At 46.0% G+C, this 102,928-nt stretch overlaps 1 protein-coding gene across 1 annotated transcript; it reads left to right on the top strand.

Moving 5' to 3' along the window:
- Positions 1 to 5,795: 5,795 nt before the first annotated feature.
- Positions 5,796 to 77,292, top strand: Maco1 (macoilin 1). Its single transcript, XM_059255170.1, has 11 exons — positions 5,796 to 6,072; positions 31,409 to 31,550; positions 33,017 to 33,143; positions 36,087 to 36,210; positions 38,226 to 38,404; positions 40,440 to 40,941; positions 65,646 to 65,804; positions 67,045 to 67,227; positions 68,901 to 69,021; positions 72,329 to 72,503; positions 76,837 to 77,292. The coding sequence occupies exons 1-11, from the start codon at positions 5,993 to 5,995 to the stop codon at positions 77,037 to 77,039; spliced, it is 1,995 nt and encodes a 664-aa protein (XP_059111153.1). The 5' UTR covers positions 5,796 to 5,992; the 3' UTR covers positions 77,040 to 77,292.
- The last annotated feature ends 25,636 nt before the right edge of the window (positions 77,293 to 102,928 follow it).

The raw sequence follows: 102,928 nt of genomic DNA, 5'->3' as shown, positions 1-102,928 counted from the left end.
ATCCCCTGTTCCCAGATGGCTGGTGAAGCAAAGGAGTAGGGCTGGGGTGTGTTCTGGAAAAAGGCTGCCCAGATCAGCTTACTTCTGTGTCCTCTGGACCTCTAGGGCTATCTCAGGGCTTGGGGGAAAGGGAGGCACTTGGCTGGAGCCCAAGGGATTCAGTGCCTGCTGGTCTGAGGGGCATAAGGGAAGGACCTGGAAGAGGCAGTCCTATTCCGGCCTGTCCCTGGGCTCACGGCAAGAACACCATTCTCTTGGGTTGACAAGAGTGCTCCGTGGGTAAAGGCACTTGCCACCGAGCCCGACAACTTGGTTTTGATGACTGTAACTCATGGTGGAAGGAGAGAACCATTTCCAAGCTGCTCTCTGACTTCCACACATGCGTGTGCACAGCTCCCTCCCCAATCAATAATATGTAATAGATAAAACGCTGTTCTTATCTTCTCATCCCAGACACACAGCACCAATTCTGCTGTCAGCAGCGCGCAGGCTCAGGTGACTGCTCTACTGTACAAGCTAGGATGGCCAGATGCCTCATTCTTCTTTAAAATGGAGCCCACCTTCAATCCCAGCACTTGGGAGGCCAAGGCAGGCAGATGTTTGAATCTGAGGTCAGCCTGGTCTACAGAGCGAGTTCCAGGACAGTTAGGGCTACACAGAGGAACCCTGTCTTGAAAAACAAAACAAAATAACAAACAAAAAACCCAAACAAACAAACAACAACAACAAAAACAAACAAACCAGAAAAGGAGCTAACCCGACCAGCCTTTAGACACCGGGCTAGAAGTGGCTCCAGGGTGGATTCTGGCACAGGGCAGACATCTGACTCAAGGACACTGGCTTGTCATCTGAATCACAAGTGTCACTGGAGTTCAGAGCCTGGGCCCTCATAACCTCAACAAGCTAGTTGAGCCACCCACCTGTCCTCGATAAACCAACTAGGCAGACACATTAATAGAGAAAATCAGAAAAAAAAAAAAAAAAAAAAAAGCTTTATTTTCTGGCCACCCTGAAGAAAGGGACAAAGCTATCCGGTGGCCCCTCCACCCCTCCACAAGCTCCAATTCAGTCCTAACAGGCAGGCAAGATCCACAGAAAGAGCCAGAGGTGTGTAGGACATGAGTGTGTAGGACAGGTGTGGTCCTGCCTGCCATTGACCCAGGATTGTCTCAGCCCCAGGCTCTCCTGCAAGGTGCTCTGAGAAGTTGTACAACTTCCTTTCAATTCCTGCTCTGGGGCTGGAGAGATGGCTCAAAATTAAGAGCACTGGTTGTTCTTCAGAGGACCAGGGGTTAATTCCCAGCACTCACACGGCAGCTCACAACTGTCTATAACTCTAGTTCCAGGGGATCTAACACCCTCATACAGACATACATGTAGGCAAAAAACACCAGTGCACTAAAAATGAATAAATTATATATAGAGAGACACACACATACACACATAAAAAGACAAAAGAAGTTCTTGCTCTGGTTGCCCAGGCCTCAGGCTAGTTTTCTCTCAGCCTGATGTTTCTGTGGGATTCCAATTTCTTTCTTTCTTCTTGCTTGTTTTTTTTTTTTTTTTTTTTTTTTTGTTTTTAGAGACAGGTTTTCTCTGTGTAGTCCTAGCTTTCCTGAACTAGCTCTGTAGACCAGGCTGGTCTTGAACTCACAGAGCTCTACCTGTCTCTGCCTCCAAGTTTAAAGGCGAGTGCCACCACTGCCCAGCAAGGGATTTCAGTTTCTTGGGGTCCTCTGCTCCAGTAGTCTGATGGATAAAGGAAGGACACAAGCATCCACAAGATCCCTTCAGAATCCTCACTCAGGCTGGGCGCCTTTAATCCTAGCACTTTAGTGGCAGAGGCAGGAGGATCTCTGTGAGTTCGAGGCCAACCTGGTCTACAGAGCGAGATCCAGGACAGGCACCAAAACTACACAGAGAAACCCTGTCTCGAAAAACCCCTCATTCAGGCCAGGCCAGTTGCCCAGGCCTCCAGACCATCTGACCACTGCCTCTCAGCCATCACCCTGAGAGTCCCCGCCGACTTTTCTTCTCTCCTTCTGCTTGACCGGAGAACTCAACAGTAACTCTTGCCATACCCTCCTACTTCCCCTAGCATCAGCACACCTTTCCTGGCACCTTACAGAAAGCCCTTGTTGGGAACCTGTGACAGACTGGACTGTGAGCGATGGGGAACCGGCATGTGTCCCCAGTGCCATGCCATAGTTCTGAATCGCTCACCTGTCCTGTCTGCAGTGTACCACAGTGCAGTCCTAGAAAGACGAGCTGGGCAGGAGGAAGTGCAGGTTCTGGGCCCCCAAATCCAGAACTTTTTAGTTATAGGGAGGAAGGATGTTCGGGTTTGGAGTGACCATAGAGTCTAGAGCCAGGACCTAAGCAGGCATCTGTTCTCACCAATGTATTCAAGTCTCCAAGTGCCTGGACTTCCTTTGTGAACTGGTCTGCAGCTGAAACCTTGGCTACTCCAGACTTTCTGTTTCTTTCCTTTCTTAATGATGGGCAAACCTGGGCAAAACTCTGAGCTCAGAGTTTCTTATCCTGGCCATCCCGCATCACTTTGTCAATAAGTTGGAATAGAGGCGAAGAGATGTAACCCCCATGTGCAAACAGTTACTTGAGCTAGGTACGGAGGTGCACACCTATAATGCCAGCACTTAGGAGGTTGCGGCAGGAACTTAGCAGTTCAGAGGCCAGCCTGGGTTATATAGTGAGACCTTGTCTCCAAAGAGGGAAGAGAAGAAAACAAACAGCAGAGCTGTGCTCATGCTTGTGATACTCGCACTTTGGAGGCTGCGATGAGGGGTAAGTTGCAAGTTCAAGGCCAGCCTGGGCTACAATAGTGAGAGCTTGTCTCAACTACCGGGCCCTAAAACAACCAACCAAAGCAAAGAACAGAAAGGGCCAGGAAAGGAAAAAGAGAGAGCGAAAGAAAAGAGCAGTTACTTACTTCACCAACAGCATGGTGCCAGGCTCTGAGGGCTTATTATCCTTCGTCCTTAACACAGGCTGGAGTGTCTTCACAGGCTCTGAGGGATACAGTAACTTGCCCAAGCTAGTAAGTGGCCAAGCTGGAATTTCAACCTTGGATTTAAATGGCAGGAATCTTGGCCATTTTTTCAAAACTGCATCTCCACAGGGTATGAATCTGATCCCCAAGGAGCTTCCTGTATGGGTGGATGGACAAGCCTCACCCCAGACACTTTAATACACTGTCAGAGACGCTCCAGGTGTGCGGCCAAGAGAAGGAGAGAAGATTAAGTTGTAGCTGGGTTAAAAACAGAGTACATAAGCCAGGCACGGTGGCTCACATCTTTGATCCCAGAACTCAGGAGGCAGAGGCAGGCGGACCTCTGTGAGTTCAAGGCCAGCCTGGTCTACAAAGAAAGTTCCTGGACAGCCAGGGCTACACAGAGAAACCCTGACTTGGAAAACAGACGACGGACAGACAAAAACAGAGTAGATAAGCCTTGCTTGCCTGGGTGACCTGGAAGAGGAGAGTACTTTTGCATGCATGGTAAAAGTCTGGGTGCCATCAACACCCAGTTTTTCCCTTCCAGGTCCTAGGGGATCTCTGAAGGCACCGGAAGGAACTTAGAGCTTTGGAGTGGTGTTGACTAAGAGGGGGTGACCACAGGGCCAGGAGAGGGGTTGCTGTAGTCCCTGGGCAAAACAAGATGGCATTTATTTAATGAAAAAACAAACAAACAAACAAACAAAAAAACAGGAAGAGTGCTAGCCCACCAAGGGCTCCACTGTTACTGAGAGGTTACAGTGGCAAAGCCACTTGCTGGGACAGTCTGCAACCTTTACAAGAAATACTCATAAAGGGTTACAGCAATACGTAAAATGAAGAATAGCATAAGAAATTAAATGTCTAGTATGAGCTCTATCTTTTTTTTTTTTTTTTTCCAAGACAGGGTTTCTCTGTGTAACAGCTCTGGCTGTCCAGGAACTTGCTTGGTAGATCAGGCTGGTCTCGAACTCACAGAGATCCGCCTGCCTCTGCCTCCAGAGTGCTGGGATTAAAGGAGTGGGCCACTACTGGCTGTGGAGCTCTATCCTATTTAATAGTAATATCAGCCATACAAGATGACTGAGGGGAGCAGGGTGGTGGTGGTACATGCCATTAATCCCAGCACTCGGAGGCAGATCTCTGAGCTCAGGGCCATCCTGGTTTACAGAGTGAGTTCCAGGACACCCAGGACTACAGAGAAACCCTACCTTGAAAAAGAAAAGAAAGAAAGAAAGAAAGAAAGAAAGAAAGAAAGAAAGAAAGAAAGAAAGAAAGAAAGAAAGAAAGAAAGAGAGAAAGAAAGAAAGAGAAAGAGAGAGAGAGAGAAAGAGAGAGAGAGAGAGAAAGAAAGAAAGAAAGAGAAAGAAAGAAAGAAAGAAAGAAAGAAAGAAAGAAAGAAAGAAAGAAAGAAAGAAGACTGGGGGTGGCGTGGTGAGGGAGACATACAAATAAAATGCCTAGAACCAGTAGTTAGGGAGGGCATGAGATCCACTAGTGCTTTGCTATTTTGTTGTTTTTTTTTTTTAAGTTGCTTTTTTACTTATATTTCTTTCATTTTTGTTGTTTTGTTTTCGAGACAGGGTTTCTCTGTGTAACATCTCTGGCTGTCCTGGAATTCTCCTTTGTAGACCAAGCTGGCCTAGAACTATGAGATCCACCTGCCTCTGCCTCTGGAGTTCAAAGGCATGCGCCACCACGCCCGGCTTTCTTAGCTGTCTTTTAAAAAAAAAACATTTATTTAGTAGGTGTGTTTGTGGGCATGCGTGTCGAGGTCAGACGGCAACTTGTAAGAATCAGTCCACCACGTGGGTTCCGGGGATCGAACTCCGGCGTCAAGCTTGGCAGCAAACGCCTTTACCCGCTGCGCATCTCGCCGGTCCTTGGCTGTTGCGTCCTCACCTCTAAGCCAAAGAGCCAGTGGGCTGAAGGAGTAAAGAGGGTGGACGCGAAGCGTAGCACACTGGGTCGCACAGCCTCCGAGGCCGAGTAGAGTCCGCGGAACCCTCAGCATGCGCGAACATGCAGACGTGGAGCCCGGCCACGCCGCCGCACACGCCCCCGGCAGCCCCGCGCGACGTCGCGCGCAGCCGAGGCCCCGCCCCTCGTGACGCAACCCAAGGGGGCGGGACCGCGAGGCCCCGCCCCACCCCCTTCGATTGGTCGGCGCGCTGTCACCACGTCGCGGGAAGCTGGCAGGGTGTGTGTGTATATGTGTGGGGTTTGCTTTGTCATTCGTACCCCGGCTGACGCGGCCGGCACGGCCGCACGCTCGGGCGCCCGCAGAAGAGGCCGCGGCTCCGCTCCCGGGACGCCCTCTTACATAAGGACGCGGCTGACTGAAGCACATGTCCGCGCAAGGTCCCCACACGCAGTACACCACGCCGTTCGGTTTTCGCACGCCAGCCGGGAGCCTGCGGTGCCGCGCCACACGGTGTACTCCGGCGTGGGCCTTCCCACAGCGAGACGCAGCCCGATAACCGCGGAGCGCACCTTCGCAACAAGGCATAATATAGGATGTTATATTTATAGGCCCTATTTATAAGCCTCTATTTAACTCATTTCTGATAGGCCCAGCCACGCGTCTAGGCCCTATCCTGATTGGTGTGTCCTTCTGTCCTTCAAGAAGGCGGGCTCAAGAGTCCGTGTTGCCTCAGAGGGCCCCAGGATTGGCCGTGCGCGGCGCGGCGGCGCCTTCGATTGGCCCCGCGGGCCGTCCGTCGGTGTAGAGGAGGCGGGGCGGGCGGCTGGCTGGTGCGGGGCGGGCGGGCCCCGGAATTGTCATTTCTTTGTTTCCGAAGGCGGAGGAGGCTCGGCGCCCCCCTCCCGGCCCCCCTCCCCCCCGGTGCTGGCTCCATGTCTCTGTGACCGGCCGCAGGGGTAGAATCCAGGCCCGACGCGGGGCGGGCGGGCGGGCGGCGGCGGCAGAGGTGAGCGGCAGCGGCGGCGCGGCGCGGGCACCGGCCCCCCAGCGGGAGGATGAAGCGGCGGAACGCCGACTGCAGTAAGCTCCGCCGCCCCCTGAAGCGGAACCGGATCACCGAGGGTATCTACGGCAGGTGAGCGACGGCGCCCGGTGTGGGCCAGCGGGTCCCGGGCGCCGCTCTGGAGGGGCCCGGCCCCGTTATGTAACCCCCGACTAGGCCGCATGCCCGCGCCGGGGGCTCTCCTGAGGCGCGCCGCCCGCGGAGCGCCCCGCCAGCCCGCCGAGGGTCCGCCCCGGGCCGCGGGGTGTGGCGAGGGCCGGGCGGAGGGCGCGGCGGGCGCGGGCGGGAGCCGCGGGGCCGCCGTTGGCCGTGGTGTGCCGGGGGGAGGGGCGGCACCCCCGCGGCCGGGAGCCCAGAAGCCAGGGGGTCCCCAGCAGGCTGCGCGCCGGGTCCCCGACGGAGCCCGGGGTCACGCTAGGCTCGGGACCTAGGGAGTGGGCTGCCTGAGTCCGAGGCTCGTGGACCCGTGCGAAGGGGAGAGTGAGGCCGCCAAAGTTGGGAGCTGCCAGGTGCCCTGGAACCCCGGACTCCGAGCGGTGCCACGCCGGCTGCTCTTCCGCCCTTCGCTGCCCTCACGGGATCCCCACTTGGCCTGGAGTGCCAAGATGATACCCCCAAATCATGCCCGTGGTCCCGCTCCAAACCCAGACAGCTATCAGCTCCTCAGCAAACATTATTTTGACAATTGCAAGCAGACACATTGCTCTGAATCTTTAGCAGAGCTCCTCTCCCAACTCAGGTTTAGGAATTTTTTTTTTTTTAAATCCCTTCTTCATGAAGGAAGAGGTGTCCCTTTAAATAGACATTGAATCCACTCCTCTTGGAGAGAAGGACAACAGGTTCATGGGGCAACTCGGTTGACTGTCACAGCTTCCCCAAGCCCAATTTGTGTATGGCGGGTTTTTTTTGTTTTTTTTGTTTTTTGTTTTTTTTTTTTCTGGGAATGCCTCCGAAGGAACCGATTTCAGTGGAGAAGTAATTAGTTTACAAAGGAGAGTGCTCAGCATGTGGCTATAGGCTTAATTGAGTTCTCACGGCGCCATCCATACAGTTTAGTTCTTGCTGTGAGTCTTGGAGAAAATTAGGAGGTAGCTGTTGACAATCAAGTTGTATCATAACTAGCCACCTTGCACATGCGGTTGTTTACACGTGTGAAGTGGCTGCCCTCCACAGGCAGGTGACTGACCTAAACATGAAGGGGGATTCTTCAAGTTTAGAAGGATTAAAAATATCCTTGGATAGATCCTTATGGAAGGAGTCATCGATCATAGAACCGTTCATTCATTCAACAAACATAAATACTATTTGCTAAACAGTGTTGGAGTCAGTCAGGACACAGCTGTTAGTAAAACTGATGAACACTCTTGCTGAATCAGATGTGACGATAACTAAAACTGAAAAAGCAAAACCAAATTTTTCCAGCAGATTGAATGGGTGGAGGCAAGTCTGCTTACTATAAATTCTTGAATGAAGGAAGGCTTTTTTCCTTAGCCATTGAAAAAGATTAGCAGAACTTCTCATTAATAGCAGCACAAGAGCAGTAAAAGTGTTAAAGTAGGCAGGTTAGGACGACTGTGGCATTTGAATTTCTATTTACAGTCACATAAGACGAGGCCCCTGTAACAAGATTGGGAACTCCGTGTTTGCACGTTTTCTGGTGTATTTTAACTTCTTTTCTTATTTAAACTAACACCTGTTTTATGACTTGTACTTCGGAAGCCACTCAGTGTGTGTTGACAAGGAGTGCCTCTTTTTAATGAAGAGCTATTGTTTTACTAATGGGTTTTAGACTTGAATTTCCTTACCCTAAAGGTTAGTAGCAGGTACACCTTGTTTATCAGTTAGTTTCCAAATCTGTCTGCTCTCTGCTGTGCATTCTTTGTTAAATGTCAATAAAGGAACCTAAATAAATTTCTGCCCGTCTTTCTTGTTTGAGGCAAAGAGTGTTTTGGTTCCCTTATCTGTTTCTTAATGTTACGGAGTACTGCAATGGGAAAATCATATAGTGTGTTTTACCCCCTCGTTTTTGTTTTTAAGGACTGCTTTGGAAAACTTCCAGTTATTTCTTAAGAAAACAGAATGAGTGGGCTAGTTATAAATTAGGACATTTGAGGATTCATGAATATCAAATTTCTGTTGATCATCAAATTGAAGTCTGTATTCAATTCTGTTTCACTCCATCTATTGCCTGTTTTGTTTCTGAACATCTGGCCAATTTCATCTCATTAAAAAGGAGCCATCCCCCTAAGGGCTGTGTTGACAATTTTGATAACCACTGTCTACTGTTTCATAGCCTAACCTTTCATGGAGTACTGTGTTCACGTTCCCTGTCTGCTCAGCTCTCTTGAGCCCTGGCGTATGTGAGGGAGCAGCTGAGGTGGAAAGACTGGACTGCAGCCCACCAGAGACCTAGGGTCAGATTCCATGTCCCAGCCCTGATGCTTTGGACCAGCAGAGCATCCACTGCTTTGAAGCTCCGTTTTCCCATCGGTTAAATGAGCTTTGAAGACATACATGCATACATGCATACATACATACATACATACATACATTCAGTTTCTGGAACTCTATAAATTCCAGTGTGTTATTCAGACATTATTTATCACATTATTGCCATTACAGTTAGCATGTATGGTTTTAATTTTTTACCCACTCTGAGACAGGGTTTCTCTGTGTACCCCTGGTTGTCTGGAACTCACGTTGTAGACCAGGCTGGCCTTGAACTCAAAGAGATCCCCATGTCTCTGCCTCCTGAGTGTTTGGATTAAAGACTTATTCTTTAAGAAGGCAGGAAAGGCCATAAGATTTGATCCAACCAAAAGCAAAAGTTGAGTGGTCAAAACAAGGGGCCACTTGCTGCTTGATCTTGCTTTAAACCAGTGGTTCTCAATCTTCCTAACGCTGTGACCCTTTAATACAGTTCCTCATGTGGTGGTGACCCCCCCCATAAAATTATTTTTGTGCTACTTCATAACTGTTATTATGCTACTATTATTAATCATAATGTAAATACCTGTTTTCTAGTGGTCTTTGGTGACCCCTGTGAAAGGGTCATTCAACCCAGTTTGGGGTGTGACTCCCAGGTTGAGAACTGCTGCTTTAAAAATCCTGATGTTGCTGGGCTTTTGGTGTATACTTTTAATCCCAGCACTGGGGAGACAGACAGATGAATCTGTGAGTTCGAGGCCAGCTTGGTCTACAGAGGGAGTTCCAGGACAGCCAGAACTGTTACCCAGAGAAACCTAGTCTCTTAAAAACAAAAGAAAACCCAAAAATCCTGGTGCTTTTAATCATGGGCAGCTGTTACTGAGGTGATTGTCAGATGAGAGCATTAATTGTCAGTATCATAGCTCTGTTGGAATTCTGTTTGAGGAGCCAAGATGCACTGGGTATTAATCTTAGATATATTAGTACTGTATGAGAGTGTGTATCCATTATCTAAAGATATAAGTATTCTCTGAAAGTGTTATTCCAATCAAGTTAATAATCAGGATTAAGAGGAAGGAAACAGGAATGGTGTTATTATTATTATAGCTTACATTAAGTGTAATTTATTTATTTATTTATTTTTTGGTTTTTCAAGACAGGGTTTCTCTGTGTAGCTTTGGAGCCTGTCCTGGAACTCGCTTTGTAGACCAGGCTGGCCTCGAACTCAGAGAGATCTGCCTGCCTCTGCCTCCCAAGTGCTGGGTTTAAAGGCGTGTGCCACCACCACCCAGCTTGTTTGTTTGTTTATTGATTGATTGATTTTTGTTTTGATTTTTCAAGACAGTTTCTCTGTGTAGCCTTGGCTGTCCTGGAACTCAATCTGTAGACCAGGCTGGCCTCAAACTCACAGAGGTCTGTCTGCTTCTGCCTCCCAAGTGCTGGGACTAAAAGTGTGCACCATCACCGCCTGGCTTAAGTGTAATTAAAAAAAAAAGCCACCACAGAATATAACATGGTAGGCAATCACTATTCAGATGTTGAGTAAATAGATAAATACATAAATATGAGCTAATGGAGTCCATTCATTCAAAACCTACATTGTTGTTGGAGCTGTGGAAGCTACAGGGTAAGACATAGGTCCCAGCTGCAGAGATTTATACTTTAGTAGGCCATAGTAATTAACACCCTCTTAAATTTGTGCAGTAGCTTAGAGGTTCCAAAGAACCTAGGGTTCTGTTCAAGTAAAAATATTTCGGTTGGACCGGCTTTTACCTTCCTGTTTTAGTTTCACCTGACATATTAGCAACTGTATTTTCTCCCTGTGCTGTTTGATGAGGTAGACAGTTGCCACTAAAAGAGGGAATGCTTTCTAACCCAAGTGAGGTAGACTTGGAAATTATGCATGCAAGTTATTAATAATGGAAACTCTTCTTAATTATTCCACACCAAGTGCCTGGACTTCCTGACTGTGAGTCCCTCCTCAAAGCTCCCCTCACAGCAGTCAGTGCAGTAGACTACTAAGCACTTCATTGCAGGTGGTGATTCTTCTGGTGAGGTGGGTGTCTGTGGGGTCTGACTCAGGTTCTGTGTAGTTCTCTCCCTCTCTCTCCCTGCCACACTCCCCAGTTCTTCCTTCTAAGACTTTAAAAGAGGAAGATAGGGAGGTAAAAATACATTAATTATAAGACGGGACAGCAACATTTTTATTAAAGTACATTTCAAGTCTCTGTATTTAAAATTGTTACTTAAAAGAGTAAAATACGGGGCTGGAGAGATGGCTCAGTGGTTAAGAGCACTGGCTGCTCTTCCAGAGGTCCTGAGTTCAATTCCCAGCAACCACATGGTGCTCTCAACCACCTGTAATGAGACCTGGTGCCCTCTTCTGGCCTGCAGGGTCACATGTAGGCAGAACACTGTATACATAATAAACAAATAAATAAATCTTTAAAAAAAAAAAAGAGTAAAATACAGTAAGGGTTTTAGTTCATTTATGCATTTCCAGCTTCAGGAAGGGGTTTTCTTTCTGTTGCTGGTGAAGGCAGTACCTCTTCATCGTGAACTTAGGACACTTGTGTGCGGGCCTCCACTTGAAATGATGCCTGAGCTTCCAGTACAGCACTGGACCTGACAGCAGAGGCATTTAGGACTGCTCTAGTTACGTGAGACTTTTCTTACCTGTTTTTCAACTCCGGAGGCATTGTTAGAAACCATCAATCCTTGCACCCTCCTCTCCTTTCCAGTTTCCTTTTCCAAACCCTTGTCTAAATATCGTGTCTCCCGAGGTTCTCCCCCCGTTGTTGTTCCTGCCTCCTTAATGATGTTTTCTAAGCCTGGTTTTAGATTCCTTAGGGCTATACTTATTAAAGTCACTGGAGGCTGGCTGCCTTGATTGTACATGTGTTCTGCAACTGGAACTCCAGATTCCAGTGTTGCAATCTCACAGCCTGAAGCATTTCTGTAATCTTAGTAGGCATTGACTTCAACAGGTTGGACCTGACATAAAAGACCTAGATACAGGCTCTGTATGTTTTAGAGGTCCGTTGGGAAGGGTGAGTAAAATGAATAAATCAAAGTGGTCAGCTAAACAATCAGGTTTGTTATTTCTATAAACTACAATTAAACAATTTGTCACACTGGACTCTGTTTTTAAATTTTGCCTGTGGTATATTCCCTTTAATCCTAACACTCAGTGGGGCAGAGGTAGGTGGATCTTTGTGAGTTTGAGGCCAGTCTGGTCTACAGAGTGAGTTCCAGGACAGCCAGAGCTACACAGAGAAACCCTGTCTCAAAAAAAAAAAAAAAAAAAAAAACCAAAAACACAAAAAACAAAAAACCAAGAACAACAAGACAAACCAACCAACCAAACAAAAAGCACTTAACTCCAATTCCATTTTGATTCTTACTGTCTGAGTAGTTTTGGTAGGTTAGTTTTATTAGGTGTTTTGAAAAGCCCTTCCGGGGGCTGGAGAGAGAGCTCAATCGCTAAGAGCACTGGCTACTCTTACAGAGGACCTGGGTTTGAGTCTCAGCACCCACATGGTAGCTAGCTCATAACCATCTGTAACTCCAGTGTCAGGGGATCCAGTGCCCTCTTCTGGCTTCTCTGTGCACCTACAGTAGACATAAAGTAAGGCAAACACCCACCCATAAAATGAAATACTAAAAATAAAAACAGAAAAGCCCTTTGAACGTTGCTGCTGGGTTGAGGAGGGGAGGAAGGCCTGTGGTCCAGTGCAGGTTATCTGCAGCACCTGCCCTGCTGGAGAACTGTGTTCCCTTCATCTCCATGAGGATTGCTCAGGGCCCTTCTGGAACCTCCGTAGTCTTGGAGATTGGCTTAACTGTGGATTTAGGAACTTGATGCTTTTACTAATTTCTTACTCTTGCTGTGTACCCTGTCTGCTATGGACTCATGTGGTGTTCTGTGAACACTTACATTTCCATTTTTCTGGGGCTCTTTCTCTCAAATTTGCCTACAGGGTTGGTTGGTTGTTGTGTGTGTGTGTGTGTGTGTGTGTGTGTGTGTGTGTGTGTGTGTTGTATTTTGTTATTTTCTAGGCGGCTAGCATCTTGTGGAATCTAGAGGATCAGATAAAAATCTCTGAAACCAGCTGGGCGGTGGTGGCGCACGCCTTTAATCCCAGCACTCGGGAGGCAGAGCCAGGCCGATCTCTGTGAGTTCGAGGCCAGCCTGGGCTACCAAGTGAGTCCCAGGAAAGGCGCAAAGCTACACAGAGAAACCCTGTCTCGAAAAACCAAAAAAAAAAAAAAAAAAAAAAAAAAAAAAAAATATCTCCGAAACCTTACATGGCCAGCAAGATGGGTTGAGAAGGTACAGGCACTTGCCACCAAGCCTCACAACTGAGTTCAGTCTCTGGGACTCAGCTGGTGGAAGGAGAGAACTGATTCCACAAGTTATCCTCTGACTTCCACACACACCACGGCACATGTGTGCACACACATAATAAATAAAATAAAACAACAGCTACATCCAAACCTAGTTGAGGTGAGGTGCTGTAGTTGAGCTACTTCATAAAGTGGCATTCTCTTCAGATGCACTGATTGTTCTCCGGGCTTACTCGGTTTGAGTATAATTACTTTACTTGGACAGTTTTCAGGTTGGGTCTGAAGAAAGAGTTGGCTGTGCAACCAGAGGCTCAAGTGAGATGGTGCAGGTAGGCAAGAGCACACACCTCCACTAGACTCTCTGTTGTGGACGGAGTCCTGCAAACCTCTCGATGACTCCTCCTCGTGTGTCCTGGCAGTGGAAACTAAGACCAGCTTAATGACCTTCTAGGGTAGTTTTTGAGGCTTTATATCTTTTTTTTTTTTTAAAGATTTATTTATTTATTATGTATACAGCATATATGGCTGCCGGCCAGAAGAGGGCGCCAGATCTCATTATGGATGGTTGTGAGCCACCATGTGGTTGCTGGGAATTGAACTCAGGACCTCTGGAAAAGCAGTCAGTGCTCTTAACCTCTGAGCCATCTCTCCAGCCCCGAGGCTTTATATCTTTAACTTGACAATCACCTTACCTGGCATCAGCTAGGTCTCAGTTCATCATCAGACGTTTAAGACACCTACCTTATCCTACCAAGGTCCTTTTGTGGTAGCATTGCCTTCATTCTTTGTAGTTTTTTAGCTGCTGCCATAAAGGACAGTGTGCTCCTTTGGAATAATAGAATTATAAAATCAGAAGCGGTTTGCTCCTCACTGCCATCTACTCTATGAGAAATCAGGCTTTGCATATAGTGAACTGAAGCAGTGAAAGTCGCTCGTCTTAGATTGGTTTGTGTCACTGATAAGTTTGAGCATGTGTGATCCCAGCACAGAGGAGGTGGCTAGACATTACCCTGCTCTGTCGCTAGACTATATTACTATGCTCCTCTTCAAAACGTCTTTAAAAACCAAGTCAATGGTTCAATACTACTGCCCTGTAGGGAGAACACTTGAACACCAGAGAGAGTGAATGCCATGGGTGATGGTCAGAACAAGAATTTCTGCCTCAGGTTGGAGAGATGACTCCATGGCTAAAAGTACTGGCTGGCCTTGCACAGGACCTGTGGTGGGTACCCAGAACCCACGTGGTAGCTCACAGCCATCAGTTATTCTAGTTCCTGGGGATCCAGTGCCCTCTTCTGGTTTCTATAACAGGGCCACACAAGGTGCATAGACATATAGGCAGACAAAAGACTTGTATACATAAAATAAAAATAAAATAAATCTTAAAAAAAAAAAGATTTCTGTCTCAAATGAGAGAAATGGAGACAAGTCTTTCTCACACATGAGCTGATTTCTGTTCTAAGCTTAGCAAGTTGCTGCTTGTGATTTATTGTTCGTCTGACTTTAAAAGCAAGGTTCTGTCTTTTAAAATGTTTAAAAACTTTTTTACATTAATTTTACTTTGTGTGTTTGACTGTTTTGCCTGCATACCTGCATGGGTACCACGCATGTGCCTGGTACCTAGGAGGCTAGAAGAGGATGGATGCCAGGTCCTTGGAGCTGGAGTTAATGGATGGTTGTAAACCACCAGAACTGAACCTGGTTTGTTTGAGTAGGTGGGGACAGATCCTGGCCCTCCTGGAAGAGCAGCAAGTGTTCTTAACCACTGAGCCGCCTCTCCAGTCCGTTTCCCTCCTCTTCCCCAGAGTTTCTCTGTGTAGCCTTGGCTGTCCTGGAACTCTGTAGACAGAAATCCACCTGCCTCTGCCTCCTGAATGCTGAGATTAAAGGTGTGTGCCACTACTGCCTGGCTTTCAGTTTTTCTTTTTAAGTAGCATATTTCTCTAACACAATGACCGTAGTAGCTGGGCCTTCAGTGCTTGCATTGAATCCCAGCAGGAAGGAGACATAGGCAGGCAAATATCTGAGTTTGAGGCCAGCCAGGGCTACATAGTGAGACCCTAGCTCAAACAAACAAACAAACAAACAAAAAATACCAAAAAAACCCAAAACAAACAAAAAAAAAAACAGATATTATAGAAACTCACTCATCTTTTGTGACATAGTTATTTTTGTAAAGAAACTTTTAATTATTTTCTGTACTTTTATAGTGTGTTTATAATTATCAACTGGAAATTTATGAAGATCTGAGGGTTGTTTTGTTTTGTTTTTGTTTTTTCGAGACAGGGTTTCTCTGTAGTTTTGGTGCCTGTCCTGGATCTTACTCTGTAGACCAGGCTGGCCTTGAACTCACAAAGATCCGCCTGGCTCTGCCTCCCAAGTGCTGAGACTAAAGGCATGCACCACCACTGCCCAGCTAAAGGTCTGAGTTTTTATTCTTTGAATAAAACATATTTACTCATTTAAAACTTGGTTCTAACCAGGCTACACAGAGAAACCCTGTCTCGAAAAACCAAAAAAAAAAAAAAAAAAAAAAAAAAAAAAAATTTATATTTGATTTATTCATTTTACGTGTGTTTTGCCTACATATACGTATGCACACCATGTGTGTGCTTGGTGCCTGCAGGGGTCAGAAAGGGGCATTAGATCTCTTAGAAGTGGAGTTATAGATAGTTGGGAACCACCATGTGGGTACTGGGAACTGAACCAGGTCTCTGCAAGAGCAGCAGGTGCTGTTAACCACTGAGCCACCGCTCCAGCCCCGTGTGCTCATCTCTTTGCGTAGACATTTCTGGTATTCACTTAAGCCACGTCCATGCAGAGTGAACAGTTTTCTGCTCTCTGTGCTCTGTCAGCGGTCCCCTGACCTGTTAGTTCCCTTCCTGTCACTCAGGTTTCTTTCCTGGAAAATAAAAATGATTGTCCTGCTTACTTCACAGTTAGGAGGAAAAATGAGATGGTTAATGTGCACACATTTAGAAAACTTAATAAGTGTGATGTAAATGTGCGGTGTGATTAAGTAGAACATTGTGTCTGTGAATAGTGGATTTACTTATAAGTGGATTTCTCATGTTTACACACTGTCAACAGTTTTAAAATTATTTAAAAAATTTTCTGTGTGTGTGTTGCTGGCTCAGTGATGATTTTTTTTAAAGAGGTTATGCAGTATCTTCTCTCCTATTTTGCTTTTTTTCTTTTTATCCCCAACTTCATACATTCCATACTATTAAAATTCCTTACTGTTAAGTGTTTGGGGAGTGGAGGTATTGCTCAGTGGGTAGAAGCACCTGTACAAGCTTGAGGACCTAAGTTTAAGTACCCACACCTGCATAAAAATCCAGGTGTGTGGCCGGGCGGTGGTGGCGCACGCCTTTAATCCCAGCACTCGGGAGGCAGAGCCAGGTGGATCTCCGTGAGTTCAAGGCCAGCCTGGTCTCCAAAGCGAGTTCCAGGAAAGGCGCAAAGCTACACAGAGAAACCCTGTCTCGAAAAACCAAAAAAAAAAAAAAAAAAAAAAAAAAAAAAAAATATCTCCGAAACCTTACATGGCCAGCAAGATGGGTTGAGAAGGTACAGGCACTTGCCACCAAGCCTCACAACTGAGTTCAGTCTCTGGGACTCAGCTGGTGGAAGGAGAGAACTGATTCCACAAGTTATCCTCTGACTTCCACACACACCACGGCACATGTGTGCACACACATAATAAATAAAATAAAACAACAGCTACATCCAAACCTAGTTGAGGTGAGGTGCTGTAGTTGAGCTACTTCATAAAGTGGCATTCTCTTCAGATGCACTGATTGTTCTCCGGGCTTACTCGGTTTGAGTATAATTACTTTACTTGGACAGTTTTCAGGTTGGGTCTGAAGAAAGAGTTGGCTGTGCAACCAGAGGCTCAAGTGAGATGGTGCAGGTAGGCAAGAGCACACACCTCCACTAGACTCTCTGTTGTGGACGGAGTCCTGCAAACCTCTCGATGACTCCTCCTCGTGTGTCCTGGCAGTGGAAACTAAGACCAGCTTAATGACCTTCTAGGGTAGTTTTTGAGGCTTTATATCTTTTTTTTTTTTTAAAGATTTATTTATTTATTATGTATACAGCATATATGGCTGCCGGCCAGAAGAGGGCGCCAGATCTCATTATGGATGGTTGTGAGCCACCATGTGGTTGCTGGGAATTGAACTCAGGACCTCTGGAAAAGCAGTCAGTGCTCTTAACCTCTGAGCCATCTCTCCAGCCCCGAGGCTTTATATCTTTAACTTGACAATCACCTTACCTGGCATCAGCTAGGTCTCAGTTCATCATCAGACGTTTAAGACACCTACCTTATCCTACCAAGGTCCTTTTGTGGTAGCATTGCCTTCATTCTTTGTAGTTTTTTAGCTGCTGCCATAAAGGACAGTGTGCTCCTTTGGAATAATAGAATTATAAAATCAGAAGCGGTTTGCTCCTCACTGCCATCTACTCTATGAGAAATCAGGCTTTGCATATAGTGAACTGAAGCAGTGAAAGTCGCTCGTCTTAGATTGGTTTGTGTCACTGATAAGTTTGAGCATGTGTGATCCCAGCACAGAGGAGGTGGCTAGACATTACCCTGCTCTGTCGCTAGACTATATTACTATGCTCCTCTTCAAAACGTCTTTAAAAACCAAGTCAATGGTTCAATACTACTGCCCTGTAGGGAGAACACTTGAACACCAGAGAGAGTGAATGCCATGGGTGATGGTCAGAACAAGAATTTCTGCCTCAGGTTGGAGAGATGACTCCATGGCTAAAAGTACTGGCTGGCCTTGCACAGGACCTGTGGTGGGTACCCAGAACCCACGTGGTAGCTCACAGCCATCAGTTATTCTAGTTCCTGGGGATCCAGTGCCCTCTTCTGGTTTCTATAACAGGGCCACACAAGGTGCATAGACATATAGGCAGACAAAAGACTTGTATACATAAAATAAAAATAAAATAAATCTTAAAAAAAAAAAGATTTCTGTCTCAAATGAGAGAAATGGAGACAAGTCTTTCTCACACATGAGCTGATTTCTGTTCTAAGCTTAGCAAGTTGCTGCTTGTGATTTATTGTTCGTCTGACTTTAAAAGCAAGGTTCTGTCTTTTAAAATGTTTAAAAACTTTTTTACATTAATTTTACTTTGTGTGTTTGACTGTTTTGCCTGCATACCTGCATGGGTACCACGCATGTGCCTGGTACCTAGGAGGCTAGAAGAGGATGGATGCCAGGTCCTTGGAGCTGGAGTTAATGGATGGTTGTAAACCACCAGAACTGAACCTGGTTTGTTTGAGTAGGTGGGGACAGATCCTGGCCCTCCTGGAAGAGCAGCAAGTGTTCTTAACCACTGAGCCGCCTCTCCAGTCCGTTTCCCTCCTCTTCCCCAGAGTTTCTCTGTGTAGCCTTGGCTGTCCTGGAACTCTGTAGACAGAAATCCACCTGCCTCTGCCTCCTGAATGCTGAGATTAAAGGTGTGTGCCACTACTGCCTGGCTTTCAGTTTTTCTTTTTAAGTAGCATATTTCTCTAACACAATGACCGTAGTAGCTGGGCCTTCAGTGCTTGCATTGAATCCCAGCAGGAAGGAGACATAGGCAGGCAAATATCTGAGTTTGAGGCCAGCCAGGGCTACATAGTGAGACCCTAGCTCAAACAAACAAACAAACAAACAAAAAATACCAAAAAAACCCAAAACAAACAAAAAAAAAAACAGATATTATAGAAACTCACTCATCTTTTGTGACATAGTTATTTTTGTAAAGAAACTTTTAATTATTTTCTGTACTTTTATAGTGTGTTTATAATTATCAACTGGAAATTTATGAAGATCTGAGGGTTGTTTTGTTTTGTTTTTGTTTTTTCGAGACAGGGTTTCTCTGTAGTTTTGGTGCCTGTCCTGGATCTTACTCTGTAGACCAGGCTGGCCTTGAACTCACAAAGATCCGCCTGGCTCTGCCTCCCAAGTGCTGAGACTAAAGGCATGCACCACCACTGCCCAGCTAAAGGTCTGAGTTTTTATTCTTTGAATAAAACATATTTACTCATTTAAAACTTGGTTCTAACCAGGCTACACAGAGAAACCCTGTCTCGAAAAACCAAAAAAAAAAAAAAAAAAAAAAAAAAAAAAAATTTATATTTGATTTATTCATTTTACGTGTGTTTTGCCTACATATACGTATGCACACCATGTGTGTGCTTGGTGCCTGCAGGGGTCAGAAAGGGGCATTAGATCTCTTAGAAGTGGAGTTATAGATAGTTGGGAACCACCATGTGGGTACTGGGAACTGAACCAGGTCTCTGCAAGAGCAGCAGGTGCTGTTAACCACTGAGCCACCGCTCCAGCCCCGTGTGCTCATCTCTTTGCGTAGACATTTCTGGTATTCACTTAAGCCACGTCCATGCAGAGTGAACAGTTTTCTGCTCTCTGTGCTCTGTCAGCGGTCCCCTGACCTGTTAGTTCCCTTCCTGTCACTCAGGTTTCTTTCCTGGAAAATAAAAATGATTGTCCTGCTTACTTCACAGTTAGGAGGAAAAATGAGATGGTTAATGTGCACACATTTAGAAAACTTAATAAGTGTGATGTAAATGTGCGGTGTGATTAAGTAGAACATTGTGTCTGTGAATAGTGGATTTACTTATAAGTGGATTTCTCATGTTTACACACTGTCAACAGTTTTAAAATTATTTAAAAAATTTTCTGTGTGTGTGTTGCTGGCTCAGTGATGATTTTTTTTAAAGAGGTTATGCAGTATCTTCTCTCCTATTTTGCTTTTTTTCTTTTTATCCCCAACTTCATACATTCCATACTATTAAAATTCCTTACTGTTAAGTGTTTGGGGAGTGGAGGTATTGCTCAGTGGGTAGAAGCACCTGTACAAGCTTGAGGACCTAAGTTTAAGTACCCACACCTGCATAAAAATCCAGGTGTGTGGCCGGGCGGTGGTGGCGCACGCCTTTAATCCCAGCACTCGGGAGGCAGAGCCAGGTGGATCTCCGTGAGTTCAAGGCCAGCCTGGTCTCCAAAGCGAGTTCCAGGAAAGGCGCAAAGCTACACAGAGAAACCCTGTCTCGAAAAACCAAAAAAAAAAAAAAAAAAAAAAATCCAGGTGTGAATCACTGTGGTCATGTAACCCTAGTGCAGTGGGGTGTTGAGACAGGAGGATCATCGGGGCTTACTGGCTGCTGTGGGTTCAGTAGAGACCCTGTCTCAAGACAGTAGGGCAGCGAGCTAGAGCAGCACACCCAGCATCCTCTGGCCTCCATGTATGCACAGGGATTTACACATTTGCAACATGCCTCACCCCCCCCCCCCCCAAATATTGAAGCAGAAATTCTAGAATTTCAAAGTCTCCACTTGCATTAGGTCACAGTATCTGTTCTTGATAGCTTTGTGGTCTGTCCAGCTCTTTATAGAAATGTCATACCCTCGCCAGGCGGCGGTACCATACACCTTTAATCCCAGCACTCAGGAGGCAGAGCCAGGCGGAGCTTTGAATTCGAGGCCAGCCTGGTCTACAGAGTGAGATCCAGGACAGGCACCAGAACTACACAGAGAAACCCTGTCTCGAAAAACCAAAAGAAAAGAAAAAAAAGTACCCTCAAATTTATAAGAGTTTATTTTAGTAATTTTCTTCTCTTTCTTTCTTTCTTTCTTTCTTTCTTTCTTTCTTTCTTTCTTTCTTTCTTCCTCCCTTCCCCCTTCCTTCCTTCCTTCCTTCCTTCCTTCCTTCCTTCCTTCCTTCCTTCCTTCCTTCCTTCGTTCCTCCTCCCTACCCCCGCAAGACAGGGTTTCTCTGTGTAGCCCTGTCTGTCCTGGAACTAGCTCTGTAGACCAGGCTGGCCTTGAATTCAGAGATTCACTTGCCTCTGCCTCTTAAATGCATGTAGCCCCACCCCCTGCAGGGTGTTCTTTTGAGGAAGTGGGATGGTGATTATGCCTTGTAAAGCTGGAGGATGAGCAGCAATAGAAGTACTTTGGGTAGTTTACTGAACTAGAAAGAGCTGTGCAGAAATGGGAGCACTAATTCTGGCCAGCTTTCAGTGTTTCTTGATGAGAGGAAGCTGGTCAGCAGCCTGGAGCAGAGATGGTTGTGTGTGGACAGTCTCTTCTGAGAGATCATGACCATCTCATCTCAGTTCATTTTTCTTTCCTTTCCTTTCCTTTCTTTTTAAGGGGTGGGTGGGTTGGGTTTTCTTTTGGAGACAGGGTCTAGCTGAGTCTCTTGAGTAAGTCCCTTTCTTTTTTTTTTTTTTTTGGTTTCTCGACACAGGGTTTCTCTGTGTAGCTTTGCGCCTTTCCTGGGACTCACTTGGTAGTCCAGGCTGGCCTCAAACTCACAGAGATCCGCCTGGCTCTGCCTCCCAGTGCTGGGATTAAAGGCGTGCGCCACCACCGCCCGGCGTAAGTCCCTTTCTAATGAATCTACCAGGTTGGGATGAAACTTGCCATCCTCCCACCTCAGCCTCCAAGGGATGGGCTTGTAGGTGTAAGCCCATCCCTAGTGTTCTTAGTCTCTCTTTCTTTCCCTGCTCCCTCCTTCTGTGTGTCTGTGTAACTGACTACTTGGGTCTGTAATTTATTTCAAAATGTGTTTCTTGGCCTGGGCATGTTGTTCAGTTGTAGAGTGTTTACCTGGTTTACCTTGGGAAGTCCTGGGCTTGGTTCTTAGTACTGCATAAGCTTGGCTCAGTAGTGCATGCCTGTAATCCCAGCATTTAGAAGGTAGAAGCAGGAGGATCAGAAGTCAAGGTCCTCCTCAATCATATAGGAAGTTTTAGACCAGCCTTGGCTAGAGATCCCATCTCAATGTATAAGTGAATATTATATAAGTGAATGTATAATTGCCCCTCCCATCCCCCCAGTCATGGTTTTTCTGTAGAGCCCCTGACTGTCCTGGAACTTGCTCTGTAAATCAGCCTCTGCCTCCCAAGTGCTGGTATTAAAGGCATGCACCACCACACCCAGCCTATAAATAAATATATAAATTCTTAAGTTTCTGGGGCTAAGAGGTCCAGGGGTATGGAATCAAGAGACATCTGTTTGGCATTTAGTAAGGAGCTTTTGACTGCATCATGAGGAAAGCAGAGCAAGGCTGTTTCAGCTTAGGTGTCTTCCTCTTTCTTTGAGATGAGGTCTCATGTTTTCCAGGCTAGTTTTGAATATGCAGGCTCCTGCCTTGGCCTTGTGAGCACCTAGGATTATTTTAAGCATGTGCTGCTGCTGTCCCCGGCTGCTGCTTGCCCCTCCTCTTCTTTTGTTAAAGATTTATTTTTATAATGTGTGTGTGTCTGCAAGTGAGTGCAGGTGCCCAGAGAAGCCAGAAGAGGTCAGCAGATCCCCTGGAGCTAGAGTTACAGGTGGCTATGAACCACCTGATATTGGTGCCAGGAATGAACTCTTCACCCCTGCTAGAGCAGCAAGGGCTCTTGACAGCTGAGCCTTCTCTCCAGTCCCTCTTTCACCTATGAAGCCATGAACCTCTGGTTGTATCTAATCCCAGTTACCTCTCTAAGGCCCCACCCTCAACTACCATGACACAGGAATTTGAGGATGAAGTTTCAACTTCTAATCAAACCATGCCATTGTAGCTGGAGAATTTTTCTCCAGCTCCCGCCACCAAGTCCCGCCAGTCCCTGAGCCCACTTATAAAATAAACACACAAACTCTTATATTATTTAAACTACTTGGCCATTAGCTCAGGCCTGTCATTGTCTAGCTCTTACTCTTATATTTAGCCCATTTCTATTAATCTTTACTTTGCCACATGGCTCGTGGCTTACTGGTACCTTACATCTTCCTTGTCCTGGTGGCGGCTCCAGGCAGTCTCTCCCTTCCCTTCCTGTTCCCTCAATTCTCTTCTTTGTTAGTCCCGCCTATACTTCCTGTCTGGCTATTGGCCAATTAGAGTTTATTTACATATAGCGATATCCACAGCACTTCCCCTTTTCTTTTTTTTTTTTAAAAAAGGAAGGTTTTAACTTTAACATAGTAAAATTACATATAACAAAACAATTATCAAGCAAGAATTACAGTTACAATATTAAAGAAGAGATCCTATCTATCTTATATTTGTGAGTTTAAGGTTTTATATCTAACTTATCTTTTATTATAACTAAGGAAAATTGTAAGTATCTAGACTTCAACCACATCAAAGACCTCAGAAGGATATATTATTACCTGAGAAATGGAGAAGGATGCAAGCAACTTTTGGGAGTCTTGCAGGGTAGACAGAGACAGCTGAGCCTGGACAGTCATCCAAAGTTTTCTTGTAAAGTTGGGGCATCTGTCTTCAGCCCACAGGCCTAGAGTCTCTTATTTACTTTTCTCTGTGTCTTATAGAATGTCTGGCAGTTTTCTCTGCAAAGCAGGAACCTGAAGTACCATTTTGTCAAGCAAAGTTCAGTGGTCACCTTTCTATGGGTCCTGCATGTCCAGTTGATCAAGCAGTCCAGGCAAGAACAGTTTCTTGCCCAAATGGCTATTTTTGTCAAGGTGAAGATAAACTCCATATGGAGTGTCTTCAATGCCCATCCTCCTCTCTGAAGTAAATCGGTGCTGTCAGGAGCAGACATGTCTCACTGTCCAAAAAGTCTAAATTTTTAAAACATTTTAAATGCCATATTCTGTAGGTCTTTGAAGTGTTTGAAGACTACCTATCTATCTGAAATATATCTATGTATACCTAGAAGACTTAACTGGTACCTTACATGCCATGCTGCCACTGCTTCTCAAATGTTAATGTATGCACAGGCCTAGGGAGCTGGTTAAAATTAAGGTTTAGATTAAACAGGTCTGGATTGAGCCCTGAAATTCTGCTTTTCCAAAAAGTGTCCACATAATACTGATGCTGCTGTGCTGTAGGCTGTACTCTGCGTAGCAAGACTGCAATTATAGCTGGCCAGTGTGAGACCTCAGCAAATCAGAGAAAGGGCCTAGACGAATATTCTAGCAGTACTGCATAACAGAGAAGACAAAGGAGGTTGATAGGAAGTACACCACGTGCTGAATGTGAAAGGTGATTCATAGTTGCCATTATGAGAGGACAAGGAAGCCTGGATTGGGACAGATGGCTACCATCAGAGCATTAGTCTGCCTAGGGAAAAGGTCAGGGACTGAGGATGGACAGCTAGCCCGTGGTAATTCTGTGTACTCCAGACAAGCAGTTGGTGACAGTGGAAAGAGTTGCACTGTCCCTGGAAGGAAGAAGAATGTTTACTCCTCATCCCCATTAACTGTAGATTATGAATCCATAGATGGAAAGTATTGCTAGATGGATTCAACAAAAAAATGGCAAAGGATCATTTTGCAGGTATGCTCTAAATTTTACTCATGATTTTTTTTTTTTTTTGGAGGGGGTGTCATTGAGACAGGGTTTCTCTGTGTAGCCCTGGCTGTCCTGGAACTTGCTCTGTAGACCAGGCTGCCCTCAAACTCACAGATCCTCCTGCCTTTACCTCCTGAGTGCTAGAATTAAAGGTGTGCACCACTACACCTGGCTTATTCACAATATTTTATAATTATTTGCCAGTAAGTGTCAATCAGAAATTCAGAATATCATCAAATTAGCCATAAGTCATGTAATGAGCCATGTATGTAGAAATGTACTCAATCATATTTTCTTCATGGATGAAAAGAAATATTTTGAAATGCCCTTGGGATGGCATCTCCTTTAAATTGACAAAAATCTCAGGATCTTCAGAATACAGGAGGACAGGGACTAATAAGGGTGTGCTTTCCCTGCTCTCTCAAGGATAAGGGAAGGGTGATGTAGTGATGCTGAGGCTGAGTTCGCTGAACCCAACATCTCTTGTAAATTCTCAAAACTTGTAACTGAAGCAACTCAGTAGAATTCAAGACTGAGTCTAGGGGAAATCAGCTTTGTTAATTAGCTGTCTCTAGATTTTAAAGGAGACCTTCCTGAAAAGGGAGCCTGAGGAAAAGCTAGGATGAAGCCAGTAATGACCATACAAATTTACTTAGATGTCTTTACTTCTAAACAGACTCGGCAAAAAGTGGTTGGGGGGGGAATATCAAAGGTCTGAAAGAACCCCACCCAATACCCAAGCTAGAAGTTGCAGAATTGGAAAAGAATATTCACCAATAAAGACCATTTTGTACCGCCTTATGTTTAAATGATTAGGATATCAAGAAATATTCAGCAGGCTGCTGTTCTGTGGACAGTGCTATCCAGTTATTGAAATAGAGTGCTGCCTGCTGAACTGGGATTCTGCCGTTTCCTGGGTGCCTTTTGGACAGAGCAGTTGGTAGTACTGTTTATGTTCCACCTGGGAATAATGACTCCACTCATTCAGCCACATTGCAGGGACCGCTCCAGACATTATCAGGCTGGGGATGTGGTTCAGTTATTAAGAGTACTTGCCTCCTATAAGCGAAGCTCTGACTTGGGTCCCCAGCACCTCATACACTGAGTGTGGTGGGCGGTGCACACCTGTAATAATAGCACTTGGGAATTGGAGGCAGAGAATGCTCAGAAGTTCGGGGTCATCCTTGGCTACATAGTGAGTTTGAGGTCTTTGATACAGGAGTACATGAGACTCTGTTTCAACAAACAAAACGGCTAGAGAGATGGCTCTGTGTTTTTAAGAATGTTGTATACTGCTCTTCCAGAGACCCAAGTTCGGTTCCCAGAACCTACTTTGGGCAGCTCACAACTGCCTGTACCTCTGGCTCTAGGGAATTCAGCTCCCTCTTTTGTATGTCCTCAGACATTGTATTCACATGCACATACCTGCACTCAAACACTGGTATATGCACATAATTAAAAATAAAAGTCTTTTTTGTTTTGTTTTGTTTTTGTTTTTGAGGAAAGGTTTCTCTTTGTAGCCTTGGCTGTCCTGGAACTCACTGTGTAGACCAGGCTGGCCTTGAACTCAAGAAATCAACCGGTGCCTTTAATCCCAGGACTTGGGAGGCAGAGGCAGGCAGATCTCTGTGAGTTCTAGGCCAGCCTGGTCTACAGAGCGAGATCCAGGACAGGCATCAAAACTACACAGAGAAAACTTGTCTCAAAAAAACCAAAAAAAAAAAAAAGAGAAATCAACCTTCCTCTGCCTCCCCAGTACTGGGATTAAAAGTGTACACCACTACTCCCAAGCTAAATAAAAAATCATAAAAAAAGAAAATTATAAAAAGTTTCCTTGCCGGGCGGTGGTGGCGCACGCCTTTAATCCCAGCACTCGGGAGGCAGAGCCAGGCGGATCTCTGTAAGTTCGAGGCCAGCCTGGGCTACCAAGTGAGTCCCAGGAAAGGCGCAAAGCTACACAGAGAAACCCTGTCTCGAAAAACCAAAAAAAAAAAAAAAAAAGTTTCCTACATTGAAAGACAGAGGTAGGATCCAGAGTTTAGGTGTAGATTTGAATTACCATTTGACCGATGGCTAAACAAAGAAGTATGTAGGTGAGATTAAACCAACCCAGCATTTCCACAAGAGTCTGTGGAGACATGGATGTGTTTCTCTGGGGTGACATCTAGAAAACAAGTGTCTGGGTCACAGGGCTGGTGTTTAAGGAACTGGAAGCCACTGAGTGTATGCTTACCAGTTTACATAATATAAATACATTTTTGTGCCTATTTTTGTGCATGTGATGCTGGGGATGGACCCCAAGGCCTTCCTCATGCTAGACAAGTGCTTTACCGCCTGGCTATACTTCCACTCCTCCAGCTGGCCACAGGCCATTTTTTTGTTTCTCTGTAGCCTTGGCTGTCCTGGAACTCACTCTGTAGACCAGCCTGACTTGCACTCACAGAGATCCACCTGCCTCTGCCTCCTGAGTGCTGGGATTAAAGGTGTGCGCCATCATTGCCGGTCTGCCCCAGGCCGTTTTTAAATGCCTTTAAAAGATGGCTAAGAGACTGACTTTCCTACTTTAGTGCCTAAAACAGTTCTGGACCACAGGAAAATTTCTTTTAGTTTTGAACTCATTTATAATTCTAAGTATCTGCAGGACTCAGGTTGTTCTTTCTACTAAGATGTTCATTGCTTTCCGCAGTCAGTTGTGGGTTTAAGGAGAGTGTGTCTTTAAACTGGCCAACAAAGCTGTAGTGTAATGAAACCGAAGAGGAGACTTCAAATGGGACGGAACTGTTTCTTTCCTTTGGGCCCCTTGATTTCTATGTCAGACTTCCTAGAAACTTATTACCAAACCCATAGAAGTTCTAAGAATTAGGGGGCTGGAGAGATGGCTCAGAGGTTAAGAGCACTGTTTGTTCTTCCAAAGGTCCTGAGTTCAATTCCCAGCAACCACATGGTGGCTCACAACCATCTGTAGTGAAATCTGGCACCCTCTTCTGGCCTGCAGGGATATGTGCAGACAGAACACTGTATACATAATAAATAAATAAATCTTTAAAAAAAAAAAAAAAAAAAAAAAAAAAAAGAATTAATGTTAGAAATTAGTAGTAGGGGCAGGAGAAATGGCTTTATGATTAAGAGCAATTCTGCTCTTGCAGAGGACCTGAGTTCAGTTCTTAGCACCCACAAATCTGCTCATAACCATCAGAAACTCCAGTGCCAGGGATCTGGTGACCTCTTCTAACCTCCTTGGGCATCAGACTCACATGTGGTGCGCATACATATAAAACACTCATGCACAAAATAATTATTACAAAAATTAAAAATAGAAGAAATTAACACTAAATGGCATATTCTTTATTGTTTAAACATTCCTATCCTTGCTGTCTTCTGTCTGTGTGGCTTCATAGGGCACAGAAAGAATCCTCTGACTGAATTTTGTTTTTGTCCTCCTTGTTCTCAAGTATATAGACCATTCTACATTTTTTTAATAAAGAATTATTATTATTTTATATATATATATATATTTTTTAAAGATTTATTTATTTATTATGTATACAGCAAGTGTTCAGCCTGCAGGCCAGAAGAGGGCACCAGATCTCATTGTAGATGGTTGTGAGCCACCATGTGGTTGCTGGGAATTGAACTCAGGACCTCTGGAAGAACAGCCAAGTGCTCTAAACCTCTGAGCCATCTCTCCAGCCCCCATTCTACATCTTAGGGAAATGTTTCTCAATTAATTATTACAGTTCTTTGTTTGTGCTAGGAGTATTACTAAGTGCTAGAGCACATACCTAGTGTGTACAAGGCCCTGGATTCAACCCCCACCACCAAGAGGGAAAATAGCTTGTTTTTTTTTTTTATCTGTATTTATTCAAATAGTTAATTTGATCACATCAGCATAAGAATGCTTGCCTTACAAAGTATACAAGATTGGAAAGCTTTTGAAAAAAATTGTAATTATTGTGTGTGAGAGAAAGGATTTGGTATTCGCATACCAGTAGTCAGAGGACAATGTTCGCCTTTTTTTCCCTTCCACTGTGGAGAGTCTTCAGGGCAAGCTGTTTTTGTGCTTTTTCTTCTTTTACTACTGTGCCAATTTGCTGGTCCAAGCTTGCTTTCTTTTTTTCTTTTCTTTTCTTTTTTTTTAATTAAAAAACAAACAAACAAACAAACATCTAGCTGGGTGGTGGTGCCGAATGCCTTTAATCCCAGCACTCAGGAGGCAGAGGCAGGTGGATCTCTGAGTTCGAGGCCAGCCTGGTCTACAGAGTGAGTTCCAGGACTTTTTTTTTTCTTTTTTTCCGGAGCTGAGGACTGAACCCAGGGACTTGCGCTTGCTAGGCAAGCGCTCTATCACTGAGCTAAATCTCCAACCCTCTAATTTTTTTTTTAAATATTTTATTTTGTGTGTAAGAGTGTTCTGAGTGTTTTGCTTGGATGTATGTCTGTGCACCATGTTACACACCTGGTGCCCTTGGAGGCCAGAAGAGGATGTTGGATCCCCTGGAACTGAAATTGTGGACAGTTGTGAGCTGCCATGCGGGTGCTGGGAATCAACAAGTGCTCTGAACTGCTGAGCCGTCTTTCCAGCCCCTGAAGGGAAATTCACACATTATATCTGTGTGCAGGAAACTCAGCAGTGTGCATTTAACCCATTCTGTTGACAAGCTCTTTGACCTTTACTTTTTCCAACTTGGCAATGTGAGCCATGGAGTTTGGACCCAAGGACATTGCCTGCCTATGGCAACAGATACCATCATGTCCATCTTTGTCTTTGAGTTAACCTGTGTGAAAGCAGTGTGCTATCTTCCTGTGGCCCAGCTGCCCCAGCCTGGCCTGCCCCCTGGTGTAGATGTAACCGTCTTGTTAAATAAGAAACACAGAGCCAAATACAGAGTTAAAAGCCAAGAGGTCAGAGAAATAGCTAAGAACTGAGATTAAAAACCTCACCCTTCACTGCCGCTGTTGTCCTACCTCTCCACAAGAGACCTACATCCTGTGTGTTTGTCCTTTTTATTGACTTTCTATTCTGCCTTCTCATTGGTTGTAAACCCAACCACATGACCTCCTCTTCACTGTCCATCTATACAGACCTCCAGGTCTTCTATGGTTGGTATTGAGATTAAAGGCCTGTGTCTCCATGCTGGTGGTATCCTTGAACACACAGAGATCTGCCTGTCATGTGATCGGGATTAAGGGCGTGTGCTACCACTGCCAGACTTCTGCAATGGCTTGCTATTAGCTCTGACCCTCAGGCAACTTTATTTATTAACATACAAATAAAATCACATTTCAGTACAAATAAAATATCACTGTATTCTGGTGCATCAAGGAACCCACCTTTGGACAAAAGGCAGGAAGATGACCAGTTCCATTGGGACTGTACTGTGTAATCTCCACCAGCTGAGCATTCCTGCTCCACCAACACTGACCCTCCCCACTCAAAGGACAGGTGGCCTCTTAGCACAGGCCAGCAGCCTTGCTCCTCCTGCATGGACTCTGGTCTGTACTTGTGGGGTGACTTAGGCAGCTGGGAGGCTGTCTGCTGGTCCAGGGCCTCGGTGAACTGCTTAAATCTCAGAAGACACTTTCAGTGCCTTATAGGGGACAGACAGCCTTCTGCCACTGCGGCCAGGTATGATAAAGTCGTTTGACCAAGCAGGTGAGGTCTTTGGTTAGATCCTATTCAGCACCAAAGTTCTTAGGCTTTTTGTCTAACCGGATTCACCTTTTGGCCTGCTGCTGTGGCTGCCAAAAACCAGGCTGGCCTCGAACTTACAGAGATTGGCCTGTGCTGAGGTTAAAGGTGTTTGCTACCATTACTAGTTCTTGTCTCAGTCCTCAAGCTTTCTTGCTTTAGACCCAGTAGTTAACACTTTCCTGAAGTTTCATTTGTGTTTTTGCCCAGCTTTTTGGGGGATAGTTTTGAGCTTTCTCCTGGCTTATTTTCTGTTAGTGCTGAGTAGTATTACTTAGTGTAAAACCCTAATTTTTTTTTTCTGTGTTAATTTACCTTTGGTCTGTAACTGGCTGCTAGTATCAAAACAATTGTTGGTAATATCCCCCATGAGTCTGGAGATGAATGTGCATTTCTGTTGGGTAGTATCGTCCCCTCCACAGTGTGGAAGTTCATTCTCAGCTGCTTACATTTTTCACCAGAACTCATATATGGTCAGTTTTTGAAAAAAAATTTTTTTTTCCGGATAAAGTGTTTTTAACTCAGGCTAGGTTGTAACTTGCTCTATATCCCAGGCTAGCCTCAAACTCTAGATTTTTCTTGAAATCTCAGCTTTCCCTGTGCTGGAATTATACGTGTATGCCACCATGCCTGGAATTATAAGTGTATGCCACCATACCTGGTTTAGAAACTTTTTTTGTTTGCTTTTTTTGAGACAGGGTTTCTCGAAAAAAGCCCTGGCTGTCCTGAAACTCACTCTTTAGACCAGGCTGGCCTCGATCTCACAGAGATCCACCTGCCTCTGCCTTCTGAGTGTTGGGATTAAAGATGTGAGCCATCACTGCCCAGCTTGGTGTTTTTTTGTTTTTGTTTTTGTTTTTTTAAACTGTGTTTCTACCTTATTTTGAGCTCAGTACAGTGGTTATATTTGTATGTACTAACTGGCTTCTCAAAGCATGTGTCTCTTTAACATGAATAGGAGGGAACTCAGAACACACATTTACATCTAAAGTGCAGAATGTTTGAAGATATTTCCTTTAACAGACATTTTTGTGTCTGCAGTCTTTGGTAATGGCTGGTGTCTGTCCCATGAGTTAGCTTTGGCATATTTTTAGGAAGTCAGTTATGTTTTGTTTGGTCAGTGCACATGAATGCTGTATAGAGAAGCAAAATAGAGCGACAAGCACAGAATTCTTGAAGCACAGAGAGGTACACAGCAAGAATTTTCAACTCTGAAGCAGGTGTGGAGGGTGAGGAAGGCGCACATTGAAGCCTTTCAGCCGTGACACTTTCTTCTAATGAAGAACAGCTTGAAAGCTGTCATTCTCAGAGGATTGCAGTGTCTTCAAGTCAGGCCCTTAGCACATTTTACAGTAGTGGTGAGATGTAGTGTTTTCCCTCCATCTTAAATGGAGCTGAGCAGGTTCGTCATCATCTCCTCTTGACAGTGAGAGTGAGGGAGGCTTAGAGGGAAGGAGGTTTTTACAATCCACATGGGCCACAGGAGCAGCCTGCTGGGCTGTAGCTCCACTGTGTTCGTGGTGAATGAAGTTATTTATATCTGTTTGAAACAGAAACAGTGCATTCCTATTTCTGGTTCTCTATGCATGACCTTGAATCCCTTCTTTTTATGTTTTGCAGTACATTTTTATACCTGAAATTCCTGGTAGTGTGGGCACTTGTCCTCCTGGCAGACTTTGTCCTGGAGTTCCGATTTGAATATCTGTGGCCATTCTGGCTTTTCATCAGAAGCGTCTATGATTCCTTCAGATACCAGGGACTGGTATGTTCCTATTGCATGTTCTCCAACTGTCAGGGATTTAGTTACCCTTCTAATTAAAAGAATATCTTCAGTGGCTGATACTGACCTATTTTAAATGGATTTTATTAGCAATACTGAAGTGCCTGTGTTGGGATGAGCTAATTGGGTCTATGGATTAAAACTTGGCTGTTCTAAGCCCACTGATGAGTGGTTCTGTTTTCTCCTCCTCTCCCACTTGAGGGGAGTGAGGAGACTGGGTAGAGGGTTACAAGAGGGGGGTAGCAGTGGGAGGACTCAGTATTGCCTAGTCTTACTCTAGAGTGCTCTGGAGTTCCTGTCACTAGGTTGTAATTGAATCAAAGCAGTGATTCTCATTGATCTCAAGATTCCTTTTATACTCTTAAAAATCACTGAAAACTCCAAAGAGCTTCTGTTAATGTAGGTTACAAAATAAAACAAGCTGGGTGGTGATGCATGCCTTTAATCTCAGCAATAAAGAGGCAGAAGTAGGAAGATATTTGTGAGTTCCAGGCCAGCCTGGTCTACACACTGATTTCCAGGCCAGCCAAGGCTACAGAGACCTTGTTCTCAGGGAAAATTAAACAAAAAACAAATAATAGCTAAAAAAACAAAAAAAAAAACAAAACAAAAAAAAAACAAAAACAAAAGAAAAAAAAGAAAAAATAAAATGAAAATTAAATACATATTTATTAATTCATTGAAAATAACTACTTACCCAATAAAATAGAAGAGTGCCTCTGTTGTTCTAGAGCTCTCTGTTTGGAAAGTTCTCAAAGCCCCTTCAGAAGTTGCTAGACCACAGGTTTTAAACTATCCAGTTAGAGCTTGGGGCATAGCTTGAGCTTATTCTTTTGACTTATGTGTTATTTCTATTGTGTTCCATAGCTACACCTTACAACTAACTCTCCAATCCAGGCCTGGTACTTTGGTCAGAGCAAATCTATGCTTCCAAAAGATGGCCTCAAGATTTGGTAATGAATAGTGGTGTCCAGAGGAAGGCAGTGTTATTAATATTACCACCAGCATATATATTTCTTGCAATGTTTGGTTCATCTGCATTCCAGCAAGCCTCTCCTTTAAGAGTGAAGCTCTTTAGGGATGGGTTATGAGGAAACAGGAGGCTTTTCAGGGTTAAAGTTCTTGTTCCTTCAGGTGACCTGCCTAGAGCATCCCAAGGAGCTCACTGTGGTCCGACCACAGTTCTGGTCCAGTTCTTCCCCATGGTTTAAGAACCATGAACAATAGCACTCTTGAATGTTGAGTTAGCCACTGCTTTTTAGTATATGTGCTGCTCAAGCAAGCTAATAACCACTGCTGCTACATGGTCTATTCTAAGTGTTTAAAATTTCTTCTTGTTAACTTGCTCTGTATTTAGTAATTTTATCCAGCAAAGCTTTTAATAACATGCTTGAAAATGACAAGTTCTGAAATGTGGCTTTAATTTGCCTTTTTTTTTCTCTCTTTAGGCCTTTTCAGTATTTTTTGTTTGTGTAGCATTTACATCAAATATCATATGTCTCCTCTTCATCCCCATACAATGGCTTTTTTTTGCTGCTAGCACATATGTATGGGTCCAGTACGTATGGCACACAGGTAAGCTTGATGACTTCTTGGTTAGAAATTTTAGATGCAAGTTTTTAAAATGTGGATTATTTGAATGAATTATTTAAGATTGGCATTTTAAAGTTGCCTTTCCCCAATACATGGTAATATGTTGTTTGGCTTGTGGTGGTGGTTTGTGGGTTTTTGTTTGTTTGTTGATTGTAGGGTTGGTTATTTGAGGCAGAGTCTCATTAGACAGTCTCGGTTGTCCTGGAACTCATTGTGTAGACCAGGCCAGCCTACAGCTCACAGCGATCCTCCTGCCTTTTGCCTTCTGAGCACCATGCCTTGCTCTGTATGCTTTTATATATGAATTTTCCTTTTTTATTTATTTTTTTAATTATTTGAATCAAAAGCTTAAATTTTAGGCATTTCAGTTGGCACCTCTATTGCAAAGATGTCAATTTAAAAAGAGTTGAAGTGGCCGGGCGGTGGTGGCGCACGCCTTTAATCCCAGCACTTGGGAGGCAGAGGCAGGCGGATCTTTGTGAGTTTGAGGCCAGCCCGGTCTACAGAGAAACCCTGTCTGGGGGGGGGGGGGGAAGAGTTGAAGTGATTTATGTTTAGGAGTAGTTGAAGACATTCATGTGCCATACTAGAAGACTGTTCATAGCCTTTCTTTCGGTATTGAAAGGAAAGTTAGAAGTCATTCATGTGAACCCAATAATTTGACCAAAAAAAAAAAAAAAAAAAAAAAAAATCTCAGCATCCCAGGCACATAGAGGCCTTTCTACAATTGGAAATGTGCAGTGGTATGGATTCCTGCCATTCTCATTCACGTTGGGGCTGCATAGGAGAAAATAGTTCTCTATACTGGGTCACAAGTGTCCTCCTTGTACTTATAACCCAAGATGCTGTTACAGTTTGAGGCTTAGAGATTCTTAGAGGATCTAAAAAGGATTTATCCAGAAACGTATGGGAATGGACAGAATTTGGCCTTAGAAGTTTCAGGTGGCCTGATACAGGACCACTTTCATAGGACCACTCTGAATAAATGGTCTCCCCCAGATGACATGTATCAAGTGATCTGAAGACCCTGTCATAGCCTCTTAAGTCTTTGTTTTTCTGCAGGCAAAAATACTCCTGATGTCACTAGCTTTTAATTGTCTGGCATTTTAAGTGTCTTCCTATTTTGTGCTCCTAATTCTTTGCACTGTATTTCAGATAGATTCTTACTGATAGGGATTCATAGTCAGCTTCCTTCTTTTTTCAAACTTGTTATTTCGAACCAAGATCAGAAGAAATGTTTTGACAACTCTAACTCACTATGAAAGCATATGTGGCATGTGCTGCTGGGCTTTGAGGATTGGTCCTCAGGGTCACACTGTCTGCAGAGCTTTGTGAAACATGATTCTCCGACCCAGCTGTAACCTGTAGGATTTTAACTTTTGAGAGCACACCAGACAGTAAAAGCTCTCTGGAGCAGCTTCATCCTTGATGCTGCTGAAAGTGGTGCTGGCCACCGTAGGAGACAGCGGAGCCCTGCTGTTGGAGGTCTCCACGGTGAGCATGGTTTCTCCGCTGTAGGATCGAACTTGATTTTAAGCTATCCAGAATGTTCTCAAGTTGGCTGCTGTCTAGTCTAATTCAAGAGATTTTTCTTTGAACCAGTTTTTGCTTGTATTTCCTTCTGGGCCATTTATTTGCATCCCAGTTTCTTCTCTGTTACCTAAGATGGGCTAATCTCAGTGTGTGAGAGGCTCCAGCCCAGATGTGCTAGGACTCTGTTTGCAAAGGCAGCCTTTCTGATTCCTTCAGTGTTGTCTCATAGGGAAGAAACTAATGACATGGCTCCTAATAGAACCTGTTGGGACTCCCCAGGGATCGGCAGGACAGTGTCATAGAGTGACACACACATTGGAATAGCCAAGTCGTGAAATAGGTTTTAGTTTGAAATAGTTAATGCTGAGACAAAGTACATTTAATAGAAACATGGAAAATAAGATTATAGTATATATAACTTGGAGGGCTAGTTTTTCTTCCATATGATAAAATTTAAAATTCCTTGAGATTAAGAATAGTTGACAAGGGCTGGCAGGACAGTTGAGCAGGTCAGAGCACTTGCTGGCAAGCCTGAGGACCTGAGTTGGATCCCCAGAATCCTGTTGGTGGAAGCAGAGACCTGACTGAAAAGTTGTATAGAGACGAGCTTGCTGTGGCATGTACATATGTGTGCACCCACACAAAATAGTTGAATAAAAGTAGAAAATTAAAAAAGAATGCTTAATAAAATTGTACATATCCATAAAAGAATGGTAAGATTGTGTCATAAACTTTTTGATGTTGGTGATGATTTTTTCTTAAACTTTATTTGTATATTTATGTTTGAGTGTTCTGTCTACATGTATGCATACTCCCCAGAAGAGGGCATCAGATCCCATTATAGATGATTGTGAGCTGCCATGTGGTTGCTGGGAATTGAACTCAGGACTTCTGGGAGAGCAGCTGGTGCTTCTTTTTTGTTGTTGTTCTTTGGGTTTTTGTTTTTTTCTCTGAGACAGGGTTTCCTTTGTAACCCTGGTTGTCCTGAAACTCCCTCTATAGACCAGGCTGGCCTTAAACTCAGAGATCCACCTGCCTCTGTCTTCCAAGTGCTGGGGCTACAGGTAGGCATACAGTATTATACCGAACTTTGGTTGCCTTTTTTTTTTTTTAATTGATTTTTAGGAGCTCTTTGTATATTAAGATTATGAGTCTTTTGTTTGACATATTCTGAATATTTCCTCACAGATGTTTACCTTTTTTTATTTTTGTCAATTAGTTTGTGGGCTTGTTTGTCATAGACGAGCTTTCAGTTTAGATCATGTTGCTTTTTAGTTCAGTTGGAAGTCCTAATGAAAGTCGCTGTCACTGACGAGTCTCCAGACAAGCCATCTCTTGTGTCAGCTACTGTGTTCACTCATGGTTGTCTGTCTCTCTGCTGCTTTCCCACAGAAAGGGGAGTGTGTCTGCCCACAGTGTCCCTCTGGATACTCTTTGTTTATATTGAAGCAGCAATTAGATTCAAAGATCTGAAAAATTTTCACGTAGACCTTTGTCGTCCATTTGCTGCTCACTGGTGAGTATTACCTACATCCTAGACTACATTTCAGTGTGAGATGGTCAGTTCAGCCGAGCCCAGCGTCAGTGTGGCATGCTGGTAGAGAGTGTGAGCCTTTTCAGAGGTGGAGCCCCAGCTCTGTCCCAACAGCTGTGTGGCTGAGCCTGTCATTCTGAATATCAGCTTTTAACCTCTCCTGAGATCATGGGAAGGAGGTGCAACGTGTCAAGTGTTTAACTTAGTGCCAGGCTTGTAAGTATCTGACAAGTGATTTGATGGTGATTCCAAAGTCTTGATGAGCTATGGCCGTGTCTTAAAGCTTCCATAGTCTTACAGAAGTGATAAGGCTATTAACACATAAAAAAAAAAGATTTATTTTATTATGTATACAGTATTTTGCCTGCATGTGTCCTTGCAGACCAGAAGAGGGCACCAGATCTCATTACAGGTGGTTGTGAGCTACCATGTGGTTGCTGGGAATTGAACTCAGGACCTCCGACAGAGCAGTCAGTGCTCTTAACTACTGAGCCATCTCTCCAGCCTATTAACACTTTTAAAAGGAACATTTCTTCTTATGAAATATAATCAAATGTTGAGGTATATTTCATTTAACTTTAACTAAAAATATTAGAAAGTAAGCTTGATTTCTGTTTATATCAGTTGTGAAAAGTACAATCCCCCAAATAAATGCAAATTACTATTTCCTTTTTTTTTTTTTTTTTTTTAGTTTTTACAAACAAATGAGTTAAATAAACATTGTCACTTTAAATTTGTAGTGAAACTATATTTAAACTAATTAAAAACTGTAACACTTTTAACACTTGGGAGCCTTTCTATGGGCTTGACAGTGTTTGTAGACAGACGCTTTGGAAAAGCATTTGGCAGTTTGATTGGTTAGAGGAAATACTTTTACTTTCTGTCTTATATTAGAGTTGTAAGAACACTTGTTTTAACTTAGTGTAACAACTCTAACAACTCAGATGATTCCTGATACTTACACGTAAGTGGCTTTGGAATTGCTGTGTGACAGAGTGTTTATGAATTAATTTTACAGAAGCAGCTGTTGCTCTTACTCCTCAGACACAAGAAGATTAATGTAATTGCCTAAATTTGACTCTGTCTTCTGATGTTAAAAATTAAACAATACCCTTTTGATTTGTTTGTTTTTGAAGATAGGATTTCTCTGTGTAGCCCTGACTGTCTCCTTTGGTAGACCAGGCTGGGCTTGAACTCAGAGGTCACCTGCCTCAATCTCTTGCATGCTGGAATTAAAGGCGTGTGCCACCACCGCCTTGTGCCCTTTTGATTTTTTTTTAACACTTAGCATGACGATTGTTGGCTACCCATAAAAATCTCTACCCTTTAGTTCTTTTTGAAAATTTTATTGTTTGAGAATTTCATGCATGAGTATAATGGGTTTTGATCAAATCTACCCACCATTCCTTCCCCTCAAACTCTCCCTATTAATAACCTCCACATACACACATAATTATCCCTTCCAACTTCATGTATTTTTTTTTTAGATCCACTGAGTCCACTCAGTGCTGCCAGTCTGTGCATGGGTATCGGACCATCCACTGGAACATGGGCAGCTCTAACAGCCCCTCAGCTAGGGATGGGACTTCACGAGCCTTTCCCTGATCTGTGATGCAACTTTGGTTGATATTGTGCAGCCATAGGCTCCGAGTTCTTGTTAGCAATGGCCCCATTGTGTCCAGATACCTTTTCATTCTTAAAAACAGAACGGTGGCTACATTCTAATGCATAAAGCTCATTGTTTCCTCAAAAACATTAGCTGCACTATCTGTCAGTCCCTGTGGGGACTCCTAGAATTAAAGAACCCTTAAAATAGGATGGGAAATGTTTTCCTGTGCTCCCTCAGACCTGTAGCCCAGGGGCTCGTTCTCTGTGCATGGGTTCATCATCATCAACTAGATATAGTTTTCTGATTTTCAGTCTCAGTAACCTATGTGCCTGTGCACATGTTGTTTGTTTTGTGCTTGCAATTATTGGCTGGACTGTTTTCTTTCTAGTATTGGGTACCCTGTGGTGACTTTGGGCTTTGGCTTCAAAAGTTATGTGAGCTACAAAATGCGGTTAAGGAAGCAAAAGGAAGTTCAAAAGGAGAACGAGTTTTATATGCAGCTTCTTCAGCAGGCCCTCCCTCCAGAGCAGCAAATGTTGCAGAAGCAAGAAAAGGAGGCTGAGGAAGGTAGGTCTTTACTCTTAAGTTGTGGACCTAATAGGCTAGTCAGATTTTGCCTCAGTTAAGAAATGGCTGAGAGTTTAGAGTTTCCAGTTTTCTGGTTCCTCCTGGGGCCATTGTTTGGTCATGAAGTACAGAATGTGAGTACAGTATTTTACTCTCTGAGGGCCGTCTGCTTCTAAATATAGTATTTGTTTTACATATATTTTTTATGTGTATTGGTTTTTTTCCTGCATGTTTATATGTATAGTAGTCTGGAGCCCTGGAACTGGGGTTGCTGATGGTTTTGAGCCACTGGAACTGAACCTTAGAGCAACAAGTGCTCTAGCTATTGAGCCATCTTTCCATCCCCTAGTTCATTATTTTTAAACATGTAAATATTGTGTTACAAATTGTAAGAAATACTTATTAATAAAATACATCTTGACTATGACATTGTAATTGAAGCAAGTCAAGAACCAAACTATAAGCAAGGTGGCTTATAGTGGACATGTGACGTTGATGGCCGTGTGGACATGTGACATTGATGGCTGTGTGGACATGTGACATTGCCTTCTGGCAGAACAAGGAGATGTGGGTCCTGTTTGAATGTTTCATGTATTTCATATATTGTGTGATGTTGGATCTTAAATTAAACCTTTTGGTGGGGGGGGGCGTGTTTCAAGACAGTTTCTTTTTTACAGCCCTGGCTGTCCTGGAACTCACTTTGTAGACCAGGCTAGTCTCAAACTCAGAGAACTGCCTGCCTTTGCCTCCCAAGTGCTGGGAAAAAAGGCGTGCGCCACCATGCCCAGCAAATGGAACCATTACTAAGGGGGCTTTTCTTGTGGACGTTCAGCCAATAGTGATAGGTGAGCTTGTAGTAACACTGGTTTTCTGTGCATGGAAGTCAGAAGTTTCAGGTCATGCTTTCTAATTAATTTATATCAAAATCCTTTTTTCTGAAGCAGTACAAATTAGCTCTCAAGGATACCACAGCGCATTAAAATATACTGAGCTGATACAGGAAGCTGTTTATAAGTGTCCTGGTAAATGATACAGACATATTACTTCAACACTTGAGTCACACAAAGACTAGATGTCTATAACTGGAAGTCACATCTTTTCTTTCATTTGAAGTTTTTTGTTTTGTTTTGTTTTGTTTTGTTTTGTTTTTTGAGACAGGGTTTCTCTATGTAGTTTTAGTGCCTGTCCTGGATCTCCCTCTGTAGACCAGGCTGGCCTTGAACTCACAGAGATCCACCTGGCTCTGCCTCTCAAGTGTTGGGATTAAAGGCGTGCACCAGTACCTCGGCTTCATTTGAATTTTTTCAGTAATATTATCAGGTGTTTGTTTAATCCAGGCATTAAAAAAAAAAGTGTGTGTGTGTGTGTGTGTGTGTGTGTGTGTGTGTGTGTAAATGTATGTGTATGAGTTGGTGCACATGTCACAGCACACATGGAAATAACTTTGTGGAGCCATTTGTCTCGTACCTATACTTGGGTCTTGGAGATTGAACTTGGGTTACTAAGCTTGTGTGGCAAACACTTTTACACACCGAACTGTCTCCTGGGTCCAGTTTAGGCCTCTTTTAAAATGAGGCTTCTTGGGAGGGTAGCCATTGTTGGACTACCCTGCCTGTGGCATATGCCAATGTAATAAATCCCTTTTCATAATATTCATTAAAATAGGTCCTCTTTAAAAAAAATGAACTTTTGTTCTTTCACCTTTATGACCAATTTAGTTGACTTGATCTATATATATATATATACATATATATATTATATATGACTTAATTATAAAATTTTAGTCTTATTTTAAAGCCAAATCTTTAATGGTTTGAAGTTCATATCATGGTGATTTTTTTTTTCAAATGTGTCTGGACTTGGGAGTTAGTGTAATATACTGTACTTACTGCTTCTAAGTTTCTACTGTGATTAATGTAGTGAATTTTTAGGCCTAGCTAATACATTTACTAAATAAATGTGGTCTATGTTTTTAAAAGCTAAATATTCCAGTATGAGTTTTTGTTTGTTTGTTGGTTTGTTTTTGGTACTGTAGCAGCCAAAGGATTGCCGGACATGGATTCCTCGATCCTTATACACCACAACGGAGGCATCCCAGCCAACAAAAAACTTTCCACAACGCTGCCAGAGATAGAATATCGAGAAAAAGGGAAAGAAAAGGACAAGGATGCCAAAAAACATAACCTTGGAATAAATAACAACAATATTCTACAACCTGTAGACTCTAAAATACAAGAAATTGAGTATATGGAAAACCATATCAATAGTAAAAGATTAAACAATGATCTTGTGGGAAGTACAGAAAATCTCTTAAAAGAGGACTCATGCACTGCTTCCTCAAAAAATTACAAAAATGCCAGTGGAGTTGTGAACTCCTCACCTCGAAGTCACAGCGCTACAAACGGAAGCATTCCTTCCTCGTCTAGTAAAAACGAGAAGAAGCAGAAGTGTGCCAGCAAGAGCCCCAGTGCGCACAAGGACTTAATGGAGAACTGCATTCCCAACAACCAGCTGAGCAAGCCAGACGCGCTGGTGAGGTAAGTGTGTGCGGCCTCACCACCGCTTGCCACAACTCCAAAGTCCCGCGCCCATGGGCCTGCTGGAGCTGTTGGTGGTCAGCGCTGTGACCGGTGGTGTCTGGGGTTTGTTTGACACAGGTTCGTCAGTCACCTGTGTCAGCATAATAAAACACCGTTGTGACCTGTTCTGTGTTCTGAATAAGAGGTGATGATGACGACTTCCCACGTGTGATAGATTGATTGACTTGCAGCCGCTTGGTGGCCCTGAAGGATGCTGTTAGTCCTGTCCTTTTACATTTGCATATCTAAAGTTCTTTTTGGCAAAAAGACAAAGAGGAAAATCTGTGTCCGTGATGGTGCACATCTTCTATGATCAAGCATACATAGATGGGGAAAGGGAGTAAGAAAGTTATTACCCTGAGCTGGTTTTCTTCATTAGTTTCTTCTACAATTAGAATTTAAATTATGCATTGGTAAGTCTGGGATATTCAGGTTTGAAAAGTATAATCTCTTGGGCTGACAAGGTGGCTCATTGGGTAAAGGTGCTTGCTGCCAAGCCTGATGATCCGGGGACCCACATGGTGGACGAGAGAACCGATGCTGACAATTTTTCCTTTGACCTCCACATGCCCATGGCACGTGCACACACGAAGTACATTTTAAAAAGAAAAGAAAAAAGAAATCTCTCACTAAAAATTCCATGTGGTAACACAGTGTTAGATAGGGATTTTAATCAGAAACATTTCTTTTGTCAACCTTAATTGTGACACTGACTGGCTCAGAATTCATTGACTAAATCGGCAAATAGGAACGGCTTTTCCCCTGGTCTTCAATCCCAAAGTGAAGAGCCGAATGAGGGGTTTTGTTTTTGTTTTTGTTTTTGTTTTTGTTTTGCTGTAGGTAGCCCACACAGTCCAGTAAGTTTCTTATATTCCACTTTGTTTGAGACAGGGTTTCTCTGTGTATCCCAGGCTGTCCCAGCTCTGTAGCCAAGGCTGGCCTCGAACTCAGAGATCCACTTACCTCTGACTCACACATGCTGGGATTAAGGGTGTGTGCCACCACTGCCCATTTTTTAGCTTATTTAAAGGCCAAGGGCAATTTGTTCTTTAAGGAAGAGTTTTAAGCATTGTAAATAATGTGAACCAGAATATTGACTAGTTTTAATTTTGTGAGTGATAGCCAGATAGAGAAATGGACATGGGTTCCACACGCCACCTCTCACTCCTGCAGCAGGCCTTTATGCAACTTTGGAAGCATGCCATTGCTGATGCTGGGCAGGCATCCACAGCCTTCCCCCTATCCTGCAGAGTGAACAGTCAGCAGAGAGCCTGCTTCCAGATGTCCAGAGGAGAAAGGCCAGTTGTACTACTTATTTCAGAGGGAATTCCCCAGAATTCACTAACTGCTGCAGCAGGTGAAACCTTTGCCACACGTTATTTAACATCTTTACATGATTTTAGTATCAAAACAGGTCTCCTGTGTTTGGTATTGCAAGTGAGGTGAAAATGCTTTCTTGGCTACCCCAGTAAAATGTGATGCTAATTGGCTTTGCTATCTGATCTGCCTTTGGTATTGAAGATTGAGGACCCAACTGGCCAGTGAGGTAGGGCTGATGCTGTGGTATTTGTGCCCATTGCCTGCTCCTGGGGACTGCTGCCTCCTGTTGTCACCAGTGTGGACTCTGTCTTCACCTGTAGGCCCTCTCAGAGCAAGTTTCTATTTTAGAGAAGTACTTGCTGTCAATAAGTTAATAGAAAATGTATTTAAGTATTTTCATAAACTTAATGTGGAATGATTTTCAACTTTTAATGTAATATGAAAACAAAGGGAGCCAGGTGTGGTGGTACACACTCTTTATCCTAGTACCCAGGAGACAGAGGTAGCAGATATCTGTGAGTTCAAGGCTAGCTTGGTCTACATAATAAGTTCCAAGGTAGTCAGGGATACATAGTGAGACCCTGTCTCAAAACAAGAGAAGAACTTACTTATCCAACAGTGGGAAAACTTAAATAAATAGCGGGCCATTTCTTTGATAAACTTTTTTATTTTTTCATTTGTTTTAGAGACAGGGTCTCTCTATGTAGCCTGGCTTTCTTGGAACTCTCTGTAGACCAGGCTGGCCTCATACAAGAAATCCACCTGTTTCTGCCTCCCGAGTATTGGAATTAAAGGTATGTACCACCACACCTGGCTCTTTGATAGACTTCTAATATAGATACTGTTTTTTGTTTGTTCAGAGACAGGATCTCACTGTGTAGCTCTGACTGTCACTGGCCTGTCTCTGTGCCACTACACCTGGAGGGCTTCTAATATCAACACTGTAAGATCATACTTTTGGGCTATATTTAAGAACTTGGGAGAATATTTACAATATGATGCTCCATGAAGAAGGAGAAAGCAATGTAATTTAAAACATTTTCTCCAATGTATACAAAAAAGAGATTTGAAGAGAAAAGCTAAAACATTGACAAAAGCTATAGCCTGTGATAGAATCAGGCATTCATTCATTTTTTTCTTTTTATTTAACATACATTTTCAACCGGGCGATGGTGGCGTACTCCTTTAATCCCAGCACTCGGAAGGCGGATCTCTGTGAGTCCGAGGCCAGTCTGCTCTACAGAGTGAGTTCCAGGATAGGCTCCAAAGCTACAGAGAGAAATCCTGTCTGGAAAAAAAAAAATACGTTTTCAGAATTCTCTACAGTAAACAATAATAAAAGTATTTGAAAGGAAAAGCATTTTTTTCTAAGCAAATTCTCTTCCTTGATTGGAAGAGGCCTTACCACTTCCTTTTCGATTGCTTGTCTCTTCTGTTTTTGACTTATGTTTTGATGAATGCTACTAAGGCTGCTTATCTAAACCTGTGTTTGAGTTGTTAGCTAGAGAGTGGAGTGGGTGTGTCATCTGCAGATGAGTAAACCGGACTCAGTGTGTCTGTCTTAGGGTTATTGTTGCCGTGGTGAAACACCATGACCAAAGCCACTTGGGGAAGAAAGGGTTTATTTGGCTTATGCTTCCACATCACTGTTTATCACTGAAAGAAATCAGGACAGGAACTCAGACAGGGCAGGAACCTGGTGGCAGGAGCTGATGCAGAGAACATGGATGATGACTACTTACTGGCTTGCTCTTCATGACTTGCTCAGTCTGCCTTCTTTCAGAACCCAGGACCACCAGGCTAGAGATGGTGCCACCTACAATGGACTGGGCCCTCTCCCAACAATTACTAATTAAGTTAAAGCCCTATAGGCTTGCCTACAACCCAGTCTTCTGGAGGCATTTTCCTAATTGAGGTTCCCTCCTCTGAGATGACTCCAGTTTGTGTCAAGTTGACACAAAACTAGCCAGCACAGCCCCTATGGCTCATAGTGAAGGCATGCAGGGCCAACTGTGGACATGCAACTTCTTCAGGTGTGCCATGGTTGTGCATAGCTCTGAGGTTGGCTATAACTCCACAGGGATGCTTTGTACTCATTTTCAAGTATTTGGGCAAGAAAATTGAAAGCCACAATTACATAAACTAACCAATAGCTCTTTTATAATAATGAATTAATGCAATACAATCTTCAGTTATGTCTTGTTTCAGGACCATGATTGAAATCTTAGTTTTGAAGAATGAATTTAATAATTTATTGAGGGGTGTTAATTAGTGGTTCACAACTTTCCAAGACACTTTGTGGGAGTGGCTCTTTAGATAAGACTGACCAACACTGTGCAGGGCCAATGTGCCAGTAGGTCTTTTCTCAAGCTTCACTAGCTCTGTGAGTGCGCTCTAGGATGCTGTATTCCTTAGTAGACAGCTACACACAGGACAGATCTTGCCCAGTGCCAATTTTGCTGTTTGTTTGTTTTTTAAGATTTTATTTTTAGTTTGGTGTTTGTTTTTTTTTTCTTTTTTTGGTTTTTCGAGACAGGGTTTCTCTGTGTAGTTGTGGTGGCTGTCCTGGATCTTGCTCTGCAGACCAGGCTGGCCTCAAACTCATAGAGTTTGCCTGGCTCTGCCTTCTGAGTGCTGGGATTAAAGGCGTGCGCCACCATCACCTGGCTAGTTTTAGTTTTTAAACTGTTATGTATTGTTTATTTATTAGAGACAAAGTCTTATTTTATCAACATGGCCAACTCACAATGTCGACCCGGTAGCATCAAATTCACAAAAATCAGCCTACCTCTGCTTCCTGAGTTCTTGGATTAAATTTGTGTGCTACTATGCCAAGATTATTTTTAATTTCTTAATTGTGTGTGTGTGTGTGTGTGTGTGTGTGTGTGTGTGTGTGTGTGGTTTCCTGCATTTGAGTGCAGTGCTGAGGGAAGTGGGAAGAGAGTATTAGATTCCTTGGAACTGGAATTATAGTCAGTTGTGAGCCACCCACCATGGATGTTGGGAGCTGCAATCTGCATAAGAACAGGATACTCTTTTCCCCACTGAGTCATCTCTAGTCTCACACTGCTCTTCTTGTATGTGTATGTTTTGTTGGAGCATAGCTCACTTGTTGGAGACTCTAGCTACAAAGCCACAAATATTCACCTTTTGACCCTGTTCAGAAAAGTGTGTTGACTTGCTTGCTCTTTCTTTTTAATATGAATTTCATTTTTATGTCTTTATAAAAAGAAGGTTCTTGGGGCTGGAGAGATGGCTCAGAGGTTAAGAGCATTGGCTGCTCTTCCAGAGGTCTTCAGTTCAATTCCCAGCAACTATATGGTGGCTCACAACCATTTATATTGAGTTCTGGAGCCCTCTTCTGGTGTACAGACATACATGCAGGCAGAACACTGTATACATAATAAATAAATCTTAAAAAAAAAAAAAAAAAGAAGGGTCTTAGTGAATGGATGTATGTTGGCAAAGAGAGTAACATGGAAACAAGGAACTGAGTGAATGAAGAAGGCCTCTTAGGTGATGCTGAGTAGAAAGCAGGTATTGTGCTAGGTAGGAGATGCAGAATAGGTGCTGGGTAGATTGCTATGTAAAGGAGTCTAGGGGAACTTGGAGGAGGCTGGAAATTTGGTAACAATAAATAAATAAATAGGCTCTTTCCAGAAAACTTAGGGAACTTGCCAAGACCAGTCCAAAGTCTTCTTTTGGTTTGAGAAATACATATGTTGCTAAAGGACCCTGTAATAGTTTGATTTTGTGAATTGTTTTGTTCTTTGTGTGTTTGTTTTTTAGACAGGGTTTCTCTGTGTAGTCCTGGTTATCCTGGAGCTTGCTATGTAGACCAGATTGGCCTTGAATTCACAGTTCTCCTTTGCCTCTGCCTGCGCCACTCCTGGCAATTTTGTGAATTTTTAACTCAGGATATTTAAAAAAAAAAACAAAAAACAAACAAACAAACAAAAACTTAAAATGTTAGAAGCCAAAGTGTTTTTATTCCTCATGTGGCAAAAATCTGAGCCAAACCAGAAAGCAGCAAGGCCAGTTATTTCAGCCCAGGTTGTGCAGGGAAATTGTAACTCAGCAGGCTTGTTAGTTCTCAGCACCTGATCTCTCCTGCCTGTCAGTTACCCAATAACCACTCAGAGGCGTAATATTACTTATAAATGCTCAGCCAGTAGTTCAGGCTTATTACTAACTAGCTCTGACACTTAAATTAACCCATGATTCTTATCTATGTTTAGCCACATCGTGGCTTGGTACCTTTTCTCAGTTTGGCATTCTTATCTTGCTTCCTTTGCTTCTGGATGGCGACTCCTGACTCCGCCCTCCTTCCCATCATTCAGTTTGGCTTTCCCACATAACTTCCTGCTCAGCTACTGGCTTGCTAGATTTTTATTAAACCAATTCAAGTGACAAATCTTTACAGTGTACAAGAGGATTATTCCACAGCAGCCAGGTTAAAGACATGTTAGTCTTTCTAGTGCTGCAAGAGAATTCCTGTAGAAATGGCTTAGTAAAAGGAGCTGGGCTGGACTGGTGGCTCTCCAGTTAGATCTCTTTCTGTTGTTCCATAGCATCAGGGTTCAGTTTCCAGTATCCAACTTAGAACTGTCTGTGACTCGAGCTCCTGGGATCCAGTAGGTATCCACATACACATGACCGTGTGTATGTGTTTGTAGATAGACTAACAGATACATACACACTATAAATAAGAAAGAACATCCTTTTGTTTTGTTTTGGTTTTTGGGTTTTTTTTTTTTTGGTTTTTTGAGACCGGGTTTCTCTGTGTAGCTTTGGAGCCTGTTCTGGAACTCACTCTGTAGCCCAGGCTGGCCTCGAACTAACAGAGTTCTGCCTGCCTCTGCCTCTCGAGTGCTGGGACTAAAGGCATGCACCATCACTGCCCAGCTGAAAAAACATCTTTTTAAAAATAAAAAGGAAGCCAGCACTTGGGAGGCAGAAACAGGTGGATCTCTGTGAGTTCCAGGACAGACAGCTAGCACTATATAGTGAGACCCTGTCTCAAAACCTACTCCCCCCCAAAAAAAAGAGGAAAATACCCCCACTACCATGACACAAGTCCCTGAAAAATTTTTTTGTGTTTTCTTCTCATCAGCTAATTATAATTTTGTGGTCAGTATTTGTGAATTTTTTTAAAAGATTTTAGTTTTCTAGATCAGTTTTTAAGTTCATAGAAAAATTGAGCAGGAGGTACAGAGATTTCCTAACACATGCCCACCCTCTGTTACAACTGACAACTTGTATTGACACATTACTGTCATGCTAGGGATTGGGGTTGACGTGCATTTATTCTTGGTGGACTAGACACACATTTCTAACAGGTATCCACCGTTAGAGTATCACACAAGGAGTTTGTGTTCAAAATCCTACTCACTCCTCATGTGCCACTAAACCCTGTTAAGCTCTGGCGTCCCTACTGGCTATGCCATAAAGTTTCACCTAGAAATACATCTAAGATTCCTCTGTCTTGGTCACTTGTGTGTGGGTAGATGTACTACTGTTTCCCGTGGTCCTTTGTCTACTGCAAAATAGTTATTGCTTCTAGGTTTTGCAATAGGATTGAAGCCACAGTGATTAAGGGCCATATGATGGAGTGTATCTTTTTATAGTTCATTTGCACTTTATACTATCTTTGATAAGGTGTTTTAAAAATTACTCCCAGTATTTAATCAGGTTGTTTTCTTACTGTTAGGTTTTAGGAACTTTTGTATATTTGAATCTTTTTTTGTATTTGAATCTCACTTTATAGCCCAGGCCACCTTTGAATGTGAAATCTTCTTCAACTTCAAAATACTGAAATTGCAGGGACTCGCTGCCATACCTGGCTAGCTAACAGACTTTTATGAACTCTCTGTTGCAGGTGTTTTCTGTCTGAAGTGTCCCCCTCCTCACTTGCTGCAAGCCTTAGCCTTTACCTGACAAGTCATCTCTCCAACACTCTTCCCTTTCTTCTTTTAAAATTTGTTTTATTATTATTATTTTGGTTTTTCAAGACAGGGTTTCTCTGTGTAGCTTTGCACCTTTCCTGGAACTCACTCTGTAGACCAGGCTGGCCTCGAACTCACAGAGATCCGCCTGCCTCTGCCTCCCGAGTGTTGGGATTAAAGGTATGCGCCACCACCGCCCAGCTGTTTGTTTTATTTTTATGCGTATGAATGATTTGCCTGTATGTATGTCTGTGCACCAAGTGCATGCATGGCTGGTGTCCGAGAAGGTCAGAACAGGAGGGCATTGGATCACCTGGAACTGGAGTTGGAGATGCTTGTGAGCCACCATATAGGTGTTGAGCATCAAACCCATGTCTTCTGTAAGCACAAGTGCTTTTAACTGCTGAGCCATCTCTCCGGCCCAATGATTTTATTTGTGTGTTTGTTTTTTTTTTTTTTTTTTTTTTTTTTTTTTTTTTTTTTTTTTTAAAGATTTATTTTTTTTTTTTTATTTATTATGTATACAGTATTCTGCCTGCATGTGTCCCTGCAGGCCAGAAGAGGGCACCAGATCTCATTACAGATGGTTGTGAGCCACCATGTGGTTGCTGGGAATTGAACTCAGGACCTCTGGAAGAGCAGTCGGTGCTCTTAACCACTAAGCCATCTCTCCAGCCCCCTGTGTGTTTGTTTTTTAAACAGAGTCTCACTGTGTAGCTCTGGCTTGCATGGAAGTCCCTCAGTAGATCAGGCTAGCCTCAAACTCACAGAGATCAGTCTGTCTCTCTACCCCTCTATTTCTCTGCCTCTCGGCCTGTGCTGTACTGGTTTAAAGATATGTGCTATGACACCTAGTTTGTTGTTTTATACTTTTGACAGTCCTTTTTTTTTCTTTTAGAGTTTTTTGTTGGTTTTCTTTTCTTAATTTTTTTTTTCTTTATGTGTGTCACATGTGTGGGTATTAGAACCTCTGGCACTAGAGTTTTATACAGGTGGTTGTGAGCTGCCTGATCTTGGAACTGAACTTGGATCCTTTGAAAGAGCAGTGAGCATGCTTAACTGCTGACCCATCTCTGCAGCCCTCCCTGATAGTTGCTCTTTTGTAGAGCACATCTCGCATCCAACCCCCGTCCTGGGGTTAGATGCAAGCCCGTGCTTATGCTAGGCAAGGACTCGGTTGGTGAGCTGTATTCTTAACCCCAGACATTTTTTTAATATAGTTTAGCTTTGAAGTTCTTGCTTTCCTCATTTCTTTAGAATATGTAGTTTTTATGCTCTCCTGTTTTTCACTTAAATTACATCAAAATCCCTTTCTCTACTTATCCTCATCCCCATTTTCCTGGTGAATAAAATAGTCTATTGTAGGTCTGTGGTTGTCAGAGGTTCCTGTCTGAGATCCAGCAGGTCAGGCTGTGACACCTGAACTGTGCTGGCCTGGGAGGGGCAGCAGTGTCCTTTGCATTTGGCCTGGAGTTTCTTCTCAAGTACACTCCAAGACTGAGGGTTCTTGTTGGTGAGTGTTACTTGTTTTAGTTCCCTGGTGGCTAAGGAGAGCCCTCAAAACAAAATGTAAATTGCTCTACATTCTGTAGAGAGGCTGAAACAAAAATCTCTTTTCAGGATATTTCTGTCCCACTGCCTTCTATGCATCAAAAATAGACAACTTTGTTTTTTTTTTTTCCGAGAGAGTTTCTCTCTATAGTCCTGGCTGTCCTGGAACTCGCCCTATAGACCAAGTTGGCCTCGAACTCGGATCCACCTGCCTCTGCCTCTGGAGTGCTGGGATTAAAGGCATGTGCCACCTCACCTAGCTAGGAGACACATTTGAAAAATACTATTTTTAATGTGACATAAATTTGCGGAAGTAGTTGAATTATGTATGGTATAGAGTCATTAAGAAATAAGTATCCTGCCGGGCAGTAGTGGCATATGCCCTTAATCCCAGCACTCGGGAGGCAGAGAGAAGCAGGCGGATCTCTGTGAGTTCCAGGTCAGCCAGGACTACACAGAAAAACCCTATCTCAAAAAACAAACAAAAAAAGAAAAAAAGAGTAGCCAGATGCTATGATTGACAGAATAGTATTTAACAGAACCATATGAAATTTTGAATGGTTATTTTGTTACCTGTTACCTATAGGAAAGATCTGAGAGGGGTCCTGGAGAGATGGCTCAGCGGTTAAGAGCACTGGCTACTCTTCCAGAGGTCTTGAGTTCAATTCCCAGAAACCACATGGTGGCTCACAACCATCTGTAATGAGATCTAGTGCCCTTTTCTGGCATGTAGGCAGAACACTGTATCCATTAAAAAAATGCATAAAAAAAGGAAAGAAAAGATCTGAGAGGCATGTACACTGGCCTGCCCGACCCTGTCCTTATCATTGCAGTAAATGAGCCCTGGAGATGAAGACTGTTGCCAGGGCCAGCCTGAAGTTTCTGGACTTCTAGGATCCTCGAAAAATGTTGGTTGACCTGTTTTATTTTTCTTCTTAATTTGTTTTGTGTTTTTAAAATTCAAATACACCTGCCACTGCCTCAGAGATTGGCACCAGAATTAGATGTTTTAAAACTTCAGAATTTGTTACTTTCCTATCCTGGATGTCCTAAAAATTCTTACTTTTTATGAAAACTTAAGCTGCTACTAATAGTAATGTTAGTAGAAGGGGGCCAGTTGCTTGTGCCCTTAAGTTTATGTGGTCCCTGAAAGTCAGCTCTAGTGAGAGGCCTGCTGATAGCCTAGAGCTATCTGCATAGATCTACCCTTATTTCTTGACTAGGCCTAGCTTGACAGCAGCAAGCCTAAGTGCTTTGACTTGGAAGAAGATGGAGAGAGAACTGAGGCTTACCTGTGGAGCGGAGGGCATCCTTGCTTGCTCCTCTGCTGAGGAGGCTGCAGTCCCAAGTGTGAGCATTGCTGAGAGGGCAGGTCCTGGGGACTTGGAAGATTTAGAAGGAGAAAGCCTTTAGAAGTACGGAAAACAGAAATCCAGGTAACACTAACCCACTGACGACTTCTTCCTCTATTACTTTCTAAATTAAAGGGGTTCTTTTAGGTTCAGCAAAATGTAATTATTTAAAACTTAGTTTGCAGCCCAGCAGTGGTGGCGAACGCCTTTAATCCCAGCACTCAGGAGGCAGAGACAGGCAGATCTCTGTGAGTTCGAGGCCAGCCTGGTCTACAGAGTGAGTTCCAGGACAGGCTCCAAAGCTACACAGAGAAACCCTGTCTCGAAAAAACAAAAAAACAAACAAACAAACAAAAACTTAGTTTGCTCCTGTAATTAATTCTGTTTATTTGTTGACCTGAGATCCAGGGAAGGAGAATGGAGAAAACAGGTCTTAGGATTTTCCCCCAAGTCTTTAAACAAAAGATGTTCTGCCTCAGAGGGAAAGGAGTATAGAGAAACACTTCCAGAAGTTTCCATTTATTTATTTACACTAAGGAGTGTGTAGCTTACACTCAGATTCAAGAGTCAGTTTCGATGAAAGGATTAGGTTGCAGGACACATTTTTATAGCACATAAATCAGGCACCACAGTTGTAAAGAGACTTGGTACTGCTCTAGCTCGTTGGTGACCGAGTTCACTGACATGGAGTTGAAATGAACTTGCAGTCATTGTCCTTCTTTGTAGTCTACACCAACTTTGTAGTGCATTTTAGGACTTTAGGTTTCTCTTAAAAAGAGGATTGCGCCGGGCGGTGGTGGCGCACGCCTTTAATCCCAGCACTCGGGAGGCAGAGCCAGGAGGATCTCTGTGAGTTCGAGGCCAGCCTGGTCTACCAAGTGAGTTCCAGGAAAGGCGCAAAGCTACACAGAGAAACCCTGTCTCGAAAAACCAAAAAAAAAAAAAAAAAAAAGAGGATTGCGTGGGGCTGGAGAGATGGCTCAGTGGTTAAGACCACCAACTGCTTTTCCAGAGGACCTGGGTTCAGTTCCCAGCAACCACATGGCAGCTCACAACTGTTTGTAATTCCAGTTCCAGGGAACCGGACACACATGGCAAAACACCAATGCATAAAATAACAATAAATAAATTTTAAAAAAGGAGTGTTGGGTCTGGAGAGATGGCTCAGAGGCTAGGAGCACCTGTTGCTCATGCAGAGGGCCCGGGTATGGTTCTCAATGCTCATAACCATCTGTAACTCCAGTTCCAGAGGATCCTGCACGTTCCTTTGACTCCCATGGGCGCTAGGCACAGATGTGGCACACATACATACACGGAGACAAAACACTTATACACATAAAATTAAATAAAAAGGAATGAAAATGTCAAAATCAAAAAAAACATACTTCTAACTAGAACTTGGTGGTAGAAAATCAATCACTCAGTGTGATTTGACTGATCTCCACAATTTTGAGTTTAGCTTTGTCTTCTAGGTACCAGGGTTCCATGTGATCTCTGGCTTCTAGAGGATTCCTTATTTTGTGTGGGAGGAGGCCAGCAACTGTGCCCGTCTTAGATACTAGGCACAGATGATCTGAACCAGCAGTTTAACTAGTGCTGCATGCCTTCTGGGGGGGCTGGGTGGGGGGACGGACCTTTTAGTAACCACTGCACTCTTCCCCCAAGGAGAGGCTAGAAGAGTCCTACGAAGTACTATATGGACCCAGTAGTTAGTGAGGAAAGGTAACTAAATGGTAGAAGCCTGGTGTGTTTCTCAGGTGGTGTTTTTCTAGCTGCTTAGCAGCCACACCTGCAGATACTGATATTTTAACTACCGTCTGCACCCCACGGCCCGCAGTCAGCACCCTGCCACCCAGACCATGGGCTGGCAGGATTTCTGTCTCACCAGCACCCAGCTCCAAATGTTGTTTTTATCTAAGTTGTTCTATCTACCTGCTACATCAGAGAAGCCAAGAAGCAACCAGCTGACCTTCCTTTTCAGCCAGAGACCCTGCAAGAGAAAGAGTCTTTCCTAACTGTCCCAAACCAAAAAAGACATGAATCTTTAAGTCTTTCCCTACTTCTTCCTTTGTCTGTCCATATTGCTGGGTCCTCCATACTCTATGGCTATTTCTTGACAGCTAGTCGCTGGCTCTTCCCCCTGATCCAAGGTTAATTTTATTAAGACATTCTTGGAGTTTCATAGCAAGATCAAATATCCCACAATGCTCAGGTACCCAGAAAATACTTGCATCATACCAGAGGTCAGTTGTAGTTTGTAGGGATACCTCCTGCATTGTGATTTTCTGTATAGTTTACCCTTTACAGCTGTGGCCCTTTACTACAGGTCCTCATGTTGTGGTGACCCCCAACCATAAAATTATTTTCCTTGCTACTTCATAACAGTAATTTTGCTACTGTTAAGAATTGTAATATAGCCGGGCGGTAGTGGCGCACGCCTTTAATCCCAGTACTCGGGAGGCAGAGCCAGGCGGATCTCTGTGAGTTCGAGGCCAGCCTGGGCTACCAAGTGAGTCCCAGGAAAGGCGCAAAGAGAAACCCTGTCTCGAAAAACCAAAAAAAAAAAAAAAAAAAAAAAAAAAAAGAATCGTAATATAAATATCTGTTTTCCAGTGGTCTTACAAGACCCCCATGAATGGATTGTTAACCTCCAAAAGGGTGGCAACCCACAGATTGAGAATCCCTGTTTTGCAGCATCCTAATGCTCATAGTAAAATGTAAGGTCAGGGAGGACAGAGCTTCCTTTGCTCTTGTCAGTCACAGTGTGGGGTGGTTGGCAGAGAGGAGGCACTTGAGAACTGTAGTCTCCTAATTGATGATAACACAACTCAAGGCTTTGCTTTTTTTAAAATTTTAGTTAGTTTTTATGTAGCTCAGGCTATAACTGGGGGTGATTTTGAACTCCCGATAAGCACAGTGTTGTGATTACAGGCATATGCTACTGTAGCTAGAGTTTTCCTGCCTTGCCCACAGTCAGGACAAATCTCTGTCACACGCCAGTCCCACAGCCACTCAGACCCAACCAAGTAAACACAGAGACTTATATTGCTTACAAACTATATGGCTGTGGCAGGCTTCTTGCTAATAACTGTCCTTATAGCTTAAATTAATCCATTTCCATAAATCTATACCTTGCCTCGTGGCTCGTGGCTTACCGGCATCTTTACATGCTGCTCGTCATGGCAGCGGCTGGCAGTGACTCCTCCCACCTTCCTGTTCTCTCAATTCTCCTCTCTGTTAGTCCCGCCTATACTTCCTGCCTGGCCACTGGCCAATCAGTGTTTTATTTATTGACCAATCAGAGCATTTGACATACAGACCATCCCACAGCATGCTACCATGCCCTATTTCCAGGAACCGAAGGTTTCCTGCATGCTGAGCAACTAACTGAGCTACATCTGTGGCTCCTCCAAGCCTCTGATGTTAGGAAACCTAGATTTTACCTCAGACTAGACCTTGTTGCTTTTAAGGAAGTCGTTAATTTTTTTTTTTTTTTTTTTTTTTGGTTTTTCGAGACAGGGTTTCTCTGTGTAGCTTTGCACCTTTTCCTGGAACTCACTTGGTAGCCCAGGCTGGCCTCGAACTCACAGAGATCTGCCTGTCTCTGCCTCCCGAGTGCTGGGATTAAAGGCGTGCGCGCCACCAACGCCCGGCTTCTTTTTTTTTTTTTTTTTTTTTTTTTTGGTAACAATTTTACTTAATACCCCACACCTTTAATCTCAGCATTCAGGAGGCAGAGATGGATCTCTGACTTTGAGGCCAGCCTGGTCTACAGAGTGAGTTCCAGGACAGCCAGGGCTACACAGAAACCCTGTCTCAAAACAAAACAAACAAACAAAAACAAAGAAAGGGAAAAAGAAAAGAAAAGCTTTCCACTGTCATGCCCTTTGGTTGGAATCTAGAAATTTTACATTTGGGCATCTGTCCCTACATTTTCTAGAGACTTTACAGGAGGTGAAAGGAACCGGGAGAGTTACAGAGAGGACCAGGAAAGAATCTTCTGGGAGATTGCTGTCCAGCCTGCCATTCGCTTCAGCTGTTAGCTAGCTGTGTCCAGGGCCAAGGGATTTTGGCACAAGCCACCTCTCAGCAAGAAGAGGGAGAAATCGGCTTTGTCTTCCTTCTTTGTCCTCCTGGACCTGGCTCTGTCAGCCCAGGACCAGGCTCTGCCTTTGTGGCTCCTGGCAGGAACTCAGATTCCACATTTCTGTCCTTCCTTCTCTCCCAGGAAGCATCTAAGATGGGGACATTACCTCCAGCACAGAAAGGAGAGCCTCCATTTGCGAATGCTCTTTGCTTGAGTGTCAGCAATAGTGGGTGGAAGAAAATCTGGTTCTGGGGAAGAGATGTGCAGGTAGCACACCTGTGCTGCTGAAGACTGACCTGCTGACCCTACGATAACAGGCCTTTCTGTTTCAGTGGGGTGCATTAGGCTTTTTCAAATGGCATCTTTCCTAGGTAAGAGATGAAAGTGTGTGAAATTTTAGAATGAGGACTGTGAAAGCCAGACACTTAGAGGTGCTGTCCATATTAGATTAAATGTGTGAGAGAAACTGACTACTAGATTATTTGGAAAGTACTAAGTGGAAAAAAATAAACAGATTCATAAGTCTATTTTTAAAAGTTGAGTGGTTTGTTTTTTTTGTCTCTTTGGAAACATACTTAATTTATATTTCCTGGCACTATGTCTGAGCAAGTATGCTTTGGCGGACCTAGTTGACTTCCATTTTCTGCTATATCCATACTATTTTAGGCTTCTGTAGTTCTACTTGGTTAGTCTTGTTTATATTAATTCACAAGACAGGTTGTGCTTATTTTAAGCATTGAAGGAATTTTAAAACTAGTCTCAAATATAATCGTTGTAGTAGAAACATATTTATACTTCAAGTGGGGCTACTATGTGACTTGAGCACCATGTAGCATATTAGAGACTAGGCACAAATGAATCTAAACGTGCAGTTTATGTAATGTTTCCACATCTGAGTGGTCCAACAGGAATGTGGTTATTTTGGATAGATAAATAATAGAGTAGCCTGTACCTGGTAGGTATTCAAATAAGAAGCTAGGAGTGATAGATTCTGAGAGTTTACCCTGTCAAAGCTGTAGTCTCTAGGTGGACAGAAAATGTCCTCACTGCAGTTGAGAAGGGATTCCGAGGCTCAGAAAAGCTTCTCTCTCATGGAATCAGAGCCCCTAGAACTGAGGTTTCCAGCCAAGGGAGTGCAGTGGGCTCTCTTAAGGCTGGTAACCTGGAAGAAGAGGAACCACATTCTTGAAATATTCTTCATACTGTCAGTTAGAAATTGATTTTTTGGGTGCTTTGCCTGTCAGTGTGGGTTTACATTAGTTTTTACAAATCTCCTGGGAGCCCTTAGATCCTTCTTTTCCTTTGCCATCTGGGGCTCTTAGGATTAAAACAAGTTTATTTTATGTGTGTGGGTGTTTTTGCCTGCAAGTGTGACTGGGCACCACATGTGTGCCTACCACCCTCAAACGACAATGTCATGTAAGTGCCCGGAATCCAAAATCAAACCTGGGTCCTTTGCATAGCAGCAGATTGTCTTAACTACTGAGCCACCTCTCTAGCCCCTAATTTCTTTTTATAAAGGAAGAATGCCAATTTTCCTCCATCACAAGGCCATTTCATCTTGCTAGTTACTGTTCTAGCAGATCCAAGTCAGAAACATGAAGTAATGAACTATAAAGGACCTTTGCCTCTGCACACAGCAGGTTCTAAAGCAAGCAGTGCAAATTCAGAGGCCTTTGGGGGCAAGACAGACCCAGGGATGAGTGCAGCTGGCGAGGTGGGTCCTGGGGTCTGTGCTGTCAGCATCTGTATTCAAGACTGTCCTGTGCCGGGGGCATGGGGACATAAACTCTCAATGTGATGGCCAGTAGTTGTCACTGGAGATTAAAAGTCAGGGTTGCCAAGCTTACGATATTTTGAGGAGATGCCAGAAATAGAACATTTTGCCAGTTATGGTGGCGCACACCTTTAATCCCAGCACTCGGGAGGCAGAGGCAAGTGGATCTCTTGAGTTCGAGGCCAGCCTGGTCTACAGAGTGAGTTCCAGGACAGGCACCAAAACTACACGGAGAAACCCTGTTTCGAAGAAACCAAAACCAAAAGCAAAACCATTTTTAATATCTTGGGAGGAGGGCTAAACAAAAGATGGTAGCGAGGCCGATGGGCTCGGCCGTCCTAGCCTCCACTGCCGTCCATTCCTTACTGGGCTTGTTTTAGTCCCTCCTCCCTGGTCCTGCTGATCGGTCGTGACTCTCAGATGGCTTTTCTATGAGGGTGGAGCTAATAAATCTGTGAACACTGCCATGTCTAGAAGGGACCCTATTGCTTTCTCCTCTCCAGTTTTCTGCACAGGGTGACAGTGCCCCCGCCCCCAAGACAGTCACCCTTTGCCGTTGAATCCCACAACCAAGTGAGCTTTCAACCATGTAGCTTGAGGCTTTCTGGCCTTCCTCAAGCCCTGCAGCCTCAAGAGTTGCTTAGGCCACCATGACCAGAGCTGGTGGCTTCTTTCGTCTGAGAGCATAAGGTCAGCATAACTTAGGATGTGGCTCTGGTTATTCAGGGACTCATGCTGCTCCGAGATCTGAACCCTCCACAGTGTCCTGTGACATGTGCAGTGGAGTGTCACCCCTGATAGAGGAGGGCTGCTAGGTTTAGAGAGGGACTGATGAGTGACAGGTGGTCTGTGCAATTTGGGAACTGAGGCATTCTCTATTTCAGAAAGAAATTGCTCTTCTTTGGAGTGACTTTAAAAGTTTAAGAGTTTGTTGTTCCTAATGCGTTCAATTTATCCAAAAACTTGCTGGGACCTTGGGCAGATCTCAGAGTAACAGGGAGCATCTGTGGAGATGTTTAACATTTTGTCCAATCTTGATGAAGAAGAGATAATCACCATTTAATAGATACATCTCAGATATCTCAGCATTTTTCTCTTGTATGTATACTATTTATAAAATGGAACTCATTCTACAATATCCCATATATTCCCATGTTTATGGGTAGATGTGTATGTATATATGTGTATGTATGTGTATGTATATATATATGCACATATATATATATATCTTCCATTTCACTGACTGTATTATCAATTATTCATTTACTGTCATTGAATAGACTCCAGTGATTTTTTTTTTTTTTCCCAGAGCTGAGGACCGAACCCAGGGCCTTGCGCTTGCTAGGCAAGCACTCTACCACTGAGCTAAATCTCCAACCCCTCCAGTGATTCTTTTAAGTGGTATTTTTAATGTCAGTCAGATATTTTGCTGAATATCCAAATGCTGATTTTTTCTTCCTTACCCCAGAAAGCATGCTTTCATATAAATTTGTGTGTATCTCCAGTTGCTGCATCGACAAATACAGCATTTTAAATGTTCTGCTGTATGTTTGCCCGTGCACGTGTTGAGGTCGAGGTACTTGCAGGAGTTGGTTCCCTGCTTGGTACTGTCTGGGGTCTGGGAATCAAAATCAAGTCATCAGGCCAGGCAGCAAGCGCCTTTGTCCCTAGAGTCATCTTGCTAGTCCATTTGAAAGATTTTTCATATAAACTGTCAAGTTTAATCATATTCCTTTAAGATGCTAGTTTTGGGGCTTTTTGTGATTTGTGTTTTTGTTGTTGCTTTTTGTTTGTTTGTTTTGGTCTTTTGAGACAGGGTTTCTCTGTGTAGCTCTGGCTGTCCTGGAACTCACTCTGTAGATCAGGCTGGCCTCAAACTCACGAGAGAGATCTGAGTGCCCTCTCTATTCTTTAAGGGAAATTAATGAGCTTGCCATTTGTGTTTGGCAGCGATGCAGCAGATACATAGTATACTTTGTAACAGTTTCACCTAGTAATAGGTCATCCAGATGTTGTTTATATTTGGACATTTGTGCCTGGTAAGCAATTGTTGTCCTATAGTGAGGTACAAGGCAGCCTCACTTTGCTTATTTGCTAAGTGTGCTTGATAGACTGTATCGAGCAGCTTCCAGTCAGTGGAGGCCTCACATGAGGAGGGGCGTATCTACCACGTGCATGGCATGCACTTTACCCTGACTGACCCCTGCTGCTTGTGCCATCAGTGCCAGGGACGGGAAGGGGAGTGGGAGCCGGTGTGGAGGATCACTGTATTTCTTCCCAGGTTAAAGCTGTGACTTACCTACAACAAGTCGTCTTCAGTGAAAGCACACAGGGACTGCTGATGGAATCAGTGCCTACCTGGGGGAGGTTCTCCATCAGTTCTTGTCCTGTGCGCCTGCCTTCTTCACAGGCACACACATTTACCCTACCTCCTAAAGCTGCACTGGAAATCTGGCCATCAGGCGTGGATGTGTTACTTCCAGAAACTGAACACTGGCCCTGAGTATCGAGTAGGGACACTGAGGGATAGGGGTCCGGTGTGAGGACTAGTGGCATGATGTTTTAGCATGGTCAGTTCCAGGCTTCGAAGAATGTAACCAAAAAAAAAAAAAAAAAAAAAAAGAAGGAAAGAAAGAAAGAAAGAGAAAGAAGGAAGGGAGGGAGGGAGGGAGGAAGAGAGAAGGAGAGAGAGCGAGAGAGGTGCACAGGAGCAGATTCAACACCAGAATGGCCGAAGCCCAGTGTAAAGCGGTGAGCACTGCCGTTGGCCATGAGGTGTTCAGGCTCCACCGAAGGGCACTATGGGTAGGTACACAGTGCTGGAGTGTGTTTGACTTGTATTCCTTTCACAGCGAGGCCTGGAAGAGTGGGTGGGATTCTCTGTTCCCACAGTACAGTTACAGGTAGGTGTCTGGAAACAGATCAGTAAGGAAACCTGCCTCAGTTACATGTCTGTGTAACTTAGACAACCTAGACCTGGTTTTCAGACAGGCCTTTCATGTGTCACTAGAAGCAGGGTGTGGTCTTGAAGCCCGGAGGAAAGGGGCAGAATCAAGGGTCTGGTCCTGACCCCAGGTCAGAGACACATGGTGATGCATGATCCTAGAGTGGTCGGAGAACCTAGTCCTCCCTTGGTGAATTCCCATTTAGAAAAGATCAGCTTGTTGCTCCCAGATCTTCATCTTGTCAAGGTACTGCCCCAGGCCTTAGGCCTCCCTGTGCTCTGTAAAAGCTTGAGGCTATTGACAGAACCATTAGAGACCTTTGAACTCCAGCAGTCTGAGGCTTTCAGGGCATCACCAGAGAATACAAACCTTAGATTCTGGGTCTCCCTACCTTTTCAGGTGTTACAGTATCCTTTCCAAGAATAGGCTGGCACTTGGGAACTGTGTGGGTGTTTTCCTTACCTCGCCTGCCTAAGGCTGTCATCTGCATTTCATTCCTTCAGTCAGTTTGGAGATTCCACTTATTAAAAGGTACATCTTTTCCTCTTGAAGTTAACTAATTATCAACTACATAAGAGCTTGCCTTCTTGGGTAGGGTTAGGGAATAGATGAGATTAGGGGAACAGATAGAGATTAGAGTAGGTGAGAGCAATCCTCAGCTTAGGTGCCCTGCATCCTGACCTGGGACCTGTGGGAATGCTTCTGTAGATCGGTCCCAGCTCTGATGAGTCAGTGTTTCAGAGCTTCCAAATATCCATGGAGTAACTATCAGGTTGTCGTACGTAGAGAGTAACAGGTTAGAACCTAGACAGTACACAGAACTGATCTGTCCAGAGTGACAGTTCCACAGGGCATACCCACAGGAGCTGGACAAGCAGCAAGTACATTTGCTTCCTAGCCAGGCTTGATGATGTTGTAGCACTTCTAGGAAGAGTTCCCTTCATCTCTTCAGAATTCCTGGTAGGAAGGTAGAGCAGACTTAGTTCTGAGACAAGCGAGTCCAAGCTGGTAGGGGAGTTACTGTCCTCCATCCTTTCATCCTTGCTTACTGGAATTATTTTGGGTGTTATAAACTGTTACCTGTATCTTGTTTTCTCTCTAGTCACTTGCTTCTAATTTAGGGATTGGCAGTTGAATAGAGTCCTATGAATACATTTGAAGACATTGCATCAAACTCTTAACACTGTTTAATCAGAGCTTCTTCCTTCATACAGTAATGATACGTGTGCATTTTCCCAGGGAAGTGTGACCTTCAGCACCAAGGGAGTTGAGTGTACTGAGTGTACCATGAAGACAACTAGTCACGTTTGCTTAATAAATAGCACTTGGCTGGCTTGATTCAGTTCAGTTTACTAATTCACATAGTTCTTTTAAAAATCCCCGACATCCATCCTTCTATTAAGCAGAAATAACAATTGAGCCATATCTTAGAAAATAGAGTAGCCAGGCATGATGGTGCATGTCATTAATCCCAGCACTCAGGGGGCAGCGGCAGGCAGATTTCTGTGATTTTTAAGGGCATCCTGGTCTATGTAGTGAGTTCCAGGCCAGCCAGGAGTATATAGTGAAACCCTCTCTTTTTAAAAAGAAGGAGGAGGGGCTGTGTAAGTACATTATACAGTGGAATTTTTTCTCATTTATTTATCGTGTGTATGTATGTGAGGGAATATGCATATGATGTGACGTGTTTGTGGAGGTCAGAGGACAACTTCTAGAAGTTGGTTCTCTTCTTTCATGGTGTAGGTTCTGGTAAGTACCTTTTCCCACTGCTAACCCCATACAGTGGAGTACTGTGCAATAGTTTAAGGAAAATGTCTGTGAGTAGTTGAAAGTGCATCTGATATGCAAGCTGTGTATGTGTAACCCCCGCTTCGTGATAAATGTAACTACACGTATGAAAAGTAGAAAAAAGACTCATTGGAAAAAGCATACCAAATACAAGCTCTGTGATTTAGCCCAAACAAGAGGAGTGTGGGTTATTTACACATTGAATTTTTTTTTGTTGTTAGATTTTTGATGCTGAGTGGATTTCATTCTCACAGTAAAAGGTTAAGAGATTGTAGATGATTTTGCCACCTATTTCAGTTAAGATTTAAACCGTGTAAAGTTTTCTGTAGAAGGTCCATGAACAGAACTCATGGTCAGTTTGACTTGTGTTTTTGAGCCAAGGTCTTGCTGTACAGCTCAGCCTGGTCCCTAGCTAATGGAAGTTTGTTTTGTCAGCATTTGAAATGTTTGGATTGTGAGTGTTTGAGGTTCCTGAGAATTGCTATTAGCACAGTAACTTATGTCATTAGGCTGTGATCCTGAAGTCCAGTATTTCTCTGACAGGACACTCACTGATTTTAACTCACAGTTTGCTGCAGCAGTTTGAAAAGCAGTAAGTAATTCAGGGTTGATGAAGTTGATAACAGTAGTTCCAAAAAGCCTGAAGCATTTTAGTCCTGGCTTGTTGATTTGGTTAGTTGGTTTAGTTTGGTTTTCAAAACAGGGCTTCTCTATGTAGCCCTGACTGTCCTGGAACTCACTCTGTAGACCAGGCTGGCCTCGAACTCACAGAGATCGTCTGCCTCTGCCTCCAGAGTGCGGGGACTGAGGTGTTCACCGCCGCCGCCGCCCGGCTAGTCCTGTTTCTTATAAGAGAGCGAGCCCAACAGCACAGCAAGCGGCTTCCTACTACAGTACGACACGGACACACAAGAGTACACACGTCGAGTGATACTTCGGACGTGCTTTTTGTTGTGTTGTCCTAAACAAAGGGAACACATTTCTGTAACTTTCTGTTTTGTTGTGTAGTACTGCTGGTCAGGCTTTAACAGAATTCATAGAATTTCACTTCTAAAAAAGCTCTGGGGGGACCAGGGAGCTGGCTCAGCGGGAAAGGGCACTGCTGCCAACCCTCACGACTCCATCTCTCAGAACTGGTCCTCTGACCTCCACACACGGACACACATGTAAACGTGCATACCAAACAAATAAGTGGAAACAAACGGGGTTTTTTTTGGTTTGGTTTGGTTGGTTTGTTTTTTGGTTTTTCGAGGTTTCTTTGTGAAAGTCTTGGCTGTCCTGAAACTTGATCTGTAGCCCAGGCTGGCCTTGAACTTACAGAGATCTGCCTACCTCTGCCTCCTGAGTGCTGGGATTAAAGGCGTGTACCACTGCCCGGCTGAAACAAACGTTTTCTTAAAGCACTGTGTTTTATGTTTTACAAGAATTATGCAGGGGCTGGAGAGATGGCTCAGAGGTGAAGAGCACTGCTTGCTCTTCCAAAGGTCCTGAGTTCAATTCCCAGCAACCACATGGTGGCTCACAACCATCTGTAATGAGATCTGGTGCCCTCTTCTGGCCTGAAGGGATACATGCAGACAGAACACTGTATACATAATAAATAAATAAATCTTAAAAAAAAAAAAAGAATTATGCTTGTACCTTTTGTCAAGAAACTACAAAACTTACTTAGAGAGGCTGTGTGCTGTGTGCCTTGCCTAGGGCACGGAGTTGGCAGCGGAGCTGCTTAGAACCCTGGTGACAGAGCCCATAACCAACCATATGGTCTCTGTCTTCAGTGAGGAACTTGCCTTCTGAAAAGTGCAGTTCTTCCTCTGTGAGGCTGGCATCACAAGAATTAGCTAACATGCCTTCAGTGAGACTTCTTAATGGATGAACCTGACGCATCAACCTGTTTGGAATATAGCCCCTGGGTTACTTCAGGTGAATGAGGGACAGCATGGCTATGTTCTCATTGCTGATCTGAGAGTACATTGAACTGGAATAACCCTGGTGATAGGGACAGTGTGGTGAGATGTGGACCTGTGACCCTTCCCTGGGGAGTAAGCCCTGGCCAGAGAGCAGACAGTGCTGCTGGAATTGGAGGTTTCTAGGCCGTGCTCTCATCCGGCATGAGATCATGGTGACAGGACCTGCAACTGGGGCTTGAGGCTGGTGTAGGTTGTCTAATGGGGGGGGGGAGCCGGAGAACAAGTGAGTATTGATTCTGTAGTAGGCCCTGAGAACTTTGTCCTTAATAAAACATGTATGCATTTGTAGTCTGTGGAGCTGAAAGTTCCAAAGAGAGATCACCGTTGCCCCCCAGAAATGTTGATTCTGTTAGTATGCTAGATTAGAGGCACAAAAGGAGTTTTTATCAGGGGTTGGAGTGGTAGTTCAATGGTTGAGTGTGGCTTAGCGTGAGCAAGGCCCCAGGTTGTCCTTAATACCTGGGGCTGGGATTTCTGCACATAAAAACTAAAGCAAACTGATGTTTGCCCATCTGGACATTTGCATCTCAGTAGAAAAATGTCTCTTCTCAGAGCTTCTCATGTAGTGTACATCCTAGATCTGACCCTCAGCTCTGCTATCAGGGTCCATCTAACCCTTTCCTGCTGTTTCTAGTTTCTAAGCTAGTCCTCCTCAGGCACCAAACTGAGTACGTGTCTCCAAATACGTGTGGCTGTTCATACGTCTGAGGTTTTGAGCATGCCCACTCCATTTAGAACACTTCTTCCCTGCTTCTCTAAATCCTATCAGCCGTCAGGGCCTCATTTCATCCCATCCTCTCTGCAGAGCACAGATAGCTCCTCTGTGCTGTGGCTGACCTCATAGCGAAGAGAATGGATCCTGGGGTTACTGCCTGGGAATCTTGAGCTACAAGATTTTTCTTACCTATATTTCTTCATCTGGGGAAAATAGGAATAATCATTGCAGGTGGCCCATAGTTCTGCTGATTAAATTAGTTTACGTTGCTATAACCTATAGAGAGCAGTGAGAAGTGGCTGTTGCTATTCTTCTCTTCCATATGTATGTAATTGTAGCCTTCCTTGTGTTAGTGATTACTTTAATGATCTGCTTTTTGCCCCTATTGAAATTATAAAGCCTTCCCGTGAAGAAGGGACTTGATGTTACTCTTTTGTTCCTTCACTGCTTGTTTATGTGTAGACCCTAGTCACATCACTTCAAATGGTGTTATTTTGTTTTGTTTTGTTTTGTTTTTGTTTTTTTTTTTGTTGTTGTTGTTGTTTTTCAAGACAGGGTTTCTCCGTGTAGCTTTGCGCCATTCCTGGAACTCACTTGGTAGCCCATGCTGGCCTCGAACTCACAGAGATCCGCCTGGCTCTGCCTCCCGAGTGCTGGGATTAAAGGCGTGCACCACCACCGCCCGGCTAAATGGTGTTATTAATGGCTAGATGGAGCAAGAAGTGAGGAATGGCAGGGCAAGGTAGGTTTTAGCTCACAGTCTCTTCTGTTGTGGAGCCTTAATGAGCTCTTCTGCCATAGCCACCAGAAGTATGAATGTTACAAGGAGGCTAGCAGTTTCTGGAAATGGGTGGAGATCCTGTTAATCCTCGATTGGGGGTTGGGGGCTGGGGGCAGTGCAGTCTGATCTAGGAGAGTGTGGAAAGCAAAGCCAGTGGCTAGGTTCTGAGCTCATTGTTTTGGCAGACTTTACTTGCCAAGGAAGTCAGCAGTGGAGAGGGGACTTTAGTGTTTAACTCTTCTGTTTCTCTCTCTCCCTTTATACACAGCCCAGAGGCTCGCAGTGTCAGCCATGGGGCAATCAAACGTTAGCTCTCCTGGGAAGGGAGTCATGCCACAGAACTAAGCATGTTGCATATTTTAGTCCAGTGCGGACCCTCGACAAGCCCTCAAGCCCTCTCCCAGATGAATGTCTATTTCTCCCTGTTCTAGGCTGGAACAAGACATCAAGAAGCTAAAGGCTGATCTGCAAGCCAGTCGGCAAGTGGAGCAGGAGCTGCGCAGTCAGATCAGCTCTCTCTCCAGCACAGAGCGAGGGATCCGCTCAGAGATGGGCCAGCTCCGGCAGGAGAACGAGCTGCTGCAGAACAAGTAAGTGTGCGCCGTGTGGACCTTGGGCAGTGTCTCCTGTTAGCAGAGGCCGTCCAGACTTAGGCCAGCCGGGAGACATGGTCCAGTCTTTCCTACTCACTGACTGGAGATGCTAAGTGTTCTCATCTAATCTGCACTTACACCGGGCAGCGGTGGCACATGCCTTTAATCCCAGCACTCGGGAGGCAGAGGCAGGAGGATCTCTGTGAGTTCAAGGCCAGCCTGGTCTACAGAACAAGCTCCAGGAAAGGTGCAAAGCTACACAGAGAAAACTTGTCTCGAAAACCCCCCACCCCCCAAAAAAAATCAACACTTAATTCAATCCAACAAGAGTTTATTAGTAGTATCTTTCCTTTAATAACGTAGTTTAATTAATAGTAGTTATTAAGCTTTTGTTGGTAAGTAACCTTGATAAGGAGTTCTGCTACTATTTGAAAATCTTGATCCTTTTCTGCACATTAGACCATATTCACTTTGAACGTCAGAACTAAAAAAATGACATTGAGCTTTGGTTTTATTTGAAGAGATCTCTTCAGTCTCTAAGCAGGGTGTGTCTGTAGCAAGGATGCCTCTCACAGGCTTCCCTACAAAGGATACACTCACAGTCCTAGGAATTAACTTTAACACTAGAATACAACATGCAAGAAAGCCTTCCGTCATTCTGAGCGACTTCTGCAGTTCTTAGCACTGGCCTCTTTGGGACAGTCTGGTGACTAGCTCCCTTTACCTTGCTCTGTGAAGCTGGAGGGAACTTAAGGGCGTGAGAAAAGGCCTTGCACCTGGGAAGGAAAGGCTGCTGCATGACTAAGAAAACAACTGGAGAAAATAGAAGACAGACCTTCCCCTCCCACCCATTTTAGATTTGACAGCATTGGTCCAATCAGTAGGTCTTTGGTCTGACTGTTTTTTCACAGTGTTCTGGGGCACTAGAATGTACTGCAGTCACCTGCTCCTCTGGTAGATGCTTTCTGAGCTGCATCTTCTGCCCCTTGCTGTAGATCACCTGACGGTGGAGGAGGACTGACTCTGGGTTACAGAAAGCAGGTAGCTTCTTAGTGTTTAGGAGCCATTAAATGGTAATGACCATGTGTTTTCTCTGGCACACTAGACGGGGATACTTTGCTGTGGGAACCTCCCATGTACACCTGCCTAAGAGAGGCTGCATAGAGTCTGTGGTTCTTGGGGCTTGTGGTGAATCTCTGTAGTCAGAAGATTTTGTGTGACAATCATTTCCACACAGGTTACATAATGCTGTGCAAATGAAGCAAAAAGACAAGCAGAATATCAGCCAGCTGGAGAAAAAGCTAAAAGCTGAGCAGGAAGCCCGAAGCTTTGTAGAAAAACAGTTAATGGAGGAGAAAAAAAGGAAGAAGTTAGAAGAAGCCACTGCTGCACGGGCTGTTGCCTTTGCTGCTGCATCTAGGTGTGTCCATGTCACTGGGGTATTTATCCAAGGTTGGGGACTGATGCTGGGTGGGGTGGGACGGACAATAGTTTGTGTGGATGGGTTGCTGTATGACTTGTTCATTAGCTTGTTTCAGGCCCACCTGGACCACCTTACACTGCCCTGCAACATTTCATCTCTCAGTGACCTCATCCATAGAGAGGTGAAGGAATCACTGTACCCCATGCTCCTGACAGGCTTCTTCTCGTTTTCTGTGTGGTCACTTGGAGACCATCTGCAGTCTGTTCTTCACAAGACTGTCAGTGCTTCCAACACAGATGTGGGTGCTTTTGAGGAGCTTAAAATTATTTTTAGATTAATTTATTTAATTTTACGTATATGAGTGTTTTGCCTGCATGTATGTCTGTGCACCATGTGTACAGTACCCATGGAGGTCAGAAGGCATTGGATTTCCTAGGACTGGAGTGGGAGAGGGTTGTGAACTGTCATATGGGTGTTAGGAACCAAGTGTGGGTCCTCTGCAAGAACAGTAAGTGCTCTTAAAGGCCGAGCCATCTTTCCAGCCCCTGAGTATTTTAGAGGGCTGAAGAGATAGCTCAGTTGACACAGTGCTTTAAAGTGTGAGCATAGGGACCTGAGTTCAGTCCCAGGTCAAAGGCTGGGTATGGTGGTGCCCAGCACCCTTGTAAAAGGCAGGTGAGGTGGTGCCCATTTGTGATCCCATCTCTGGGGAGGCCTGGGACCCACTGACCAGCTTCCCAGAGACCCTCTCAGAAAACAAGGCGGTTGCTCTTGAGGGATAGCCCTGAGGGTGACCTCTGGCTTCCATAGCACATACAGACACAATACAAATTTTAAAATTAGCTGGGCATGGTGACCACGCCTTTAATCCCAGCACTCGAGAGGCAGAGGCAGGTGGATCTCTCTGTAAGTTTGAGGTCAGCCTGGTCTACAAAGTGAGTTTCAAGTCAGCCAGGGTTACAGAGAGAGACATTGTCTCAAAAAATTAATAATTATTTTGGTTGCTGTTGAAATTTCCAAAGCAGAGTGGGAAGAAGCATATTGAGCCAAAAGTTAAAGTCAAGCAGACCCACCAGGCTATGGTGGAGCATACTTTTTTAATCCCAGCACTTGAGGCAGAGGCAGGTCTATCACTGAGTTCCAGGAGAGCCTGGTCTGCAGAGTGATTTTCAAGATAACCAGGGCTGCACAGGGAAAAATAATAATAACCAGGCAGACCCTATAGAATCTAAGAAGTTTGTGTAAGTCCTGCGTACCCATGAGCTCTGGAGATGGAATCAGCTATAGAAAGGATTTGAAAGCTAGATGTGGTGAGGTATGACTGTAATAAGAGGCTGAGGCAGGAGGATTGCAAGATCAAGGCCAGTATATGCTACATATTAAAATTCTGTCTCAGAAAGATCTAAAAGAAAAGAAAACATTTGAAAAGCTAAATTAAATTACAGCTGCTGAGCATGCATCCCTAAACTACAGTATGACAATACTTCATATAGTTTTTACATTGTGCTGGCTCTTAGTAATTTAGACATGGCCTTATGAAAGTCTGTGCAAAAACTGCTATTTTATTTGAGGAATTGGAGCATGTGTAGATTCTGTATCCACAGCGGTCTTCAAACCAATCTCCCATGATAGGGGAAACTATAAACCTTATTTCCTCTGTCTTTCAAAAGGGGAGAGTGCACCGAAACCTTACGGAGTCGGATCAGAGAGCTAGAAGCTGAGGGCAAGAAGCTCACAATGGACATGAAGGTGAAGGAGGAGCAGATCAGGGAACTGGAACTAAAGGTTCAGGTGAGGAGGAGGAGGAGGTGGGGAAGGGCCTTCCATCACCCGATCCCCTCCATCTGCCAGTGCATGTGCTCCAGTGTAGACAGCACCTCACAGCAGACCTGTCTCATCATCTCACAGAAGGGGACTTAAAGCTCCACCCTTGTCCTGTTGACAGCCAGGTCCTAACACAGGCTGCAGGTATTACAGTCCGCTGCATGCAGCCCAGAATCTGTCTCAGCAGGGATTCCTTTAACTTCTCCTTTTTCATAATTGATTGATTTTTATTTCATGTTCATTCATGTTCTATCTGCATGTATGTCTGTGTGAAGGTGTCACATCCCCTGGAACTGGAGTTACAGACAGGAGCTGCCATGGGGGTGCTGAGAATTGAACCTGGGTCCTCAGGAAGAGTAGCCAGTGCTCTTAACCTCTGAGCCATTTCTCCAGCCCCTTCCTTAAACTTTTTGTTTGTTTGTTTGTTTGTTTGTTTTTGAAATGGGGGTTTCTCTGTGTAGTTTTGGTGCCTGTCCTGGATCTCGCTCTGTAGACCAGGCTAGCCTTGAACTCACAGAGATCCGCCTGGCTCTGCCTCCAGAGTGCTGGGATTAAAGGCTTGCGCCACCGCCCAGCTCCTTCCTTTAACTTTTTAAGCCTAAAGACAAGGTTAATTCCTATAGGACCTGGATCTCTCCTTAGAGCTCTCTTGACCTGTCCGGGCCACCTGGTGGCTCTGACCAGGCACATGGTACTGCTGAACATGAGGAAGAGACAGGCCAGTGCTGTGGACAGAGGGAACCAGCTTTGTGAGCTGTGTGCCTTAACTAAGAACATGGTAGCAGCTTTTCAAGGTGACATTTTGAATTAATGTCATTTCATAAAGAACATAGTAACTTAAATTGTGAGACTGTTAGGAAAATGCTGGCGAGTCAGTGGAGTGCAGTGGGTGACTTGAGACAGAGCTTGAAGTATGTCGTAAAGGTGGCTTCAGGGATTGGCAGGAAAGGGAAAGAGTAAAAGGATTTCAAATAGCTGGACAAGTGGGGGGACAAAAAATTAGAGCTTTATTAACACAGAAAAGGAAATTCCAGACAAAGAATTGGATGTAGGAAAAGATAGGGAGAAATAAAGTATCATTTATTTGATCTTGAGATACAAGACAACTTTCTAAGCGTAAAAACAGTAGACAGACTCACAAACAACAGCCCAAAAGAGTTGAATAAGATAGAGATGACTGGATGGGTGGAGAGATGGGTCACTGGGCAGTCAAGAGCACTGGCTGCTCTGAGGAAGACTTGGGTTCAATTCCCAATGGCTCACAGATGCTCCTGTTCCAAAGGATCTGATGCCATCTTCTGACTTCCACAGAGACCGGGCTCACATGTGGCAAACAGACGTATATGCAGGCAAAACATTCATACAATAAAGATACAAAAAAATTTAAAACATGAGAGAGATACTCACTGAGTGTGGTGGCACACCCTTTAATCTCAGCAGTTGGGAGGCAGAGGCAGACAGATCTCGTGAATTCCAGGACAGCCAGGTATACAGAGTGAGTTCCAAGACAGCCATAGCTACACAGAGAAACCCTGTCTCAAACAAACAAAACACAAAACAAAAACTACAGATATCAATGAATAGTAAAAATAATTAGCACTATAGAGTATAAATAGCTGATGAGAGTTACAAACACATACAGAGAAATGAAGGATACAAACAGACCATTTGCAGAAGAAACACAAGTGCTAAGTGTTCAGGATCTTCAGGATCAAAGACTTGGCCCATCATGCTCACTGCCAAGCCTGATGACCTCAGTTACCACATGGTGAGGACAACTTCTGTGTCCTCTGACCCCCAAATGCTTACCCACACACACAATCAAAATAGGGTCTGGAGAGATGGCTCAGTGGTTAAGAGCTCTTGCTCTTGTGGATGACCCAGGTTCCATTTTTATCACCCACACAGTGTCTTATAACTATAACTCTAGTTCAGCCAATCTGATCCCTCTCTGACCTCCACATGTTCCTGCACACATATGGTGCACATACATACTCTCAGATACACATACATTCAAATAAAATTAAATATTTTTTAAAGTTAAAATTAATGTAAATGTTTTAAAATATACTCTTATTAACCAGTAATGACATGAATATAAAAATTAGCAATCATTTCTCTCCTATGAAATTGGTAAAGAATTTTTTTTGCTTTGACACAGTCTTGTTATGTGACCCAGGTTGGCCTCACCTCAGGGCAGTCCTTCTGCTTCTGCCTCCCACATGCTGAGGTTATAGGTGTGGGCCACCAAGCCCAGCACAGGGTTTTAAAAGACAAAACCTCATCAGTGACTCACACCATGTTCCGTGTAGCGGTATAGAGATGCAAAAATAAGAAAGAAGGAATCAGGTGTAATAATGGGGCAGGTGTTTGCTTAAGGTACAGTATGTATACATACAGGAATATCATTGAGCCACCAAAGGGTATTTTTCAGTAGGTATGGTGGCATAGGCCTGTAACCCAGCACTTAGGAACCTGAATAGTTGGAATGATCTAAGTTTTAGCTTTTTAAAAGGCTTCGTCTAATGCTGTACATATGGTATGATTTTGGTTATATTAAAAAAATTATGGGTAACTTTCAATTTTTCTGTATTTCTGAATTCTCTTAAATAAGTTTGGATTTCTGTCTTTAAAGAAATTCAGACCAGGCATGGTGGCACTGCCTCTCACCCTAGCACTTGGAAGGCAGAGGCAGGCAGATTTCTGAATTAAAGGCCAGCCAAGGCTATACAGTGAGTTGCAAGCCAGCCTGGTTTACATTGTGAAACCATGTTTCAAAATGAAAAAAAGAATCAAGTTCAGTACTTACTGTCCGTATTACCAGCTGTTGTAAATGGGCTTTCCTTTATTTTTTCCTTTTTTTATTTTTTTATTTATTTATTTTGCCTTATCAAAATAAAAACATGCATGCAGTTTTTAGCACACATTTTTAGACATGTGGCCACAGCATTGGGCACTGTTCGCAAGTGGCTAAGAAGAGCAGTGTCTCTGCTTTGAATCAGTCTCGCAAGAGAGTGCTTGATTTGGAAGAGAGGCCACTGTTTCCAGCCATGTGCTCCACGCGGCCCACTGGATACCTTTGGGGATCTGAATAGTATCTGAATATTGCATGGCGTGTGCTCTAAGAATGAAGTGTAAACACACCAAGTATCAGGGTTCTCTCTTCTAATGGCTGGGTCAGTAGGACTGGAACTTAATTTGTAAATTGAAGCTAATTTATATACATCGATGGCAAAACTACTTCCTGACATTGCTGGTTCGATGCTGTTGATAGGAGCTTCGGAAGTACAAAGAAAATGAGAAGGACACCGAGGTGTTAATGTCGGCGCTCTCCGCCATGCAAGACAAGACGCAACACTTGGAGAACAGCCTCAGCGCCGAGACGAGAATCAAGCTGGACCTGTTCTCTGCACTGGGTGATGCAAAGCGGCAGCTCGAGATTGCCCAGGGTAAGAAAGCACCAGGCCCCAGTGGGGTGGCAGGATGCAGAGGTCATAGGGCTGCATAGAGTGGACCTCCTCTCAGAGCTCTAAACACTGAGAGGGCACCTCAGTGTTTTCCTTGAGCTGTCTGGTGCAGTTGATGCTCCTGGTGTGTTGTGAGATGAGAGCATTTCAAGTGCTGGAGAGAGAATGCGACTGTCTCCTCAAGGGGTGCACAGTGTTAACGTCGAGAGCTGCAGCTTCCCCGCGTGTACAGCCTGTAGGGACAGAGAGAGGCAGGGCCTAGAGCAGGCTGTGGAGCTGGGCCATGTCAGGGCAGTTGATGTTTAAGCTGGGCCTAAACGATGAGAAGAGGTTGGGAGCATGGTGAGAGTGAAGTCAAGAAACTTCTTGCAGAAGATGCAGTTTCACAGGACCTTCGAAGCTGCAGCAGGGTAGGATGGGCTTGGGCAGTGCCACAGAGGAGTCTAGAGTCTGGAGAACAGGCCATCCACTCAGCAGAGAATTGCTGAGACCTACTAGTGTCTCTGATAACTGATAGATACCCCATCAAGGACCAACAGTGAACAAGCCATTCCACTGTTTGTAAGATGGGGGCAAGGGCGGCAGACGAAGTCGGAAAGGGCAAGAGAGACTTCTCATCCCAGGGCAGTCCCAGGGGAGCCCTTGAACATGAACATTTGAGCAGAGTGAGGCCAGGGCAGTGAAGGCAAAGCCCGTGGGCATGGAGGTGCTCACCAGTCTGTTGACCCAGGTGGGCCAGGGATAGCAGCAGCCACAATTGGTAAAAATGTCCAATGGAAAGACCTTAGAACTTTAAATGCCATGGAGAGTGTGGGAGGGTTTTGACAGAGGGTGGCAAGACCCAGTGAAAAGAAAATGGGATTTTTGTTCACAAAACTGATTAGTCGCCGCGTGACGGTAGTGCACGCCTTTAATCCCAGCACTTGGGAGGCAGAGCCAGGCGGATCTCTGTGAGTTTGAGGCCAGCCTGGTCTGGAGAGCGAGATCCAGGACAGGCACCAAAGCTACACAGAGAAACCCTGTCTGGAAAAAAAAACAAAAACAAAACTGATGAGTCCCCTAAGTGACTAGAGTACTGAGAAAACCTTTCTGCCAGTTGACCTGGTACATGGAAAGGGTACTTGAGCAGGGACTCATCAAGCAGCCAAGCGCTAGAAGCTACCATCCTGGAAAACTCAGTCTACTGGGGTAGCGGGGCCCAGGTGCTTAAGATTCCTGAGCACCCTGGATAAACTTATTTCACATAGATTATCTAGCTGTTTCCCCCTCTGTAAATTAAAACCTAAAACATCTAGTAATCCATTTAAAATAATGTAAACGTATTACATATTAACATTAATATCATTTTATGAAAATAAGAAAAGTGTCATTGTCTTACATTATCATATATATTTACTGTCTGACTTAATAGAAAATATTTGCATTCTCTTCTGTGTTGCTCTTCATTTTGTTGAGATTTTACACTCTGCACAGTTCACCAAAGGCCCAACTTGTGCTTACTACAGAAGGCAATGATGCTCTGGTACTTGGATGTCCTGTGGGCCCTGTGGATCCTGGCTGCATTTTGAAAATTAACTGCATTAGAACAAGCTAGGTAGAAAGGATGGGATGGGAGAGTAGTGAGGGTATCGTGCAGTCAGGAGTGAGTGGGCTCATGGGATGAATTCCGAGAGCAGAGAGTGGTGGGGAGGAGCACAGTCCAGGAGGGAGTGCTGGAAGCTGGGGAAAGAAAGCTCTGGGGCTGTGCTGGCCAGTGTTCTGATGGCCCCAAGCCCGGAGGCCGTGGAAGAAAAGAGTGGGAGCTTAAGTGGACTGTGACTGAAGCAACCCGAGGAAGGTCGTCCCTCCCTCGGTCTTCAGAGAGAGCGGGCTCTTCCTGTGGCAGCAGGAAAGATGAGGCCAGTGGAGCAGAGGCAGAGCCAGTTCAGAGACTGGTGCTGGGTCCTGTCTAAGGAAATGCAGAGCAAGAAGAAGAGCTGCTGAGGGATTGAGAGGACTGGGGTGCTGGAAGAAGGCCCAAAAGCAAAGACCTTTTAGGAAGTGAGGAGGGGTGTGTTTGGTTTGGGGCACTCAGACACCCAGGTGAGGCCCATTCATCAGTCACTGGGAACTTCTGGCATTGCCTGGGGATGTTTAGAAAATAGAGAAGATGGGCCGGGCGGTGGTGGCGCACGCCTTTAATCCCAGCACTCGGGAGGCAGAGGCAGGTGGATCTCTGTGAGTTCGAGGCCAGCCTGGGCTACCAAGTGAGTTCCAGAAAAGGCGCAAAGCTATACAGAGAAACCCTGTCTCGAAAAACCAAAAAAAAAAAAAAAAAAAAAAAAAAAAAAAAAAAATAGAGAAGCTAAGAAGTTGGTAAACCCACCTGAGAGACTTGGGTGGCCCAGACGATTAAGCAGGGGCAAAGGGTGGACATCAATCTTACTTTGTCTGTGGGCTCAGGGGACCCCACCTTGCAGCTGAGCATCTCATCCCACACTGGCCCTTTTTCCTGTCTGGCTTAGCACTGCAGAATAGACCCCTCTGTTTAACTAACTCTCTGCAGGGATCTGTGCACTTGGAGAAGATCCCCTGGCATGGAAACAGCACCTGCTCTCTGGGTCCAGGGCATCAGGCTTCCTGGCATGGTTCCACAAATGCTTGGGAAGAGAGAAAGGTCCATGCCAAAGCTCTTGGGGTGTTTTCCTCTTACTAATAAAGAAATCTGGGGCTGGAGAGGTGGCTCAGCGGTTAAGAGCTCTGGCTGCTCTTCCAGAGGACCCAGGTTCAATTCCCAGCACCCACATGGCAGCTCACAGCTGTCTGTAACTCCAGTTCCAGGGGATCCAGTTTCTCTATACAGATATACATGCAGGTAAAGCACTAATGCACATCAAAATAAATAAATTATTTTTAAAAAAAGAAATCAAGCTGAAGTCTGTATGGGAAAAACAATAGCTCCTGTATCAGGTGCCACTAAGTACTTACTGTATTCATCTGCAGCTCATTGTGTTCAGAGAGAAAGTGGCTCTTTGATGAGCACTTGAACCTTAGGGCTCCTGAAGGAAGTGAGGGTGAGATCTTTTCTCCTGCTCTTGGCTCCTGCTTTCTCATTGCCTCCGTTCAGATCCTGTCCAACTTTGTAATGCGAAACCAAACCTGTCCCTTCCTATGCTGTTGTTCATCCTGGTTACAAAGTGATTCTTTATCTCACTCCATCCTTCTGAAACATGCCACCTAGCCTTCTCACGTCTCAGACACACTGTTGTCTTCACACAGTGAGGGCTGCTCACACACAGCCTCTTTCTTTCCCTTGGAGATGAGGGAGGCACATAGCATGATGGAAATTGCATGGATTTGGAACAGGGTGGTCCTGGCTTTAGTCCTGCTCTGTGTCTTAATAACAGATGGACTGAACAAATTGCAGAATTTGTGAAGCCTTGGCTCTCCACTGGGCTGGGTGCAGGGATTTAGCAATGGGAAATTAAGAGGCGCAATCTCTGCTTCACAGAGTCCATGATCCAGCAGAGAGATGATAGGTTGTCGCCCGAGAAGGTGGGTGAGTGCCATGGGGGATATAAGTGCTCCTGTCACTAGCAGTACACTAGCAGGACTTGACCAGGGTACGGCTTCCTGTTCCCTCTCCTTTCATCATAAAGTGGATGGTGCTAATAGTCCTCTCTTCCAGTTGTAAGCGAGAAGGCGTTAGTCTGTGAGCACTTAGACCCCCTGTACCATGCTGGGTTTTAGATGCTGTCGTAACTGTTAAGACTATGGAACATAAGGGAAGTTGGGGATGTGTTGAATCTAGGACTTGGACATTGATTGAGATTGATGATCACGAAACTTCAGCAGCCAGCACATACACGGGGGATGCACGAAGGCCTGAGCTAGCTGATGTGCTGAAGCAGCCAGCTGAATGCTGGGCAGAGGTCAGAGGGCATCTTGCCAGTAAGCTGGGCACTCGTCCCAGAATGTCATCTGCTTTCTGTCAGAGAACCTGATGTGACTGATTGGAAGTCCTGGGTTCCTTGGTCTAACACTCTGAGCCCAGCCATCCAGAAAGGAACCCCAACTCAGGAGGTGGAGCTGTAAAAGCAGCACCCCTCAGGCTGCTGCTTTCTTGTACCCCCACTAAGAACTGGGCACCACTGTCCATAGTTAGAAAAGGAAAATGACAGACAATAGCATATGAAGCACGGTGCCTAAAAATCCCTACTCCTGGGCACTTTACAGGAAGTTTGTCTGCCTTTACCAAACCGTGAATGTGGGTTTGACCTGGGGGAGTGTGTGTGAGCCCGCCCTCCTCACTAATGCTAGGTCTTTGATCTTGCAGGGCAAATCCTTCAGAAAGACCAGGAAATCAAGGACCTAAAACAGAAGATAGCCGAAGTCATGGCCGTCATGCCCAGCATCACATACAGTGCCGCCACCAGTCCCCTGAGCCCCGTGTCCCCACACTATTCCTCTAAGTTTGTAGAGACCAGCCCCTCGGGACTCGACCCCAATGCCTCTGTCTATCAGCCTCTGAAGAAATAAAGGCCAGCTGTGTGTTTACCCAAACATTGGAACCAGAAGGCTTCGAAAAGCAGCGTCTCTGGCGGTCAAGATAAAAACGTTGATATTGTGTTTTGTGGGACTGTATATGTTGTCATTTTTAAAAGGGGGGAAGTAACATCCAAGTCTGATTAGAACTGCCCATCAGTTGTTCTTGTAAGTTTTTAGAAGACCTCACAGGACTTTGCAGTTTATTTTTCTTGGCCAACGCATTAAAACCATTCTTGGATTTCAAGTAGCCAATTTTGCCTTTTTATATATTTTTACATAGTTTCCTCTTGAAGAAGAAAAAAAAAAACAGAGTTTTTGCTTTTCAACTCTGTTTTGTTCTTAAATAAGCAAGAAAATGGCACGTTGTATTCACACGGATGACAGCAGTGGCTTAGTTCCTAGTAGGAGAGGGCTAAATCACCCGACACAGCTCCGGTTCCATAGCTGAATTAAAGATGATTATTTCTGTTACAGAAAAAAGATCCCCCCCCCCCCCCCAGGACCAGACAGATCAAGGGAGCGTCATGAGAGAGACGTAAGGGGTGAGGTTAGCTTGCAAACGTGTGATGGTGTGTTTGGAGTACTGACATTCCCATCCATGTATAGTTCTAGAACAGTCTGAACACAATCTTTGCATCACCTTGAGAAAAGACATTTCGAGAGGAAATTTGATCATTTTCAGCTACCCTACCCGCCCCTCTTCTGTCATCTGTCTTCTGTCTGTTCACTGTGGATCCTGTTGTACAGCTGGTAGGTGGCTGGGCTGCTGGTCACCGCGCCACCACGGGTTTTTCTCCATGGGAAGCACACAGGGTTCCATGCTTACTGCCAGGTGAGCACCCTAGGGAGTCAGCCTGGTGGGCACGAAAGAGGCCGAACAATAGCTAATAAAAGCTGTGGTCGAGGGCGGTCCCCACCTGCCATTCACTGCTCTCTTGGCTCTCAACATCTCATGTGACAGCTTACGGGTGCTTGACTATTCTGGAGCTCTGTGCCAAGGAGGATTTGTTGTTGTTGTTGTTGTTGTTGTTGAAGACCTAACCTCTGCACAAAGATACAGGTTCAACTGTGTATTATACATTGGTAGAGAGTGTTTGCGCAGACCTTTGAAAGTGTGTGAAGGATGGGGGAGGGGAGGGCAGGGAGAAGAGGACAACGTAGAGTTGCGTTTGGAAGTTGGGGGAAATCAAGAACCCAAATCAATTGGCTTTTGCTTCCGTGCTGTGTGTTCTGGAAGGACATAGTTCTAAAGTTTCCTGTTGATTGGCATGTATATCTTATTTAAAGCAAATTAGGTAGGGCAAAGCAGTCAGTAAATTAGACGTATTAAAGAGAATCACCCTCTTAATCACAGATCTTATTTGGAGTCAAACGAACTTCTAGTTTAGCCAGATGTGCATGTTGCTGCCATTTGCATTTGGAATCATCTTGTGTAACTGTCACCATGAAAGTGTTACTCAGAATTGTCAAGTTTTTCCATCTTTGTGCAAAACCATGGAAAACTGTCACCGACTTTGTGTTGAGGTTTCCCCCATTTTGCTGCCTTTGGGACACTGTTTTCGTTAAATACTTGGTCTTGGCTGCATTCTTTTTTTTCCCCCTGTGGGGTTCAAAAGAATAAACATTTTCTTACTGATAAACTAGTTTTCTGCCTTTTTAACATTTCAGGAGGACACAGGAAGGTAGATGGTGGGGCTGCGGTGGTGGCCAGCTTGTTTTCGCCTTGTCTCAGCTCAGGGCAGATGGTGGGGCTGCACGTGGCCCTGGGCAGGGAGCAGGCCCGGGACTGGAGAGGTGCGCACCCAGGAGCTCCAGCTGGTTTCGTTTCTAAACTTGAGACACATTCACCCCCATCTGCCTTCCTCCCACCGCTCCCCTTCTCCAGCATCCATTACAGCCAAAGCTGTCCTTGCCTTTGGTCCACCTCCTTTCCCAAGACCCAAACGGGAACGGGCCTGGAGGTGACCACCCAAGAAGGAGAATCCTGAGAACCATTTCCCTTCACACTATATGACCCTCTCCCACTTTCTAGAATCTTCTTTGGCTACTCCATGACTAACACCCTGTGGGTTTCCCTCTGCTGCGGACCCTTCAAGGTGAGCAATCGCACCCCATCCCACCTCCTCACACCTGTTTTGGAAGCTTGTCTGTTTCCATCTGAGAACTAGCTACCTATCTTGGCCATTATCACAATTTATCTTGGCTCCAGTTTCTAGAAAATTCTGCTCTTGGCATCTTACCCTCTGTCCTTGTGGCCGGATAGGCGTCTGAATCTTGGCCATTAAGGCTTGCAGACACACTTAATACTGTGAGCAGAGTTCCCCAGGAAACTCCTGGGCTTGGGGCCGGCCTGTCTTCTCCGGAGTGTGTCTGCCCGTGGTGCTCTCGCCGCACAGTCTTCACTGCTAGAAGTCACCAGTTGTCTTGTCCACGTCCCAGGATTTGTGACTTATTACCTAAAGCAGTGGTTGCCATTCTAGATGGTTGAGTATTTCCAGGAAGGATGGGCTGAGTGTGTGTGACTGGCCGAGAATCCTCTTGGTTGACGTCCCCCAACTGTACATGAGGAAGTGGCTGTTGCATGTCCTTCCCCGCCTTGGCAATTCTTCCAAGATAGCCTAAAACTGAGGAAGAACAGCTGTGACTCGAACCTGAGGGGAGGGGCCAGTCCTTCACGCTGTCATCCCCTTACCCCGTGCCACCCAGGACAGCTAGCTGCCTATGACCCAGCGCTGAGAGCGATCTCAGGCCCAAGTCCAGTGAGTTTGAGGCCAGCCAAAGAAACGGTTGAGAGCACATGGAAGAAACGGAAGGAGAGAGAACCCGGACTGACTGCCTCAGAGGTAAACTAGTTCTCAGGATGAACTAGGAGAGGGGTGGGTGCCAGGCTCACTCATGGTAAAGGGTCTTAGACCTGAAGTGCCCGGCTATATGGGGCTGTGGTAATTGCTCCTCAGGTTCACTGCCTCACTGGTTGCTTTTGTTTTGGTTGGTTTTTTAGAGAGGTCTCCCTGTGGAGCCCTGGCTATCCTGGAACACACTCTGTAGACCAGGCTGGCCTCAAACTCACAGAGATCTGCCTGCCTCTGCCTCCCAAGTGCTGGGATTAAAGCTTGGTTTCTTTTTACACTTGCCATGTGTATATGCATGTGTGTGCACATTACCTGCACAACACAGACGTGTGAAAGCCTGAAGTTGACACCCAGAATCATCCTCAGTCCCTCTTCCACCTTATTGAGGAAGAGTCAGAAACTCATCAATATGGCTAGTCTTGCTAGCCAGCTTGCTCTGGGGCCCCCCTGGCCCTGCCTTCAGAGTCTGAATTCAAAGGCGGTCACTACTTAATGTGGGTTCTGAGGCCCCCAGCTCCTCTTGTCACAATAACTTTAACACTGAGCCAGCCCTGTCTAAGCCCTGCTCTGCCGTGGTCCGTCTAGAGCCCTGTGGCCTGGTCGTGCCCACTAGAGGGTGGGCATTAGCCCTCGGCTTTGCTGCTGGCCCTGCCCTGAGCCCCTCTGGGTACTGCCTCTTAAGTCTTGTTCCCTGCTGCCCTGCCTACTCATAGGAGATGCTAGAAGTCTGTGACAAAATGCAGAGCACTCAGAGCTACCCAGGGCCTCCCTCCAAGATCTGACCGGCAGCGAGGAGTCTCTGTAAGACAGACCTGACAGCTAAACCAGTGTGACTTGGACTCAGATGTGCTCAGCAGCTGTGGGCCAGCGGTCACATCCTTGTTCGCTCAGCCCCTCAGCCTCACCTGCTCTGCTTTTAATAAGGTCTGCACTAATTCTGCTCTGTAGTCAGACACCCCTTCCTGAGTGACATCCCCAACTGAAGACTCAAAATGGCATCCTATCGCTTCTAGTCGAGAAAAGCCAACCTCGGGCTTTTGAAAGTTTAGAATAAAGAACGTAGCTGATGAGGAGTGAAGGAGGTGGAGACCTCTAAGGCCTACTTCTTGTTTTGTTTTGAGACAGAGTCTCTCACCAGGTAGCTCTGACTGGCCTGGAACTGGCTATGTAGACCAAGGTGGAACTCTGTCTCAGCTTGTGCTACGACCTCCCTCCCTCCCTCTCCCCTCCTTCTCCTCCCTCTCCCCCTCCCTCCCTCCTTCTGGGAGCCCAGACTGTGAGAGTGGAGATTCTCTTTTCTACATCACAATGGCAGATACACAACAGGTGTGCAGTCAGCTTCACTGACTGACCCAGGTCAGCTAATGAGAGCGTGTGATCTGAAGTGTGTTGCCCCATCAGAGAATCTTGTATCAGTGCCAAACTGTGGGATTTTAGACAAGTCTAAACAGACTGCCTGCAGGATAGGCAGAGAGCGGAAGGAGCCTATTTACCATGACGTCTCCCATCTGCCTGGCTCTGTGTTTTTGCTGAAACCTTGTGTTTCTTGTCAGATTTTCTCCACAAGTGCCTGCTTGTTCTAGCCAGGCACAAAGATTTCCTCAACAGCTGGGTGCTCTGAGAACAAGCCGTTCCCTGGGGCACCCTGGCAGCAGGGGACGTTGGGGCAGGGGAGTGAGCCATTCTTCCCTGTTTCTTCCCCCAGGAAGGATTCTGGGAACAAATGCTGTCCAGGGATCTTCATTTGACCAAGGGTGCCACACTTTTCTGCCCCCCTCTCCTTCCTTGGCTGTTTTCTCCAGCGTTTACCTTTATTTCCTCTGCCCTCGCTAGAGATTCGAGCTCGGGCCCCTCAGGGTTGGGCTCTCTGGATCCTGGGCTCTCTGGATCCTGGAGGTGCCCTCCAGTTCTTCGCTTCCTCTCCTGCGAGTGCCAGGCTTAGCCATGCCCTGTCCAAGAGCCAAGTGTCCCCTGCTGTCCTGTTTCCCAACACTGCTGTCTCAGGACACATTGGACGTGGAGCTGAGGGTGGGTGGCAGGACCTTTTGTGAGTTTGACCTAGAACCTGCACTTCCTTTTCGGTTCTTCTTAGGGTTATTTCCTGTGAGAGGGCAGAAGGAAATGTGCCAGAGCAAATGTATAGAAGTCAGTACAGCCTGCAGGAGTCAGTTCCGAGGGAATCAACTCGTTACCCAGCTTAGCTCCAAGCTCTTTTATTGGCTCCGATTGCTGGTCCACAAACCTGCACAGAAGTGCAGAAGCATCTTAGCTCTTACACACACACACACACACACACACACACACACACACACACACACACATTGCTCTATGATGGGTCTCAATCAGAAATGGGGTTTTACTTTCAGAAGCCTGTGTTGGACCCATGCTGACTTAGATCGGTGGTTCTCAAATTTAGGGTTCATAGGAACAGCCTGAAACAGTCCAATAAAACACACAAGGTTCAGGGGATGGACCTCACAATGCACTCTGACCAAGCTCCCAGTGAGGCTGAGTTCTAGGTCTTCTGCCCCACTTTGAGAGCCACTGGCCTGAAGCACTGCCTGAAGCCATGCCCACCAGCTGCCACCAGAGGGCACAGGCCATCTCAGCCAGGGGTCCTGGCTCCTCCCCAGCCACCAGCACCAATGGGCAAGAGGCTCTTCCCTAAAGACTTCCTTCTATCTGCATGATTCTCAGACTCTGACAAGCACCGTCACCTCCTGGGGGTGCTGAATAGCCAGGCTCTGGATAAATGCAACCGGCTAGTGGGGAAGGATCCCCTGGCTCCCTCCCTCTGTATGGAGAACCTTGGTTGAGAATTTCTCTAGTTAAAATGGCAGGGGAATTTTATATTCTCTGTGTGTCGTATGTATCCCCAAATTTTCAACAGTAAACCTGATTGCTTTTATAAGAAATTAACTTTAAAACATTTTAAATGTAATTAAAAGACAACTCAAGGGAAGGAAAAAGAAAGAAAGAAATAGGGTGGTAAGATGACTCGGGTTGATTTTTTTTTTTTTTTTTTTCGAGACAGAGTTTCTCTGTGTAGTTTTGCGCCTTTCCTGGATCTCACTCTGTAGACCAGGCTGTCCTCGAACTCACAGAGATCCGCCTGCCTCTGCCTCCCGAGTGCTAGGATTAAAGGCGTGCACCCCGCCGCTACCACCACCACCTCCCGGCAATGACTCGGGTTAAAAGTACTCACTATGCAAGCCCGAAGACCTGAGTCTGTTCCCTAAATTCCATGGAGGAGGTAGAGGTGAGACTCCAGAATGTTATCCTCTGACCGGACATGGCACCTGTGCACCTGCACTCACAATAATAGGAGGAGGAGGGGAGGAGGAAGAAGATTCAGGAGCTCAAGCAGCTTGAAGAAAGCCCCACTGGCACTTACCCCTTACTTGCTGGTTCTACTGAGTTATCTTCCCTGGGGTGAAGGTTTAGTGGGGTCACAGTTGGCTGAGTGCTCAAGGAAGTTAAGGATTTGTCCCATCATCTCTGCAGTACACTGTCCTTAGAGTCAGAGGCCAGAGTGTTTGGGTTCAGAGCATACCAATCCGAGCATAGCCCTTAAATCACCTTCAGACATGGCCATTCTCGAATGCCTGGGAACGTCCATGGCCAAGTGGCTGAGAGCAGCCGAAGTATTAAACATCAGAGACATCCTGGCATAGGTTCCTGTGGCTTGGCAACATACTGTTTGTGTTGCATAGAATTTCAGACACTTACAAATTGGGAGAGTTCATATTATCAAGTTTCTGGGGTTCTATCTATTAATCATATATCATTTATCTATCAACTATGTATCCTCTATCTACCTATCTATCCATCCATCTATCTATCTATCTATCTATCTATCTACCTACCTACCTACCTATCTATCTATCTATCAATCAATCATCTATAACCCATTTAGAGATAGGGTCTTACCATGTAGCCTAGGCTAGCCTTGAACTCTGTAATCCACTGTCTTGGCATCTCAACAGTTGGGATGGTTGAGCCATTATGCCTGATTTGTTTTGTTTTTGACACTGGGTTTCAGTGTAGACCAGGCTAGCCTCAATTCCCGTTTCTCTTGCCTCTTGAGTGCTGGGACTATAGGTTCATGTTACCACACCTGGCAAAGATTTAGAGGTTTCTGTTCAAATACCTGAAGATCCAGCACCCTCTGTACTCTGCAGGACCTGGGAGAGGTGGGACCATGGTTCCACCCTGCCTGCACAATTACCTAGGAACTGGCAATATGTCCTCTTCTAGGCACCCAGACATCCTGGCTAAACTGAGCTGTTGGTTTGAATTTGGCAGCAGGATCGGAAAACTGGGAATGGGGGGCAGGGGTTTGAGCGGAAGCTTCCATCCTGACAGCCTGGGGCCTCAGAGGAGATAAATGAATAATTCTGGGGGCTGGAGCTGGAGCTGGAGCAGTTAGAGCTGACTTAGTCTCCCAGTGGGCTTCTCTCCAGGCCCTGGCCTCAGTTTCTTCTGGCTCCATCTCCTACACTGGTGTTTACCAATGTCAAGTAACCCCAGAATTTCTTCAAAGAAGTTCTGTGAACATCACCTGAATTCGTGGTCTGTACATTTCATCATCTGAGACGGTTTGTTTGGTTGACAGAGTCTTGCTATCTTGCCTTGGCTGGCCTCAAATTCCTGGGCTCAAGTGATCCGCTTGCCTCAGCCTCTCAAGTAGCTGGGACCACAGGCACACACCACCATAACTGGCTTTATCTCAAGTTTTCCATAGTAAGCCATAGAAACTGGGGCCAGGATAAGCCCAGAGGAGACAGAGCCAGGCCTAGCACTGTGCTGTCAGGAAGCCAGGGAGCCAGCCGGAGACAGATGGCAGCCTGCCAGCAGAGCAGTCTGCTGGACAGGAGCTATTTCTGCCATGAGTCTGTGCTCTGGGCTGTTGGGAATCAACACTCCGCTCCTCCCTAGCTCCTCTGAGACCAAGGTGGTTGGGTGTGGCTGCCCTCAGCGCCCACTCCATCCCCACAGGCAGGGACAAAAACTCCATCCCCCTGTGCTGTGACCTGATGTGGGATGTAACACATGCACGGCCCAGAGCAGAATTGTCTTGTCACCAAGGACTCAGCCTCTCGCTTCCTTCTGCAAGAACAGTAGGACCAGTTAAAAGTTACAACTGGGGAAGTAGGTCAGAGCCGGCCCTCAGGTCTGGGGGCAAAAACTTGTGTCAGCCATTGGGGCTCAGAGGTGTTACCACAGTGAAAATGACTTACACAGAGAAGGAACAGAGAGATCCCCTGCCCTCTCTGAGCCCAGGAAGGAGACTTGGGGCCCTGCCAACCTCTTAATATGTATGTCTCTCCCTAGTTCCTGTGTTGACATCCCAACCCCAAGGTGTTGGAAGCTATTGGAAGGGGTTTGCAATTCGGCAGATGATTGAGTCTGGAAGCCAAAGCTCGCAGGTCCACCAGTGGGTTCCTAAAGGAGCCCTGGAGATCGACCTGTCCTTTCTTCAGGACAGAACAGAGAGGGGCTGCTCTAACCACACATTAAACATGAGGTATCTTCATCTTGGACTCTCCATATGTTGGGGAAAGAAGCTGCCTCAGGCAGCCTGGGGGACCCAAACACCTCAGCTTCCTGGAGGGGAGAGTCTGGAGCCTGTCTAAACTGTATAGAGACCAGGAACTTTTACAAAAAAGAGGGCCACTCACAGCCAGGCTGGAGGGGCCCAGGATCCCAGCTCCGGAGGCTGAGGCAGGAGCAAGATGCCGCCCCAGACTCGCTTGGGCTACAGAGTGAATTCTCAGCCAGCCCAGGGAGCTTAGAGAGACACCATCTCAAAAAGGGAGAAAAGGGCTGGGGAGGTAGCTCAGTGGTAGAGCACTGGCCTAGCACATGTGAGGCCCTGGTTCAATCCTTACCGCAACCAAGCAAGTCAGTGTGTGTCAGCAGGGACAGCGGGGACAGCCGCAGGGGTCAAGGCTACCGCACAGAGGCGGGGTGCGGGGGAGGGGGGGAACGGGGGGGAGGAGCACAGAGGTGGGGTGCAGGGGAAGGGGGCATACGGGGGGGAGGAGCACAGAGGCGGGGTGCGGGGGAGGGGGGCACACAGAGGCGCGGGGGAGGGGGCACACAGAGGGGAGGCACAGAGGCGGGGGAGGAGGGAGGGCACATAGAGGCAGAGGCGGGGGGAGGGGGGAGGGCACACAGAGGCAGGGTGCGGGGGAGGGGGCACACAGAGGGGAGGCACACAGAGGCGGGGGAGGGGGGCACACTGAGGCAGAGGCAGGGGGGCACACAGAGGCGGGGGAGGGGGGCACACTGAGGCAGAGGCAGGGGGGGCACACAGAGGCGGGGGAGGGAGGCACACTGAGGCAGAGGCAGGGGGGGGCACACAGAGGCGGGGGAGGGGGGCACACTGAGGCAGAGGCGCGGGGGAGGGGCACAACGAGAGCTGAGGGGCAGCAGCTGCCTGTGTCCCTTACAGGAAAGATGGCAGCAGCTATTCACCAGAGTCAGAAAGAGGACAGACCGTTGGAGAGTCTCGGGTTTAGATGTTCTGAATTGGAGAGATGGCTCAGCAGTTAAGAGCACTGGCTGCCCTTCCAGAGGACCCAAGTCTCCTTCCCAGCACCCACATGGCAGCTCACAACCGTCTGTCACTCCAGCTCCAGGGGACCTGCTGCTCTCTCCTGGCCTCCATGGGCACCTTCACATAGATCTCTCTCTCACACACTCACACAAATAAAAGTAAGATAAACCTTTATTACTGTTAATGTTGTGAAACAGCACTCGAGAGGCCCTGGTGGGTTTGGACCAAGGTGCCCCGCAGTGGGTGAGACCCGCCATGTGGGCGCAGCGGATGGCAGTGTGGCGCGGTGGAAAGTTACTGCACCGCGACATCCGTGTGGCAAGTTTTTATTATTAAAGGGAGAGGAGAGAGGGAGGGGGAGAGACAGAGACAGAGACAGAGACGGGGGGGGGGGGGTACATGCTACCTCTGGCAAGAGGAGGGAGGGGGAGGGGTTTTTTCCTCTTAAGGGGGCTTTACGGTAAGATGGCGTCAGGACACTGGTCGTGTCTCCAAGGGGCAGGTCAGAATACTAACAATTACTCTTTTAAAAAATCCTTTTATTATTTTTATTTTGTGTGTATGGGTGTTTTTTCCTGCAAGAATGTCTGGGTACCACATGTGTGCCTGGTGGTCATGGAGGCCAAAAGAGGGCGTCAGATCCCCTGGAACTGAGTCACAGACAGTTGTGAGCTGCCATGTGGTTGCTGGGAATTGAACCTGGGTCCTCTGAAGAGCAGCCAGTGCTCTTAACTGCTGAGCCGTCTCTCCAGAGCCCTCCACCCTCCAGTGAAATAAGTCTTTTAAAAAGTAATGGGTCAGCTGGTTGGTGGTGGTGCACGTCTTTAATCCCAGCACTCGGGAGGCAGAGGCAGGCGGATCTCTGTGAGTTCAAGGCCAGCCTGGTCTATAGAGCAAATTCCAGGACAGAATTACACAAAGAAACCCTGTCTTGAAAAAAGGAAGAATTAAAAAAAAAAAAAAAAAAAAAAGTAGTGGCTCAGGGAAGAACGAAGCACTTCACAGATGAGTTTCCTTAAAATATCCCAGATTTGGGCTGGAGAGATGGCTCAGAGGTTAAGAGCACTGGTTGTTCTTCCAGAGGTCCTGAGTTCAATTCTCAGCAACCACATGGTGGCTCACAACCGTCTGTAATGAGATCTGGTGCCCTCTTCTGGCGGGCAGGGGTACATGCAGGTAGAACACTATACATAATAAATAAATCTTTTTGTTTTTTAAATGTGTACTTTTTTGTTTTTTTTGTTTTGTTTTTTATTAAGAAAATTTGTTCATTCATTTTACACACTAATCAAAGATCTCCCTCCTCCCCTTCCAGCCTCCCCCTCCCAACCCATCCCCCATTCCCACTCTCAAGAAGGGAAGGCCTCCCATGGGGAGGCACATCCAGTAGAGGCAAATCCAAGCCCTTCCCCCTGCCTCAAGGCTGCATGAGGTGAGGTGTCCCATCATGGGTAGTGGGCTCCCAAAAGCCCGCTCATGCATCAAGGATGGATTCTGATCCTACCGTCAGGGGCTCAAATTCTAATTGTGTGGTGGTCCTTTAATCCTAGCACTTGGGAGGCAAAGAGGCAGGTGGATCTCTGAGTTTGAAGCCAGCCTGATCTACATAGCAAGTTACAAGACACCCAGGATACAGAGAAACTCTGTCTCAAAATAATAAATAAATAAATAAATAAACAAAAAGCAAAACAAAAAATCCCAAATTAAAATAATGAAATGAAAGAATTATTTAGGTCTGGGGCTTGGGAGTTAAAATCACTTCTGCTTTTGCAGGGGACCTGGGTTTGGTTCCCAGCAAATACATGATGGTAGCTTGCAGCTGTCTGTAACTCCAGTCTGCTGGATCCGGTGCCCTCTTCTGGCCTCCTGAGCACCAGGCATGCACATGGTGCCCAGACATACATACACGCAGGCAAAACACTTACACACATAAAATTCTTAAAATCTTTAAAAACTAAAAAATAAGCCGGGCAGTGGTGGCGCACACCTTTAATCCCAGCACTCAGGAGGTAGAGGCAGGTGGATCTCTGTGAGTTCGAGGCCAGCCTGGTCTACAGAGTGACCAGGAAAGGCTCCAAAGTTACACAGAGAAACCCTGTCTCAAAAACAAAACAAAACAAAACAAAACAAAACAAAACCACACAACTAAATTAACTAATTAATTAAAAATAAAATTAAAAAATAAGAATTATATATATCTAATTTTTTTTTTTTTTTTTTTAAAGATTTATTTATTTATTATGGATACAGTGTTCTGCCTGCATGCTTGCAGGCCAGAAGAGGGCACTAGATCTCATTGTAGATGGTTGTGAGCCATCATGTGGTTGCTGGGAATCGAACTCAGGACCTCTAGAAGAGCAGCCAGTGCTCTTAACCGCTGAGCCATCTCTCCAGCCCTCTAATTTTTTTAATAAAGTTTTTGTGTAGAGCTGGAGAGATGGAGTTAAGAGCACTGGCTGTTGTTACGGAGGACCTGAGATCAGTTCTCAGCACCTACTTTGGGCAGCTCACAGCCATCTGTTGCTCCGGGTCCAGAGGGTCTGACACTGACACCCTCTTCTGGCCTCTGCACCCACATGCACATTACCCTTCCCACCCATCACAGAGAGAAAGAGACATAAATTAACCTTTTGAAACCACATGTGTGCCCATGCAGGCTCATGTATGTGAGTGTGGGCGTGCCAATGACAGAGTGTGCCTGTGGAGGTCAGAGGACAATCTCCTGTGCACACCAGGCTAGCCGTAAACTTCCGGAGCCTCTGCTCTGCCTCCCATCTCTCGGTAGAAGTTCTGGGATTATAGAGGTATGCCACCCTTGTCTGGGTTCTGGGGATGGAACTAAGGTCCTCATTCATGTACAGCAAGTACTTTACCACTGGGCCATCTCCCCAGCTCAAAAGTCTTCAAGACTTTTGTCTTCTTAAAAACTAAGCAAAAATTTTCTTTTGAATCAAGTTCAATCTGATCTGAGCAGCCACATTATACCGCCACCTGGTGGCAGCATACTAAAGTCACAGATTCGATAAACATTCGGGTGAACAAAATATTGCAAGCCCTAGTTTTTTGGACATGACTAAAGATATCAGGGCTAGTCCTTCACCGCGTTGGTCAAGCCTGCTTCCCTAAATGAGTGCCAAGTTTACAGCTGCTTTCCTTTTTTTTCTCAGCCACAGTCTCCAGTTTCCAGTCAAGAAGCCATTCTGGGCCGGGTGGTGGTGGCACACGCCTTTAATCCCAACACTCGGGAGGCAGAGCCAGGTAGATCTCTATGAGTTCATGGCCAGCTTGGGCTACAGAGCGAGATCCAGGACAGCACCAAAGCTACACAGAGAAACCCTGTCTTGAAAAACAAAAACAAACACAAACAAACAAAGAAGCCATTCTGGTCCTCCTTCCTGCCTGGTCCTGTCCTCCAGCTGAGCAGAGTCCCAGCCCACTCTGCCCTCCAGCCATGTGTTAGAGCTAAGCCCCTCCCCCAAGCCCACAGCCAGGCCTGGTCTCCCCCCAAAGGATACATTCCGGTGATACATTGGGCGGGGGTGGGGGGTGGGGGGTGGGGGGGTGGGGGGTGGGGGGGTGGGGGGTGGAGGACGACGACGACGACGACGACGACGAGGGGGGGGACGGGGGGGGGGGGGGGGGACGGACAGATGACAGGGGGTGCAGATCCCACCCTTGGGCTGCTTCAGGTTCGAACCATGCTGATCATGTGTTGGCTGTGGGCCTCTGGACCACTCAGAGGCAGCAGAACCAAGTCTGGACTTAAACTGAGCTTTCTTGTTCTTCTATTACATATTTATCACGTTGCTCTATTGCTGTGAAGAGACACCAGGGCAACTCTTTTTTTTTTTTTGAGTCAGGGTTTCTCTGTGTAGCTTTGGAGCCTTTCCTGTATCTCACTTTGTAGACCAGGCTGGCCTCAAACTCACAGAGATCTTCCTGGCTCTGCCTCCCGAGTGCAGGTATTAAAGGTGTGCGCTACCACCGCCGCCGCCCCTGGCAACTCTTATGAAAGAAAGTATTTAATTAGGGGCTTGCTTACAGCTTCAGAGGGTTGGTCTGTGATCATGGTGGGGAACATGGCGACATCAAGGCAGGCATGGTGCTGGAGAAGTAGCCGAGAGCTTTACATCCTGATCCACAAGCTGTAGACAGAGAGAGAAGAGTCACACTGGACCTGGCATGGGCTTTTGAACCTAGAAGCCCACCCCTAGTGACACAGCTCCCTCAATAAGGCCACACACCCTAACCCTTCCCTGACGGTTCATAACTGGGGACCAAGCCAATGGAGACCATTCTCATTTAAAATACCACATCTTTCTTCCTCTCTTCCTCCAAAGATTGGCAGTGGGGGAGGGGGTGCAAGAAACCCTAGCAGTGAGCACCAGGGACCAAGCACCCAGCAGGGCTCTGCTCTAAAAGGCCATTTGTCTGAAATGCAGGCCCTGCCCCACCTGCAGCCCCCTCAAGTCGGCCTCTGGGCCCCTTCCCTGGTTCCAACTCTCCAGACTATCTCAGTTCCTTACTTAGTCCAAAGGACTGAGTGAAGGCTACCCATCAGCCTGGCATTTACAGACAGAGCAGTCTCCTGGTATGACTCACAGGGCAGGGGTAGGGGGAAGCCCTGTAGCTGGGTGTCCCCAACCTTGGCAGCCACCAGAAATGCCCTGAAACCTGGAACACCAGTGGTTCAGTCACTGCTGGTGCCAGGATCCTGGGTGGCCTTGGACAAGCCACATACTCATGAGTCTTGAGTTGCTCACCTCTGAAAGGGGACCGAGAGTGAGTGGCTCTCCAGACCGTGGCTGCATGGCGGAGGGCTGAGTGGCCTGTCATCTCCCTCCCCCGCCTCCTTGGGGACATCTGGGGGAGGCACTGCTTCCCCTGTGATGTAAGTCCATGATGCACCCCCACACTGGCTGTGGGCCGCTAACAGTGAGCGCTGTGTTATCACTACCTCCCTCAGCAAAGCAAATTCAAAGTGAGGTAGGTCACCATGGTAACTCAGACGTTGCAATGTGACCAAATTTCTCAAGTGCTCACTATGTTCCAGATAATCACCTGCTGCAGGAAGAGAAGGAAGGGGGTCTCAGTCCCATTCCTTGGCAGCTTCCATTGATTGGGGCTGAGAATCTTCTGCAAAGAAGGGGTGGGGTAGGATGGGGCCAGAGAAGATCTGGAAATGACCTTGGGAGCCTCTGAAACAAAGCCTGGACAGAAACTCACTGACTTCTAGTACCAGCTAAGGCAACATCTTGCTCTGCACCCCACAGCTTTCTGCACCCCGTAACTGCTTCTGTGTCCTCTCTGGGCCTCCAGGAAGGTCTCCCCCACAAGTGTTTTTTCAAGGGCCAGAGAGGTGGCACGTTAGTTAGCAAAGCGAGGGGCTGGTCCAGGTGGGATTCCCATCTAGGTCTGACCCCTCTGGAACTCAGGCTCATCGTCTGACCCGAGGCAGGAAATGGGATTTTGTGCCCAGCATAGTAAAATCACTGAGCTGGGCCTGGATGCCTAGCACCACTCTGTGGAAGGCTGAAGCAGGAGGATGCCTAGTTGGAGGTTTGTCTGGGCTACAGAGACTTCAACTCCAGCCTGGCTCAACACAGAAAGAGAAAGGAGGGCTGGGCTGCAGCCCTGGTGGAGCGTGAGCAGAGAGAGCATGCCCAAAGCCCTGGTGACCACCCCCAGCACCGCATAAACCAGGCGTGACCGCACCTGTGGATAATCCCACCTGGGCGATGTTGGGTCTCAAACCTTGGACGAATGTCTGACTGATATGACTTTAACATATCAAAGTGGCCCTGGCCGCCAGGTCCTCCCAGCATCCCCAGGTCCCCACCTGTTACAGGGTATGGCTGGCAAACCCTTCCCCCTGTCCTAAACTCTCCAGCTCAGGGGCTGGGCTGCCCTTCCCCCAGCTGCCCTTCCCTAAGAATCCAGCCATTTTGGTTATGTGGCCCTTTGGTCTACCCTTTACCCTCTTGACCTCTTGGCCCGGTCCACTCCTCTTGGTCAGCATCTCCTCTCTTGCTCTCCCTCCCCGTCTCTCCTCTCATGGTCTGGTTTAGTCTGCCCTCCATGTTCAGCCTGGACTCCCCCCTCCGCTTCCTCCCTCCTATCTACAGTAAAGACCTCCTCCACACTTTAGGAGTAGTCGACTTCTCCTCCTTTTATTTCGTTTTTTTCATTTAGGAGGTGGAGGCAGGTGGATTAGAAGTTTGACGTCATCCTTAACTATCCAATGAGTTCAAGGCCCCCCTGGGCTACATGAGACAGAGCTCCAAAAAAATTAAGTAATTGAAATTACTTAAGGAGTCAAAAAGAGGGCCAGTGTAGCTCAGTGGTAGAGCACAGGATGCAGCTTCAGCCCCAGCGCCATGGCAACAACTACCAGGACAAAGTAGCATTCACTGAACAGCAGCATACTTGCCACACCCCGTTTAGTGTCTTAGCCTCTACACCGCTCCAACCCCATCCCCTGGAGCTTGGGAGGCTGGATTTGGTAGGTCTGGGCGTTGTCCATGGTGCAGGTAGTTATGAGGAATCAGGAGCAGAGACGCAGGCGGGCTGTTGGCCCGGCCTTGCCCCTCCCTCTCACGTCCCTGTCCTTGGCTGTCCTCTCACAGTAGGACTCACAGAGCTGCCTCTGATCCCCTGCAGCCTCATTACCTTTCCTGCTGGGTCAGCGTCCCACCCCGTGCTGCCCACTGCTAGCCCTGGAGCCGGCCGGCCTTTCGAAGACAGAATGAGGCCAGGCCCACCGAGTGATGGATGGAGTTAATAACCAGACATTGCCACTGGCAACCCTTCCCTGTCCTAGGTCCGTCCACCAGGGGCTGGAGTTGGCCTGGCTAGCCAGAAGGGTGGCACAGGCACAGAGGTGACCCGCCCAAGGCGCTAGGCCCTCAAGGGGCCCAGAGTGACACTGAACTGAGTGCTCAGGATGTGGGAACCCTGGTCCTGGCCTTTGCCTGTGCTTCTTGGTGCTTCAGTTTTTCCATCTGTAGAATGGGTAGGTAACACTGATGCCTGCGTCCAGGCTTGCTGCAGAGACTGGGCCAGTGAGGCGTGGCCTCTGTTTTTAGCTCCCTGTGCTCTCCTGTGAAGCCTGAGTCTCAGGACGCTAACTCTCAACAAGGTTGGAAGAGCTACTAGTTCCCGTGGGCAGTGGGGAAGTGAGATAGGGTGGGAAGAAGCCATCGGAGGTGTGCTGATGAGAAAGAACACTACCGTGGGGAACTCTGCGGTTCCACTCTGCTAGAAATGGGAAGCCTTCATCAGTGACATTTACCCCAATGTCTATTACCCAACAAACAGAGCGACCAAATGTGGTCTGTCCCCGCAGCGGGGTATTATTCATCCATAAACATAGGTTGGGGCACACTATGACACAGAAAAGTCATGAAAACACACCAAGACAAAGAGCCAGTCACCATAGGCCATGTGGCATAACATTCTCTTTACCTGAGCTTTCTGAAACAGGTAAATCCGCAGAAGTAGAGTGTAGACGGGTGGTTGCCAGCCGCTGAAGGGAGGAGGGGCTGGGGAGCACCACCAGAGGCCTTGAGCTTTCTATCTGGGCCACAGGAATGTTCTGGAATTAGAGATGGGGGATGGTAACCCCATACTGTGAATATACTAAAAGCCAATGAATTATGTACTTAAAACAAGAAGATGTTGCGGGGGTGGGATGGCCCAGTGGGTAAGAGCACTCACCACACACACATGAAGAGCTGAGTTCAGATCCCAGCATCCATGTAAAAATCTGGGTGTGGCTACATGCTCCTGTAACCCCACTGCCGGGCAGGGACAGATGGAAGGATCACTGAGGTTCACTGGTCAGCCGGCCCAGCTGAAAGGCCACCTCTAGGTCTCTAAAGAATAAGGTAGAGAGTGACGGAGGGAGGAAGATACCACATGTCCTTTTCTGGGCTCTAGACACTGGCCATGGGCCTCTACCACAGCAATATACACACAAAAATAAAAATTAAATGAGTATAAAATAATAAATCTTCATAATCAAAAAAAGAAAAAAAAAAACAACAACAAAAAACAAAAAACAAGCCAGGTGGTGGTGGCACATGCTTTTAATCCCAGCACTCAGGAGGCAGAATCAAGTAGATCTCTGAGTTCAAGGCCAGCCCAGTCTATAGAGTAAGTTCCAGGCCAGCTACACAGAGAAACCCTGTCTCAAAAAAAAAAAAAAACAAAAACAAAAAACAAAAAACTAAAAAACAAAAACCAAACCAAAACAAAACAAAAAACCACTAGGAGCTGGAGAGATGGTTCAGTGGTAAAGAGTGTTTATCATTCTTGCAAGAGGTCCTGGGTTCAATTCCTAGCGTCCATCTGATAGCTCATAACCACCTCTAACTCCAGTTTTAGGGGATCCGATGCCCTCTTCTGGCCCCTGTGTGCTCCTGCACACATGCAGTGCACAGAAACTCATGCAGGAACAGACTTACACACTTAAAGATAATAAATAAAGGTCTGGAGATATGGCTCAGAGATTAAGAGCACAGGCTGCTCTTCAAAGGTCTTTGTTGGGTTCCCAGCAACCACATGGTGGCTCACAACCATCTGTGATGAGATCTAGCGCCCTCTTCTGGCCTGCAGGTATACATGCAGAGCACTCATACCTAAAATAAATAAAAGTTTAAAAACAAAAAATAACTACTTAAACAACTGCAAAAGCCCCAATGCTCTAACTTTCCCCTCCTTCTTTTAAAGATTTATTTATTTATTTACTATGTACACAGTGTTCTGTCTGCATGTGTGCCTGCACACCAGAAGAGGGCACCAGATCTCATTATCGATGGTTGTGAGCCACCATGTGGTTGCTGGGAATTGAACTCAGAACCTCTGGAAGAGCAGCTAATGCTCTTAACCTCTGAGCTGTCTCTCCAGCGCCCCCATCACTTCTTTTGAACCAGTCTGTCACCTGGTCTGGGAGCCCTCCAAGGGCGAAGATGTGTTTGGTATTTTGTCCTTGTCTGTGGCCACCGCTCCACACAGGCTGAGCAGCAGCAGCAGCAGCTGGACTTTGAGTATGACACGTGGGCCTGGAGCCTGCAGGAAACTGGCTCACATGCTGTCCGTAGTGGGGGTACCCTGGACTCCCCAGGACCCTTGTCGTCCAACATCTTCCAAGAGGAAAGCTAGACCAGACAGGAAGGGCTTGTCACTGTCCCACTGAGGCAGAGGCAGAGTTGGACCAACACCCCAGGAGCCTCATGGCTGTGGGGTGTCCTCCCTCAGAGCGGGATAGCAGAGGACAGCCAGGGGCTTTGGGTCTTGTTGAGATCCTTGCAACAGGTATGGGCGTGAGCTACAGCACACAGAAGGGCTTAAGGCTGCTGGACCCGGCAGGACAACAGCCATGCAGCAGGGCCCTCGCAAGGTCCTGTGACACTTCCTGTTTTTATCATTGCTTCAGCTGTGGCAGACAGTTGTCACTGCAAAACCACAACACCAGATCCACCGGCGTCCCTGGCAGTCAGTCTCCGTGCCTCTTTCTAGATGCTGTCCTCCTCCTCTTCCCCAGGTCCACAGAACAGACTCAGAGGCCAGGAAAGTGGGTGGAGCCTCGCTGGGTCCCTATCCACGCCCTTTTCCAGAGCTCTCCAGTTGTGTGTGCTGAGCACCCCGCTGTGCCAGCTCCTATAGTGGGAGCACGGGCCCTGCCCTCAGGGAGACAGATGTCTGATGACCCAGTGAGGAACCCATCACAGCTGGGTGAGGTGGCACGCACCTTCGATCCTAGCTCACAGGAGGCAGAGGCAGGAGGATCTCTGTGAGTTTGAGGTCGTCAGCTTGGTCTACATAAGAAGTTCGAGGCCAGCCAGGGTTATGTTCTCAAAAAATAATAATAATAAAATGATAGCATCATGACTGGGTCACTGCAGACTCTAGCCTGCTCTGGGGGCTCAGAAGGTTCTGGAGAGTGAGGAAGGTCTGTCTGCTGTATCCCTCCCCGGAGTAATGTCCTGTAATGGTGGACAGGCTCAGGAGAGGCGTGCAGGGTGCTGTGGACTGTGGTTGGGCTTCTTGCATGTGTGCATTCCATGTGTGTGCACCTGTGCATTTTGCACAGTGCAGTGGGACACAGAGGAAGTGACCTGGAGCTGGTGCTGAAGGAGGACGCTAATGCCCCACCCCCCAGCCCTCTCACCTGAGTACGGTGGGGGGGGGGGAGGTTGCGGGGCAGGGCGGGGGTCAGGGTCAGAGCTACTGGGGAAGGCATTCCTTCTCATCTGCAGTGAGATGGGGTGCTGCCCACACTTCCACTGCAGGGCGCCCTAGGATATCCCACGGGCAGGATGAAGGCACCATGGAACCTACCTCCGAGCAGCAGGGAGGGTGAACGGAGGCCTTGTGTGTGGTGTCCAGAGAAAACAGCTGGGGTGGCACAGTCCTTTTCTAAACAGCCATTGCAGGCTCCTTCTTTAGAGGCTTCCAGTGGCCCCAAGGTGAGGTGGGACAGAGATAGGAAAAGCTCAAGGGGACACACACACACACAGCCAGAGTTTTCTGCCTGGAACAGAGGTGGGTCTCTATAGCATGGACTAGAGATGTAGGCATCCAGCAGCGCAAAGAAAACAATCCTGCCTACAGGTGGTGATGTTTTCATCACCTAATGAGGTGAAGGGGCTAGCAATTGTGCTTTGGATAAAAATTCGCCTTTTGGGGGCTGGAGAGATGGCTCAGAGGTTAAGAGCACTGGCTGCTCTTGCAGAGGTCCTGAGTTCAATTCCCAGCAACCACATGGTGGCTCACAACCACCTGTAATAAGATCTGATGCCCTTTTCTGACCTGCGGTCATACATGCTGTATACACAATAAATAAATAAATCTTTAAAAAAAATAAATAAATAATTCGCCTTTTGTGGTGGTGGTGTGTGTGTGTCCGTCAGAGATCAACCTTTCCTGCAATTTCTCAGGTACTGTTCCCTTGGTTTTTTTTTTTTTTTTTTTTTGAAACGGGGTCACTTGTTAGGACTTGGGGCTCAGCAGTTAGTCTAGACTGGCTGGCCCAGGGATCCAACTACCTCTGCCTCACCCTCACTGGGTTGACAAGTGCACCCACATCCTGGGCACTCCCGTGTGAGTGCTGAGGACTTAACTCAGGCTCTCACGCTTGTCTGGCAAGCGCTTTACAGACTAAGAGAGCTATCTCCTCAGCCCTGTGTTTGATTTTGTGAAACAGAGTCCCACAGAGCCCAGGCTGGCCTCGAACTTTCTCTGTGACCTAGGATGACGTACCAGTGCAGGGATTAGTGGCATGGGCCACCACACCCAGTTTACGTGGTGCTGGAGACGGAACTGCGGTTCTGTTCCTGCTGAGTAAGCACTCCTCCGACTGAGCCACGTCCCCAGCCAGGAGTATAGCCTCTTCGTGTGGCAAAATAGTTTGATTTTTCATTTTGATTCATGCTTTTGTCTTAACCACACTTCTTCCTCATGGCAGCCTTCCTGGGGCGGCATAGGCCACCCTATAATTTCATTTGTTTAAAAACCTTTCTGTGTCAGGCGGTGGTGGCATATGCCTTTGAGTTGATGCCAGCCTGGTCTACAGAGCGAGTCCCAGGACAGGCAGGGCTACACAGAGAAACCCTGTCTTGAAAAGCAAAATAAATAAACCTTTGAAAGTGAAGCCACCTTTTCTTTTGACAAGGACACGAGGAGGCCAATTGCTCCGGGGTGCTGTCCACTTAACAGCATCGCCTTCATCAGAGCAGAAATGACTACACACAAGACACCCCGGAGGCCTGGCCTCTTCACAGGTGATGTTCTCCCGCAGGAGGAGGCCTTGGGAGGGTCTTTGGACTCTGGCCACTCCCTCCTGCAGTTCCCAGATAGCTACAGGTGATAATTGCAGATGGCCTGGGGATGGGCAGGTGCTGTAGTGTATATAGGGTGGAGGATGCCGTGGTGTATAACCAGAGGAAAGATGTCATCTAAGCAGCTATGGAGATGTCATCCATGCCTGGGGTGAGATGTTTCAGGTGGTGCTTTGGGGTCCCCCACACTCCTGTAAGTAACCTCTCATCCCTACCCTGTAAGCAATATCGATATTCTTTTTTTTTTTTTTTTTAATACTTAGCTGAGTATGGAAGCAAACACTTTTTTTTTTTTAAAGATTTATTTATTTATTATGTACACAGAAGAGGGCGCCAGATCTCATTACAGATGGTTGTGAGCCACCATGTGGGTACTGGGAATTGAACTTAGGACCTCTGGAAGAGCAGTCGGTGCTCTTAACCTCTGAGCCATCTCTCCAGCCCAATACCGATATTCTTATCGGTTCTCCAAAATGGACTGTGGTGGAGTGTTACTTTGGTTTGGTGATGGTGGTCAATAAGAAGGAGGTGGACGTTTGTTTCTATGTCCTAGGGAATGAGTTCCTGCCAAACAACAGCTTTCCTATTTGGCTCCACCCTAGTCACAGATCACCACCTTAAATCACCTTGGATCTTTGGTCTGTGTATTGAGGCAGTCTCTGTAGCTCACTATGTAGCCAAAGCCGGCCTCAAACTTAGGGCATTCCTCCTGCCTCAGTCCTTCAAGAGGTGAGATTACAGGCATGCATCGCCGTGCTGGGCCCCAGGTCCCCTCTACGGTGGCTCACACCCCACCCTTAACTCCCCTCAAGCATGGCAGCAGCCTTCTTCAGTCATGCCTTCTGAAGCTTTTCCCTGTGGCCGAAGTCTTGAGTCCCAGCTGGGGAGCCCTTGAAGCTCTGAGGGACACTCTTCAGGCTGCCCAGCCAACAAATCAACACTGAGCTCCGTTCCCTGCAGCTTGTGGCCAAGGAAATAAGTCGCTGCTGCTGTCCACCTGCTCTGTCCTGCTGCCCCACCCAGCCAGGCCACTGCCCACTCCCACACTCTGCATTCCAGCTCCCTCCCTCCAACGCTGCCAGGAGGCCTGGGACACTCAGGGCCTGCTCCATCCTGGCGCTACAACTAGGCCCAGGGCCTCAACTCAGGTCTCCTTCAGATTCCTGTTTCCACGGCACCCTGTGGAGGACATGGCAGGTGCCCAAGAGACTGCAGGAATTGCTGGCTTGGGATTCTCAAGGATGATAGACTCAGAGACCCCAGGTTGTCAGAGCCGCTGATGTGGGGAGACCCAGCTGAGCCCGGCTGTCAGCTAGATGCTGCCCTGAGCCAAACGGGTACAGACTGGGCTGGGGTGCAGTCCAGGCGGGACTCAGTGGATTCAAAGCCAGCCTCCCTCACACCCTGATCCTGCCCCACCTCCTCAGAGTCACACAGTCTTGAGATGGAGCAGGTGAATGTGCCACATTCATGGAGAAAATGGGGGGTTTTCCGTGTGTTTCTAATGCCTTTCTGGCCTTGGCCCACAGTGATGGGTTCTGTGGCTCAGAAACCAGGACCTGTGAGACTCCAGCCATCACTTGGTTAACCATGGGGTGCTGGGACCCGTGGGACTCTTAGTTAACACTTGGTTAACCAATGCCACACTCCAGAAACTATTTAGTTTCCACTCATGGCAATCTGGCTATTTTCATGGAAAATGAAGTATTCAAAGATGTAGGAGATGATTTCTTCCCCCTCAAGACCACACTAAATAGCTTCTGGTCCAGGCAAAAGGCAAAGTGTCTGTGAAGGTCAGGAGTGGGGGGCAGGGACGAGGTGACTACTCACACGTGGCCCAGGTCCTGTGTCTCAAAGCAGCCAAGGTGTCAAGCTTCTATCTGGAGTATACGACCAGTGACCTTGAGGATGGAGGCCTGGGCTCAAGCCAGCCTCTCCAAAGATTGCTTCTCCTGGCTGTACAAGCCATCTGCTGCCACCTGTGCCCACTGGCCCGGAATCCTCACTACTGTCCTCTACGCACATGCACACATGCACACACACACACACACACATACACACACACACACACACACACACAAAATGATAATAATAATAATAATAAGCCAGGTGGTGGTGGTGGCGGCGGCGGCGGTGCACGCCTTTGATCCCAGCACTTGGGAGGCAGAGCCAGGCAGATCTTTGTGAGTTCAAGGCCAGCCTGGGCTACACAGCGAGATCCAGGACAGGGACCAAAACTACACAGAAAAACCCTGTCTCAAAAAAGAAAAAAATCAATAATAATAATAATAACAAATAGATAAATTGATTAAAAATTATTCTAATTATTTGTAACTCTGCAATATTTTTAGTTAAAAAATCATTTTATATTTTTGAGTGTTTTGCTTGCATGTATAAATGTGCACCACATGTGTGCCTCGCACCTACTGAGGTCAGAAGAGGGTATCAGATCCCCTGGGACTGGAGTTAGAGACAGTTGTAAGCTACCAGGTGGGTCCTGGGAATTGAACCTGGGTCCTCTGGAAGAGCAGCTGGTGCTCTTAACCACTGAGCCATCTCACAGCTTTCTTTTTTTTTTTTTTTTTTTTTTTTGTTTTGTTTTGTTTTTGTTTTTGTTTTTCGAGACAGGGTTTCTCTGTGTAGTTTTGCGCCTTTCCTGGAACTCACTTGGTAGTCCAGGCTGGCCTCGAACTCACAGAGATCCGCCTGGCTCTGCCTCCCGAGTGCTGGGATTAAAGGCGTGTGCCACCACCGCCCGGCCATCTCACAGCTTTCTATGATGCCTTTAAAACCTTTGTTCTTCCTTTTCCCTCTCAAGTTTTTGCTTTAGGATTTCTATCCACTTTCTTGGTTCTGCGATACAAAACCTGAAGGGAATCTGTCTGAAGCCCAGACATGGGCTGTTGAGATGGCTCAGCAGGTAAAGGTACTTGCCGCCTAGCCTGATACCTGGGTTCAACCCTGACTCCACATGGTAGAAGAGAACACTGAACCCACTCCTGTAGATTGTCCTTTGAGCTCTGAGCATACATATACACACACATACACACACACACACACACACACACACAACACATACACAATGTTTTCAAGACAGGGTTTCTCTATGTAGCTCTGGCTGTCCTGGAACTCACTCTGTAGCCCAGGCTGGCCCCGAACTCAAAGAGATCTGCTTGCCTGTGCCTCCTGAGTGCTGGGATTAAAGGCGTGCACCACTACCACCTGACCAAAAAAAAAAAAGTTTTAATAAAATGAAACAAGACTTACCTTTGAGAAGGAGGAGGGGAAGGGGGCCTGCCTTGCAGTATTGGGCCAACATAAGTCCTTGCCTCCCACTGTGAATGGGGGAGATGAGGCCACCCCAGCGCCAGCCCTCAGTACCCAAAGACCCTCTTTTCCTCTCTGCTAGCTCATCTCAGACTTCGTGACAACCCATTACAAACTGGAGGTCACAGCAAGGAAGGATTTTGGGTCTCTGTGAGGTGCCCAAGTGCCTTCCAGGCCTAGAATGCTTGCCCAGGATGGTCTGTGAGAAAGAAACACTCAGCCAGACAGAGTGAATTACCACCGCAATCCCAGCCCTTGGAAGGCTGAGACAGCAAGATTGTAAGTTGAAAGACATCCTTGGCTATATAGCAAGTTAGCCTGGGCTACATAATGGGATCTTGTATCAAAGAAACAAACAGAGTGGGAAGGAGAGAGGGGCCTGATCTGTACTCTGAGCTGCTGTTGGGGTCACTGAGGGCTATGTTAACTTTGATTCCACGTGATGGAGAGAAGGAGGAAGGAAACCCAGAACTCTCTTGGACCTTTGCCCCATCACAGTGCTGTATAATGAATGAATGAATGAATGAATGAATGGCCACTGATGGCTGCTGCCACAAAACCTGTTTCTCATGCAAGCAGAAGAAAGGGGCAGAAGCAGGGTCATAAGACATCAGCCACGGAGCAGTCCCGCACCATACAGAATCCAACTGCTCAGCCAGAGGTCTTCCAAAGGGCTCAGCCCTAGGAGGAAGAGGGCAGAGGGCCCGCTGAGGCCCCCCTGTTGCGAGGCCTGACTGAAGGACAGTGGCTGGCTTGCCCAAGGTCTCCCTGGCTGGCGGTTAGAAGCGGAAGGGGCTGAGGAAACCCTAGCAGAGGATTTGGAGCCAGAATGGGTTTGAGGGGGAAGCAGATGGGAGGCCAGCGAGGGAACCTTGGGCAGCGGAAAGAGAGGCCACAGACAATGGATGGAAATGACCTAAGGAATCCCGGGTAGGGGGTGGGGGTGGGGGAGTGGAGGGGGGTGGACCAGCGCCTCAGTCTGCAAAGCTAGCAGGCCCACTGCTCACATTCACAGGCCTGGGGTGACAGGAAAGGGCTGGAGAATCCTTGGAGTCTGGACACAGGACGGCTGGAACCACCAAGTTCTGGCCCGAAGTGCCTGCACCAAAGTGGAGGAGATAGATGAGCTGGACCAGGGAAGGTCTGTGGTCCCAGGTTCCATCCCTCCACTCCCTCCCACATCCTCTTCTTCTGTTTGCTTGTTTGCCAAGTGCCTGTTGAGCACCTCCGGGAACCAGGCAATCCCTCTTCCTCCAGGGTCTGGGTTCCGGCAGGGGACAAGCCCACAGCCATAACAAA

This window comes from Peromyscus eremicus, chromosome 2 (assembly GCF_949786415.1).
Source record: "Peromyscus eremicus chromosome 2, PerEre_H2_v1, whole genome shotgun sequence".
NCBI classification, from domain to species: Eukaryota; Metazoa; Chordata; class Mammalia; order Rodentia; family Cricetidae; genus Peromyscus; species Peromyscus eremicus.
The sequence above is the reverse complement of the archived record's forward strand: the minus strand, read 5'-3'. Positions and strand labels throughout refer to the sequence as shown.

Coding starts and splice junctions, on each gene's coding strand:
- Maco1 (XM_059255170.1), top strand. CDS start 5,993: ATGAAGCGGCGGAACGCCGACTGCAGTAAGCTCCGCCGCCCCCTGAAG. Junction 40,942..65,645: donor AAGCCAGACGCGCTGGTGAG/GTAAGTGTGTGC, acceptor TCCCTGTTCTAG/GCTGGAACAAGACATCAAGA. Junction 69,022..72,328: donor AACTGGAACTAAAGGTTCAG/GTGAGGAGGAGG, acceptor TGCTGTTGATAG/GAGCTTCGGAAGTACAAAGA.